General features: G+C 45.1%; 1 protein-coding gene across 3 annotated transcripts; it reads right to left on the reverse strand.

The window, feature by feature from the left end:
* Positions 1-10,918: 10,918 nt before the first annotated feature.
* On the reverse strand, positions 10,919-111,444 carry BCL2L12 (BCL2 like 12). 3 transcript variants are annotated; one of them, XM_069200958.1, is made up of 8 exons: positions 83,166-83,284; positions 82,065-82,273; positions 48,668-48,844; positions 43,391-43,983; positions 31,803-31,934; positions 28,067-28,170; positions 27,295-27,561; positions 10,919-14,764 (listed from the first exon to the last, which is right to left on the reverse strand). In XM_069200958.1, exons 3-8 carry the CDS (start codon positions 48,829-48,831, stop codon positions 14,729-14,731), a joined length of 1,296 nt encoding a protein of 431 aa, XP_069057059.1. In that variant the 5' UTR covers positions 48,832-48,844; positions 82,065-82,273; positions 83,166-83,284; the 3' UTR covers positions 10,919-14,728. The 3 variants fall into 3 exon arrangements, with proteins under 3 accessions (XP_069057059.1, XP_069057061.1, XP_069057058.1); XM_069200960.1 differs by lacking the exons at positions 82,065-82,273; positions 83,166-83,284 and adding an exon at positions 111,259-111,444; XM_069200957.1 differs by having other exon boundaries at positions 82,065-83,290.
* Positions 111,445-144,179: the final 32,735 nt, after the last annotated feature.

Below are 144,179 nucleotides of genomic sequence, written 5' to 3' on the forward strand. Positions count from 1 at the left end.
CGTGTTACTTCTCATTTCATTATCATTATTTAGATGATCTTTGGCACTGGCATGCTGTTATTTCCCACTTCTACACCCACTCACTGTACCCCTTGGCAATTCATTTTGCAGATGTTGGTGCCCCACTATCACTCCTGGTGTGATCACTGCAGCCAACTACAGGTCTTTCCTATGTGAACATTACTGTACAGTTGAATTGCAATGTTTGAACCTGGTTAAACGAGTACATACTTTAAAAAATTGACATGCTCCATAATTGTCTTTTTTTAAAAGGTGTTTATTGAAGTGCTAAGTAGAAGAGGGGCAAGTGCATTGGGATGGGGTGATGATGGTGGAAAGTCCAGGGTATTGTTCCAGTCTATTTGGTGCACAGGTGCATTGTCCAATGGGACATAGGAAGGGAGGCAATGGCAGTTCAAGGTGGACAGGGTGACAGAGTGACAGAGTGAGACACAAGGGTTACAATCAGGAGAGTCTCATTTCCTGGCGGGGGTCTTAGCAATAGTCTCTGGCTTCTGTCTGGATCGCAGGGAACGTTTGCGGGGTGGTTCACCTTCTGCAGGGGGAGGGGTGCTGGTGTCCTGTGGCAGGGCCTCCTGTCCACTAGCGTCAGCAGAGGTGGAAGGCAGTTCAGATGTTTGGCTAGTGGGAGGGGCCCGCTGTTGTTAGACTACCTCCGTTAATGTTAGCCATGTCTGCCAGCAACCCTGCTATGGAGACCAGGGTGGTGTTAATGGTCTGCAAGTCCTCCCTGATCCCCCGGTACTGTCCCTCCTGCAGCTGCCTGTTCTCCTGCACATTGTCCAGGATCTGGCCCAGCATATCCTGGGAAAGTTGGTAGGCCCCCAGGATCTCTGCAAGTGCCTCCTGGAGAATCACTTCCCTGGGCCTGTCCTCCCCCGGCGCACAGCAGTCCTTCAAGTTTCCCTGTTGTCCTGTGCCTCTGTCATCTGAACCATATGCCCACTGCCACGGACCTCAGGTCCCTGATTGTCTTTGGTATGAGGTGTGCCCTGGGGTCCCACTCGTGGTGGACACACTGCTGATTGACGTGTCCTGGGGACAGAAGTATGGGTGCGTTGGGTGGGTGCTGTTTCCAGGTGGGGGAAGCTCTGTGGTGGTGTGAGACTGTGCCTGGATAACCGACTGTCCAGAGGTCCCTGATGGGCCAGGTTGGTCATCCAGATCCAAGCGACCAGAGTTGCTGTCCTCACTGTGGGCCTCTTCTGTGGGGGGACTGGATAGTGCTGGCACCTTATCTCCACTGACATTGGCTGGGATACCTGTGGGTATGTAAATGTTGTGTTATTGTGTATGACATAGTGTGCCTCGGTGGCTTGCCCTCTTTGGTTGTATTTGCCCTGGCAGTTTTAACTTGTGTAAGTTGGTATGTTGTGGGCTAGGTAATTCTCTCTAGTGTGCATGCTTTAGTGATAGGTGTCCATGCAGGGCTGTGAGTGGTGTCCATGCATTGGGATGGCATGCAGGGCTTGGCATTGGGATGCATGAGGTGTGATTGTGGGGGGTGTGGGAGGTGGTGGAGTGATGGGAGTGAGGGTGAGTGTGGGGGTATGTGATGGTATGCAGGAAGGGGGGGGTGATAGTAATAGAGAGTTGACTTACCAGAGTCCAGTCCTCCTCCTACTCCTGCCAGTCCCTCAGGATGCAGGGTGATGTGTGTGGATTATATGTTTAATGTTGTCCTTCTGTCTGTATTACCTCTGCAGGTCAGTGCCCATCAGAAGAAGAAATTGTGACATGCCATCGCCAAGGATGTGCGGACCCTGGGGTTCTTCAGCAGGCGGAGCACCCACTGTCTTAAAAGGTGTCAGGACCTGACACTGGGCACGGAAGTCCATGGAGGCCCAGCTGGGGATGGCCTCCCAACGAGGAAGGGGTGCCCGTCAGAACCTGACCCCTCTGACGGCCCGCATACTGGCGGTGGCCTACCCAGATCTGGATGGGTGCTTGATATCATCGCAGCAGCCACAAGGGTGCGAGTACAGTGTGCGTAACTACAATCATTGGTAGGTGGCATGGGCTCCGGGTGGTTGAGTCAGTGGGTGCCCCTTAGTTCCAGGTCAGACATTGCAGCGTGACCCAGCTCAAGGGTAATGGGTGTATAGCAAAATCAGGAAACGTAGCTAGGTTATATTCAGCATCAGACAGGGCTTAGTGGGTCCCAGGTGGGCTGCAGTTAGCGGTGTTTGGCCCTCATCTTGCTGTGGCACCTAGCCAATTGATTGCCACTGTGGTGCATAGTGCTCAATCCTGAACCCTGTGTGTGATGGTAATGTGTATGCCAACTGTGGTGTTGGTGCTGTAAATTGACCCAGTGTTCCCTTTCTCTCTCTCCCCCCTTTTTTTCTTCTGCTATCCTGTCCATGTGTGCATTAGCATCATCTGGCGGAGGAGCAGGGGCACCAGTGACAGAGGGAGCTGCATCCCACAGGACCCAGGAGGCAGTCCACCGACGTGGAGGGAACCAGTGGGACAGACGGCGAGGGGAGCACCAAGGCAGAGACAGGAAGTGGCAACACGGACTCTGATTCCTCCTCCGACGGGAGCTCTCTGGTGGTGGTGGACACCTCTGGGACCATCCCAGCTCCAGGTACAGCCGCCACCCCCGTACCAGCTGCACCCTCCCAGTAGCCCCTCACCGATTTGCCCGTGCCCGCTCCTCCAAGAAGGTGGGTATCTCCTTCACCCCAGGCACCACAGGCCCTGCCCAGTGATCCCTGCTGCCCTGCGTGAGGAGGCTATTGACCTCCTGAGAACAATCTCTGTAGGGCAGTCAACCATAGTGAATGCCATCCAGGGGCTGGCATCCCAGATGCAGCAATGCAGTGCATTCCTGGAGGGCATCCAAGGTGTATTGGCTGCCCAACAGAGATCGTTCCAGGCTCTGGCCTTCTCTCTGATGCCAGCCATTGTCCCTGTCCTACCATCCCCCCTCCAACTACCACTTCCCAGTCCCAGTCTCCTCAATCCCAACCCATCCCATGAACACAGACAAGCATGAACACAAAACATCAGACAAGAGTAGCATAGTCAAACACAGGCAGCACACTTCAGGCCACAGGCACTCACACAAACAACAGACAGTTGCACACACAACAACATTCACTGCCTCCACTGTCTCCCCCTCCTCCTCCCTCACAGTCACATCTGCACACTCACTTGCATGCACTGCTTCAGCAGCCAGCACCACCATCACTCCAAGCAGCGCACACACCTCTCTAGCAGATACCTCCACAACATCCATACACGGGTCCCCCGTGTCCTCACCCACCCTGTCTGTCTGTCTGTCCTCCCCTCCTAGGGTACACAAACGCAGGCACTCAGACAACTAACAGCCATCCACCTCACATCAGCACACTGCCCATGCACCTGCACCCAAGTCCAGTCCAGCAGACGTACTCCTCCAACAACCACTCCCTCAACTTCCACTCCCATCCGTCCTCCCTCATCCCGCTCCACTGTCCCTAAGAAACTTTTTCTTGCCCAGCTTGACCTCTCCTTCCACCCCCCCCATACTGCCCGTAAGAGAAGGGTCCCAAAGCCCCAGCCCAGCACCTCAGCCAAACAGTCCACGGGGACAGCGGAGGCACCTAGTCATTGAGGCAAGAAAGTGAAGGATCCCACTCCACCAGCCAGGAGGGGTAAGGTTCCCACTCAACCACCAATGACAGAAGAGGTTCCCACTCAACCACCAATGACAGTTATGGTTCCCACTCAACCACCAATGACCGTATTGGTTCCCACTCAACCACCAATTAAAGGCAAGAAGCCCTCACCTCCAGCAGAGACAATGCAGTCCCCACCTCCAGCAGAGGCTGCCCAGGAGACACCTCCCCCAGCAGAGACAATGCAGCCCTCACCTCCAGCAGAGGGCCATGTACGCCACCCTCCAGGGGCTGTTGTACTAGGAGCCCCTTCCAAAAGCAGTGGGCAAATTCCCCACTTCAGAGACTGTGACCTTGTACTCTCCAACATTGGGAAATGGGCATGGAGCCCCCTCCAGAACCAGTGGGTGAGTTCCCCACTTCAGAGACTATGACCTTGCACTCTCAGGCATTGGGAAATGGGCATGGAGCCCCCTCCAGAACCAGTGGGTGAGCTCCCCACTTCAGCTGAGGTGCCCCCCACCCCCTGAGGTGCCTGCCCACTTCCACAATGTTGCCCCTGCAAAGTTTGGTGCAGTGAATGTCAGGATCAAGTTGGGGCTTGGACGCTGCTCTGTGGCCATGTGGGCCTTTTGTACTTTGGACTGGGCATTGGCCCTTTCTGGACAATGGTTCATGTATAATATTTGTCACTTCGGTAGTAATGGTGGTTGTTGTCATGCGAATACATTTTCAATCCTGCCTTACTGTTGTCCTTGCATTAGAATGACGTGTGTCCTGTGACTTTGTTTTTCGTTTGCAGCTGGTTGTGTGTATGGTGTGTGAATGGTGTGTGTTGTGCGTGTCACTCTCCTTTTCCTCCCTCCCTCCCTCCCTCCCTTGTGTGCTAGGCGGCTGTACTCACAGTCATCGTCTTCGTCGGCGTTGGTGTTCCAGGTGGAGCATGGTGTAGAAAAGCATCTGGAAGACCTGCAGTTCCGGTTCCATGGCAGCGTTAATCTTCTCTGTGTCTCTAATGGTGAGTCTTTGGTCTTCTGTTTTGTGTTTCCGCCAGGCTTTTGATGGCGGTGTGCTGTGTCATACATACTATGTACCTTGTCTTCCGCCTGGCTGTTGATGGCTACCACGGTGGTCAGTGGTGTTTACACTCTGGCAGTTTGTGTGGTACATTGGCTGTCTATGGGAGTTATCACCACCATGGTCATAATTTGGCAGTAATTACCGCCAGCCTGTAGGCAGTATTACCACCACTTTATCACTCACCACCATTGTCATAATGACCACCTATATATCTGGCACAGAAGTAATGCCCCACAGGAATATACTGCATACTTTGATCATATTGCTATGGCAAGGCTGGAGGGCCCAAGGCAGCAATTCCTGGAAGCGCCCATAGCTGTGGAAGAAGTTACAGCAATGATTACGGATCTACCCCTACATATAAGACTCTTGGAAACAATGGTTTCCCAGCGGAGCTTTATGAAGCCTATGCACACCTCCTTGACCCCCAACTCCTGAGAGTGTACAAAGAGGTACTAGAAAAAGACCTACTACCCTCCCTTTTGAGAAGGCACTATCGTACCACTCTTAAAGCCCAAGAAGCCCCAACTCCTACTGCCTGTTGTCTCCCATAAACATAGACCCAAAAATTCTGGCCAAGGTACTGGTACATCGGCTGCTACTTTTGCTACCTGATCTTGTCTTCCCCAAACAGGAGGGATTCAATCATGGCAAGTACACTACTCATAATCTCCACTCCCTGTTCGTTCTGATGCATCAGCTGAACCAGCAATTGAGCGCTGAGGCTGGCTGTGACACCACCACAGTGTCTGACTCTTAAGAGTGGAACCTCCTATCCACTGTACTCGCAGGAACGGGCTTTCCACCAGCTACTGATCAGGTCAATAATTGGCATCTTTGACGGACACTCAGGCTTCAATGAAAATGGCCATACTGCCCTGGCTACTATACCTGTTTTATAATGTCCCCATTGTCCTGACCAAACATTTTTTTTTAATAACACTACAATCACCTACGATTTCCCTGACATGGGCGAGCAAACACCAGAGAGTTCGCTGGGACGTTCTCACTCTCCCATACAATCAGAGTGGACTGGCAGCACCTCTGAGCTATCTTATGCCTGTTCATTTTGAACTTTTAAGTTGCTGACTTGTTCACTTGATGGGCCACGTATAGCGGTCACTATGTTATGCCATGTTATGCATGTGTGCAGGCGCATTTTGCCCATTATTGGCTACACCCCCGCCACACATAGTGATTGAACACAACACTGCACTACCTCACCCTGTCACTGCACTGATTGGCCAGCAGCCCTCACGTAGCTGCTTTGAGATTAGCTTGGTGGCTTGCATTAAGAGCTCTCATGGTGGCTCTCATGTGCGCATAACATCCTGTCAAAATCCTATACAAATGGTTTCCATTGTCCTCACTTTTTTGTTTTGAGGACACTGGAAACCATTTGTATAGAATTTTGACAGGGGCACTATCATGGATCATATTGCCTTGAAAAAGTATTTTTGATGAAACATGTGTCGGCTGTATTTTCATTTAAAGGATGTTATGCGCACATGGAATACCGGTGCTCTATATCGGAGATGTACAATAAACCAATGAATTAAAATCTTCTTCATGAACGATACTGCGGTGTTATACAATTCCTTACAACGATATAAAGGACTGACCTATGGACTGGTTGGTGGTGTGCCGCGATACATTATGTTATGAAATTGGGTTGTTTTTCAACCAGGACTTTTGCACCTGTAGTGGCCGGGTGTAGTATTGCTTGGCACCCACGTGATAATGTACTAGGACTATATTAACGAAGCTGGTATATCAAGGAAGTACGAACCTTTAAGCACAGCCACCGTCTTTTGTATGGTATTAAAAAAGTGCCACATCAACTGGTAGATAGTGCATTCCCCTTGGATTAAGGATGTGGGCACCCGGATACAAGACACTGGCATTTTTCATTCACGTCTTTTTGCAAACTAATGTAAGCTAAGTGTTCCACACTTTGCAAATATTGTGTTAACCACCTTTTGCTCTACCTCCCACTAAAGAGAAAGTCAATGTTTCCTGGTTAACATCTGCTATGACGTGGCTTTGTTCTGGTAGATTGTGTGTGACCATGTTATCATAAAACCTTGTGGAGAACTTTCCAGTGCTACATCATCTGAGCTAGCCGGTATCACTTTGTCCCTATCCGTTTGTTTAAGTGAAACACTGTCCACCGTTGTAAAGCCTTCTCCACTGAATAAGTGACAATCATGAGACCTTTCCGGGCTCATAATGACTGTCACTCTTGGTTTGTCAAACATGAGATATCACATGGATGGACAAAGCACTCACAGCAACACACTCCCGTTCCTCACAGTGAGATATTTTGACTTTTGGTAAAGCCAAATTTGTTCTTGAAATGCCAGTCTGGTCTTTGGCGCAGGGCGTTGCCCTGGCTTTGTTTGTAATTATTACTGCATCAAGAACATTCTTTATCTCTGATGAAATTAGGGAAAAAAAATTCAGGTTCATTGTATCGTATGTAGTCATACAGTGTTTCCCAAACTTTTCACTTCGGTGGACCCCCACTTTATCATTAATGGAACCAGGGGACCCCCACAGTCGCAGACCCCTGAGGAGGCTTTGCGGACCCCCAGGTGTTCCAGGTTGGAAACCACTGTAGTAGTAGGATTCACTTGTTTACGCTGGTCTGGAATAGTTTGAAAGAATTCCCCTTTACCAGCCAGGTATAGTATAGCCTTAAACTTAGATGGATGCCACTACTGAGGCATTTTGTAAAGACCGTTGGGTGCTGATCTTATGCCAAACCTTCTGTTTAGTATCTAAACATAGGGGAATACGCATTCCTGAGGTCTAATGTCGCCAGGTACTTCTCCTCATCCAGTAATGCAGTCATCTCGAACATTTGTGAGACAGTGCATTAAACATTTTAAGTCATTTATTGGCGATACGGTTGAGGCTACCATGGTTTTTACGAATTATTCTTAATACAGTTCTTGTTTTTTCTGCCTATAGCGGTCTCTTTTCCAGTAGTGTCTCTAGCTTCTCTAGATGTAAAGGGTAAGACCTTTTTCATTTTCATCTTCCCTGGTTATGTAAATGGTGGGTTTTTGTAATAATAATCTTCCTCATGTATGACATTTGTTAAGGCTCTTCCGTCTCAGGTCAATCAATCAATCAGAGAATATGTAAAGCACTATTCACCTGTGAGGGTCTCAAGGCGCTGGGGGTGGGGGAAGGGGCTGCTACTGCTCGAACAGCCATGTCTTGAGATGTCCCCTGAAGGTAAGTAGGTCCTTAGTCTGACACAGGTGGGTGGGAAGAGTGATCCACGTCTTGGTGGCGAGGTGTGAGAATGATCTGCTGCCACGGTTGTTCTGCGGATACGGGGGACGGTGGCGAGGGCAAGGTTGGCAGAGCAAAGCTGTCGGTTCGGAGTGTAGAAGGAGAGCAGTGTTGAGGTATTCTGGTCCGGTATTGTGCAGTGCCTTGTGAGGAGTTTAAACGTGATGCGCTTGTTGACGGGGAGCCAGTGTAGGTCTCTCAGGTGGGCTGTGATGTGGCACTGGTGGGGGATGTCCAGGATGAGGCGTGAGGAGGTCCTCTGGATGCGTGCAGGTGATTTTTTTCAGGTGATTCTTTTCCCATTTCTCTCACCACCAGTGCTGGGTGGTTTGGCTGGATAGGATGGGGGCTGCAAGGAACTGTCACTTAAGATTGGCAGAACCTTTTTGATTCTGCTGCCTTTCCCTCTTCCTCAAAAGGAATCCCACTGTAGGCTAACTTGCTTCGATTGTGTTTGAGTCTACGAACTATCGGTGGGTATTGATGGTTGTATTCCTGCTCTAAATAAAGTTGTATTTGGGTCGTCCTTGTGTAGACATACACCAATGTTTTGTAAAGCTCCTGTATCCCTTACCGCTTATTGTCCTTTATTGCCAAACAAATGTTCGCCATTCAGTGGTCATAGTTCATCAGGAGGATGTTGCACGATTTCTAACATGTCTTCCCATTGTTGATGTCCATACCTGCTCCAACGTGCAGTTGAATTAAGTCTATTTGACTGTGTTGCAGTAACTATTTCTACATTCTTATCTACCCTATCCAGCTTTTTACTCTTGTCGGGGGGGGGGACCAGTGGTTGGGGATGGGTTCCAAGATCTTATACTGGTTGTTGATCACTACACTACTCTATATCTTGGTGGATGGAGATTGTAATGGAGGTGGTAGTGGTACTGTATTTCATAACTGCAGGAGTAAATTACTTTGCAGTAGCTATATGTTTAAAATCACCTCAAGCCTGCTGAACTTAACTAGGGAGTCTGGGTAGAAACTGCTCAGTTATTTGTTTATGTTGTGTCTCCAACAGGAAACATAAATCATTCTGTTTGCAATAAACTGTTTGGTCTCCGCTAACGTCTTTGAAACCAGGTAATAAGTTGACATTGCAGATTGTGGGGTAGGCCTATGTGGATAATTTTGAACATCAGTTTGTGCTGAATCAGACTGTGTATTTTCTCATATTTCGTGTACAGATTGTTCTTGTTCTCATAACGTATAGATATGCCTATACCCTGTTGCCCTCTTCCTCCTAGTGTGTGCAATGTAGGAATGGTATACTTATGTCAATGTTCTCTGATTCAGACAGTTCTTTGTTTTTTGCACCTGTTTTTACACAGATTTTTGGAAAAGCTGAAAGTAAAAGATCAAAAGACGTATTCTTCTATACAAGATTGTGTTTCGACTTGGTGCTTCCTTTGTAATTTTTAACGCAGAACTTCTTATTGTTTCACCTTCTGTACGAAAAACTGAGGTCTTTTTATTTTTTAAAGATTTGTCTGCTCCTTGTTGTCCTTTTAAACTCCTCTGAAGTGTGTCACAGGCTTGCTCAATCCTTCAACTGGTGTCTTTTTCTATTAGACTGTCAGGCTTCAAAGATTTTACCACTGAAGAAGTAATCAACTTGTCGACAAAGGCAGTAGTGGTTTAGAGTAGACCCGTAAGGTGTTTTTTATGTCTCTGTGGTAATTAAAAGACTGTTTTCCCTGCCTCTCCATTTACCTTTGCAATGAGGATTCTAATCTTTACATAGTGTGATGCCCAAAAAGTTGTTTCTCCTTTTTTATTTTTCAGTGGTAGTGCCCTGCCTTACGATCGAGGAATAGGCACCAATAAATTGCATAACTTGTTTTGATCAATATTTGCACATTTTCTAAAACAGCTGGGGCAGAACGTAAAAGGAGTTATCGCGAGAACTAATGCAACCGTAAAAAAGCAAAAACAATGGAGAAACCTATGACAAAACAGTTCCAGTCATTGTCTGACTTCCTAAAGTCGAAGACTGCGAGCACGGTCTTCCAGAGTGCTAGAATCGCTGTCAGTATCAGTCTGTTTTGTACTTCCTTTACTGGTACTTGAAAGTCAATAGCCATCAATTGATTGCTATAGTTGAGCATTTCTTTAGAACTTATTTGCTTGCCTCCAAACATCGGTGGAAACAGAATCTAAAAATGAGAGTTAAGCATTTGATGGACATTACTGGGAGTACTACTGTCTCCGCCTCCTATCAACACCCACAAGAAAAACTTATTTAGACTAAAGAATATTCTGGGCCCAACTACACGACAGCAGAATAACTCAGCTTGTGACTCTAGACTAGACTTGCACTTCAGAAATAAATGATTTGATTTAGGGTACCTCACGACTGAGAAGGTACCTCATGACAGAGAGCTCACTAGAACTCAGTCCAGAAAAGTCTCCGGTGTGATGTCTGGCCTGAGGAACACTCCTGTGTTCCCTAAGCATAGACCATTGACTAATACTGATCATGAACATGTAACCAAGACCAGGGAAAACGTTGTTGAGCCCTCCCCAGTGCTTAGCACTGATAAGACCTTTGAGAACCCTTACTGGTGCCTGGCATAAGAAAACCACTATGATGCCTAAACAGTACCTAGCCAGAAGCACCATAGGTACCTCCTCAAAGACCAGTCGCTGGCCCCTGGTTTGGAGACAATCCAGAGAGCTCTCACCATTGCCTGGTCAAAAAAAGGGCCACATGATCCCTCACTAGTATCAGCTCACTTGTGCCTTGTGTAGGGATGTCCATGATTCCTCACAACAGAAAGCTCACAGACCCCCTACAAGATATCAGCCACAATCATCCCTCAATAATGTAATGTCTGAAATAAACAAGACTCCCATGACCCAACCCTCTAGGCTTCGCAGATTAAAGTTTAGTACAAGAGACACCCTTTAGTTCTCTAAGTTTTTATTTCATTCGTTCACATTAGTATATGCGCCTGCAGTAGCTATCAGAGCACGCAGACAAGTACTTTGCATGTGTTCATTTGAACGCCCACTTTCACAGTACAAAAATGTGTAAAAAAGTTTAAATAACATACTATTAACATAATATTAAAAATATCCTAGAAGGTACAGCTTGAGGTCTGTATTTACCATTCCCTGAGATATTTTCAGTTGAACTCATCATGAAGGTAGGTATGGCCACTCCGATCTATTGGTAACTGCAGCCGTCAGTGCTGCAAAAATGGGGTCAATTATCTCTGGATTAAAGTTTACGCAAAATGCCCTACACAGAAGGCACACTTGTAAGGCAAAACATCCTCAAATATAACCCAAGAAAATCCACATACCCACAACCCTGAAAGAGAAACGACATGATCACTGCCCCCAGTATATAGAGAACAACGGTAGGATCACAGTCCGATCTCAATCCAATAAAATCACCTGACAGATGTTCTCACCATTCCCTAAGAAAAATGGGCCAAGGTTTCAGACTCATAAAAAGAATGGGAAATGTTATGCAACCTATGTGCATCTGTTCGTCACAAGTAGTGCTGTTGATTCCCATGCTCTGCATACTCTTGCTATCTGGTGTTGGGGTTGGATGTTTACAAGTTTTTCTTTGTAGAAGTCTTTTGAGTCATGAGGTATATTAACTCGTCCCTTAACTCACAATGCACATGACTATTGTCTCCATGTTAGATAGTTTTTCGCACAGAGGGTGAATTTTATATGATACACATGTACTATACAAAGAAAAATTATAAGTGAAAGAGTGGAGTGGTCTGTAATAAGGGCCACATGTGTTCGGGAAGGAGGGTGGGTGCATGTGAATCTACAGTACTACCTGCTACAAACAGATGTTTGCAGGATAAGTAACATTTTCCCTCCATAGCATGTGTTTCTGTAGATACACATTTTCTGTATAGTTGTAAAGCAGTACCCTCTTATAAGTGGTGGCTAGCCTGTGGATGATGCTGATGTTTGTAATAAGGGCCTTAAGACTGTTGGGCCACCCATAGCCTGCTGTTTGGATAGGACATTAACAGTGTTTAGCAAACATATGTGAAGTTGACCATATAGCTGCCTTACATATGTTAGTTTGGTGAACGTTCCGTAAGAAGGCCATGGATGCCGCCTTCTTGCGAGTAGAATGATCCCTCATGTTAATAGGGAGGGCCCTTTTTGCCCTTTGATATCAAGTCTGTATACATTGGACTATTCATCTAGCAAATTCCTGCTTTAGATATAGGTTGCCCCTTGAGGGGCTTTGCAAACACCACAAATAGTTGGTTTGAATTACAAAAGGGTTTTGTTCTGTATATGCTTTACATGAGAGCATGCTTTACATTCAGGATATAAAGCACGGTCTGCTGCAGTCTGGTTGTGGAATAAAATACTGGTAACTATTGTCTAGTTGAGGTAGACAGGAATAACTACCTTGGCCTTAGGAAGAAAACGTAAGATTTGTCCTGAGCAGTACTGTGTCACTGCGAACTTGGATGAAGGGTTCTTGCAGTGTGAGGTCTTGCAGCTCACCAATATGGCGTAATGAAGTGATTATACCCAGGAAGGCTACCTTCCAGGAGAGGTAATGGAGCAGTCAAGAATGTAAAAGCTCAAACGAGGGGACAGGAGTTTGGAAAGGACAAAATTAAGATTCCAGCTTGGTGCTGGTCTCATGCTGGGAGTAGTTACTTGAGACCTTTCATTAATGTCTTGATTACAGATATGCAGAAGAGCGAGGCATGTTTCCTTTTCTGCATGTATGCAGGAATAGCTGCTAAAGAGCTGTATCGAAATGCAGGCTAGACCTGCCTTCTGGAGGTGGAGGAAGTAGGTGATAATATCCTGGTTTGCATGCTCTAGAGACTTTAGTTTATTAGTGATGCAGTAGTGGACAAATCATTTCCACTTTGCTGCATAACATGCCTATGTGGTAAGTCTACAGGACTCTCAAAGGAGGTCCATGCATTCTTAAGGGAGATTCAGGTAACCAAATTGTAGGACATCAGGTGCCAGGTCTAGGTGCTAGATTGAGTTGCTTGGGATCTCGGTACCTGGTATATCCTTGGTTCTTGGTGGGAAGGTAAAGCCTGTTGGGGAGCTTCTCATGAGGGCTGATTAATATCTCTCCCAGGGCCAAATACCAAAGTTGCCTGTCCTAGGGGGAGAGCCACCAGGATGAGGATTTTTTATGTTTGCAGTATCTTTCACAACACCACTGGAAGGAGTGAGAGGTGGAAAAGTGTAAATAAAAATCCCTGACCAGCTGATCTTTAGTACATTGCCTATGGGCTATGCGTGTGGGTACCTGGATGCAAAGTTTTAGCATTTTGTGTTCAGAGGGGTGGTGAACAGGTCTGCATCAGGAGTTCTTCAGTGCTGGAAATACTGGTGCGGGACTTGGGGGTGGAGTTTCCACTCCCACTTGTGGACTTGATGTGTCCTGCTTAGCAGGTCCACCAGTTCACTGCCCTCCCCTGAGATACTCTGCCAACAAGTGGATGCACTAATGAGGCAGCCAAATCCAGATTGTTTGACACAGAAAGGGGAAGTGAGTGGGTGTCCCCCTGCTTCTGTAAATAGTACATGGTGGTGATGATGCCCATCCTGACCTGTACCACTTTGTCTAGAATGAGCAGTAGAAAAACACGGAGGGTGATTCATAATGCATGAAGCTTGAAGTAATTGATTTGATGGCTCTGCTGCTGTAGAGTCCACACACCCTGCACTTTGCTCTGATTGAGGAACTCCTTTCTCTGCTTCACAAGTATCTGTGGTAATGGGGACATGTGGAATGGGGGGGTCGAAAAAAAAGGCATGTCTCGCAACAAGTTGTTGCTGTTCCACCACTGCAGAGCGCAATGTATGCTGGACTTTACCATCACTAGATCCTCCATTTGACCTTCCACCTGTGATCACTGTGCTGAAAGACACTGCTGTAATGGGCACATGCGTAGCCAGCGATGGGGTACAGTAGAGACTCACAAGACCATCATACCCAACAGGTGCATTACGGTTCTGACTGTCAGAGGAATTTGTGGCGCAAAAATAGGTGCAAACTGGAAGAAGGCTGTAACCCTTTAAGGGAAGTAAAAAACCTGCAAACACCCAATCCCAACACTAGATGGCAGGAGTACACAGAGCATGTTTATCTTCAGCAACACACATGCTACGAACATACAAGCTCATCAATCTCTTACAGCTCAAGGAAGTTGCAGGGTATCCACCATTAATCCTCCTAGGCTCACTATCGCTATAGGCTATCATGGGGTAAAGTCTTAGAGGGCAGCAGACTCACCCACTGTCAAATGCCCTTCCCCAAAGCAGCCTATGGTGTGCAAGGATGCAACATTAGTTCCCTAAAAGATAGGCCCCACAGGGTTCACTGGTTGCTCACAGTGGAATTCAATGTCCTCGGATAGCGCTAGAGACATGAGGGTCATCTTCTCAGCCAGAGGTTGACTGTTGGTTCCTTGCCAAAGTACCCCAATCTGTAATACCAGTCACCAGACCTCTGCAGAATATTCTAATCAGTTGCTTCCATCATCAGAGTCCAGCAGATTACTCCAGATGTTCAGACTTCAAGCCAGTTTCCAGCACAACAAGCCTTGATCTGAGACCATGAGGTTAGTCAGCCTCTGACAATACATTGCAGAAGTTACTGCTCACATCTCTTCATGATGGCAATCTGCAAAGGCTGGTAGATGATGCGAACATCATCATTTTTCACTTGGATTTCATGTTCCATGCACTCAGTCCAAGATATCCTCTTGACTCACAATGTTTTCCTACCAAGGGATGGAAAAAGAAAAGGTAAGAAAAAGTAATAATACGAATATCACATAAAAGGACACATGGGGAGTTGAGTCACATCAGAAACCAAAACACAATTCTTTGCCTGCATGCATGCATGTGCTGGCTCCTAAGCTCAGCCGTCTCCCATTTCTGTGTTGTTTCTCTCCCCTGTTGCTGCACATCTGTCTTTGGGTACTGTGCCTCTTGCTTCTAAGGTGCGTTGCTCCAACTTGTGCATTATGTCTGCTCTGCATGCCTCCTTCGCTGTGGTGGTGAACAAGGCTTGCTCCAGGGAAACTGAAGAGGATGTCTGCTTCTCTAAGAAGATGTTAGATACTCTTGCCATGAGTCATGGCAAAGTCTTCTTTCTTTTAAGCTCTATCCTTTCTGCCCAGTGACGTCACTAACCGGTTTCTATCCCTTTCTGCTCAGGGTATTGTGACAGCATACCCATTACCTAAACAGTATTTGGCCAGCCTTCTCTGGTTCTAGCCAGAATGATGCCAGTCAACTCCTTTTGACAAGTTAACAAAGGGAATGGTAAGTCAGACCCAGCCCGGTAAAAGGAAGAGAACAGAGCAGGATTAGTGTGTCCCAGACAAGCTAGAATATTCTGGGCTGACAAAAGGATCCCCCAAAAAACGAATGCCCATTTAGTGCCCTCTCCAACTCTTTGTTCTTGCTTCCCTTTCATTTTTTCACTCACCAAACCTTCCTTCCTTCCTTCCCTCCCTCTCCCTCTCCCTCTTCCTCTTGCTTTCTACCCAACTCCAACTACACCTTCCTCAGCCTCTCTCTCTAATTCCGGCACTGTCACCCTCTGCTCTCTACAAATCTCACTGCTTTTCTTTCTCCACCCCCCTTTCTCCCTTCTTCTCTGCTCTCACTTCCCACCAATCCTTCTAGCCCTGCTCTTCGAGCTCTCTCCCACTAGTTTGTCCTTGCCCTCTCTCTACCTCCCGCTCACTCTCCCTATTCTCTTTCCCTTTTCCCCCTTCCTCTCCCTATAAGTCACACTTGTTCTGTTCTAATTCACTCACTTCCACTATGCCTCCCTCACCCTCTCCCTTCACTACCCCCAACTCCTATTCTTTATCCCTTTCTCCTGCTCTCTAGTCCTCACTTTCCACTCCTTCTACTCATCTAACTTATTCCACTTTACCTTCATCGACCTCCAACCCACTCTTGTCCTTTATCTCTTTCCAGTTGTCACTGCCCTCTTTCCTGGTTCTCCTTCTCCCATAATTTAGGTTAGAACTATAACCAACTGTATGATTGTTGCACTAACCATCTAGTTTGTGTTATCTGCATAACCTTTGGGTCACTGCTGTTAGTTATAAAGCGCGCTCATGCCTTTTGGTGCTCATAGCTATATATTGCTGCTAAATAAGGAAAATGTTACTTATCCAGTAGACATCTTTTTGTGGCATGTAGTGCTGTGTTTCACATGCTCTGCATACTCCTGCCATCTAGTGTTGGGTTTGGAGTGTTACAATTGTTTTTCTTCAAAGAAGCATTTTCGAGTCACTGGATTGAGCCACTCCTCCTTCTCGGTGATACTGTGCATGGGAACCTAGTCCTTTGCTAAATGGTTTTCCCACAGGCGGATGAAAGGGAAAGTATAGTGGAAGTATAGAGAAAGATGTTCATGCAAGTGTATCTACATTAAGGGTGTGTGGTGAGCTCCACTCTGCTGGCTGAGCCAACAGAGTTTTAGGCACTGCGTGCTCTGCTTGGAGTTTAGAGTTTGGCCAAAAACTCCGCTACTGCCGGAGCAGACCTCACCGCACTAGTGTTATGGGCCACACAGTGCTAGTGCAAACAATCTGCGCTTGGGTTGCGTGGCCCATAACTGTTATTCTGTTGGTCGGCATGGAGCTGCTGCTGAGGGGCCACACCGGAGCCAGCTCCGGATCCAGGCCTCCCTCCTTTCACCGTCTTTAGCAGCCTGAGGACAGAGGGAGGCAGAGAGTCAGGCCACTGGCAATGGGGACCCTGCGCCTACACAGCAGATTTGAGGCAAGTAAGACCGGCCTCCTTTCACTTTCTGTTCTGTGTGCACACAGGGGCCAGCATTGGGCATGGACAGTAGTTGCATATGTTTGGGAGGGGGTGGAGGTGTGTGTGTGGGTGTGTGTGGGGGGGGGGGGGGGGGGGTCTGTCCTTGTTAAAAGGAAACGTGCAATCAGAGCTCCACTTGAATGGAACCTGCCTGTTATGGGGTACGGTGCAGAGGTCAGCAGGGAAAGCTGGAGACTGGGGGAGGAACCGCTGCCGAGTGGTAGTACGGCAGCCCCCACCAGATGTGTGTGGCCTGAGAGAGTGCCTTAGAGCCCAGTGGCAAGCAAAGCTAGGCACTTTGTGAAAATGGTGGTGAGCTGGTTTGTTGCATACCAGTGCTGGGCCCTCAAAAAAGGGCGGTCTGAGGCTGTGTGTAAGTGCAGAGGAAGCGACTGCAAGGCTGATGTAAGATCGGGGTTGTGCTTGGTCCTCTGTAGCAAGTTTGTGAAGGAAGGCAGTTGGTGAAAGAAAGCGTGCAGGTGGAGACTTGTGCCTGATGTCGGAAGCACTAAGCAGGGTTGGGCATTATGCAGCATGTTGAACTCCGCAGAATTCCACAGAGTTTTCAACCAACTCCATGGAATTCTTCAGAGTAGAACTCTGTGTGCTCCGCCCGGGCCTAATCTACATATGTACAAATATATACAAGTATATGGAACAGCCACAGGCATCCGGGGAAGAGGGAGGGCCCATGTGAATCTACACAATCAGATGTCTACTGGGTAAGTACCATTTTACGTTTGATGGCGTGTGTGGCTGTAGATACACATGCTCTGCACAGACTGCAAAGCAGTCCCTCCATGAAAGCGGTGACTAGCCTGTAGGAGTTGCATTTGTTTGATAAAGTGTTCTTAGGACAGCCTTGCTAGTACATGTACACAATAAAGCTTTGTGAATGTATGTGGTGTAGACCATGTAGTAAGCTAGGTTCTGGTTGAAGTATCCCCACTTTTTTTGCCTGGTGTCAGTATGGTTTGGACTGCAGTACACCCGGATCCTACTAACCAGGACCCCAGTGCAGTGCTCTCTTCCCAAAACTTGTTAAAATGGTACTTTTACTACCCACAATTGGCATACTGGTGCACCTATGTAAGTCCCTATTATATGGTACTTCGGTACCTGGGGCATTGGTACAGCAGGGGTATCCCATAGGCTGCAGCATGTATTGTGCCACCCATGGGAACCCATGCAAACTGTGTCTGGAGGCCTGCCATGGCAGCCTGCATGAAGTGGTGCATGCACCTTTTCACCACTGATGTAAGGCTTGCCTTACATCGCGGTCACTGCACTTAAGCACTGGAAGTCACCCCTCTGGTAGGCACTTCAGCCCATGGGCAGGATGCATGTCCCTAAGCGTTATAGTACTCCTGCATGAGCAGAGTACTCCTACAAACCCCAGACTCCATTCTCTGGGCTTTGTAAGTGCGGGGAAGCCATTTTAAAACATGTAGTGGACTCTGGTCAGTAAGAGTAGTCTAACTACATAATGGTTTCTCCGAACCTAGGCATGTTTGGTATCAAACATGTAGGAATCATGCAGCAACCCGGATCCCAGCATTAGATGCATGATACCATGTACTCTGAGGGTTCCTTAGAGGATCCCCTCGATTTGCCTGTATAGCCTTCCAGGGTCTGCCTGGCAATCCACACACTGCTGCGACCCCCAGATACTGCTCTGCCCTCCTGCTGCTCATCCAGCTTGAGTGTGGGGAGGGGGGGGGCAGAACAAAGGATTTCCTAAAGGAGGGAAGTGTGACATTCTCTCCTTTAGAACTAGGTGTCTCTGGGCTAGGATGGGGTGGCCTCTCCGTGCCATCAGACTGCTCTGAAGGGCACATTTGGTGCCATCCTTGCATAAACTGGTTTGCATCAGTGCAGTGGTTATAGGGCCTACTCTGCCTTACCGGCCAAGTAGCTACTTTGCCAATGTCAGCTAAAAGTATTCTTCCTAAGAAGGCCATGTTGGCCCCTTATTAGGTCGAGTGCGCAAGTGCTTCCGACCTGTTGTAAGTATTGTGGGCTTTTAACCAAGCCCATCACTTTAATTAGTTTGGGGGCCGGCCTTTCAAAAATGCCTTTATAACATTGGTAAATGCTTTACATTTGTCCTGACTTGTGGTGGTTTTGTTACTGCCTTGCAGCCTGATCCGGTTACATGGATTATCGCACGATTGCCGATATGTTTTACTGTGAGCAAAATAGTTTTCTTCTTTTGTGTCTCACCTTTGCGCTGACGGCGCTTTGAATCAGCTTGCATTGCCGTCAGCCAGCACCTCCCAACCGTCCCTCACTTTCCTGTTGTTGTCTGCCCATTCCCACCATCCCTCCCACGTCGTTGCTTGTTATACTTTAAAAACGGTTTACTGCTTAACAAGAATTGATAAAATTCTTTGGAAATGTCAGATTCTTCCAAGTTTATTTCAACTGATTTGACTATACCATGCCCAGGAAGAAAATGCCATCTTTTGTTAGTAGCCACCTTTTTTTGTTCGGTGTCTCTTCCACGCACGTCGGTTTGTAGTCAGTTTTCTTTTTCCAATAAACTTCTCCCCATGGTGTGTCATCTTAATTAGCAACTTATCAAAGCGGTTGTTCGTAACCATTTGCTGCCGGCTGTCAGAGCGAGGTTTGGTGCGCTTAGTTCACGGGTGTCCTTAATAGCAGCTATGGCGGTACTGATGCGTAGGGAGGCTCAGGTGAGGCACTGTGGTGTAAGGAGTATGCTTTAATGTGCCAGCTGCATGGCCGACGTGAGCTACAATTTATGCATGTCTCCTCCCGCGCTCTCTGACCATTCACAGGAACTGTTTAAGGATTTCATTTTAAATTTACAGGGTTTTAAAAGACGTATCTCAGCACACGATACGTCTTTGGTAAACAATTATATCATATGTATGTCAGCGTTCTAAAACATTTTAAGTTTTACAAAATATTCACCACACCAGTAAAAGTTCTGGTGAAACTAAAATCCTTGTTTTTCTCACCAGACATTAGCATGTGTTATAGCAAGGAATAAATGTACCATTTGTCTGGTTTCAGATGGCATTGAAATGTGGATCAAATCATTTTAGGTCTTTCGTCCACATACAGCTTATTGTGTATAACAGAAATACTTTGAGTGGGCTTTGGGTCAGTCCTTTGCTTTGAAAATGGTAGGGTGGTGATTTCTATTGGAATTAGCAAGGCAGATTTAAATTAGGATGCGAAATGGCAACATTTTAATTTTTGGCTGCAGATAGAGGAAGAAGGTAAATGTAAGTGATTTAGTTCTATGCATGGCCACTGGAATTATTTGACAAGAACAGACCAAATGAGGCAAGGATGACTAATGTATGTGGCAAAAAAAGTCCAGTTATGAATTTACAAGGTCAATAGCTCTAACTCGGGCAAATGCTAGACCCATTGCATTCTAAATGCTGGTTTCCTAGTGGAATGTGTTATATGAGTCACATGTAACTGTCTTTTTACTTTTGTATAGCATGTTTGTATGCATTTAACTATCTAACTATGGTGTTTTTTTTATATTGGACTACCCTTATGAGGTAGAGAAAAAACGGTAAAGAGCGGTTTACTTTTTCCAAAATCTATGGCCCTATTCATGTAGTACATGAGTGCTCGTTTGACATCTAGAATGTGGAGAGCTTTTTCTGCTATGGATTGAGGTTGCGGGAAAAAGATTGGTAAGTCAATGGTTTGATCTATATGAAACTGAGAAACCACTTTGGCTAGGAACTTCAGTTTTGTACTAAGAACCACTTTCTCTCTGTATATTTAGAGGAAAGGTTCTTGCAATGTTATGGCCTGGAGCTCACTAATACTAAGTAATGTGATAGCGACTAAAAAACCCACTTTCCAAGAAAGATACTGAAGAGGACATGAAGGATGTGGCTCAAAATGAGGCCCCATGAGCAAAGTAAGAACACTCCAGGATGGTGCTGGTGGCACCCTGGGTGGAATGACTTCAGGCCTTCCGCAGAGGCTTTGATAATTGGGATTCTTAACAAATAAGAATGTGGTCTGTTCTGTGAGTGCGCTGCAAGGTGGAGATGAATAGAAGTTAAAGCCAAATTTGCTTTCTGTAAATGAAGCAAATAAACAATGTCTTGTACAGTAGCGTTAATGGGGTCAATTTGATTGGCTTGACAGTAGCAAGCAAAACTTTTCCATTTTGCTACATAACATTCTCTAGTTGTAGGTCTACGAGCTTCCCAAAGAATGTCCATACATTCCAAAGGTGATCCTAAATACCCAGTCTATGACTTCAGGAGCCATATTGCAAGGTTGAGCGACTTGGGGTCTGGATATCTGATCTGTCCTTGATCCTGTGTGAGACGATCCAGTCTGCTGGGAAGCTCCTTGTTAGAAACTAGTGAGAGGTCCAGGAGTGTATTGAACCATGGCTGACAAGCCCAAGTGGGAGCAACAAGGATCATGGTGAGTGATGTCTGCCTGATTTTCTGAACTAGGAATAGAATGAGTGGGAGAAATGGAAATGCATAAGCAAATCTCCCTGACCAGTTCATCCATAGAGCATTGGCCTTGGATAGTGGCTGTGGGTGCCTGGATGCAAAGCTTGGGCATTTTGCATTTTCTGCTGTGGCAAAAAGATATATTTGAGAAGATCCCCACTTCTGGAAATATTTTTGAAGGACTTGAAGGTGGAGGTCTGCAAAGTCGTTGTCCATACTCTGCCACTAAGTGAATGCGGTGGTGAAGAGCCCACTTCCACATTGTCTGAACGAGTTGCGACAGCTGGAATGATTGTGTCCTCCCCCCACCCCTTCAGAAGATAATACATAGCTGTCATGTTGTCTGTTCGGACTAAGACAACCTTGTGTGACGGGTAAGAATAAAAGCTTTCAGGGCTGGAAACACTGCCTGAAGCTACAGATAATTAATGTGCATGGACTGGTGACTGAAATCCTATAATCCATGTACAGTGAGGTTTTGAAGTTGAGCACCTCAACCCATCAGTGATGCAGCCATGGTCAGAATGAGCTGAGGCAGAGGGTCCAGAAATGCCACTCTTTTAAGAGGTTGGTGGTGTTCCACCATTGCAGAGAGTGGTGAGTATGGTGGTCTAACACCACAATATCTTCCAGGTGACTCTGACTGAGAACACTGACGTGACAGACACTGCTGTAGAGACACATGTGTAGTATGGCATGGGGAATGATAGCAATGCAAGACACCATCATCCCTAAGAGGTACATGATAGTCCTGACTGTAGATCTGTGATTCTCTTGAAATTGTGGGAAAAGAAACTGAAATCTGTGAGTGCGTGCTGGGTTGGGATATGCTGACCCCAACTTGGCACTGAGAATGGTCCCCAGATAGGGCTGGGCCTGAAGAGGTTGTAGATGGGATCTGAGTAAGTTGATTGTGAACCCTAACATGTGAAACAAGTTTACTGTGGTGCGAGTGTAAGACTGACACTGCTGTAGAGTGCTGGCTTTTAATAGCCAGTCGTCTAGGTAAGGAAACACAAGTGTATATTTTGTCTTCTGAGGTGTGCAGCAGATACTGCCAAGCACTTTGTGAATACTCTGGGAGCAGTCGTGACTCCGAAAGGCAGGACTTTGAATTGATAATGTTGTACAGCAATAAAGAACCTTAGATATTTTTGTCCATCCTGTGTACAGAACGGATGGGAATGTGGAAGTAGGCATCTTTTAAGTCTAGTGCCATCAAAGTCTCCTTGTTGAAGAAGGGGAATAACGTATTGAAAAGTAACCATGTGAACGTGTTCTGAAAGAATACAATGGTTTAATGGTCTCACATCCAAAAATGACTTGAGCATTCAATCCTTTTCAGAGATGAGAAAATATAGGGTGTATACTCCTTTTTCCTGGTATTGTAATGGAACAGGCTCTATGGATCCTAAGGCAAGGTGTTCATGAGATAATCTGTTAGAACAAGGGGGATTGTTTGGAGGTGGGGTAGTGAGCTCCAGACAATAACCATGTTGGATAATGGAAAGGACCCATTGGTCTGATGTTATATGTATCCATTGTGTATGAACATTTTTAAGTTGTGCGCCCCCCCCCCCTACAGGTGTGGTGTGGGGCTTGGGCAGATGTATGTAGTCACTGCTTAGATGATGCAGATGAACCGCGTGTGATCGTGCTCTTGCCTCTGCCTGTTGTTGCCTCTATAGGTCACTGTGAAGAAACTTTGAGAATATGAGGTTGAAGGTTATCTACTTTGGGAGGTAGATGGTTCCAACACTGTGGCTTAGTAACCGGCTCTACATGTGGGGTGACGAAAATTACCTCTGGGTGTCCGAGACTCATGCGCGCCCATGGCATCTGCAGTGTCAGTATCTTTTTTTAGTTTCTCCAGAGTGGAGTCCACTTGAGGGCCAAAAAGGTGTTCTTTGTTGAAGGGCATGTTGAGCACTGCTTGTTGTGCCTCTGGCTTGAAGCCAGAACATCTAAGCCAGGCATGTCTCCTTAACAATATGCTCGTATTTACACCTTGTGCAACTGTGTCTGCGGCATCCAATGCGCAGTGTATTGAAATATTGGAGATTGTTGGTCCTTCTGTAGTAATCCGCTGGCCTAGTCTGCGGGGCTCATCTGGGAAACATTGGAGGAGCTTCTCCATTTCATCCTAGTGAGCTCAATGCCTGTGAATTGGCAATGCACCCATGATTTGCTGCAACTCTTTTGCCTAATGTATCCAGCTTTTTGCTCACTTTGTGTGGTGGTTGACAGTCTTCTGTGTCCTGGCTGTTGGCTCGCTTCCTTACAATGGTGGCCACTACTGAATCTGGGGGGACCTGAGACCTGATATATAGTGGATTAGAAGGAGCAGGTTTATACATTTTATCCACTCTAGGAATAATCATTCTAGAGCAGACTGGCTCCTTAAAGATGTCATCTGCATGACAAATTATGCCAGGAAGCACGGGAAGAAACTGAACATCCCTATGTGTGGTGGTTAATGTGTCAAACAGAGAATCCTGTTCTATTGGATCTCTATGGAGCTGAACATTACGAAAAGCAGCTGCCTTTGCTAAGAACTGCTGGTAACTAGCACAGTCCTCTGGGGAGTAGCGTCTTGCAGGGTATAAATCTGGGTCCTTAATTATCATGGGATTGGGGGTCAGATGCATCCCATAGTCTGGATCTTGATGCGTCTCCCCCACCCCCACATATTCCCCTACAAATAAAGGTGAACCCTGAGGTGTGAGGTCTCCTGCAGTAGGAGAGGCAGGAGAATGAGGAGAGGAAGGAGGTGGAGAAGAATGAGGGAGGAGGTAGTGAGGAAGGTAATTCAGGAGGGGGTGGGGGGAGCAGTCGGAAGCTGCAAAAGGTATAGATAACATAGCCTTGTCCTTAGATATGTTTTTTGGAGGAGGTGAAGTATCCAAGGCCTCTTGGAAGGATAACTTCCTCTTCAATGTGACAGAGGGGAGAAGCAATGATACACCCTGTACCTTCCTGGATATGAACGCGTCATTGTTTTGCATCCATAGACTCCAAAATAGACTTGATTGGAGATGGCGTAGTGGAGGATTGACTAGAGTCCATACGCTACGAAGGATTGGACACCTTTGTTTTTGGTACCAATAGCTTTGGTTGGTGACTCTTTGTCCGTGCCTACTGAAGCAGTGGTTGTGGCTGGTCAGGTCACACCAGAGGTGCTCGGTGCCAAAGGTTTGGTGGAAGTAATTTAGACTGAAATGCTGGAGGTCGAGGCCGATGTTAGTGTCTTGGCTGGTTTCGGAGCTGAGCCGAAGGGTGGTGCAGCCAAAGTAATTTTCATATACAGACCATGGCCTTGTGGTAGTGGTGGTTCAGCAACCTTTGGAAGGGGTTTCTTAACAGTGTTTTGTTGGGCAGGAGGGGTTCCAGTACTAACTGGCTGTGCCAACGTCACCTCATGGTTCTCAATCGCTGACTGAACGGTACAGTCAGAATCCAGTATGGAGCAGGCCTCTTCTTGTTCGTGTTCCTCCTGTGTGTGCTCCCCCCAAAGATGTCTGGGGTGTCTTCTGGGGATTTCTGCGTCATCTACAACCTATGAGCTCTTGGGTCCCTAAGGGTTGTCTTTGATCTGAAAAACGTACAGGCCTCACAGGTAGCTTCCTGATGGCTGGGGGAGTGGCACAGATTACACACCTGATGATGGTCAGTGTGTGGGAACTTGGAATGGCACAGAGGACAGAAACAAAACGGTGTCTGTTCCATCAGCTCAACATTCTTTTTGGTGCCATATGGTAGAAGACCTGAGCAATGGGCAAGGCCGCCCTAAGGCAGTCGATTGATAAACTAACCTGACGATTGGAAAGATCGAATGCAAAGAAGGAATATCACAATCAGAAGAACAATACCGTAGGATAAAGGGGAGACGGAAGGACATTTTTGGACCCCAGTAAGTCGAAAACGGAGCCAAGATACTCATGTCCGAACTCGACGGCGGAGACAAAACAATCCAGATGCCCATGTGCAGACAGTATCACCAAAAAGGAGGAGTGACTCAGTCCTGTGACTTGAAAATGCTTCTTCGAAGAACAACATCTTGTAACACTCCTTACTCAACACTACATGGCAGGACTGTGTGGAGCATGTGTATCTACAGCCATACATGCCATAAATGTCTAAAATAATATTTTTTGTACACACTTTGGAGGTCCGCAGTCTATATATATATATATATATATATATACATATATATATATATATATATATATTCATCTTTCTGTACGGTGATTGCTGCGTGCTACATCTTTGTGAAGAGTCCCTACTTTCTTTGCCACTCCAGAAAGGAACAACCTTCAGGCCAATTTCTTACAAGAAATTAGTGTACCTGAACCTGGGTTGCCATCTCCTTTAGGGAGATGCTGAGCCGGTGAGATGCAGAGCTAAAGAAAAATCCCAACTGGGCTCTGCAGAACCTGCTTTATGAATAGGTATATGCTGTATTTTCCAGTGTGTAAGTGAGAAATCTCTGGGAAATCTTGCCTTGCTTGGTGACCAGTAACTAGAACCAGAACCATAATGTCATACTTGGCTGTGATGCGTATATTAACTGTGCTTGTCTTCTGTGCTTGTGTTGTCCACTTTGCAGATCATTTCTTTCTCTCCAACTGCTTTGCTATGCCTTTGTCCCAAGCCAAATTCTTGAATGGAATGCATGTGCTGCTGATCTGTACTCTCTGTGCATCATGCTTTGCCTATATATGCTGGATGTCTCTCCTAATGACCATCTCCTGAGCCAGTGCTGCCCATCTCTACTGCCTCTGCTCTGTCTTTTTTTTTTTGCACACTGTATTTCTCACCTGACTATGCTGTCTATTTCCCTTGACTGTGGACAACTGCATTAGCCATACAACCTTCTTGTCTTTCCTGCCAGTGACACCAGGTTTCTGTTTCTCCAATGCACTTAATGTTTTCCATGCTTTTGTTTCCAGTATATCCTTCCGATTTCCACTGCTTGTGCTGCCAATCTAGGTTACATGTGCTGCCCTTTGCCCCACCTGTGATGCCTGTATTCTTTGAAGGTGTTTGATGTCTCAAGGATCTGTGCAACCATCTCATCTGTATTGGATGCTTCTCTCCTTTATATGAATTTACTCTCCCTCTTACCTGCTCTGCAGCTTGTATCCTCAAAATGTATTTGATAGCTTATAACGGACTATGCAAGTCATCTTCAAAGTCATTGGGCTGCACATTTTCTGCCTCCACTGTCGGTCTATGTTGCCCATGCTACCCATCCTTCACAGGATCACTGATTTCCCCTCCCTGTCAGACTATGCGGAAATTCTACGTGACCTCTTCTGCCTCTTCTACTTGTGCCCAGCCTGCCTTTGTTGCCTTTCTGCCCTCGGGTGCTGTTCATCTCACGTCTATGTGCTACATGTCTTCCCTCCCTGTGCTGGATGTCTCCCCTGCCAATTAAGTCAGCTTTTCCCATCAATAAAGCCATTACTTCTGTCTCTGTTGCTGGTCTCCGCTGCAAACTTTTGCCACCTACCTCCCTCCTCTCAGTTGCCAGCCTCCCAGCAAGCTGCTGCTCCTCTTCCGAGTTTCTGCTGCCCGTCTCCCCAGTTTCTGCTGCCCGTCTCCCCCAGCTTCGACCGCCCGTCTCCCCCAGCTTCGACCGCCCGTCTCCCCCAGCTTCGACCGCCCGTCTCCCCCAGCTTCGACCGCCCGTCTCCCCCAGCTTCGACCGCCCGTCTCCCCCAGCTTCGACCGCCCGTCTCCCCCAGCTTCGACCGCCCGTCTCCCCCAGCTTCGACCGCCCGTCTCCCCCAGCTTCGACCGCCCGTCTCCCCAGCTTCGACCGCCCGTCTCCCCAGTTTCTGCTACCTCTATCACTAGTCTCTGTTGCTCATTTCACGTGTCTCTGCTGCCCATCTCACCTCTCCCTAGCACCAGTCTCTCATCTCCAGCTATTCTGTTGCTGCTAACATTACTTGTACTATTCATCTTCTCTGCTTATGATGAAGACTTACCCAGCCTCCTTGCTGCTGCAACCACGGTACAAACATATCCATGTACTGCATGCTGTAGCCCATCAGAGTCTGCACCGGGTAACTGTTGATTCCAGCAACCTTCCTGGTCAGCTCCATGGTCAGGGCAATCTTGGTGAGCTCAGGGCTAACATCAGGCTCTTGCTGCACTGGTCCCTCGGCCTGGCTAGTGAAGACCTCAGCCAGCCGTGAGAAGCTGCGGTAGGACATGCGACTCAGGGCACCTCGAAGCATTGGGTCCTCTTCAATCTAAAGAGTAATAAAAAGGAGTCATTGTGCAGCACAAAGCACGACCAATAAAAACATTTAAGGGACTGAACAAACTGTTGTAGAGTTGTGTATGTGCCAGGGTCTAAGAGCACACGCATAAGGCGGCGCCACTGTAGAGACTGAAAGGATGAGAGCCTGGGCAGATTACCATTCTCCAAGGGACTAAAAGAACTAGGGTAGTGGGAGGCACTAGGAAAACAGCATTATTCCGCAGATCGAGTGGTACCATGCCAGGAACTGGGACAGAGTGTCATGACATCAGGGACTAAGTATATCAGGGCAGAGCAGCACCATTCTACAGACAGAGAGGAAGAGGGTCAGTGTCTTGCCACATCAGAGACAGAGAACCAAGGGCAGGGTGACACCATTCCAGGGCTACGAGAGAGCCAGAAGCTGAACAACATTGTCCTAGAGACAGGGATAAAGAGGAACACGGTGACACGTGAACTGTTACTCCTATGGGGCTGCAAGCACTGGGCCTTACCTGTTTGTTAATAACCTCTGCTTGCTCTTGTAGAAGGGCCACCAGCTGCTGCACCACTTTCTCTTTGTCACATTCTGGGACAGTTTTCTGGTTGTTGTTGTTTTCTAAAAAGCGAGTTTGGAAATGCAAAGCACTTCGTTAATCAACGCAAAGTCATAAAACAATTTGGCCTACAATGAGGAACCTCATAGTGAGGAAAGTAACATCCTTCTCCAGTGTCACATCCTAGATGTGCATGTTTTTTTAATTAAATAGTTAGGAGTGATTACATTTAAAGGTGAGGAAGTAGGCCACATACTGCCTACTTGGAAGGGTGTGGGGGAAGAGTAAGGATAAAAAAAAAAATGGAAGGGGTGAGCAATTATGGCTAACAGGAAAATCACCCAAATGCATCTCTGGTTGGCAGCCACAAAAATGTGTTGACTCTCGAAACTCCTGGTAGAGGAGGAGAATATGTTCGGATTTCTAGGAGACAATGGGCCTGATTACAACTTTGGAGGAGGTGTTAATCCGTCCCAAAAGTGACGGATATACCACCAGCCGTATTACGAGTCCATTATTTCCTATGGAACTCGTAATACGGCTGGTGGTATATCCGTCACATTTGGGACGGATTAACACCTCCTCCAAAGTTGTAATCAGGCCCAATATGTTTTCCGGAGGCCAGGATTTCAGTACCACTGAGTTAGATATCCCAAAAATATCTTTAAATATCCAACTTTGCACGTTTCAAGGAAACTCCGAACCATTCTTTTCTGGACACAATTATACTTTAGCACCTAGGTCCGAGATACAATATCTGTACAGTCGTCCCAGGCAAGATCTTTTGCTTTAATCTAGTATTGCATGTGGATGGTGCGCAAATCATTTTTCAGTTTCCAAAATCTTGAAACCACTAATATTAACTTCTCAAATTACATTTCAGGAGCAGAACAATGGGTGAGTCTTAAATGGTTAAAACTGAATGAGACAAAACAGACATGTTGATCTTTGGTAAACAATCTTGGACTTTGACACCTGGTGGATGGCAGAAGAGCTTGGCTCCCTCCTTCTGTCGGCAAAATCAGCCACAAATTTAGGTTCAATTATCTTTATAAGACTCTGTTTTACTCTACTAATATTAATAGTGTTGTAGCTTTCAGATCTGAATCCATAGAAAGTGCTATAAAAAATTTCCTCAAACTGCCATCGGCACTCAAGGATTGATTTTTGGGAACTTCCTGTACATGGGAGACTAGCTACACATTTTGTAACGACTACAGATAGTTCACAATAGAGCAGCTAGACTAATTCTTTAAATTCCTAAACAGTCTGTTAAACAACATCTTCGTTCACTGCACTGATTACCAGTCCATAAATGTATATGTTCAATTTGTGTTTGTGACTCACCCTAAGCCCTTTGTAACACTGGACCAATAAATACACTTTGGTCATAAATTGCCAATCTAGTCACCTGCCTGCTAGTTATGTTCAGCTTCATATTAACAGCTTGTTATCCCTCAAATAAACACTGCAGATTAAAAGTTGGATCCTTGTGCTATCTCTCTGCAAAGCTATGGAATCCCCTTCCCTTACATTTACGAGCTTTTCCCAATTATGATCTGTTTATGAAAAGCATCAAAACATGTTTTTTCCAGCTAGTTTTCCGAACTCTAACCTTGCTCTGATGTGCTGATTCTCTAGCACAGGGATACCCATGAGGTAGTTGTACACTTTACAAATCTTTTTCATTCATTTGTTCTTTCATGTAGGGGCATAGGCAAACTCCTTACACTCTCAAAAGTTTAAAAAGAGCAGAAATATGATTTTGAAACTGGTGCGATAAACTTTGAACAGCCATTAAACCACTGCATTAATATTAGAAACAGAATAGACTAAGATCCTGCACACGAAGTGCTGTGGGCACCTAGACTGAGACATCTGGACATTGAGATGCCCTAGATACACCCTACTCTAGTTCAGCCAAAAATACTATGAAGCAATGCCCTAGGCAGGGATATCCTAGAAAGGTTAGAAAGCCCTTACTTCAAAAGCCACTGCAAATGCTGCAGTTTACAATGGAAGAACAGCCAGTTCCATAACCTGCCCTGTTGTAGCGCAACTGCCCTGCTAACGGTCACCGCCCTTGCCACTTCTCCAATAGGACGCTGCATGCCGAGGCCCGCTGCGGGAAGGGCGTTTCTCTACCTACATTTTTGTCCCTAGTGTAGGCAGGGCTCCCGATTTTCAGCTTAACCCCTCTGAAGAGTGTGCCAAGTTGACCAGCGTGTTCTTTCACATCCTGGGAACACACCTGGACCTTAGTGGTAGGTTATATTTCCCACTGCCTTACTCTTAAACCTTCAGACCTAACGCACAACACATCAAATCTCCTTGATTAACAGGGCTTGCCTTATCCCTAAAAGTAGGCCTGAGAGCATGCACATCCCCCTACCGGTGCTTCAGGTACGTTCAGTTGCATTACCCACACCCAATCATGCCCTTACTTTTTTTTCCCTTCGTCTCAAGTTTGCAAGGACTATGCACAGTGCCCAGACATAATCTGATCACACCCTTGCATTCAGACAGTAGAGTAATCGCTCTCTCAGAGAAAGGTGTAAGAAATAACATGTCAAGGCTCATTTGTGGCTTGAAAGCACCTACGTACACACCAGAATTTCTCATCCTGTAACTGAATGCAAGAAGGGACGCAAGTTAAAAAAAAAACATAAAGGCTACCCTAACTAACAAAAAAGCCTACCCAAAATGTAAAAATACGACAGATGTAAATTGTATTATAACATGAATTGTTGTCAGAGTTACATCATCAATGGTAAAGAAGAACATATTTTCATTTTGGAAAGACCACGTGACCTATTGAAGAGATGTTTATTCTGATGCTCTACGTGAAGGTCATGTTTGAGATAAAACTATTTAGGGCTGAGAGATCATGGGTACCATCAACAAAAAACACTGATCTCAGTATGATGTAGGTTCAATTCCTGTTGATGGTGGTATTGGAGATTTATATAGGGTCAAAATGAATGCCACAGGCCACCAAATTCAAAACTGCAAGCAAAGCACTCACACAGGCTTGTCTGCATGAAAAAGCCTACATACACCACTGGTGCCCCCACTGGCATGGGTGACCACAAGTGAGGACACCGAAACGATTATAAAAACTGGGCAGAGTACCATCTTCAAACTTTTGCAGAACACAAGGTCAAGATCAGTCATTCTTAATACAAAGATTGCTCCAGAGGGAAGTAGCAATGCTGAAGGTCCTTGTACCATCTGTGATCTCTACAAAAACTGAGACAGGAGCAGATTCTAAATGATGTGCAAGGCATGCCCTGCAGGTTAAGTCATCATCTATTTTACATGCAACTTTTTACATCATACCTATCAAACTCCAACTTGTATAAACAAGAATTACCTTGGAGGAAAAACCATTCGCCCCAGGTAGAAAGAAGTGAGGGAGAACACCATACTAGATCTGCTGCATGAAAGGGATTACTAAGAAGCCACAGACTCAGTGGTGGCAGACTTGACTGGCAAGACTGTTGCCTGTAAACACAAATTGTAACTCCTACATTTGATACCCAGAACCAAGCAAAACAAAACTTCACGGACTAGATCCATAGTTATCAATTATGACATGGCACCTATTTGCAGCATACAAATGTACATGCTCCTGCCAGGGTGAGATTGCCATGAATGAACTGCAGGGTGCAGCAATCTCAAATACCTTCCTTACCCACGTTGCCGTCGCTCACCAAGGGAAATGCTGGGTCCTTCAAGTCAGTTGTGGGGCTCCGAACCTTGTGCTGTCGGACAAGTCTGTCCAGTTGTTTTGCCGCCATCGTATAAATGCCAGGGCCATCGTCTGCTATGGGTAGACAGAAAGAGAAGTGGCTTAAGCATCTTAATACCCAGGATAGCTGTCCCCATCAAAATCACCTACCCATCCACCCAGAGACTGCCCTAAGGAACTCTTCCGTCCTTTATTCAGTGATTTGCAGTATACCTGAATGTATGCCTTATATAAACTCTGAGGTATATATATAAATATATTGTTGCGCTTTTCACTGCCCGAATTATGGTAATTGCTGGTTGCTCGATTATGAGCCAGCGTCAATGTTGTGGTGAGTTTTCCGCTGGGCCAGCGGGCAGAAACACTGTTTTATATAGAGGCTAACAAAATTGGTAGAAGCAATACCACACCGATCACACAAAACATCATAGTGGGCGTGTCGAGGCTTGGGCAGCTAGCACACAGGGGTCCGGGAATGTCTGTAGTGCCTGCTTTTGACTGTGTACAAGCCTACAACTGGTTCAAACTTGCCGAGCTGGAACAATTCTGAGACAGCTAGTCACAGCGGAGTAGCTATGGGCCGCACCAAAAGCACACAATAGTAATCTCAGCAAACTCTTGAACTGTCACAAGAAAACGGTTCAGAGAGCTCTCCCACCTGCAATCAAGATGAATGCATCCCACCCACTGACATAAACCTACCTCCAGATAAAGTGGATATGATAATACGAGAAATCAGATCCTCAAGGACAGTTATTGAGCACTGCATAGACTCACTGACAGCAGATCCTACCATACTGCGTGAAGAACACCGTAAAGTGAATGATAGACTGAAAATAACAGAGGCGGAGACCTCAGAACTCGCTCCATGTCAGAAATCTCAAGCCGCTTCATTGGCAGACCTGGGAAAACATATCACGCTCTTACATGAAAGATGTGAAGATGGAGGACATACATGGCGTAGTAATGTTCACATTATAGGATTACCGCACGGAACCTAGGGACCTAATGCTACATTGCTCATGGAACAGTGGTTTAAAAAATAAAATAAAAAAAAACAATAGCCCCCCGCACAAGGCGTATCACCGCCCTTCACAGTGGAACGAGCTCACAGAGTGCCAACTCGTAAGCCCCCTCCAGGGGCACCACCATGTCTTCTTCTGGCAAAGATCCTGAATCACAGAGACTGCGACTACTTACTACAGAAAGCCAGGGAAATATCACCCATAGTTGTGGGCAACGCCACAGTGTCTCTATTTCCGGACTACACATTGGAGGTTCAAAGGAAAAGGCCTTATTCCGGTCAATCAAGAAACAATTAAGAATGGAGGGCCTAACATATGCACTAATGTTGCCAGTGCGTTTGAAGATACTACCCGGACAACGCTCCCTGTTCTTTAGCAGGCAGTGCTCGCAAACATGACTTCAGTAACAGCAGGTAGTAGCCATCCCTCATCCAGTCCATCGATGAGCACCGCCTCTGACTTAAACGCAAATATAGCGATCTTTCTCACTGTAATAACACAGACTGCAGATACGGTTATTTGATATTGGTGTGATATTGGCTTGCTGTATACCTATGTTGTATTTTCAAGGAAATGTATCTCAATGTATGCCATTAGATGTTTCCACTTTATCGGGGCGCTCTGGTGTTGTCCCACCAGCAAACTAACTCTTTCAACCCCCTCGCAGACCAGGGTGTCCTTTGCCTTCACCTTAGTGGATACTGAAACCGCCACGGACTATATAAAGGAGCGGTGTTAAAACAACTATGCTTGTCGTCCTATCCTACAGAAATCTTTGAGGATCCCGCTCCCCCCACATTTGAGGCCCCTTAATACGAGGCTTGATTTATCCCTTCAACACTTGTTGTCCCTCCCCACTAAGCGGGACGATTCCCTCCACCCTTCCCCCCATCCGTTAGCCAATACTTCTGGCCGCCCAGGCCAAAGGGGAGACAATTGGATTGTATCCACAGCACCCACAGCCCCCATGAGCAAATGCACAATGTATGTTTTGTTTGACATATAAGGTTTAGTTTGGTCTAATGGACGTTTTCTGCTGGACCTGGTACTGGGGAAAAGTTTTCTACTCCATCAGAACTGTAATTACGTTATTCTTGTCCTGCATTATATGTATTACAATCCACTTGTGGGATCCAACGTTTCTCCAAAATGGCACCTATTACACAACATCATAAAATGCTACCCTGGAATGTCAATGGATCGGGATCTCCACACAAAAAACAGAGTGCTAGCATAAATACACAGAAGGGGGGCACAAATAGTATACCTTTAAGAGACTCACCTTTCCCCTCCACAGATAATCAAAACTCCATGCAAGATGGAGGAAACTCTTGGCTAACGCCCGAGGGACAGTAATATGGTTAAGGGAAGGTATACCATTTGATGTACAAGATACAAAAATTGACACACAACGAAGATATGTCTTTGTCTGGGGAATATTAGACAGTATAATGGTAGCTCTGTGTAATACATATGCCCCTAATTCAGAACAAGACTTTCTGCAGCATCTCTCAGTGGCACTGTCCAAATGATCTTATCGGTCATGGCTCATAGGCAGTGATTTTAACAAGGTCCTAGATAAAGACCTGAACCGTTCACACCCTCCTCTGCCAGTACAAACTTAATCAGACAACCTGAGCACTGCAGGACTAACTGGCACGCTGGTCTATGGTGGATGTTTGGAGAGTACACAATGAGGCAATGCAAGAAAATTCCCTTTTCTCACCACTACATAACTTGCATACCAACTTGAATCGGATCTTTAGCCTGACACAAATGTCAGGGAAATTCTCAGAAGCTACTTATTTAGGAAAAACACTATCAGATCACAACCCACTCGAGGTGACACTATCCTGGGGCATAATTCCACCCCCAAATCCTACATGGCAAATGCAGCCAACTCTATTAGAAGTGACAATGTTCTGTGAGACTACAGGCACTACAATCGATAATTATTTTCACGAAAATGAGGGCACTGCCACGACACCTTTGATTGAATGGGAAGCATTTTAAAGTCATAATATGGGGGCAGGGGGTGTCCATAGCCACCACAGTGGGCACTGGACAGGCGGTGATTAGCGAGCTAAAACGCATTGAATCCCAAGGTGACTAGAGAGGGAGACCACACACAACAGCAGAAACCCTGAAGCTCTACACGAGACTTGGATCCACCACGCTGAAGCTCTAGAACGCTTGCGATTGATTGATCACACAACTTATATGCAGAAAATACATTCTGGAGGTGACAGAGCAGGGATGCTGCTAGCCCGCATAAGGCCCCTGACATCTCCCACACCGATCCATACAATTAACGCACCCTCTGGGACTTCTGTCACTACACAAATGGAAATTAATAACACTTTTCAAGAATGCTATACTCCTTTATATAAGGCTAACCCCACCCGAAAGATATTGTAGACTTTCTGAAAGATATTACGCTGCCTCGGATATCGGGAACAGCGCAGGAGGACCTGGCAGCCCGTTTGACCTAAGAGGAAATATGGGATGTTATCAAAAACATGGTGCGTAATAAGAACACCAGTATTGATGGTTTACCTATAGAATTTTATGCTACATTTGCGACATGCTTGATTCCCTGCTTGAAGATACTTTATAAGGCTTCCCTAGAAGCAGGGACATTGCCACCCTCTGCAAGCAAAGCATGAGTTACTTCTTTACTCAAACCAAATCGGCCCCAGACAACCTATTATCGATTAGACCACTCTCCTTTTTAACAATAGACTACAAAATACTGAGTTGCCAACTGGAATGGAGACTGCTCCCTCTTCTTCATGACTTAATACACAAAGATCAGTGCAAATGTATACCCTGTAGAAACACCTCACTAAATATGTGTTGATTATACCAGGTTATGGAACAGGTTAAAGATACATTTCCTAATGGAGGATGAGCCTCTCTAGATTTGCAACAGGTGTTTGACTCCCTGGATTGGGAATATATGCTCGCGGTGCTGAGAAATTTTAATATCCCTCCTACATTTATACTATGGCTAAGAGTAATTTATACAAATCCAACCGCCCGAGCCAAAACAGGAGCTCGTGTTTCTTTACCATACATAATAGGCCGCGGGGCATTCCAGGGATGCCCATCGTCCCCTTCATTATTTGTACTGCATGTCAATCATACTAAATCCCACGTTTAAAAAAAAAATAAAAAAATTACATGCACTGATCCCCTAGCTGAGATTCAATTGGCAACGTAAACTGTTCAAATAGCTTATGAGACATTTAGGTACTTAGGTATACAAATATACTGGACTGCTGCAGATATCCTAGACGGTAATCTAACTAAGGCCATTATTGCACTGAAGGACCAAGTAACATTCTGGTCTTCTCTGCTTCTTCCAGAAACAGGTAGACTGGTACTCTTGAAAATGGCTATGGTCCCAAAATTGCTTTATTACTTTGCGAACCTACCTACAATCATTCCACGCTCGGTGTTTCACATCATGGACTGCGTTTGACTGATCTAATATAGGGAACCGGATGTCGCCGGGTCCGCCTTGCCAAAATCCATATACCACCAGGGCAGGGTGGTCTGGGAGCACCCGACTTCCAATCTTACTGCATAGCAGCCCAACTGCAGTGGCTCGCTTATAGTTAGAACACGAACACACACACACGAACACACACACACGAACACAAACCCCCCACCCCTACTTCCTGATGGTTCGAAAACTGCCAGACTACCCCTATTATTTAAAAATGCCCTACATTACTGGGAAACTGAATGTAAACTTACCCACCATAGACTCCCTTATTCTCCTAATATACCATTATGAGGCATCTCCACCGAAAGCGGCGCCCTCACAATGGATACCTTGGTGCCCTGGAGAGACATTGGAGTCTCCACCTTGGGAAACTTGTTTGAGAATGGGACTCTAATTTCTCATAGAGATTTTATGCAGCTTCATGACTTACCAGGCTCCTCATTCCTAATAAGTGCCAACATATTACATTTTATATGTCGGTTCTGGTCACCAACAGGGAATGAACCAGCCACTCATGACTTGGTAAGGGCAATACATGAAATGGAGACAGGATGGCATCTGGTTAGATGCCTATACAAAGCTTTGCATTCTCCTCTGCAGGTACCGCTGAGGTCACTGCAGGAGACTTGGGAAATAGATAATGGGCACCCATTCCATGACAAAGAATGGCAACGCCTTCTAAAATCCCACCCAGAAACCTCGGAACACATGGTTTAACTTTATCCAATTCTTTGTATTACCCAAGGTGTATCTTACACCTGCTAGAATTCACCGTATTTTCCCAGCAGCAGCATCTTTATGTCCTAGGTGCCGGATGAAAAATGCGAACCCACTACATGTGGTCTTGCCTCTCATTAACCACCTACTGGGACCGGTCACCAACTCTCTTAGGGCCCTAACAGATAAGCAATACTGGAACACTGCAGAACATTGCATCCTGGGATTTTATCCAAGGCCCTAAACGTCTAGGACTAAAAACATGTTTTACTGATTTATAGCTCCTACTGGCCGAGCAACAAATCTCAAGGAGACGGAAGTCATCTACCCTACCACGTGTCCTAAGCTGGTGTGAGGTTAAAAAATGAGGCGGAGAGGATGGCACTACGTAGAGAAGAATATAGAGCTCTACGCAAGAGACCCATATCCATGATCTGGGACACCCAGTTAGAACAGTTCATAGCACAAACAGATGATGCTAATTAAAATTGCACAGTGCTCTCATGTCTACTATGAACATGGATTATTTCCCCTGACGATAATTAGCAGTGTTAGCCATCATACCAAATTCAAAGCAGGACACATTTTATTCTTACAACTACATGGGTTATACATCTACTATGACTGCAATAAAGATTACATGTAGATATGATGCAAATCTTAAAGAGAGAGGGGTAATGCTAAGTTCTTCACTTAATTTTCACTGCTAGGATTACATTTTGGACATATGAAGCCAATACCAACAATAACTATATTTGCAGGTATATACTGTTACAGGAACATTCGCTACAAGTACTCATTGAGTAGAAATGTCAAATGTGATAATTTCAACAAAAATGTGAGTAAAAGCAGAAATGTACTGATGTTGTTAACTGACCATAACAAATGCAATAAAATATGTTTAAAAAAAAAAAAAATAAATAAAAAAAAAAAGTCTTGTGCTCTCTCCTTAAAATATGGTAACATTGGCTTATCCACAATTGGCATATTTAATTTACTTATAAGTTCCTAGTAAAGTGCACTATGTGTGCCCAGGGCCTGTGAATTAAATGCTACTTGTGGCCTTTAGCACTGATTGCCCTCCCACTACAGTAGCCCTTCAAAACATGTCTCAGCTCTGCCACTGCACAGCCTTTGTGCGCAGTTTTAAACTGCCATTTCAACATGGCAAATGCACCCACTTGCCAGGCCAAAACCTTTCTTTACATTACATATACATCACCCCTAAGATAGGCCCTGGTTGGTCCCAAGGGCAGGGTGCAGTGTAATTAAAAAATTGGACGTGTACTTTTAAGTTTAACATATCGAGGTAGTAAAGTAAACTGCTACATTTATTCTTCACTGCTGCAAGGCCTATCCTTCCCATAGGTTAACATTTGGGTTACCCTGAAGCATCCTTTAAGTGTAACTTTCAATTAGGAAAAGATTGAATGCAGTTTGGGGTCTTTGGAATCACAATTTAAAATCACAACTTACGGTGAAGTCAGATTTTAAATATCAAGTCTGAAAATGGCACTTTTAGGAAGTTTTTTTTTTTTTTTACTTTAACCATTCTGTGACTCTGTCTCTGAGTACATGTCTGGGGTAGAGGACACGTGAGCTTTGTGCATTCCCTCTAGACAGCCACACGCTATTGAAGGTTAGGTGTGACTTGATGGGCCTTAATGGGCCATTAACTAACTCAATTGGGGGGGTGGAGCTTGACACTGCATCACTTACACCTGAAGAGGGCTGTGCATCTCCTCACACAAAGGACTGCATAACCCCCAGTAGAGTGTCTGGAGCCAGGGATTGCCTGACAGGGACCTTGTAATCTTCAAAGGCCTCTTTGAAGTCTCCCACACTTCAAAGGCACACTTAGGTATAAGTACTGGACCCCAAACCCCACAAAATCAGAACTCTACTGGAACCAAGGACATTCTGCCAAGAAGATGGACTGCTGTGCTGCCAGGAGGAACTGCCACTATAACTGCATTGCTGTGTTGGCCTACTGCTTGCTGTGTGCTGTGGTGTGGGAGGAACTGCCACTTTGCTAAACGTATTGATGTGTTGCCCTGCTGCTTCTTGCCTGGAAGTGAGAAGGACTGGACTTGGAATATACAACCTTGAACCCAAGATTCTCCAAGGGCTTGTTGGCGTGCCCCCTGTTCTCCTGCACACTCACGGACATCAAAGACTACCTGCAGCTCACCTACTACAGCACTTGGACTCTGCCATCTGTGAGTCAGTCCTGCCAAGTGGTACCATTCCAGTCCTAAACCTGTGAAAGTGGGCCGGAGGTGCTCTGCCTTCTGTAGTCCTCACCGGAACCACCACAAAGTCTCGCAAAGCAATGCCGCACAGACCATGCAGCAGGATTTAAGTTACTGTGTTCAGCGGGCCTAAGTGGGTCCTTGTATCTGGCCTGTGCTTTATGGCGGTCAGTCTGAACTCTTGACTTTGTCCCAGTCTGGTGCGACCAGATAACTACAGTTGTCGATTTGTGTTTTTATTCACTATTTTCACCTAAATCTTTAAAATTGAATATCTCAGGTTTACTTGTTTGTTCTTTGTTGTATTGGTCTTGTTTTACTCAGATACTCTCTATTTTTCTAAAATGGTGGGAGTCCTTTTTGTGGTGTTTCACTGTGTTACTGTAATTTGAGTGTTGCACAAATATTTTACATACTGTCTCTTAAGTTAAGCCTGACTGCCCTGTGCCAAGCTACCAGAGGGTGTGCACAGGCTAATTTAGGAAGTGTAACTCACCTAGCCTGACCAGGACTGTGATCCCTACTTGGCATACCTCTCCCTACCAGAGACCCAATTTCTAACACCTATCAAGCATCAGGGTAGAGTGGGGTTGGTCATGCAGATGGGGTGAAGTAGTCACCTAATCAGATGATACTCGAGGGGTCTGTTCCATTTTTCCAGGGTACACTCACATGGACTCACCTATCTAGGATACACTTGTGTAGGACAAGGTTACCTTGCCACAGTATAGGGAAGCAAGGTGGGGGCTGATGGAGGTCACAGACTGGGAATACACCGATGGAGGCAGTAGTCTTACTAATCCCAAATGTACTCATGTGCTGTAGGGAAGTCACCAACCAGGGCACATTTAGGATTTAGGCGGCTGGGGCCCATGGATCACTTGGCAGGATCAGGTGGGGCACAGGGGCTGATTTAATCAGCACAAACTCGGGGATAGGTGGCTAGACTACAGAGGATGCACTCTAATTTAGTTAATCACCCACACAGGATAAATAGAGGCAAAGATCAAACCAGGATACATTCAGGCAGGGGTGATTTGACCTGTCCATGATACTTTAGTGGTTTTGGGGTTCATATTCAGCGAATGGAATCAGTGGGTGTCACCTTCCATTGAACGGGGGGGGGGTTCATCTACATTTAAACGCAGAGTAGAAATCACTTAATCAGGATACACTGGGGAACAGGAACTTACGGATGCTAGCCTAAAGTGGTGGGTGACTGTACCAGTCAGAGGGTCCTCGACCCAAGATCACCTCACCTGTCAGAGTGGAAGGTGATCCGGACATAGCCTGAATAAATTTAGGTAGGTTGCACTTTAATATCTTGGCCAGTGGCAATCACCTAACTAGGGGACACAAGGACATTTGGATGATGCGGTGGTCGTGTACCCACAGTAAACTGAGGTGTCAACTATCATGGATACATTGGAGTGTGGCCACCTAACCGCAGTTACTCAGTTGGCACAGGGGAGTCCTGTGGCTAGAATACACTCCCTGGGCACACCTTGGATACCGGCAGACAGCACCTAACCAGGATTCACTAAGACAGAGGTTGGATTCCTACCCAGAATACATTTGGTTAAGGTGTACTCACTTGTCCAAGTTACACTCAGATTTGCTCATACTCATCTCCAAGATCAGGGTGGGTCAAAAATCCTTAATACACTTGAGCGGGTAGAATTAACTACCCAGATTTCAGTAAGACCGAATGGGAAAGAGGTCACTTACCCAGACTGGGGATGGGGGTGGTCACTTACCCAGAATGGAAGAAAGAGATAGTGACCCTCCATGCACCTGGGGGGTGTTCAAATATCCCAGGAGTACTAAGGCAGGTGGGTGTGTTACCGGTCCAGAGAACACTCGGATGAGGTACCTGGCTCTGTATACATTCAGGTGGGTCTGGGTTGTCACCTATGAAAGGTGAATTTTGGGGTAGAGGGGTTGTTAAGAAATTGAGTCGCCTACCCAGCATGCATTATTGTGGAAGGGGCAATAATTAAAAACTGCGTAGGGTGAACGGGTGGGGGGGACCCTGGGCTTGTCTAAGGCATAGGGCTGGTCACGTCTCCGGGACAAACTAGGCTGGGGGAGGGGCTCTGAACAACAACACGAACAGGCGATGGAATGGGTAGGTCACATACAAAGAACACTGCGACTGGGGATGGTAGTCTTATGTGCCCAGGATTAAGTGGCCAGTTAGTGCCACAACTAATATCCAGGATACACTAGGGTGGGAAGAGTCAATTGGATGGTGTAAGGCTGTGACATACCTAGAATGCACTCACTTTGGGGTGGGGAGGGAGTCATCTATCGAAAAAAAAACACTCATAGGGGTGGGCTACCCACCCAGCTTGAGGTAAACCCACCTTGTCGGCTAGGGGCTGCCAGTCTGACTCCCAGAGACAGACCATGGGAGCCACAGTGTATGCAAGGAACGTGTCTGGGCATGTACCGATTCTGCGGCTTGGGTACCAATCTACAGAGAGAGGGCGCAGGCAGCAGTCCTCGGAGACACACGGCATCACTGTGTGGAGGGTGCATGGCCCTGCCCGCGGTACCACAGGTGCTTAAAGAGAGCACGCGCACTGTCCGGCAGGCGGTGGTGATGTCTAGGGGGAGGGGGCACACTTACTGTAGCGCCGTCCTTAAGACCTGGTACCTCCCTTAGAGCAGGTGAATCATGTCTTGACAGGACCCGGGGGGATGGCCACCCCTGCGCTTTTCTTTGTCGGAGCCCCGACTACCGCCGGGGGCCGCTCCAGCTGACCCCGTGTTCAGGCAGCAGGAAACCGCAGGCCACGTTTAGATTTTCCATCTCACCGTTTCGCAGGTTACTCAGAATTTCGATTTGCTCAAGCCCGCTCGGTTTCGGACATGAAGATGGGTAATTTGACCACTCTATATCTCAAGCACCGATTTTATAGCGCGATAAAATTATTTAGGGGAACGGAAAGCATAAAATAATGAAAAAAAGCCTTTGAAATATTGGACTTACACATGCCAAATGACGAACCCAGCCCGTTTTCAAAGAGACGGGGATGACTTGCCTGCGATGAGTTAATTGCCCCAAGCAGGTGAACATGATTTAAGGGTGCAAATTATGCTTGTAACTCCTGGGTGGCCACATCCCACAGGTGACTCCACACGCAATTTCCAGTTTTGACGTTTGTAGGTGAAAAGTTGAAGACTGGAGGCAGAGTGTGGGGTGGGCACCGTATATACGCCTGGCCATGGAACGCCTTTCATATCAATGAGTGACAACAGACTCGGACGGTTATCTGCGGCCTCAAGTTGACATTTATATGCGTCCTTCATTTCTGTCGGCCTCGGCAAGAAACTGGACTATTCCTCGAAACCACTGTACTCACTGAGGGATGGTGCATGCGCCGGGGTGTCCGACGTCACGGAAAGGCCATACCATTAAGACACTAGTGATGGGGCAGCTCAGTTCTAGTGGGTGGGTGAATGCGCGTGCCCTGGGAATGTTGGTACAATCACCGAGTGACCCTGCACGTCTACGGACGCCTTCGGGCTCAGGGGCAGTCCACAGATGACCAGTGGTACCTCTGGCCTCGCTGCTGTATAACATGTGGGGCCATGCTCTGGGCAGAGATGAATCTTCCTGTCCTGCAGAGGTCTGTGGCCTCCGAGAGTGATTATACCTGCAGTGGGGAAATGCTTGGCGTCTGTGAGCGACTGACCCGGACTAGAGGACGTCTCTGCCCTCTGAGTGACCTCACACACCTTCGGGAGACAAGTGGGATACGGTGCGTCGACTGACTGCATATGTCTTAGGAATGTCTTGGGTGGAGTGAGCGCTTTGGGCCTCAGTGATGTCATGTATCTTGAGGGTGTATTTGTGGCAGTAGTGGCCTTACCAAAGAGATCCCCCACGGTATCTGCAATCATTCACTAAACCACAGATACCCCCCAGACAACAGAATCACTTACTGTACCAAAACCTCCCCATGGCAGGAGCAGCGAGTAGGTAAAACCTTGAAGGCGTCCTTGGGACCGTGATCTTACCTGTCCTCTGCCCGGAAGGCTGGTCGGGCTCATAGCATGGCATCACAGGCAGGGTGCTGGGTCGAGGGGAGCCAGGCGCTTTCTTTTTGTGGTCCGCTTCCTTCGCAGAGCTTTTCTTCTTTAGGAGGCCCTTGATAGAGAAGGGTTTGCTTGACTTCCGGCGGGCTCCCTGTGCGGTGGGCTTCTCCGTGGCAGGGCCATACATCGCCTCCTCCGTCAAGACGGTGGGTTCCGAGGGTGGCACGGCACATGCCAGGAACGGATTGGGGGTCTTGGGCCTCTTTAACGAGTCTCCTGGGGCAGGGGCTCTTCTGGGCTCGTCCAGCGCCCATTGCTGGGAGTCGCCGCTCTGGTTCTTGGAGGAGTGGTCCTTCTCCTTGGTCTGGCTGTGGCGCCGCAGCAGTTGCTTCATGTTGGTTTTGAAGCCATGTTTCTTCTCTTCCACCCGATTAATCTCCTCGTGAATGGAGTGCCAGGACCCGTTCTGCGCTCTCCCTTCCTCCTTCTCGCTGGGTGGGTGCTTGCTTCCTTTTCTCTCGGAGGGCCTCGGCGAGTGCTTCATGGAGCTTTTGTGATGCCCATCTCTTGACGGTCTAAGGCAGAAACACGAAAATTAAAACACGTCACACACACACAATGTTTGGCAGAGAGAGATGATTGTGACTGCATTCTTGGCGTGAAGGCAAAGACAGCTGTTACATGGCCATGGGAAGGGAAGTTTTGGAGTGTAAGATGAGTGGCACCACTGTGCGCAGAGCGAGAGGATGCTGACGTCACTGTAGGTAGAGACGTGGGATGCTGTGACATCACCGTGGGCAGAGCGAGAGAGGGCTGAGGTCATTCTAGGCAGAGGCAGGAAATGCGGTGACATCACTGCGCATTGCGAGAGGAGGCTGACGTCTCTGTAGGCAGGGACAGGGAATGCTATGACATCACCGTGGGCGGAGAAAGGGTATGCTGACGTTACTGTAGGCAGCGATAGAGAATGCTACGACATCACTGCGCGCAGAGCGAGAGAAGCATGACGTCACTGTAGGCAGAGACAGGGAATGCTATGACATCACCGTGGGCGGAGAAAGGGTATGCTGACGTTACTGTAGGCAGAGATAGAGAATGCTATGACATCACTGCGCGCAGAGCGTCACTGTAGGCAGAGACAGGGAATGCTGTGACATCACTGCGCGCACAGAGCATACTGATACTACAGTGAGAGACTCGGAATGCTGTGACATCACTGTGGACAGAGACAGGGAATTATGTGAAATCATTGTTGGCAGAGCGAGAGAAGGCTGACATTACTGTAGGCAGGGACAGTGAATGCTGTGACATGACGGTTGGCAGATACAGGGAATGCTGTGACATCACTGTGTGCAGGGCGAGAGGTGACTGACAACACTGTAGGAAGACACATGGAATGCTGTGATATCACTGTGGGCAGAGCCACGGGAGGGTGACATCACTGTGGACAGAGACTTGGAATGCTGTGACATCACTGCGCGCACAGAGCATACTGATACTACAGTGAGAGACTTGGAACAGTGGCTGTGGGCAGAGCCACGGGAGGGTGACATCACTGTGGACAGAGACAGGGAATGCTGCGACATCACTGAGCACAGAGAGAAGAGACCGCGAAATCACACTAACTGACCACTGATGCTAGAAGGGAGACTAACATCTCTCTGATCACAGAAAAGGGAGTTTGCGACAGCACTCTAATCAGAGAAGGGGAGATTGGATTATCGTTCTGAGCAAAAAGAGAAGATTGTGCCATCAACTCTGATGGGAAGGGGAAACATTGTGGCATCACTGAAGCGAGAGGAGATTCTAACATCACTCTGAGGAGGATGGGAAGACTGAAATCACTCTGGGGAGAGGGGGCGTTGTGATATCACGCTAGTTAGAGAAGGGAGATTGTGACATCACTGATGGAAGAGGGAGGACGGTGACATCACTGATCTGAGAGGAGAGATTACAACATCACTCTTATCGGAGATATTAGACTGTGACATCATCACTGTGGGTAGACAGGACATACGGGGACATTATTCCAGAGGCCAGACATCCAAACCACATGGAAGTCAGACCTCTCGTGCAAACCTAGCAATGCAACACATTTTATACACAAATCAGGCCCGTACTCAACAGAACATTAACATGGATCTTGCGGAAACCAGAGGGTATCACTTGCCAGCCTGAAAAACGAAGCTCAGACTACAGTGGAGAAACACTGCCAGCAGTGGCTCGCGGAGTACCTTCACCATCCTCGTCTTAGTAGCACAGTGGTAAGGGGTACCTTTTTCAGTGGGCAAAGGACACCCTGAAACCGGCGAGTGCTTCAGAGGCGGCGCTCCTCACCCTTCCCGCTGCATTCCACATGCATGCCTCTGCCTACATATTTAATGCAACCAGGCAATGGGTCTTTTTAAAAACAAATAATTCACATCGCTTTTTGAAACGGCACTATATGGAATACGTTTATTTAAAGCGGTATAGTGACAAGAGCGTAGGCGAGCATCAGCACAGGGACTTCTACTCCAAGAAGCAACAGAGAAGCCCCACCCAAACAGCATGGAATTCAGAAACACAGGAAGTGACATCAACAGACCACGCTAATCCCCATTCTTTGCGGTCCCTTGCTCTTCCTGTTTCATTATATGCATTGTCTCTGTTGCTCTCGTTGTTTTTTTGCCTTTTCCTTCACCAAGCTTCTCTTTGATCGTTATTTCCGCTGCAGGGGGGGGTGGGGGGGGGGGGCACTCTGCCACTCCTTTTTACTTATTCTCCTTTATTTCATAAAAACAAATCTCAACAGAACTTAACAGTTTCACATTAAACTCGTGAGATTCCCGTGTAGGCACCGCCCGGGGTATGTGCTGATGGAACAGCTACCCCCCACAGAGGAGTTGTTTAAGTTCACCGAGACTGTTTCTTCACCGCACCTGCTTCCTCGTCTACTACGGACCCAATAAGGAAGTCATCACCACTTATCTGGATCTGTTCTCCTTAAAAGGGGCAATTTCTCTTTAGGTATGCAGCCACCAGCAAGCATAAGCTTTCTCCAGTGTTGCTTTGTTTGATGACGTCTATTTGGGTTTTAAGACCTATTGTGACATCATTCACTGGATGCCCCAGGGAGACATTCTTTGCTGATATTCTAGGGCAGCGGTTCCTAACCTTTTGACTTCTGTGAACCTTTGTATGAACAACTACTGTAAGCAGGGTAACCCCGAAGAAGCAATTTCTAGGATTTGAACCTAAAAACAATACACAAAAAGTATGCATCAAAAAAATACACAAATTCTGAAATATTTTATTTAATGCATGCTCTCCTTTCCTCTGCACATTCCAGTGCTGCTTCAATTGAGAACACCAATCGTCCGTTCTAGCTCCCATCAGCTGTCCTTGTGCTGCTCCCGGGAATCAAGATAAAGATACCAACTTAGGAGCTGATTTAGATCTTGGAGGAGGGGTTACTCCATCACAAACATGACGGATATCCCGTCCACAGTATTACGATCCCATTATATCCTATGGAGCTCGTAATACGGCGGACAGGATATCCGTCACGTTTGTGACAGTATTCCATTCGCAGAGATCTAAATCAGGCCCTTCCTTTTTAGCTTCCAATTTCAAATTCCTTCACATTAACAAAGCAATGTTGTTTTTCTACTCATAAGTGCTCTATTAATCTGCTACTAATTTTAATTTTCTAAGCAGTTGCGGATCCCCTCATTAGGTGCGGCAGACCCCCACGGGTTCACGGACCACAGGTTAAGAACTATTGTTCTAGTAGAGGTTGTTAACATTTTATGCATGGACTTTAATTCACCAAAACGTTCGGGATAGCTGAACTAACATCTTCACCCTTTGAACTTTATGACATCACAGAGTTGACCCCTAGCCCCCCAACAGCTGCTTATGTGCCACTGATAAGCGAGGAGAAGGGACAAGGATGGAAACTACAGAAAAAGTCTAGGAAGTAGTTGGAGCTCTGTTAACTTTCTATTCCAAGTGCTGCCTCCATGATAACCTTCCTCACAAAGGGCTGCAAGGCCACTGGTCAGTGGTACCAAAGGGCAAGCCAGGAGCAGGGGCTACTCCTGGCTACACTCAATTGCGTTCATGCTATTGTGGGAGCCCTAATGAGTCATAAAAGGAGAGTTTTGGTGCTCAAAAATAGGGAACTGGAGAGTGGTATGAGAAATTCAAGTAGTCCCTCCCTGATTTCGACATAGGCTTCGTTTCCACAAAGCGGATAAACAGAAATTGATGCTAATGGTTTTTAGTTTCCTTATTTATTAGGATGCTATTAGAATGACTTTCCTAACTGCCTCCTAATTGGACGTAAAAGAAGATAAATAGCTTTTAGTAACTTAAACGTGTGAATCCTGACTGCAGCCTCTCTGGTATTGTAGCGCCTGGCCAATTTTAGATGGTACACTTGTGCACAGCTTTCACTTCAGATGTGGGCACTATGCAGCTGAGCCTAACTTTAACAAAACACAGTGGTATTTGACTTAATGTTAAACTTATAATTTCAATAGCAAAAAATGTTTTGGTTTTGCTTACTTTAAACACATTGCTACAGTCTGGGGCTTTGCCTTCCTCAGCTCATGGTGCAAGTTTTGCTTCTCTGCAGGTCACATTTGGAAGTGGGAGTACGCTTCACAGCGAACTTATAAAAATGTCAACTGTGCCATTCTGCCTACAGATCGAATTACCTGTTGCCCAGCGATATACAATTTCAAAAAACACAGAGAAGACACAGCGAAAAATGGATTTGCTTACACACGTTCAATGATTTCCTCACATACATCTTATTTACATATACTAGAAGGACAATGTTGGTCTGTTTTAGATTAAATATAGCTTCACTTATACTTTAAAATAACTTTGGAATAGTGCTTTTTGTTCAGGAATGAAGCAAACGTCTTACTAGCTGATTGGACTTGGACTTTGTTTTTATTGATTGAACATTAGCACAATTGTTTTACATTCTCTGGTAAATGAACAGCCACAGCATTAGACAGGCAAGGCTACTTCATAAGAAGTCATGGAAAAGGCTGGTTTCCTCAGACAGATTGCTGGAGTCAAGAGATAATGCCATTGTCCACCCACACACGCACCCTAAATAAAGTAACGCCAAAGAAGAAACCAAACAAATGAAACTGAACTCAGACTGGCCCCTAAAGTCCTTGCGCTCTGTTATCGGGTGTTTTTGCATTGGCGGACTGCCCCTCCAAACCCATGGGACAAGCCACCTTGTTTGCAACATACCTGTAGCTGAATTTTGTATGATCGTGGTATCCCCGTCCCACGTGGCCAACAAGAGACCCTTCTTCGTGGCTTAGTGAGCGTTTTAGGAAGGCCTCCAGGACCCGCTTAGTTTCCTCCTTGATCGTCGCCTGAGGCATCATGTGGGCCGGCTGCTGCTTATCCATCCTGTACTACGACCTGCAAGAACAGAAAGGATCAGAAGGTAAGAACACACAATAAGACACCTGTACCCCTTGTCATAACTTCTACCTGTGCTGCGTTTTACTGAACCCACTATGGGAGCATGCGCAGAAGTGAGGCTTGCTTGGGCCTAAACCTCTTGTATTTCTATGGTAGCATGCTTCAAAGGGACACTGGTTGTTTGGGCTCTGAAATCCCGATCTCTGTTCAGCAGCATGCCCAGAAGCAGAGGTTGATGAGGCTTGAGGAAGTCCCAAAGTGGACGAAACGCGTCGGCCGCCAATGACTTGATTGGATGTGAACATTTTGAATGAACTTGGAAAAATAAATAGAATAAAGGGCATTTGAAAGCTAAAAGACATGCCAACTGGAACAGTATTTTTTTTAGTTTTTTAGTTTGTTCTCATGCAAATAATGAGTTTGTAATATGTTATAATTATTACTGGGTGCATACTAAATAGTGTAAATGATTTAAGAATCTACCACTTTGGAATAGGTTGGGGATTTAAAGCCCCTACACGTCAGCGTTTGCACCAGTGTTGGACCTTGAGGGCAGGGTTGAGTGCAGGAGCAAGGTGCACAAGCTGCTGCACATTTGTTGAGGCTTGTATTCCTGTTTTCATCATGGAAGCTTCCTGGGACAGACAGGTGGATCCTGGATTACCTGTTTATGCACAGTACCTTGTCTGGGATGGGGTCCTCAAGGGCCTGGATTCCTGCACCTGCGTGGTGGCACGCATGTGAAGACAGTCTGGCGCGCCCATGGATTGCAAGGTTGGTCTATGGTAGCATGCTTGAAAGGACAGACCGTTTGGTTTCTGAATGCCATGTTTCTATGATAAAACATAGAGGGAGAGGGGCAGACTCAATAAAAATCCAATGCCCTGTTTCTGTGCTGTAGGATACCTCGCAAGAAGGCTCACTGACCTCCAGACTTCTATCAAAGTTTTCATTTAAAACCAAAATCATAAAAATATTTCAGCAGCCTCTTCCTTCCTCAGGACCACCTTCATACCACTACCCCGAAGGCCATTTTCAGGGGATTTCCAACCACAATGAAGGCTTGTTACTGAGCATCACAAACTCTAAACACAAGCTCATAATAATAATAAAAGTAGGGGTGGATGATAAATTCTGCTCCGCCCGTAGAGTTGGTGTAGTTTTGGCCACTCTGCATTCCGCCAACTGCCGCGTGTCAAGAGCTTTTTCTCGCATGCGGCTCACGGACAGTAAGTTGGCGAGTGTAATATGGCGTCCTCTAGCATGAGTTGTGGTCACTAGGAGGGCACCCAATGAGATTTCCCCAACGCAGGTGGATGCAACCGTTCGCAGTCAGAAAGCTGCTGTTTGAGTAGAAAATCTACTTGAGCTGCAGCAAAATCAACTCCAGAAGCCGCACTACATGGTGCCTTTCACGCTGGGTTTAAAGTGCAGAATGAGCTCCTGGCACTAAAAATCAGAGCGATGTGCGTATTTCTGCCCATTGGCGGAACTCCATGGAATCTCAGAGTTTTCCTATAACTCCACGGAATTCCGTGGAGTGAAACTCCACGAGTTCCGCCCAGCCCTGCTTAAAAGGTCTCTAATGTAATGTCTTCAGCTACAGGTCTCAATCAGACGCAGTGCCCACATCCATTTAAAGGTCACAAGTGCATCTATCAGCTGAAAATGAAATGTTAACAAGCTATTGTTCACCGAAAGAAACTTGCACCGTCCCTAAGACAAGGCAAGACCATAACCTACCGCTCTACAGACTTTTCCATATTACACTTCAACAAAACCTATCACCATAGGCCTTACATAATAAATTAATTGTAGTCCTTGCCACCATAAGTGCAGCCCCAGATCATTCCCATTATCAAAAGCACTTACCATTTAAAATTGTAGCCCTTACCACTGTACTGATCATCAAAGCCCCTACCACCACAAGGTAACTCGGGCCTTTTTCACCCTTGCTAACTTACCAAACACTGTAGGTACTACTGTCATCACAATTAGCACTGCAGCCCTTGCCACCCTACCTCTCACCATACCCCATCCCATCATAATCTTCCCTACCCAACATCATACCCTTTCTACATACCATCTTCCTAGCCATATCTACTATTGTAACATCCCTATAGTGCTTGCTCCCTTGCTACATACCAAGGGAGATCTTTGTCCAGAGTGGCACAGCGGGCAAAAAAATACTTTTTTTTTTTTAATGCTATCCCAAGTGATTGGCTCTAGCTAGAGTATTTGCAAGTATTCCTCCCATTACATTTTGTATGTTTTATGTAACACCCTATATGGCTAACGGTATTCCCAGAGGCGGGTCCATGGTTCTCTTTGCCACAGGATTCAAGCGATTTCGCACTGACTAGGCGAAATGAGGCTATAACAGGCCTGGAGCTGCTTAGGGTGTCTTCTGGAGGAGTCTTCCACTGGCAGTTCGTGATGGACTGCTCTCACAAGGAGAAGGATCAGAACTGATCTGAGTAATGTGGGTCTTTGTCCAAGGTGGCACAGTGGGTGAAAATGATCGGCTGGAATTCTATACAGAGCGATTTGCCAGTGGTTAGACTATTTGCAAGCATTCCTCCCATTTTCATCGGAGCCCTCATAGTTCTTACGACCATACCCATCGTAATACCCCTGCTATATAATAATCATCACTATACCCTATCACCATAGCCCTTTCTACCACCATACCATCAATGTAGGCCTTTCCACAAAACTGATCACTGGAATCCTTGCACCAAAACAGTCATCATAGCTCTTGCCATCATAGCTAGCAATATAGCATACATACCATAAACATTCACCACCTATCCTATCTCTTTAGCCCTTGCCATAATACCTTTCACTGTAGTCTTATCACATTCGTCACCAGAGCCTAAAATATCATCCCTTTCCACCATACTTGCAGATATTAATCGGCTTACCTCACACATCACTGTAGCCCTTAGTCGTATGCCTTGCCCTAGCCTTTTATCCAATTTCCATTATATTCTTGTTGCTAAATTGAACACCTTAGCCCTTCGTACCATACCCACCGCCATATCCTTGTAAACATATTTATCACTATTGCCCTTGTCACAGTATCTCTTACCAAGTCTTTGCCACCAAACTCCCTTCCCACATAGGCTTAAAGTAAAAACAACACACTTCTAACCACACCCCCACATAGTGTAGCATGGTAACCTTGTGGATAAACGCTTCAGTGTAGCATTGAAAGCTACAATACAATACCTATCATCACAGCTGTTATCATCATCCTATCACTGGACCCATCATCTTAGCTATCACTACACCCTTATTACTACAACTACTATCCCCATAGACATTTCCACCCTAGCAGGAAATAATCAATCTAACTAAATGAAAGTGGGGCCGTCTCGGGTACCTGAACTTTCCCTGCCATAAAAAGGAACTTGTCTAGAGGGTCTTGACTTAAACACCTATCATGCTGGCTGCATTTTAGAAGTTGCTGCCAGACCATGCAAGCCTGAACCTTCCCTGCGGGAGCTAAGACCACACCAAACAGCCAGAACCAGTGCTGGACGGAGAAACGTGGGGCCGAGAGGAACTGGGCTTACAGTCGCATACACCCATCAGAAGCAGCTCGGAATGAATTTGTGCACCTGCTGGCCATCTTAAATCAGAATGGCCTGGCCATATTGAAACTACCACCTTGAGGAGAGGAAATAAGACGTGCCTGCTCATGTCCCGGTTCCTGTGCCTAGGTGAGGATAGCAATCAGTGTATCGGGGAGAGCACATAAGGCCACAAAGGTGTTTATCACCCAAGAACACGGAGACAGACTGAAACGGAGCACCCAAGTGGTGACCATGCTGGATCTATTGTGGCTCCAGGCCAGCATACTAGACCTATCGGATCTGTAAGTGGCAACCAGGTGTATGTGTCGCACAGGACCTGATTATCTGGTGGCCACAGTGGCTCCCCCACCTTCACCCGTTAAGGAGCAACGGTCACACCTAACAAGGGCTGCTGCTCCCTTACTTTCACTGACTTAGATTTTATGCCTCCTGGCAGCTAAAATGATGATCAGTGTAAGCATGGATGAATATGAAACTGAGATACCTCCTGGCCTATATCTCCTTTGCTTTTTACGTCCTTGCTTTAAGCAAGCAGGTAGAGTGGATCTTTCCTGCTCACCTACAACCCCTGGCTAGATCTTCGGGAGATACCTTTAGACACGTTGCTTGTGCCCCCAGCTAAAGTGACTGGCGTGAAACCCACAAGAAATCATTATATTCTGGGTGAGACAGGCCTGCAAATACTGTTCTTCATTGCTTTGTAGATCCTGACGCCCTAAGGTACTTGGTCTGAGACCACTTTTTCCTCACTCTAACTGGATTACTTGCTCAACAGTCATGAATGGGCAATTCACACGACACCCCTCGTCTAAAGAGTCAAGAGACCTGTCAAACAAACCCTATTAACATGGAGGTTTCAGGGTCATCAATGGCAACAGACCTCAGAGAAGACCTAGAGGGTACACCTGATAAACTAGATAAGATTTTGGAGGCCTTGGTAGAGGCCCCCCTCAGCACCGGAGGTCAAGGTGGATGCCTTAAATATTGATTTTGCCCTCCTATGGGAAAACAGAGTAAATTATTAGAGGAGTCACTAGTAATGCCCTAGCCTGTACAGAGTTGACCCCCTGCACAACTGATCTAGGTCAACTCACCCAGCTCCTCACTGAATGGCTTCATTTTGTGCAAGACAGGTTCGAAGACACAGAGGTCCATTCCCGCCCCAACAACGCCAGCTCCATTGGCCTACCTGAGTGTACTGACGCTACTGGGTTCGCAATAATTTGTATGCAAAAGGATATAGCACTGGATTGCCTATCCCCACATTTGGTTGGGGACCGTGCCCACAGAGTGACGGAGCACCACCCCCCTAACAATCTGCAATAGCACCTCCATACCCCGCGATCGCAGCATCCCAATGGTTGCTTAAATCCTTAACAGGGTCTATTGTGGACCGTGCCCCAAGTGTGACAGTGCACCGCCACCTCCCCCCCCCCCCCCCCCAACAGCCCGCATTAGCACCCCAGCCCCCTGGGATCGAAGCCCAACCAATGGTCGCTTAAATCCTTAACAACTGGGATTGTGACACCATACTGTCAGAAAAAAACTACAATAAAAATGCTAAGATAATACTCTTACTGGATCATACTTTAGCAGAGCAACAAATGCGTTTCCTTTAAGCAAATTAAAAAGAGGTTGCGAACCCTAGGCCTTAAATATGCTTTAGTATTTCCAGCAAAACCATGCATCACTGATGATGAAAGCTTGAAGCTGTCTGGGGCTTAGCAGATGTGTTTGACAAGGGGTGTCCCTGCGATTCTCCTACTCAGTCCTCCTCAGCCCCACAGACAGATCACGTCTCAGTAACAGTCCTGAAAGTGCACCGATGAGGACCCGGACACAGAGGTCTCCCTCTCTCAGGCCTGATGGAAGCAACAAAGAGCGATGACGGTTGTGGGGTCACTCTGCCACCTCTTTGCAACTCCCAATTTGCTTTCTACCAAGTCCATCATTTCTCCAAATCTTCTGAAGTGGCAGAACGAGGAATTCCAACAGGTCCGCCGATCACAGCACAATCGATGATTGATTTAGCTTTAAGTTTAAATCTGTTGTTTCTCTGACCAATTGTTGTTGATGTTCTATAGATTACTACCACTGGAACTGCCCCACTGAAGGCGACACACTCAAGTATAAAAAAAAGTGATGGATGGAATGCTTGAATTAATCTTAGCCACTGGTAATTACTCAGGCCAACTCCCCAATCCATTGTTATTTTGCACACTACGCCATCGCAGTTTGGACCCAGCTATATGCAAATCAGTCTCAACCCCGCTCCAACTGCAACAGCCAGGGTGAAACCAGTCCTGTGTTTCCTGTGTTCCGGTTCAGGAAGAACCTGGCCTGGCAGTTTGGGCTGGACTGCTCCCACTGGAGCAGGGTCAAGGCTGATTTGCATATGGGTGGGTCCAAACGGAGGTTGCACGGTGAGCGAAAATTGGTGGACTGGGATGTAGCCCGAGTGACTGCCATTGGCTGAGATTAATTCAACATCCCATCCATCACCTTGTTGTTGCTTCAGTTGATGCCCTAGGTGCACCGGGTATGCCCAGAAGTGGGTCCTGTGGTCACTGTGCCACTGGAACCAAGCTATACCTGGCTGATGAGCCCAATTAGGGAGAAACTGGTCTTGGTTTCTTGTGTTCCAGTTCAAGGAGGACCTGGCCTGGCAGTTTAGCTGGACTACTCCCACTGGATCAGGGTCAAGGCTGATTTGCATATGGCTGGTTCCAATCTGAGATGGCATGGTCGGTAGCAAATGATGGATTGGGATGCATCCTGAGTGATAGTTAGTGGGTGAGATTATTTCAAGCATCCATCCATCACCTTGTTGTCCTAGAGGACACCTGGAGCACAGGTTACCCTTTACTTTCAATTATTGATTTTAATCCTCTGTATATAACATAGATTCCAGATTGGATAGGTTTGTGTGTGCTCCGGCGATTCATACATGTGACTGTGATATCTCATACCACTCTGAGACACTCCCTAACCCATGAGGACTGCAAGTTAGCTTATTGGAAGATGAAGTTTATCGACAGACACTTCAAGACCACGTAGACATGTTTTTCGTGAAAACAAAGGGACCTCTTTATCGGCTTTAATAGAGTGGGAGGCATTTGAGTGGCATCAAAGGTCTATGAATCAAAACTATAATGAGAGTTAAGTGGACACCTCATTGGAACCTTTTACAGCTTGAATTTAACAGGCACGATACTAAACAACTCATTCCTCCCAACACGGCAAAGGTCAAAGACCTACGCTCTCCGAGGTCCACCTACTTTGACAGATTAGAGAAGCTGTGATAATACAATTCTTCTTAACGATCCAGGATACACAATGAAAGAGATAAAATTGGCAGGCACCTTTCTCATCTAGTCAACCTGATGGTTTTCCGTATTAGTCTCCTTCCTATTCATCTGCCTAATAGTGAAGCATCCTCTACCCAGTCTGAAATTAACAATGTTTTCCTTCCATATTATAAAGCGTTATATCGACATGATAAATACCACATCTGAGGCCACTGATAATTTCCTCAGCTCAGTCTGATTGCTCCACTCGACTTATTCCTCAAACAAGAAGAAATTAAGGGAGTTCTGATCTGCTGTGAAGAAAAAAACACCCCGGCTTAAACGGGATTCCGCCTCAGTTTCATATATTGCTTTTTCAACAGTTAATGACTTGTCTTCTTGCACTGTAAACCTTGCTTTTATGTTATGCACATTTGTAGATCGCACTATCGCTCAGGAGGATACCCTTGGCTTTCTCTCTTCTTCTCCAAATTAGGCCATTATCTCTACCATGTTGAAACTCCATAACTTCTCTCTTACCTCCATTATCCATTTTGAAAATACTGTCTAAAACATTAGCTGGTTGTTTACTGTCTGAACTACTGCGACTGATCCATGACAACCACTCTGGTTTTATATCGGCCAGAATCACCTCTCTCAGTCTCCAAAGACTTTGGTAAGGTGTATCAAAGTTGTTACCAAATGCGGCATGTATTGCCCCTGGCCTGGAGAAGGCTTTGGATTCCCTCCCGTGGCCTGAGGAAGGCTTTTGATTCCCTCCATCAGGCGATGGAGGATAGGTCAGTATCAGAGCAAATGGGTGCATATTTTGTATTTGAATTAAGCCGGTAGGGGGAAGACAGGACAATGCATCTCTGACTCTTTTCAGGTGGGTAGGGGATGCCTCTTATCGCCATTGTTATTTGTCCTGGCTATGAAGCCCCTTGCCGCCAAAATTAGGTTCTTAGGGACACAATGGGGGAATACCAATCCACAGTGCATTTCATACAGTGGTCCTGCACGTGGGCAGACAATATTCTACGTGGGAAGACATTATTCTTTTATATATTAAAGATGCACAGGCAGACATTTTCTCCATTATCCAGCCCCTAGATGATTTCTCTGGAGTCTCTTGTCTACATGTGAATTGGTTCAAAACTTGCATCTTCCCTTTAAGGTCAGTATATGTTCTACACATACAGCTGGGCGATAGATTGCAGGTGGAGGCCCCATCATTTAGATATTTGGGGATCAATATACATCACTCTGTTGATAATCTTTGGGATGGTGTTATAATGATGCAAGATCAATTAGCAAGGGTATGTTAAGATTTATTCCAGGTGCCATCAACCAAAACAGGCCACACACTCCATTAAGTTTTCTCCAACCGATTCCGAACCTCGCGTCTCCTCGCGATCCCGAGAACCTTCGGATCACAGTGTTCTCAGAGAGACCGCGAGGACACTGACACTACTGTAAGTCAGTAAATATAACACATGGCTACCTTGGAAGAGCGACCCGAGTGCATTCGGCGCAATTCACATTTTGGGTTTCATTAACACTTATGGGGATGGGTCTGAAAGCATTAATTAAAATGGAGGTACTCCTGCGTTTATTTTATTATTTCACAAACCTCCCACTACTTCCCTCTTGCTCCTTTTTTTAAAGGCCTCTATAAAATGCTCAGAGAATTTACATGGAATACGGGAAGATGCTGAGTTGCTACTTCCACCTTAAAGCACCCGGTAGAAACTGGAGGCTTTAGCCTCATTGGCTGAACGATATTATTCAGCTGCACAGCTTCAGTTGGTGGCTAGAGGTCTTGCGGGCCAGTCTCTATCTGAAACAGGTTTTAATACCTTAAATTACTAGGATGGATCTTCACACTCTTTGATAGTCTCCACCAGATGCCCACAGTCTGACCCTCCCCCATTACTTGGTACATTTTTGTCATGCTACATTTAGTTATTTATGGGCTACTGACACGGACTGGCAGGATTAGTCCATTTGTCCTACCCAGATTTGTCCATGGACTGAAAGGGGATTATTCATGTGACCCGACTTGTTTGCTAATGATGTAATGATGGCGTGCATAACACTTATGGCCGATTATCAGATTCCTCCTGGTTGTTTTCTTACTTATATATATATATATATATATAAATATATCAAGCAACTTCTTTATTTAGAATTAGACTTCTGGAACCTACTACATGTGATGTATCAGATATTGGTTAACATAAGGGATGGTGGCAAACTGATACACAGTGCATCTCCAACACTGGGATCGAACTAGAACTCCCCATCATTCAAAGTAGCATTTGGATATATCACGACCACTCCATGATGCCAAATGGCAACATATATTGGATTACCCTCAAACTATAATTAAATTCACAATTGAAATACTTTCAATTCAACATCGTGAATAGAGTGAAAATGACACCCAAATGTATTAGCAGAATATATCCTAGTGCAGACTTGGGATCCCCCTCGCTTCCATGTACCAGATGCTGACCTATCCATTATGCTCTGGTCTTGTGGCTTTTTATCTCACTACAGGGCTAAAAACAGAGACACGTCACAATCGGCCAACCACTGGTTGACTGTAGACTCTTTAATACAGGGTCTTTTTCCTCGATCCAAAACTGACAGGGCTGCAAACAAACAGACGGCACTACTTTAGGCCAAAAGGAACATCACAATAAATGGGAAGAGTTCATCCTGTCCAACAGTGGAGACATGGGGTGGGTAGAGCCTTACATCCTTGGTTGGTATCTGAGAACACACATCTGCACAGAGAGGAAGGAGCGGGATTGAGGAAACATTTTAAAGATCAGGCATGTGATTTACTACCAGGGAATTAAAATGATGAGTACACTCTATTGATTTCCCCTGATTGCATACTGTTCTACTCTTATGTTATGACCTTTTTCCTTTTAGGCATTGATATGACTACTTAAGGCGGAAACTGTAGACCTAATGGTTATTACTGCTTTTATTATCAAGTCTCTCTATAGAACATGCTGATTATATGGGTTGCTGGATGTGGTGGGCAGAATTAGTGTGTGTTTAGAAATTGCTATGTTTGCAAACAAAATTTGCGCACAGTGTCATTTGCCATGTTGTGATAGGATAGAAGTTGGAAGCGAAGACTTACAGGAGAGCACACACTTCTGCTTCTCCTACAGCAACCTGTAAAGGAAAGTGGAACGGTCAAAGGGGAGAAAGGACAAACAAACCAAAAAAGGAACACCTCAAAAAAATGACTTCCATATCTTCCCCAGGATTCATCACCAGAAGAAAAGGAAGTAGATGGGTCGTTCTGGAGAGTCAGAGCTCAGACACACAACGGGGCTGCAGAGTGTCACGAGGATGACGAGTCAATGAACCAAGAGGAGAGCTGCTGTTTTGGAAGGCAGGATGAGTGGTCATCGTGGGACAACAATGACCATGCCACCAAAGGGAGGCATCACCCTCAGCTAAACCACCCCCCACCTGTCCCTAGACGTGGAGGGGCACCTGGCTCCCACCACACTCCTGGAGGACCGTGGGTTTCACAGGTTGGCCGGCATACACATGGATGGAGACATGGGGTGGGCCACACGGGGAGGAGGGACTTTGAGCAGGCACGGGTGCTGTAGTCTACATCTGGTGTTGGTGATAGGGAGACGTCAATATGTTTTTGTCTCTCTTTCTTTTTCTTGTTGTTTCATCTGGAGGTTTCTATTGCTTTCTGTGCTCTAGTGAGAACACTTAACAAGATAGCCTATTATTTTTTTCTTTTGATTAAGTTGAGAAAGAAAGCGTGGTGCATCCTCTCTGTAATAGGAATGAACCTTTTTCTGTGGTTCTCTTACATGTGTTCTCTCAATCCAACCAAAGTGGGAAGCTTTAGGTTAAAAGGTTTTTTTGTTTTTTTTATCAAAAGGGTGCTTCCCTTAAAGATAGTTCATTTAAGTAAGGATAATAAATAAAGGAAAGGGTAAGAAATGTTTCATTTTCAAGCAGAATACTTACCTCTGCACCAATCTAGTTTTTTGCCGCGGGTCGCCAGTCCAAGGAAGTACCGTAAGTGAGAAGAAAAACAAAAGTGTAGTGAAACTTTATGCCAACAGCTGTACAAAGGCTTTCAGTTCACACTGTCTCGTACTCTTTATGAACTCCAACCCGGACTACAAACCTTGTGTTTCCATTCAATACACCTAGCACTAACCTTGTGTATCCATTTAAAAGTACCCCTCACTTTTGGATTTCAAACCCACGCGTTTGACACGTGTAGTACTAGAAATATCTTGCGTGTTTCCCTGCCTTTCACCTAAGAAAATATTAATACATGTACAAGTGTGTCGAGAAGATGTGCCAATAAAAACATTTAAAAAAGGAAAAGGAAGCTTGTCTAAACCGCCCTGGATGCCCAGCTGCTAGGGTTTTATGCACACAGCTGCACTCTGCTATAAATGGCACACATTTGCTTCTATTTTCAGTTTGGATAGACATACCAATGCCTAGCATCGGTTAGATACCCTCATGTAACTCTCCTACTTTTGTTTACCAGGAACACCTCATTCCAAACAGCTGCGTTAAGCACTGCCAACACCTATCTACTAGTGGCATCCACCTGACCGCCTGGTGGGGGGTGAACGAATACACAACTCAAGCAGGGACTTAAGCCACAAAACTCAGGGAAATAAGGCAGACTGGAGAGGCAGCTCAAAAGGCTAAGTGGCAGTCACTAGCATAAAGCTGGCTCTGCTTTTCATCCTTCCGAAGGCGAAAAATGATTACTACTGAGTTTGGGAAATGTACCTCCTAAAATGGAAAGAGGCAGAGCAGTTTGTAATGTGTGCTCAACAAATTAATACATACAACTAAAAACGTTAACTTGAGACTTCTAAACGTTTAAGAAGGCCAAAGTAAACTCAACAAGTTCTGGAAATGCTGATCAAATGGGCATTTTATCTCACTGATGGATTTAGGCACTCAATAAGCCTTGATACATGCACTTTGTCACTCATCTTTGCACTGATGCATCCATGCATCCATCCACTGGCACATACTTGCTTTGTCCCTCTAACACTACCACAGTAAAACAACACACAATCTCAACAACATATGCATGGTAAAATAAAAGAATACAAGAAGAAAAACCATGCTGCTGTCTAAACACGATGAACATTAAATCTTAATGGGGTAACCATGTATTCCTCAGAACCTGGGTATCAGGCATTACATAGGATGGTTGGAGATGTCGGAGATGTTTTAGATCCTTGTACATTCAAAAGACATTTCACAGACAAGGCAAGAATCAATCATGTACAAAATGGAAATCATCTAAAAAGAAACAAAAGCGTGTGGGTCTGGACCACTCGGCTAGCGAGTAGTCAGTGTATATTGTACTCAGACAACAATGGTTCACAATATTATTTGACACAATACTTTATTGCTTTATAAGTGATGTGTGAAGATGGACGAAGCCCACCCATGAAAGATTTTACTTTCAAATATATGGCAGGCTGTAAAGTTTTGAAAATTATTGTATATGTTCAAAAATGTATTGTAATGTGGATTTGTAGAGCTCCGTTTGTCATCCGTGAGAGTATCCAGGCGCTGTATATGTATTCACCTTTTTATCTTCATGCACTGCACAAGCATTTTCCTCACATATCGCGTATAGAGTACTGTGTACGTCCGATTGTTCTATAGGCCAATCCGATCCTGGTGGGTGACCAGCATCAAAACCCTCTCCATTACCGTAATCAAAACCTCTCCATTACCGTAATCAAAACCCTCTCCATTACCGTAATCAAAACCCTCTCCATTATGGTAATCTGTGAAATTACACGTAACCAAATACTTTTTTATGGCCTGTAACATACTGTGATAACAGCCCACTGTTGCATGCCTGTTGGCTTTACCATATGATTTGGCCTACTGCCTGTGTAATAACCAAAGGCATTGGTATAACATTTTCCTGAAGACCAATCAAGCCTATAGCTGTTAATTATTCACCTGTCACGATAACCAACTCAAACCCATTTTACGGGGTGTGAGCGCTCCAGAAGGCCGGCGTCCAGCATACAGCCATAAAAGTACAAGCGTATACAAAATTATAGTTAGCGAAGTAAAATACTATCTCTCCTAAAACAGTCTGACATGGACACTATACTGCAAATCTTCTCTCCCCACAATGCATCTCTGAAATGATATGTAACAAAATAGCAGTCGATAGCCTGTAACACTATGTGATAACAACCAACTGTTAAAGGCTTACTGGCTCAAACATATGCTTTTCACAAATAATAAACTATACTAGTGGTTTATAACCTGTGGTCCAGGAACTCCTGGCCATCCGCAAAGCCTACTCAGGGGTTCGATGACTGCTTAGAAAATTAAATAATATCCATAGATGAATGAAGTGTATGTAAAAAAAGACGCAACATGTAACATTGAAACTTAAAATGTTAAGTACGTGTGAATGATTTTGTAATTGAAGGCTAAAATTAAGTTGGTCTCAGATTCGTAGGAGTAGTGCAAATGCATCAAACATAATATAGAGTAGATCATGGGTGGCCTCTGTTGAATTTAGAAAAGTCTTGGCCTACCTATTAAAATTAAAAAGTAGATTTTTTATATTTTTGTGAACTGAATAAAATATTTCAACTTTTGTGTATTTGATGAAAGCTTGTTTGTGTACTTCTTTGAGGTTCACATCATCAAAATTGCTTACTCTGGCATCACTGGTTTCCGTTAATGACTCAGTGGGGTCCCTGGATTCCAATAATGATTCAGTGGGGTCCAAAGAAGTCAAAAGGTTAGGAACCATTGAACTAGACCAACTTCTTTTGTTATATTGTTCAATAGTACGCATACCCAGACCGATGGAATCAGACAGGTTTAGTCTGTAACAAACAGGCTTGTTACTATATTCTTTAGCAACACAAACTCCTTTTGTGTTGCTAAAGTTGCCCCAAGTGGGAAGGGTATGCCCAGACGTGGGTCCCTTGCTCACTGAGCCACTGGAATCAAGCTAGCCTGGCTGAAGAAGGGTGATAACCTGAAACCGGTCCCAGGATGCTTGCTTCAGGTCCAGGGAGGACCTGGCCTGGCAGTTCAGGCTGGACTGTTCCCATGAGGAACAGGGTCAAGACTGATTTGCATACGGCTGGGTCCAAATTGGGGTGGCATGGTGAGCAAAAGAACGATGGATTAAACCCAGATCTGTGACTGGGGGGCGAGTGTTTGCATTGTCAGCACTCCGTCCATCATCCTTTTGCTATTGTTACTATAATCAACACAGTCCTACAGTTTTTAACATGTTTTTCCACGAGGCAATCACCACACTCACAGTCATAAAATTAGCACGGTAAATAAATTTACAATTCGCTAAACAAAATACTATAGTTCCTAAGATGGCCTAACAGATTCTCGCAAAGCAAACCTTCTATAACCATGGTTTGTCACACTGGGTGGCCAACACCATAACGGAAAACTATAAGATTCTATGTAACCAATGCTTAATTTGTAAAAACAAATAAGTGTTGGTGCCCAAAGCTGTGATGGACAGTGCTATTAAATATTAATGCATTGGATGCTGTGGCTACTTAAACGTCAGTCCATCTCACGCCTTTTTAATCCACCACTAGACAACCACTTCCCCTTCATCTCACACTTGCAGGCGCCTCCTTTCTCCCTTTGTGAAGGGTTTTCTATCTTTCTCTTCCTCCTCCTTTCTCCTCTAAGTGTTTTTCCCATTGCTTGCTCTCAGGAAAGGTCTGTTCAGGAGAAATCAGTGCTCATCTCCAAAAAGGAGTGCTGGTGGCCCCAACCTAGCAACCACCAACTGAAATTAAGCACTATATCTAACAAAATACCAATATGCAAGCTTTATTATGGAGAAATAACAATCCACAAGTAAATGCCTATAGTCTTTAACATATTTTCACAAAAAAATAAACCAAGCCTATTGTGTCTTTATCATGACATTTCATAATAAACAGATCAGGCCTATAGCCATGATTATTGACTTGCCACAATAACCAACCCAGCCCTGCTGTATCAAGTATAAGATTTGGCACAAGCCAAAAAGTGCAATACAAGCGCTTTATTTTTTAGCATACAAATTCAGCCCAATCAAACCATGCACTAAGGAAAACCAACAGGTGGGTGGAGCCTAAACCTCTCTTTCAGTAGTACCCTGAAAGCGTTTTTATTTGCGTCAAGTAACTAAATAAACTTAAATACTAAAACATAACAATAACAAGGAATACTCATTTGAAGTGCTTAATTTGCAATTGCCCATTCTGAATAGGTTTCTTGGACTACCAGGGTCCCTTCCCACCACTGATGCAGCCCACTTTCAACCCTGGTATGGACTACTTTTCCATAAGAACCTTATTATAGTGCGACTGAAACAGTAGCTTGGTCGTGGTTAACTGTATCAAGTGCCCTCAGGTGTATCAAGAGATTCACAGTACATGAGTGTAGCAATAATGCACAAATCAATTAACGTTATGAAACAAAGTGTGGGTACACACAGTCTGCACGTTATGGTCCAGTATTGTATTTGATCAGTCTCCTTCACTACCTACACTCAACTACAGCAGCTTCCCATATTCAGAAACGCAAACAGAATATAGGAGCATGGGCTTAAAGACCTGCATGGCTGAATGTGGTCTACTCTAACATGTATTGCACACCTGTGCAGCATTCCTACCCGACTATATACTAAAGAACCCATATACTTGCATTTAAATACATACAACATGATAAACAAAATGAGACCCAGGACCTTAAGATAAGTACTGCTGTCACAAACCTGGTGCTTTGTATCCCAGTAAATAAAAGCATATTCATTAAAATTAAAAAGTCAAGCCAAAACCATTATCTCAGAGAGATACCTTCACAACCCAGACACCATCCACCAAAGACATAAGCAGAAAATCTATCGAGGACACAGAAACCCAATTAACACATTAAATAATGACTTTACAACATTAAACAAAAATGTTATCCAAAAAAACAACGAGCCACCTGAAATGCTGGTGAACCAGTTGAAGAGAAGATACAAAATATACCAACCTAATAAAAAATAACAGGTCGCTCACCGAAAAACCTCAAGTAACTCATTAAATAAAAAGCGCCAGCAAAGGCGTGAAAATGAGAATCTTATCATCACAGCTTGGACAAGACGAATTACCATTCCTCCGAGAGCACACCAGCATCACAGAACACATCCAAGGTACGTGCCTTCCAGGAAACAACTTCAGTGAATGCATGGAGACCAACAAATTAAGGTCTTCACGATGGCGGAAGCCTGGCTAGAAGAGTGGCCAAATAGTGAGCATCTGCTAAAAAAAATAAGGACTTTTGCATTGCTTTCTATCGTAAAATCCTCAGTTTCAACATATGCTCGCAAGTATGAATGACCTTGCATACCTCTACCTCGCAACTGTCCAGTTTCTGCAGGCCACTCAAAGAACTTTCCTACAATAGATTGTGCAGCACACAACTGGTTTCACAGATACCACAGGACACTTGTGCTTGAACCAAGCCCCTGCAACAGAAGATGTGGTTAGCATAGGCGTAAGGAAATTATGTCACCTTTGAGTAGCCTGGTAATTCGGATCTACAAAAGATTATGCTAGAGTGATAACAATTAAGCATAGGCCTGGGAGATGCTGAGTCTGGCCGAAATGCTAATCTGCTGCTCTCGCAAGAATACACCTTGTGTAAGCTTGCCAAAGGTTATGTCAGAGGAGGCGTAGATTCAAAATCACAAAAGCTGTGCTCCAATTAATGCTGGGGTAATCAACAAATGTGGGTGCATCTTCCCCAAAGATACTTCAACAGCTCAGTATAAAAAAAAAAACTACTCATCCATCTCACTTTAGCCTTACCACCAGAGAAGGCAGAACTTTACTTCCTAGAGCCCCAGTCTGTGGAACGTTCTGCCCATACATCTGAACGTATTCCATACATGGGCCAAGTAAAAAAAAACAAAGTCCAGAGGGTGCACTTAAGTAGAGAACGAGCTTTATGTTCTTAGATCCCTGCCAAAAAAGACAAGCCACAGGCATGGGTCAGCTGTGTGGTCACCTAAGCAGTCAGGCACCGATGGGCGCTTGGGCAACAGCTGCCAGACAGAAATAGTTTTGTGTCCTTGTGACTTCCTCCCTCTTCTGCTATTCCCTTGCACTTACTTTTCATCAGACAGTGCATACAATAGATTTGGTTAGACCGTAGGCAAAAGCTGGAGGCAGGAACAACTCTTCTGTCAGGCACCCGGCTTTAAGTAGTGCAAAATGGAGGGCTGGGGGTGGCTGGTGGCAGCCCAGCTCCCCACTCCTCAATGCCTTGATGTCTAGTGTATGTGTCCCAGGGAGACAAAAACGAATCCACTAACTGATGCTGTTCTTTTCAAATTTTACAAAGCTGCCAATATAATTTAGACTTCGGTATGTGAAAGGAATACAGCCTATAATGGTGTGCTGGCAATAGCTGTAGGTTACAGAAAATAACATTTGCTTTTTTTTTCTTTTTTAAATGTATGCTTTTTTTGCAATTTCATACTGTCCTCTTGGAAGTAGCAGAATGCAAAGAAACAAAACAACAATATGAACTAGTCATGGTAAACTTTTTTTTACTTGTGCAAAGTCAGATGACAAACTACTTGTGGGGATAGGTGATTTTAATGATGCATAAGGTCGTAACAGATTAATTAATAAGAACGCACTTGAAATTATTATATTAGGTGGGTTGGAAGAGTGGTCATTAATGTAAAATAGGTAACATTTCTGTGCGAGACTCAATTTTAACAGAATGGATGTGGTTTCTGGTGTCCTCTTCATTTTGCTCCTTCCATTCCCATCGCAATCAAAGGCCCACTGCAAGTCTTCGCTGTCGCGGTTTCTGCAGAGCACACTGTGCCAGGGCGTAAACGCGGATTAGTGTATTGTGAATGAAACTTTCTACCATATAACCCATGTATCAATTTGAAGAATTTCCTCTGGAATTCTGATGCAGGCATGGAGAAGAATATAATTATATCAGCTATTGTTTGGGAAATGTTTAATATTATGTTGCACATCTCTGGAGTGCAGTTGCTGAGGAAGTGAGCTGAAGATTCCTTTTACCTTAAGGAATGGGTTAGGGCGAAGAGTTTTAATAAGTACGAAGTTGCTTTTGTTTTGCTAGTGCCACATAACCATGATCAATCTCAATAAATCACATATATTAATATATATATATATATATATATATATATATATATACACACACACACACACACACACAGCAAACATTAAACAAGCATTTTCAATGCAATAGGTCTCACATTTGGGAGAGTTAAAGCTATTTGTGTTGTAAATGCCTTTTATTGCCACATAAATTTGTCTACCATATTACTAATTATTTTTTGCCATATAATTCCAGTGGCCCAGTATATAACTAAAATACTTCCATTATTTTTCTATCAGAGGCAACAATGTAAAATGTTGCTATCATTCTAATTTAAACTGCATTTATTTTACTATAATGTAAAAAGGTGTGTGATCTTGTACCGGTTTGTATAATTCCACATCTTTTATTCATATTCTATAGTCAATACTGCCTTACAAATAAAGGGCACCTTCTGTAATTTCCATTAATAAATAGGCTATAAATAGTAATAACAATGTGGTAAAATCACTAGATTTGAGGGTGACGTCAGCAATGCAAAACTTTTTCCAATTACTTTTAAGAACAGTAGCACAAAAAAAAAAAAAATGTGCGAGCAATATAATTACGTATTAAACAACGTAGCTCAATGAGCTAAAGGCTAACGCTATAAATGAATAAAACTATGCAGTAAAATCGCTCTGAGACACAAAAATATTCAGCGAAAATAAGCACCGTAAACAAAGAGGATGAAAAGGGAAATAAATACCAATGGAACAAGCAGTAACAAGAAGGCTTATTTTTTTCTATTTAAATGTCACTTTCAGCAGGGTCAATATTAGGCTTGCATTTTTTGCAATGCTTAATTTGTAAATAAAAACGTGCCGGTGCTGAAAACTCTCCTCTGAAATTTGCGAATGCTGCAATTAAATGTACGAGCACACAATACCGAGGCAGTGCAATCCTGAAGCGATCTCAGGCCTCTTTAATCCATTTACAGCTACGCCTGGACACTTCAAGCTCACTCTCGCGGCTTTCTGCTTTCACCCTTTGTGACGCGTTTTGATCTAAAATAAAGCCAACACATCCCACACGGAAAAAGTTAAACTTTATAAAATCGCTGTACACTACAAATCCAATCATCAGCAAAAGTAACCAAGATAGCAATCTACAGACTGATTTCCTGGAGCAACGTTACAGCGGGGGTAAACAGAGCTAAAAATGCTCTGCAAACAAAAAGGGCAGCTTTGCCAAACACGAGTAGATAGCCAAAGGAAAAAAAATAAAAAGTCCCGCAAAGACCAAACATAACAAAGCATATTTAGACACTAGTTGGTCACTGCTCTCAAACAAGAAAAATGAGGAACGAAGAGGCAGAACTGACCACTAATGAGCAAGGATTTTTTAAAGGACTCTGCAACCAACAAATAAACATCGCTTTAAGCTCACAGTAGAAGTATACTTGAAAGTATATACCAGGTCGAACGCTTACGCTCGACCTAAAAACAAAAAAACAAGCGTGGTCTCCCCCGCTTGTTCTGTATAGCACCCTGGTGGGCCAGGTCCGGGGAGCATGTGGTAGTAAAAGGATGGGGGTACATGGGGCCCTCTCATAGGCTCCCTTGTGTCCCGGGGACCTCCCCAGGACTTTATCACAATATTGGAGAGGGGCAGCACAGCCCCCTCCATTGGGCTCTTTTGAACCCCATCCTGGGCCTTTACCATGCCCAGAGAACCACCACCTCCCTGGGGTTAAATTGTGAAATATACTTTTGGGGGGTTGGGGGTCTGACCCTTCCACCCACATCCCGGGGTCTATAAAATAAATAATTCTACTAGGGTCTCCCCTCTCCCCATGCCGATTTAGGCCCCAAGGAGACCATACCCCTGTGTACCAGAGTGGCACCCAGTTTACAATGATGGGGGTTGCAGGAGAAGCCTGAAAGCCCCCGGGCCCCAGTCGCCTTCCCACCTCCTGCAAGAGGCAGCAATGATCCTGCACACAGGGAACTGCTAAATATGCAACTCTCTGTGTGTAGGAGCAATCTTTTATCAGTTTCCCGGACCGCATGGCAGCAGGCAGGGAAACAGATCAAAATTCTGCTCCCAGCATGTGGGAGCAGTTTGACAGCTCCCACTTGCCGTGAGTGGAGTTAGTGCTTGCTCTCGCATGGCGAGAGGTGTCACATCAAACACCTCGGGAGATAGCAGGAGCCAGCCCAGGGAGGTGGTCAGGGGCATTAATATCTCCAAAAGGGGGGGTTGCACGCTCATCCTCCTTTAATTCGGATGGGCCGGCCCTGGGAGGGTGGTGGTCTCTGGGGCCATATACAGCCTGGGGGAGGGGCCACCTGGCCCAACCCCCTCTTTTACTTAATGCATAGCCTCCCTCCCAACAATTTTTTTTTTTTTGCTTAGCCTGGTGGAGGCATTACTTCATGGGGCGTTTCCAGGCCCCGGGTGGGGAGGGGGATCCGCACGCCCCCTCCATTTCTTTTTTTAAGGCCCCGGAGAAATGGTGGTCACAGGGCTCAAAGGAGCCCTAGGAGGAGAGCCCCATGCATCCCACTCCCTTTTTTTTTTTTTATATGTCCACATGTCCCCAGGACCTGGCCCACCCGGAGGCTATATTATAAACAAGTGCGGGAGACAGTGCTTTTTTTTTATTCTCCAAATTTGTGTATTTGCTGCGATTTTTGGTTGATATTCAAAATAAAATGCTTTTTTGCCCTGGCAGGCTTCCAGGGGGAACTCAGTACCAAGGCTAGGGGGTCAGAGTATTCCTAACCTGCCCCCCTTTTAAAAAAAAATCTTTTTGTTTGGGCCTCAGCTGAGTCAGAGTCTCAAAATAGCTGCCACCACTTCATAGTTGAAGTGTTGGAAGCCATTCTGAGTTCTGCATGAGATCGGGAAGATTTGCAAAGGGTTTCGGAACTCTAGATATAAATAATTAGTTTTTTGAATATCTTAAAAACTACTGAATGGATTTACACCAAATACCAAAGAGGTCGCTTTTTGGACCAAGAGCTACCTTTCTGACAAATTTGGTGTAATTCCGTCCAGCGGTTGGGCCTGTAATTGTGTCTAAAATACCTATGGGAAATTGCATGGTGAAAGAGTGTTTTGGGAAGCCTCCCTTCTTCTTGCCCCCCACTTGACGAATCATCCCGAAACTTTCAAGACAGCAGCTGAAGTGAGTGGCAAACTAGTTTTGAAAATTTCGTGAAGATTCGTTTAACAGCGGCAAAGATATTGGCAAAACAAAAAACGCTTTTCCTACAGAAACTATGGATCTCATTTGGACCCTGGCAGTCACCAGGCCGCCAGGGTCACGGTCGTGGTCATACTGCCATCAAAGCAGCGGACCGGTTGCAACATTACGACCGTGGCGAAACCGCCACGGTCAGACCGCCGGCACCACCAGGTTTCCGCCTGTCAACAGCCTGCTGGTGTCAGGGGTCGCAATCTGCCAGGTCAGCGCTGCCCTGGGGATTACAAGTCCCCTTTCTGCCAGCTTTTGCATGGCGGTTGGACCACTATTGCTATGTGGTGGGCACGCTCCGAGGTGGCTCTTGCTAATTTACACAGGTTAATCTGATTAGATTGCCTTATACTAAGCCACTTTGTGCAGATTTGCACGGGCACGTCAACCAACCGTCCTTCACTTGATTATGGATGCATGCCTTATTAGGTGAATTCACACGTGCAACCACTTTGCTATCATCCTCTATTTTGATTTTTTATTGGACTGGCCAACTACATCTCTATGTATATTTTGCAGCCTTGAAAAAGTCCTGTTGTGATGAAACACGTGTTGGCTGTGTATATGGAACTATGCTCAAATGACTACTTGGCTGTATTTAGGGATCAATGCTCAATCGATCTCTTGTTTTGACCCCCTTGGCTACTAATTAAAGGAATCCACTACAACCAAATCAACTGGAGGACATCTTTATTATGAACATTGTTGAGTGCTGCGGTTTCGAGCCTGGATTCATTCTGCAATGCCAGCCTATACCCTGTTACTCTACACTTATGGCACTTCATACCCTTGCTGAAATGTAAAAGCACGTCTGCCGCTAGGTAGCACACTAAAACATGGACGTGCTCTGGATGAAAGAACGTACATCTGTAACAAAGCCTTGATTCTTCCTGCACTTCCAGTGTGAGCCATAATTCTTCCTGTTCTGCCACCGTGAGCCTTCATTCCTCTTGCTCCTGCTGTGTAAACTGAGTCACTGGCCCAGCTCTACAAGGTCTGTTTTCACACCCCTGGGTGACACAGAGGAACTTAGTCCAACGCCCCAATGATAAATGTGAAAGACAGGTTATTGCAGCTCAGTAGAACCCCACCCAGTACATAAATCAGGTGGCGTCAATGCTTTTGGGTTACTAACATGGTTCAGCGGTAATCCACACAATTGTTTATTAATGATTTGCACACTCAATATCACTAGAATCAGAATATGTTTCTCAATAACAATGAAAATAGAGAAAATCGTAACATCACAATTTAGAGCCCTTACATCCCCACTGTGCTATCTCTAGGCACTATATTAGTTCTAGCAGAAGAATAATCAACCTGAGTTTCGGAGGCAGTACACATACCTGGACAACAGGGTTTGTTGCCAGTTTGAAATCGCTTGTCAGCTATTTTGAACACCCGGTCAGGATAATGGGTCTACCAGAGAACACAATCCTAGCGCCAGTTGGTGAAGACAGAGTGGAATGCTTTTCAGAGCCTTGGGGAGTCTCTTTAGAGGCTTCTTCGGTCGAGATGGAATCTGGTGCCGTGCACATCTGGATCTGCGCCTGTGACCTGGGTGAAGTTTCTCTCCTAAGTGGTCAAGTGCTAGTCCTTATATATTATATCTCATCTAAGATGGAATTTGCAATGTCACCGTAGGAACATTTTGACAATCATACACAGCAGTGGATGTATTAATAAGGTAAAAAATCCTCCATATAGACTACATTATTTGGGTTTTGGTTGTTATTTGACCTTGAAAAGGGCACCTCTCTCAGACGGATGTTGCACTGGGGATTTTATTGATGTCTATATCTGAATGACTTGAAACTTTCAGAGTTTTTAGACAAATAGGTACAGACAACATCTGCATCAAAGGCAGACATTGTTGATGTTGATGATTCTGCATGATTTGAGGAAAATTGGAGCCTCTATTGTCAAAGATGGCAGCCTCCATGGTCTAGAGTGGCGACCTCCTTTACCTAGGAGGGACGCAAGGCCAAAGGTCAACAAGCTGGACAGGCTAATTAAAATGGATACTATAGCTAAAATGAAACTTTACCTATATGTGTTTAGGAACCTAGAACACAAAGAAGGAAGCCTAAAAGCAAGTGATTAAAATAGATAAAATAATAGAATTATGGAGGGAAACAGACATACGATTTCTGACATTCCTGGAATAATTTCTATGCTAAATAATCACTGAATAATTACTGAATGTATTTTTGAATGATATTGCTTATCAGACATTCATTACACATTTACAGAATAAAAGCACATGCCAGGAACGTGCATTTGACGAAATATCAATTCATCACTTGTTACATGTTTAATAAGACATGTCTTCAAACTGAAATGGAAAAGGTGTTTCTGTGCTGGAAGACATGATCCTTACAACACTCTGCTATTCCTGCGCTGCCACTCTGAAACTTAGTTCTCCTGTGCTGCCATCCTCAGTCTTATTTCTTTTGGCACTTCCAGGATGACCCCTAATTCTTTTGGCTCTGCCACTCAGCTTTATTTCTTCCAGCTTTGCCACTCTGAGATCTAATTCTTCCTGCACTGCCACTCTGAGCCCAGATTTCCCCACGCTGTCAGTCGGAGCTTGGTTTCTTTCAGCACTTGCAGTGCTGGAGGACTATTTGCTCTGCTGCTCTGAGCCCTAACTTTACCAGCGATTCCAGCCTTGTTTTTTCTTGTACTGTCCAACTGTGTCTTGTGCTTTTCTGGTCTGTATGTTGGAACCCTCATTTTGTTAGTGCAACAGTTTGAGCGTTTGAGCCCTGATACTCTCTACACAGCTAGCCTGATACTAGTTTCTTTCTCCTCTTATCGAACAGGCTGGTTTTTGTTGTACATGTAGCAGCCAGTCTGGTCCCTCGACTTTGAGTGCATGGTTCTTCCTTTGTACAGTCTGATCTCTCCTCTCTTGTGTTGTAAGTCTGGTCTCTAATCTACATGGACTGCACACTAAACTAGCCGCCTATCTGTGATGCCGGTCTGAGACCTGATCATCAGTCCACTGTCGGTCAGTCCTTTTTTTTTTCCTTCTCGTTGTTGCAAGCCCGAGTTCTATTTCTTTCTGCACTACAAATCTGTGCAAAAATTCTCTTGGCTCCTAGTCTGGTCCCTATTCTCTCCGTGCCGTCAGTCAAATTCCTATTGTCTGTGTTGTGCTGTCAAATTCCTTTTTAGGGTTGAGCGCAAAGCGCTCTGTCCCTGGTGTAATAGCTCTGGGGGCTTTTAACCATGCCTATGTCACGCCATCGGTCTGGTTGGTTTGTGGGCTTGTCTTTTAAAATTCACTTGATTTAATTAGTGAAATGCATGCATACGTCATGCTTTTTCCGGTGTTTAGCCCTCCTCTAGCTCACCGGCCAACTACTGAAAACATACGATGCTTGATGTTTTCCGTATGGTTTCAGGACTTCTTTTTCTCTCTATATTGTGGCATAGTGATCTCGCCGGGCAGTATTGGAGTGCTTTGCATGGCATCGACCCTGGATATTTGCATTTTGCCAGCTACATGGATAATTGCACTTTTGCCTTGCCGATACGTTCACTGCAAGATAACTTCTGTTTCCTTTTGTGTCTCCTTTGCGCTAATGGCGGCCATTGGCTTGCTTATGTGAAACGTTTTAATTTTTATTTTCACATTATGTGGCAAGAAAAGTCCAGTTAGAAGTTTACAACGCTAATTGCTTTAACTCGAGCAAACGCGAGACCCATTGCATTGCAAATGTTTGTGTTCCATTGCTCTCAGCCTGGAACCAGTTTCAGCGTGGTCCGTTTGGATCAGGGTTCTTTCTGCATTGCTGCCTGAGCACCTGCTCCAAGAGATTGCTTCTCCTACTACCAATCCCAAGACACACAGAAGTGTCCAGCTGCATTGTGTCCTTACCATTTGGCATTGCGAAGCTCGAAATGTACTGTGCATAGCACAGGAGGGAAACCTTCTCTTCCCTATGACTGTCCTAGTTTTTGTTACGTTTTTTTGATTGTTACCTAAGTGAACATAACCATGTGTTTAGTGAGACCCAACAATTTGGCGGGTAAAGCGGGAGAAGCACCAAAAGGGGGCACACCGCACTGACAGTGACTACTGTCACAGGGCATTATGGGACTGTGGCAGTGGCAATGTTAATCCTAGCAGAGGGATGAGGCATGTTTAAAAGGTTATGTCAGCCCCTCTGGGTTTTTCACTTTCATCAGGGTGAAAAATATATTTTCACTGTATGCGTGGTGTATGTTTCACTAGGTACAGAAGCAAATCCAATTTGAACTCCATTGTCAGGGTTCCAATGAGAAAATGGAGGGCCTTGGATGAGGTTCCCCTCGGGTCATTTTTTGACCACTGGAACATTACTTTTCCATTCCCCAGAGACCGACTGTAGAAGGTCACCAGTATCCGTGGGTGTAAGGGGTTTCTCTCTAAAGATGTGGATGGGTTATCTGACTTGCATAAACAAAATAAGTTGGATTGGTTCAAACCATTTCCAGGCAAGCCCCCAAGCATTCAGATCCCTGACATGATCTGATCTTGCAGTGGACATGCACAGTTTGAATAGAAGAACCCCCTGCCCTCAAATTCAGACAGCAGACTGATCAGCTGTGTGGCTAAATACTAGACAGTTTGACCTGCAAACTGGACCAGCCTTGCTCATAGACCAGAGATAAGCCAAACAGCAGTGCGGGTGGAAACATTTCTGAACTGAAAGCTACCATCTGATTGCTAGCTCCACTACCAGATGGGAACTGAAAGAGACGTCTGCTCTGAGAATTGATGGGAGCACTTCAGAACTTAGAACAACTATTACCATTTCCAATGGATCGAGCCCTCTGTAAGTATCAGTGCCTGATGAGTCCTCTTGTGAACTCCCTGCCTCTGCCGCTACTGTGCCCTAGAGGAGTCCCCAAATTGCTGAAAAATGCACGTGATCATCAGGTGCTGGAAAAAGTAAATGCTTTACTGTTCCCTGAAATCTTAATTTCTTGAAATAACTTCACAGGCCCGAGAATCCCAGTGTGCAATTACTGAGCAGGACTACAGTCCCCCACAGGCTCCCATGACTGCTCTTGCCGCCCCAACTGCAGAGCATTGCAAACCTGGTGGGAAGGGCCAGAGTAACTCTGCAAGCTGTGAAGGAGCTTCAGAAATCTTCCCTGGAACATTATTGGTACATACGCTGCACAATCCCCAGGTGCAGCTAAACACACTGGTGAAGCTTACCCGTGGCAGCTCTTTCACACTGCATGGTCGCCTACGAAGGTTACTGTAGACGGATGTGATTGAAGGGGGTTGATGGAGGGGTTCATGACAGTCCTGGTGCTCATGACCATCATACAATAACACTGGGCCATAGTTAATATAGGCTCAAATACCATGCAATTTGACTCTGCACTGTTGAACACGGGGCCAAAATAACACAGGAATCGGGTGACAAACACCTTGCCATGAGAATCCAACTGGTGGCCAGCTGAATTCAGATCCTCACCCAACAACTACGACAAAAAGACAGCAAACTGGACATGTTCAAGAAAATTGGCAGCGGGGTTACCTGGTGCACACACACTTTGTATCAAATACCCCATTAAGTCCTTGGTATAATAGGCGGATGCTCGAAGCTGTTGAAAAGCTATCAATTCCTCCCCCGTGAGAACAAAGTCCAGATAGATGAAAGAAATATTGAGCACTCCAACACCAAATACCCAATTCCTTTGCATTCAGTCTTCTTGTGTTCTTTATTCATAAACCAGCAACCCATGAATCTCTGCTCTTTCCACCATGCACTAGCCAACACGTGTTTTGTCTCTGGCAGTTATTACGCCAATAGGAATAATAAGGGTTAGAACAATAGTTAATACACAGTTCAATATTGAATATGACTATTTTAAATTGAACCACTCCCATAGTCTGTTGTGTGTGTGTGTGATAGAAACCACAATCCAAGGCGTGAAAGGGAAAGGGAAAGAAAAAAAGCATAGTTGTAACCAGCTAGAGTTAAGTAAAATAAAAACTGAAGATCCCCAAAAGCAATCAAAGTACAGTGAATAGTCCAAATATGTAACAAAATAGACAATAAAGCCATTCTCAATATGTTGAGGGAGATCGTCAAACTGCTCCAAGCGCTCATTCCAAACCCTCACACACACATGTTCAAGGCACAACACAACTTAGGCCCCATCTACCGGAAAAGTCCCATTGGCTTTCGCTAACCACCCAGACACCGCTGCTATGATGGCCCCTACTCACACAAATCCCATGCATACACAGAACTAAATCAGGAGGACGGGATCTCTCTTATATCGCTCGTAAAGTGTGGAACAACCTCCCACCCCACATCAGAGCTTCCTCCTCTCTTCTGGAATTCTGCAAGAAGCTTAAGATCTGGCTTTTCAATTAACCAATATACCCTATGCAGGGCTAGGCATACACACCTGCTCAGCACCAGGGTGATAGTGCACTTTTCAAATGACCATAACACAACATGTAACATAACTCCCTAGGAAGGGGTTTTGCAATATTTAACCTTGAGAAATACCTTTTTCCATAGATCTCTGGTTCACAAGGCACTACAGAGATTGGATTTTCATTGTGCACCTTTGTAAACTGTTTTGCTGAACTTGCTGTCTGTGAAAAGAAGTACTTTTTCATTGCGAAACCACTGGCTGGGGACTGGTTTGTTGTTAAGTGTTATTAACTTGTGTTGCTGAGTTCTGATTGCCTAATAATCCGCAATAGGCTCACGTACATAGTGGTTTGTGGAGCATGGGGTTGCTTATCTCTTCACCTACCACCCAAAGCCACAGGCTCAAGATGCAAGAGGTCAAATCAGGAAGTATTATATATACTGAGTAATTGAGGAACAACAGGGAAGGAACAAAGCACTCTCAGAATGACTGCTCAACCACAGCTGCAGTTTCACTTCACTGAGGAACATGGTGACTGTGTGGGTCCCTGAAGCTAGACCTGCTGGCACCATAGACCAGGAACGACTGACTGACTTTTGTACAGCACACTACACCTTTGGTAGTCTCGAGGTGCTGGGGCCCGCCCACCCTGAAAAAACACCCGGGGAACAGTTCCTGAGTAATGTGAAATAGGTGGCAGATCATTCCTTGTTTTGTACGGCCAGATGCAGAACGTCCTACTTCCCTTACAAGGCGACTGGAATGGGTGTGCATGCACAAAACCTCCAAGAAAGCTGATGGAGGGGTAGTCTTATATCTTCCAGAAGCACCTGGTGCATAAGAGTACTTGAAAGACAAACACATGAATTAAAATGTTTGTTATGGGCACCCATAGTAGTTTCCTCCCAGCGTCTGATACATGCTCTTACTCCCTCCCTTTTCTTCACTGAATCCTGTTTGGCTGCTGCCTGGAACCCAAATAAAAGGGCACAGCACAAATATATCCTAGGGAGGACTTCCCATCTTTACTGGGGTTTGAAAGCACAGCTGTAGCATTTTACAGAAACAACCACATCAGAGTCCACAAAAACAAGACAAAGCTAAAGAGTCTCAACTATACGCCACACACTTGTGACCACCATTTCATCAGCCATAAGTCAAAGCCAAAAGATTCAAAACTCAGCACTAGAGTCAGGAAATCCAATCCTCACATCCCAAGCAACCAGGCCTAAGGCCAACCAGAAGACACCCAGCTATGGGACTAGAGCTCCTCTTCAGAAACGCTCTCCACAAAAGATGAATTCCACCCAAAAAGCAGCCAAAGACATGGAAATCCATTCCAGGAGGGAAGACTCAATCAAAGGGAAACCCACTCAGGGACCATCAAAGGGCGTGAAGAACTAATCCGCACCTAGGAGAGGCGAGACCCACACACTCAAGTACAGCATCCTGCAGTATCCAAGCCCCACTCAGATACTGAACCACTTTAAAGGGAGTCCATTGTTTACAATGGTGGGCGGGATTACAATGAGTGATCCTAACCCACTGGGTGCCAAATGTATAGGAATTTAACACCACCCAGGAGCAATCAATCAATCAAACTGGATTTGTAAAGTGTGACTAATCACCCTTGAGGGTATTCAGGCGCTGGCAGGTCTCAGCTGCTCATTCGAAAAGCCAGGTCTTGGAGGCTTTACGGAATTCTAATCAAACAGGATGCCCTACCAGGAAAAGAGTTGAAACTACTTCAGATGGGTTTCTAAATAATTACATAAGGCCCAACCCTGTCAAATCTCAACACCATCCAAACTCTTTAGTCCAGAAAATTAAGACTATGTACAGTGTACTTGTAATGTACGCTAACCAGCAACGGGCGTCAGTCACTGTCTCTACGGTGCTCATTTCATCACACTAACCTTGGCCAGAAAGCTCCAGTAATTGTATGTACAGAGTATTCTCCTCATAACCACCCTTTACCAATAACCAACTAGTAAAGATCAATATAGTCATGTGTTCACACCAACATTGTCACTTAACTTGACTCTGACATCATCAACGGGGTACGCATTAATACCATAATTGGATCAAAACTGTTTTTATCATCAAACATTACAAAGTCTCTTTCAGAAAACTCACCAGCAGAGCTAAACAATGATGGCTCATCACGGATACACATAAAAGCTGACAGGAAGCCAAGTAATCCCAAACTGTAGCCACTGTCAATGCCTGCTGTGCAACAGAGTGTGTGAAATACAGAAAAACAGAAAAGTGATTTGTAGGACCTCAGGCCTTCTGACTCCCACCGCAGGACAATTTGTATCCAGAAGCTAGCAACAAGCATTTTCAATGCAACGGGTCTTGCATTTGCTCAAGTTAGAGCTATTAGCATTGTGAACTCCTAACTAGACTTTTCTTGTCACACAAATTAAAAGAGAATAAAAAAAATGCAGTGAGATCGCGCTATGTAAAATACAGCATGATCGTGCTGAAATTGAAAACGGAAAAACAGAGCACGATATGTAAACCCTAGCGCGATTGCGCGGCGTGGAAAATAAACAGATAAAGTAGTCCAGAAATCATGCTGAAAACATTGAGCCTCGTATGTTTGCAATTGTTTACCTGTGCTGTGTAGGTGGGTTAAACACCGGAAAAGGCATGACGTATGCCTGCCTTTCACAAATAAAAACAAGCAGATTTTAAAAGGCAAGCCCACGAACCAATGAAAGTGACTGACGTGACATGGGCATGGTTGGAAGCATAAAGAGAGATTACTACAGTGGATGGAGCACTTTGCGCTCGCCCCTAAAAAAGGATTTCATTTTCAGGCAGTTAAGATGATGTCTGCAAGATCAGCATACAAGATCTTCCTTGCGAAATCTAACTGATAAGGATAAGTTGAGCCAGCTCCTCCAGCACCTGTGAGGGGATATTTGATGGAAGCTGATCCTTTAAAAATGTGTACAAGGTACCATCTAGACTAAAGGAAAGTGTATGGCCCAGAAGGAGGATACTTCCTGTTCTGATCTGTGGTAAAGCGATTCAAGTATGGACACCTCAATCTGATGGCGAACATCACTTCTGTCCCTTCAGGATAAAGTTCTAATTTGTGGTTCTTCCAGCAAAAGGTGACTAAGAGTGTCTACTTTCATGTTAAGGGAACCTGCCAGAGTGTCAGGGGATCAGGAACCTAATACGTCCTCTTTATTGCACCACATGCTAACATACGATATCAAAGTCATAACAAACACGTATAAAGCCCTGCATACATTCCCGGTAAACGGACTAGAAAATGCTAGAACTAGATGGAATACAGTACTACCGGACCAATTGGTGGCAGAAGAGTGGGCTCAAGCAGTAAGCCATACTCGCAATGTGTCAAGAAACCCCCAGTCTGGGAGTGTGGCTCTCTGGATTCGACACGGCAAGCGGTAGTGACTGATACATCAGCAATTACAGACCTTGTATTCACACTGGATCCTAGCTCCTGTCTGCTTGGAATCAGGAAGAGGGATAAGAAGCAAAAACACATACATAGGTTTGCAGATCTAGCGCTTGTAATGTATAAAAGGTTAATCGCTATGAACTGGAAAGCCTCTAAACCACCGGATTTGAAAACATGGCGAGCCTCGACATTACGCTGGGCACGCACATAGTATCAGGTACTACGGAAAATGCTAGACGAAGGTCAGAAACACACTGGGTCCGAAGCTTGGGAAACATTTGTGGCCAAACTGGAGGCCAAAAACGATGAGCGTCCACCATGAAAACTGACAGAGATTTAGAAAAACATATAGGACATAGGCTATGTACAATCACACATGAAAGAAAATTCTCCACATGGCCATAATATACATTAGTGGAACAAGCACAAACAAAATCAATAAGTGTCCCCTGACCCGGGCCCCCCGATGCAACTAAGTAACACATGGGAAAACAAGTTAGTATAAGTCACCTGCTAAGAATGATACTGAAGAGAGCGAGTGATTTAACTGCAAGATGTAAAATGTGCAAAGTAAATGGAGATAAGACCTGAGTTGTTATTGTTATTTACTTAAGATATATGTTATATTTGGTATCATGACAATTGTAGATGTTATCGTTTGATGTGCAGAAAATAATAAAAGAGATGTGTAAAAAATAAAATAAAAATAAAAAGAAGGGGAACCTGCCAAATGGGTCAGTACTGAAAAAATTCCCCACCATGGCACCCACTGCCACAGGCAAAACAACTCTCGACACAGAGTTAATTAACCTCACTCACTACCTCCCTTCCTGTTGATGTAATGGACAGTGTTGCTGTTGCCCGACAAAATCTTAATGGTGCTCTCTGGGACAGAAGGGGCAAATGCCTTTATGGCATGGCAGGCCGCCTGTTTCCAGCACATTTATGCATAGATGCCGCTCTGAAGCAGACCATAGAAAGGCAAGTGCCATTACGTTGTCCAGATGGGCACCCAGCCCAGCGAAGAGGCATCCGTTATCAAGGTAACCTGGACAGGGGTGCATGGATGATCTATCTCGAGACTGCAGCCACCCAGCCACCAGTGCACATCTGAGGGAACAGAGTTGAATATCTGCGCCTATACCAAGATGTACCGTTCATGCTGGGGCACCTGTTATCACAGGCACTACTTGTGATCCCCAGTGCTTTAAATGGGCCGGTACTCTCCGGTACTGAGTACCGGCACTTTTTTATTTTGCAAGGGAGAGTACCGGCATATCTCAAGAAAAACGTAATACTTTTAATTGGAGAGTACCGGCACTTCTCAGAAACAAGCAGGTACTCTGGTACAGAGTACCTGCACTTCTATTTTTCCATTTAAAGCACTGGTGATCCCTCATCTGCAGAAGGCCAAGCGGCCACTGCACCTGTAGGAACATGAGATGTGTTTAAGCCAGTAACATCTTCCGAAGTTTCATGGTCCTCTAGGAAGAGGAGCAATCCTTCGGGTTCTGTCCAGCACTGCACCTACGAAGGTCAACCTCTGTGGCGGCATGAGGTGTGATCTTTGTGCGTTGATGATAGAGCCCAAGTCATACAGGTCCTTCGCTGGTGATTGCCTTTACAAGCCAGGCACCCAAGTATGGTAATTCAGGGCCTTGTGGCATTGAAACTGGTGCTGCCACAACTGCCAGCACTTTCGCGATCGAGTACCCTAGGTTCCAGTGTGTAAACATGCTTCCAGCTACAACATAACTTTATTGCAAAGACACGGAAAGCCCATCCTGAAATGACCATGCAAGCCATTAACTTCACAACATGGGCCTTAATTGTGTACTGCATACATTGATTGCTCTTAACATGATCTAATCTGATCTGCGAAAGGTTAATCCAAACAAACCCCCCAAAAAAATTGGTAGCAGCCTGGACAAATGCCATTGTACATAAAACAATCGAACGCGATAAGTCAGTGCTATATAAAACATTTCAGCACATATACAGATGCAGCATTAATGGCCAAGGGTGGGAAAAACACAGGACTACAGAAATGTTTTGATCCCTCTAAAAATCTTACCCTTTTCAAGCTACGATCCACACCAGGAAGCTGTTCTTTTCTTATACAAATCCACTCTTTCGCTTGGAATCCAATCTTTTCTATTTCCCACATCAAAATGGTTTGTCTTTATCGGAGATGCGCCTTTCCGGCCCTGGAATGCAATCTTTCCTCGCAGGGATCTGGCTGAAGGAGCAATGTTCTCCGGAAACACTCTCCACAGCATCAGCCTACCACAAAGAGAACGAAAAGCCAGTCCTGACAAAGTTCTGAGGATGCGGTATGAAAGAAACAGCATTTTAAGAGTCCCTTCAAATTAAAAGACGTGTCATTGGCTTTCCCAACAGAATCTCTGGATTGGCCCTGTTGGCTCCTGCTTCCTTTGCTCGGGCGTTTGGAATTCCCAACCCAGCCCTTGGTGGGGCTTCGGGATACCTTGCTCCAATCCTAGAATTTGGAATACCTCCTCCATAAAAACATTGCTACGTTTTGAGGTTCTTGTTGTGGTCTGTCCTCTGGGGATCCTATTACATATTCACTTTGGGCCCCCATGCTGACTTATGGAATCTTCAGTGCCCATTCCGATGGATCTCCAGCCCTCTTCCTCTGCCCCAGGGAAGACCACCTAGTTCCGGCTCACAGGACGAATGCCGTGCAGCACCTCTGAGTGCACCCAAAGGGTGAGGTGGGAGTTACACGCCTCCAGCCTGAGCATTCCCTTCTGCCCACTTAAGTGGCGAGGGCGCAGTGGGCTACGTGTCTGCCCGGAGATGAGCGGTATTTCTTGTTCTAATAAGCGGCGCCATCAGGGAAGCCTAAGCGAGCACGGGCTCGAACCTTGGGGAGGCTGACTCGGCCTTCCATCCTTACTGAGCTGAGAAATAATTAGAACTCTAACTGGAGCGTTAGCAGCGTATTCTGCGACACGACCTCAAGTTACAGGCTGCAACAATTTCTGTTTCTTGAATGCACACCGGGACCTTACCGTTTGTATGCCCCCCGGATGCCCCGGATGCCCGCTCCAGGAAAAACGGCCCTCCCCCGGAGGATATTTGTTCCTTCCTTAGACGGACAGGGGAGACTTTACCGCCCTCGCACCGTGGGGCATATCTACCTCCTCACCAAGTTATCCTTTGCTCTGCCCCGGCCAGGCCCGGTCCTTCCCTCCTCGACTCCCCTCCCCGAGTTCTGCAGCAGACTGCTGGCTCTGCGGACCCTGAAAGTTCTGCAAACGACGAGGGGGCGGAGCCTGGGATAAGGCGGGACTAAAGTTTGCCCAGGGCAGGGGGCGGAGTTGAGGTGTGCGTGCGAAAGAGGGCGGGGCAAAAGGGTAAGAATGCAAGATGAGAAGTCTGATTGACACTGCAGGTTCTACAGCACAGTCAAGTTATCACCCAAATCCGTAACTAAAGAAGAGCTTCTATCGAAGGTACGATGGAGATAGAAAACGGACTGGCGTACAGGCGGCCACCTTGCAGAGTCCAGCTGCCAAGTTTTCAACTTGCTAATGTGTAACATTTTTGTGGTATCAGGGTGCATGTGAGTGACACTCTGCTGTGAAATGTGTGACACTTTGGAGGATACTTTGTTGCAAATAAATCAAAGAAATACAGAGTATTTGAATGTTTTTCTGTGTGTTTTCTATTATTATTGTATATAGATATATCACAACATATGAGCTTGACTAAAACAAATCAGACTCATTGGCGTTGCCAATGCTTGTTAATTGTATCCGTTAAAATAGTGATAACTATTTTGTTGTGACTAATTAGAATTGAAAACGTTTCTGTGAATTAAAGTTTACTGAGATCTATGGAAGGCTCGTGGCCTTCACAGTTTCTCAATCTGACTGCCCACTCTCCCATTCACACTAGTTATCTACAGTTCTGTTTGCTCCTTACACCCTCTTTTTCTTTGCATGTTTCCGAAACCCTCCATCTGCATACATTATATGTCATCTCTTCCCTCTTCATTGTGGTCTTTTCACTCTGTCCTACATGTACTCCCTTCTATTGCCTCAGTCACCACACCCACCCATCACCACACCACACCCCTTCTCTTTCTCCTCACTTGTAAAGACACCATGTTCTGTTTGTGCTGTCAATGATTCAGCAGCTTCACATACAGTCATATAAAATTGAATTTACAATTGGCACATTTCTGAACATTACTCTGTGCACTCTGCAGAGAGGCCAAGAGTTGGATGGGCTCCGCAAGGAGGCAAAGGATTGGTCTGAACACCTTAATTTGACCCAGCAATAGGCACTCTGAAAAACTCTCACTGCTTTCAGCCACAGTGTTTGGACAAAATATCTGAAAAAATAGCCTGTGTGGACAAAATATTGTGTCAAGAATATGAAGGTCACTATGACGCCTCATATATGTACCTTGAAGATAAGTATCATCCAGGTATGTAGATGTGGAGTTTAGAATAGTAAATCTGTACTTTCCTTTTTGCACTTACCTTATCAATAGTTTGGTCCTCAATATTTTCGACACAATATTCTGTCCACACAATATTATTGTTATCGATATTCTGTCAGTGAGCACCAGCCACACAGCTCCTGATCGTGCTCCATAATAGGCATAGACCTATAACCTTCAAACCGTTCAGACTTATATAGCCGACTCAGTTCACAGTATGTACTGCACAAGTCATTGTGCCCCATAAAAATACTACAAAAACCCTTCATCTGGAAAATGCAAATATTCTTAAGGAATGTGTTATAATTAAAGATTGATCTTTTGTAGGTTGCAAGATGTTGGTTTAATCAGCTTAGTTATAGGTTACAGGTAATGCCCCACCATTAGCAGCGCAGCCCACTCTCACCAACTGACCATTCACACCAACCAGGCACTCATCAATACTCCGTGACCTCCTCACACACTGTCTCAGCAGCAGAGTACTAGCAACTAAGGAGAGAATGCATAGCAACAATTCAAGTCACAACACATCTCCTCTCTGTAGAGAAAATAAACGATGGAAATAACATCATCCTTTAACATAAGGACAATAGATGGTAGCACAAATTCAAACTGAACAAATCAGTAATTAAAAAGGACTAAAGATGGAAAAAAATGATAAACAGTCCTAAAATATCAGATACAGTAATAATCACATAATGCAATTCAAATGCACTGCCCCCCTTTTGCACACACTATAACAAGGAGGTGTAACATACTGATCAACACCACACGCACCCCCTCCTGCAGCGCATCACTAGGATACTCAACCGTGTAATGAAACACTTGGGTACTCACCCCTGCAACACAACACTAGGGTACATGACTCTGCAATGCACGTTATGGTACTCAATCCTTCAACGCACATTAGGGTGCACAATTCTGCAATCCAACACTAGGGTACACAACACTGCCTCACAAAGTTAGGGTACACAGCCCTGCAACACTAGGGTGCACGGCCCTGCAACACAACATTTTGATACACAACCCTGCAATGCATACTAGGGTACTCAACCCTTTAACGCAACAATACAGTATACAACCCTGCCTCGCAACACTAGGGTACTCAGCCCTGCAACACTAGGGTACACAGCCCTGCAACACAACATTACGGTACACGACTCTGCAACGCACCACTAGGGTACTCAACTCTGCAACTCAACGTTAATTCAAATTAAAGCATTCCGAAAAATAGTGTGCATTCTAACAATTTACACATGCATCAAGTCCACTTAGGCAACAACTTCAGCATGCTACAGATGGCCATACTCTCAGACAGTAAAATCAGCATGGCCACACTTGCACTAACATACTGAGAATTCAATTCTAAAAATATACACATGCAGCTGATCCAAACTTGCATTAAACAAAAAAACACTTAGGAAGAAAATTAAAACATGGCAGCAAATTAAGAACAGCACACATAGATAAACTGGCATTACATTATAAACACATTATAGATCTCTCACCTGAAACCTCTTCCCCTCTTTAACCCCTACGGTGCCTTGGACGAGGAGATCACCTCGTCCTGCACCCAGGAACTGGGGGGCTCCCCACCCCCGCCCCCCGGTGGTGGATGGAAAGGGAAGACCTTCCCCTTCCACCCCCAACCCCCCACCCCACAGTGACGTCAGTGCGCATCGTGGGGGCAGAAACCACTAGGCACCAGGGATTTTTTTTTGCGCCAATGGCAAGGGTCGCTCCCGGGGGGGCTGAGGGGGCATATTTATTTTAGGCCATTTCTGCCCCCCTGGGGCCGGCTGAGCTAGAGGCCAAAATCCACAGGTAGGCACTTTGTAAAAAAAACACCTCTGTTTTCTGTGAAAAAATGTGATGTGTCCACGTTGTGTTTTGGGCCATTTCATTTTGCGGGCGCTAGGCCTACCCACACAAGTGAGGTATCATTATTATCGTGAGACTTGGGGGAATGCTGGGTGGAAGGAAATTTGTGGCTCCTCTCAGATTCCAGAACTTTCTGTCACCAAAATGTGAGGAAAAGGTGTTTTTTTATCCAAATTTTGAGGTTTGCAAAGGATTCTGGGTAACAGAACCTGGTCAGAGCCCCACAAGTCACCCCATCTTGGATTCCCCTAGGTCTCTAGTTTTCAAAAATGCACAGTTTTGGTAGGTTTCCCTAGGTGCCGGCTGAGCTAGAGGCCAAAATCTACAGGTAGGCACTTTGCAAAAAACACCTCTGTTTTCTGTAAAAAATTGTGATGTGTCCACGTTGTGTTTTGGGGCATTTCCTGTCGCGGGCGCTAGGCCTACCCACTCAAGTGAGGTATAATTTTTACCGGGACACTTGGGGGAACATAGAATAGCAAAACCAGTGTTATTGCCCCTTGTCTTTCTCTACATTTTTTCCTTCCAAATATAAGAGAGTGTGTAAAAAAGACGTCTATTTGAGAAATGCCCTGTAATGCACATGCTAGTATGGGCACCCCGGAATTCAGAAATGTGCAAATAACCACTGCCCCTCAACACCTTATCTTGTGCGCATTTTGGAAATACAAAGGTTTTCTTGATAGCTATTTTTCACTCTTTATATTTCAGCAAATGAATTGCTGTATACCCGGTATAGAATGAAAACCCACTGCAGGGTGCAGCTCATTTATTGGCTCTGGGTACCTAAGGTTCTTGATGAACCTACAAGCCCTATATATCCCCGCAACCAGAAGAGTCCAGCAGATGTAACAGTATATTGCTTTAAAAAAGCTGACATTGCAGGAAAAAGTTACAGAGTAAAACGTAGAGAAAAATTGCTGTTTCTTTTACCTCAATTTCAATATATTTATTTTGAGTTGTTATTTTCTGTAGGAAACCCTTGTAGGATCTACACAAATTACTCCTTGCTGAATATAGAATTTTGTCTACTTTTCAGAAATGTTTCGGTTTCTGGGATCCAGCATTGGTTTCATGCCCATTTCTGTCAATGACTGGAAGAAGGCTGAAAGCACAAAAAATCGTAAAAATGGGGTATGTCCCAGTAAAATGCCAAATTTGTGTTGAAAAATTGGGTTTTCTGATTCAAGTCTGCCTGTTCCTGAAGGCTGGGAAGCTGGTGATTGTAGCACCGCAAACCCTCTGTTGATGCCATTTTCAGGGACGAAACCACAAGCCTTCTTCTGCAGCAACTTTTCCCCATTAAAAAAAAAAAAATGAAATTTTTACTGTATCTTGGCCTCCTTCAGGGGAACCCACAAAGTCTGGGTACCTCTAGAATCCCCAGGATGTTGGAAAAAAAAGTACGCAAATTTGGCTTGGCTAGCTTATGTGGACAAAAAGTTCTGAGGGCCTAAGCGCGAACTGCCCCAAATAGCCAAAAAAAGGCCTGGCACAGGAGGGGGAAAAAGCCTGGCAGAGAATGGGTTAACACTTGGACGCTTACAGTTTCTCAGGAACACTTAGAACATTTCAAATGTATCCATCACCTTTCCTGTGGAAAGTTTGCACACAAGTTTGTACTCTACAATCGGGTAGCTTACAAAGGACAGTCAGCGGAATACATGAGAGTACATTGAAAACAAGCTTTCATTTTTTAAGTAAAAAGTTCCTCACTGTTAAGTTTGCTACTAATTGGTGATAGTAGGTGCGAAGTCCAGAGGTGTGCCCATCATCGCATACTCCTTTCTCATGGAACAGTGACTAGACGCAAACCTTGATGAACTGATGACAGGTGCTTCACTACAGTATTAAAAGTACACCTTATAGGCCATAGTAGCACATTGAAAACATCCCAATTGACTATGATGGCCGCAGATGTATTGTGTCGTTTTCCAAGGTAAATTGAGCTTGACTTGCCAGAGTGGTGTGCGACGCTTAACGCCGGTTTTGCAAGGTGATTGCTCCCTGGAGCAGCATGACCTCTACCATGCACTTCCGTAGTTCGAGCATGCCTTAAGGAGAAACTGGCCCTCACACACAGCAGCCTTATATGCAGCTCGAACCTCAATGACTTTCAGGCAAGTCCTCCTTAATTCAATAGCGTATGGCTTAATTACACATGCTGGTTAAGTGCATTTCTTGAAAAATAACACTCACACAACAGCATGAGCCCTCACCGTAACGGGGATAAATCCTCCCAAAACACACATCGCTGTGGTGTTTTATCAAATACTGGCTCCATGCTGGTTCATTGCTGGCCCAAAGTTTTGCCAGAAGCCCACGGCCAGCACTATAGAAGGTTAGGGTGTCGAACACCAAGTTTGCATTGTCTTGATTTCACAGTATGCATCTTTAATACACCACCAGACACTGCCTTTCTCTTCACAGCACTCTTGGGGGTTCTTTTACATCACTGCTTTCTCCCTGAGCAACCATTTGTCTATCTTTCTCTTCCTTCTTCTTTCCCTCTTTTGTGTTTTTCTCTATCTTGCTCTAGGTGAAATTCTGATGAGGGAAAATAGGTGCTGGTTCCCAATAATAAGAGTCGGTAGGCCCTACTGGCCTAAATTAAGCAATGACAGTAAGCAATCAGGAGATTACCTCTACAATCCCACATCCTAGTCATTGCTAGTGAGTTATATAAAGGAAATCAAGGCATTTGACAAAAAACAAAACATGATCAACAAAATAATCTAACACCCAGTGATTTATTGCAAAAAGTAATCCAAATCCACTATAATACAAGAAGGTTGAAAATCACGATTTTACTGCCTACCATAGGTTTTTCTGTCTATTCTGCACATTATGAAGTCTATAAAACCAAAGTGTGTTTTGAGGCTGAAGAACCAGCCCTGCGATTTCTTCCCATGAGACACCGTGAAATTTAGCCCAAAATCAGCAACTCTCATAATGCGACATACATACACCTTGCCAGGTGCATATTCTTCCAAATGGGAATAGGCAAACAATATGGTTTCCTTACTTCATCAACTCAAAGGTATTATAGAAGCCTTTTTACCTTTCTCAAGAAGACCAAAGGTAACAAATAGTCTGTTTTGCAGAATTTTCCCGATCCGTTAAGATAAATAGTTAGAGCACGCTTAGCATCAAATAAACTCAGTAGCCTGTCTTTTTTCAGGAGAGGGGAAAAGGAAACAAAAACAGGAAGGATAATCTCCTGAGGTGTATCAAACTTTGAATTCACTTTTGGTAAGAAAGTAGAATCTGGTTTGAAGATCAAAACATTATCCAAAAACCTTAAGAAAGATGGACAAGATAAAACAGCAGAAAGCTTATTGGAATGGAAAAGCCCTCTGCATGGTAATCAGCGTACACCCCTGCCCTGAGTGCCCAACTGTAATGATGTCTGGATCCCTAATGCTGATTCTTGTTGTCAAAGGCAAACATTGATCACGCATGTGTGCAATGACATGCACCTGTCTCCACCATTGTGGTACTGTTGGACCAGGAGGGGTGCCCAAAGCTCTACCCTTGTAGTGGTGAAAGGCTACTGCTTTGACCAGGAATTAAGCAGCACGGTGGTGGCAGGATACAGCGTAATGATCAGTAGGAGTGAACGGGTCCATTTTAACATGTATCACTGGAGTGAGGCCTAAAGGTTCACTCATTTTAAAGTTCCACTGCTGCATGCTTAACTCACCCCTTGGCCTACATTGGTTTAGTGTAGTGCTGAGCTGGGTGTTTGTGTGTGTGCTGACTGGTGTACCTGCGCTGGGTGTATGTGTGTCCTGGGAAGGGTACAATACAAGGATAATGCAGTACTGTGCAGTGCATGGATGCTGAATGCATTTACTGGGTGTATGTGTACATGTGAGTGTTACAGTACAAGAAGGATGTAGTGCTGGGCAATGTCTGCATGGTAAATGTATGTGCTGGGTGTATGTTTGTTTATGAATGGTACAGTACAGAGAAGATACAATGCTATGCAGTGAGTGCATGCTGTCTACATGCCTTGGGTGAATGTATGTCTGCAAATGGTATAATGCATGGAAGATTCTGGGTTCCATTTTGGGGGACACAGGCCTGCATGATGAAACCAAGACAGGGTAGCAGGTTTAGGAATCCCCCAGGCAGATTTTTTGTATTTCTGTATTCCTGTAAGGTGGATGAGACGCACACACTGGAAAAGGGGAGAGCCAGGCTTCCTCTATACACTTCAAACGGTGCTCTTTGATTCAGTGAGCAGTCACAAAGGAAGGGCACAAGCACATCACATGGCTAACCTGTTAATACACACATCAACCATATGTGACCGCTAGTTGCTCCCATGGTCTGTATTGTAGGGCTATCAGCGTCGGAGTGGTTTCTGCATTGACAGACTGCTTTGAAGTCTGAGCACTTAAAAAGAAACAGATCCCCATCCCAAGCTTCAAAGATTCAGATGATAAATCACGTATTGGTGTCTGAAAATGGACTTTAAGAAGGGGAGTTTTAGATCAAGCTCAGGAATTCTGAACCCTCCAAGCCTGCAGGTGCACATAAGACTGAATACAGGCCAGTCGGCACCAGGGGAACTTGCTGGCAAGATAGCACATCAGTGCTAAAAATGTTTGACTTTAGAATAGAGCATGAGTGAACTCTTGAGAATCAGACTAGTGGGGCATACCCTGGATATTGCCAATAGTGAATGGAAAATATCCATTGTCATTGGAGCGAGAAGGAAGTTGGACAGGGAACCACCAAGGCAATACTAGAGCCCCGACCTCAGGGGGATTATGTAGTTGTTTGTGAATGTCGTATTTTTCTTTTGTGTTATATGCAGTAGAAATAAAATATTTCTATTTTTTCATAAAAGAGAGTATTTGGCTGGACAATAATTTATTGCTGCTGCTGCACACATTTTGGGTTGAGAGCCTGAGTTCACTCTCCTGTATCCACCTCCTCCTGGGGGAGCCTTGGACTGCTCGGATCATGCTATTCCTGAGAGTCAAGTGCTGAAGGGGTACCTGGTTCAATTGCTCAGAATCCATCGTAGGATGGGCCTCAGGACATCAAGAGTAAAAGGCCTCAATCACCACGGTTGAGCCAGGTAGCTACTGCTGGCCTTATGGCCTTCTGAAAGCAGTTCTGACAAAGTCCACCTAGCCTTTGGGCTGGAATGAATGGCACCAAAATACATTCTTCAGAAGAAAGCCATTCTACATCAGCAGTATCCAGAGGTTCAAAGGGAAAGCGTGTAAACATTTTAAGACTAGCTGGAGATCCTAAGGAGGAAATTAAGCATTACAGTAACATGAGTACCAGAAAAACATTTAACTACGAACTAGAGCATCTGCCTCTTTTATTGACTTTTCCGATTCATGCAAAGCCTCAATTGCACACCTTTGCAATTTAAGAGCAGAAAAGATCCTAATAAAGCCATCTAATAATAATTGAAACACTGAAGAGGCAGAATAAGACAAAGAAGACAAACTGTGTGAAGAATACCAATAATCAGAAGTGGCCCAATGTCTAGAATAAGACTTAAGAGGAGAAGGTCTCCTAAAATATTGGACCATTTCTACTAAATACATAGGCAACCTTTGCTTCAATAGATATAACCTTCTAAGTTACAAACTGATAGGATGAGGTTCAAAGGTAGTAGAGGGATGCTTTTATTTAGATGAGAAGGAAAGTGAGGAAGGTGAGGAAGAACCAATGGAGGCCACAAAGTGCCAGGTAATTGTGAAGTACTTCTGGGACAAAAGGGTTGAACTACAATTTTGTGAGTTCTTTACTGACAAATCTTTAACAACAAGGCCTGGGTTATTGGAAAAGCAGAAACAGTAAACATTACCTTCTTTGGCTATTTCAGAACCACTGCATTTACTCTCCACGCTCCTTCTTCCAAAAAAACAGGAACAACACTTCTGGATAAGGGCATTCACCCTGGAGGCTGGAGATCCATGTGTGGGATGCCAAACTTCATACAAATGGTATGGAAGATCTATCTAGACAGTGGCAGGATCTGGTTAAGTGATTTGCCTTCACATTGCCCAGACATTTGACGTGCAGTGCTGATATTGAGAGTAGGTGTCTCTCTGACCCAAAGAGTCAGGAAACATGGTACCTTGTTCGGGGACTACAAGTATGTGTTGCCTTGATGATTGATACAGACTACTAACATCATATTGTTGGGCCTTTCCAACACATTGGAGTGAAGGAGCAGTCTAAAATGAAGGATGGATTTGAACACTGCTGTTAATTCCCTCCAATTTGAAGACTTTGAGGATTCTACGGAGCTCTACATTGCTTGAACTGATAGACTTTCTAGAGTCGTGCCCCAACTGATAGTGCTGGCATCTATCGTCAGGGGTTGAGGTGGTTCTGAATACAATGGGACTATCTTTATCAGCACCTCACAGACCTTTCCTTTTACCATGTTTTTGACTTTCTCCTGCACCAAGATCGGTATTCTCTTAGCTTTATTGCTCCCTCCTTTAACATTATTTTGTGCACATAATTCTTCAAGAGACCTAACTTACCCTCAAAAATGTTCCTGACCTCCCTGATCTCTTGCACATTCATATTATTAACTGCTATAACATGACACTCAGCCCTGGGATGTATGACCAGGTGTAAGTCATAGCGGTGTGTCCAATCTAGTATATGTGGTCTTTGCTACATATACTTCATCTTTGATACACAGCTCCCTGAACGCTATCTCCCACTTGTAAACTATTGTGTACTTGTACGCACAGCGCTTATAACTTTTGACTGAAATACCACCTCACTCCACACCCTCAACACTACATCCTGTGGTATGAAGTATAATCACTTCTGTTTACTCCATACTGTTGATTAATGAATGCACTGTGGAAATAAAGCTAGTACAGAACCAGACCACTATGCAGGGTTGGTAAATTAGACAAAGTTGGAAAGCTTTAAACTAGTGTTTTTACCCTCAAGGTTTGTTAGGTAACGATCCATGTCCATCAGATGACATTGTCGGTTCCTCTTTGCAGGGTTGGCTCTTTTGGGAAAGTGTATAGCAGCAGACGTTGTTGATTACAGCGTGATGTGAGTCAACAAAAGCACTTCTTAGGGAGAGGTGATGAGAAGCGGAAGTGAAGTCACATTGATGATGCCCCAAGACTGGCGTGTGCTTGCCCAAAGGATAAGCAAAGGCTTTTGTCCATCCAACCAGAGTTCTGCTATTCACTCTTCAAGGGATTTTGGGGCTGGCAGAGACAGAGCCGCAGTGGACATGCACTATGAATAAAGGCCTTCTCACGTCTTCAATCAGTGTTACTTAGCAGCAGCTAAAGTTGACTGTAGACCAGTTAAAGTCTTTCATGAAGCACATGGTAATTGCAGGCTGTACTCTGACACAACTATAGGCTGCAGGCATTCCTTGAGCCTGGACAGCAGGGCACACTAAATCAATTTCACCTGAATTTGTTCCACTTTGGTCAGTTCTGTAGCCTCTACTACAATCTAGCGCCAACAGACAAATGCTGGGCATTGGAGTAGAGTAGCATAGGGTAGAGTGCCGTAGAGTGGCATTGTGTGGACTGGAGTGGTGGAGAGTGGAGTGGCATAGAATAGAGTGAAGTGGCACAGAGTAGAGTGGAGTTGCATAGATTTGAGTGGAGTGGCATGGAGTAGACTCAAGGGGCATACATGAAGTAGCTTAGAGAAGAGAGGAGTGGTGAAGAGTGGCATAGTGTGGAGTGGTGGACAGTGGTGTAGCGCATAGTAGAGGGATGTACAAAAGTACAGTTTTGGGTGTAAGTATCTTAAGCATCAACAGATACAGTAGATAGGGTGAAAGCAATATAAATAAGAACCCATATGCCTATGCTAAAAATAGGAAAGCACATCGCAAGTTCAGGAATACTACGTAAACACTTAGAAAATAACCAAAATAGTGTGTTGCAAAAAAACGATGAACATCTAAGATGAGGAAGAACACATGTACTTGGTCCATGCTTTAGGGAGAAACTAAAGCAAAAGAAAGACATGAAAGCGTACAGTGGGTAAGCAGTCGAAAGACTGCAAATGAGAGTGACAGCAAAACAACAAATGGCATGCTGTGGGCTGGTTGTAAGCCCACTGAACTGTAAACAATTTGTCTTGCAGCACAAGCTCTGTGTGGCTGAGACCTACAAATGAGTCTCTCACCTTAAATGGAAGTGTTGGCGTAAATGCCATTGATCCCACTTTTGTGCGATATGCCTCTGCACATAGCCAGCTGGTGTGGGACACCAAATGTCCAGCCTTTTGCTCCTGAGAGAGGAATGAGCAGGAGTGGGACACGAATGGATGCCCCAAGCCGCCTTAACCTTCTCAGAGCGGCTCACCAATTAGAAGCATATGACGCAAACAGGAGGGCTGGGATGCAGCTAGCGGTGCTGTCTGGATGCCCTTCATGCAGCTATGTCTCTGTGAACATGAACTGGGTAGAAGTAACTCTGAGAGGCAAGCAGATGTGTGCATGGTGACTGGGGGTAGAGCTGCAGCAGAGAAGGTTTACTGCACAGGCTACCTTAAGCAGAGTTACATGCTAAAAAGGAACTATGTGAACCTCTGACACATGAGACCCCTCCTTATGGGTGTGAGTCTCCTGTTTTTAAAGATAAAATAATTTTGATTATGTGTTCTCTTGCATAAAAGATCATCCACTAGAATGCAAGCTAATGGTGGAATAAAATGACCTCATTTTTGACATTCTCTCTTTTGCTGTGTTAGATGCACTACTAGAGAGACCATCTGCTCTATCTTCAGGAAGTACTGGGGCTGTCCCTTCACCTCTAGGAGACTGGATGACAGGCAGACACCATTTATGGATAGACTGCATCTCTCCAAGGATTCAGCTGTGGCAGCTCTCCAAGCTTTCTTCTGAGCCTTCCTTTCCTTGGTCAAGAAGAACATGGGAATGGAACATAGAGAGGTGGTTTGGGTTCCACTTTCATACACCTTTTTAATAGATCGGGATGTGGCTTCACTGTCCATGGTTTAGGAACTGGTGTGGGGTTTATGAATTTTAAGTGTCCTTGTGAAGCTTCTCTCCAGACACAGACTTTGTGTAAAGTGACTAACATTAACACTTGCGCCCAAGTTGGAGTCAGTGGGTGACTTTCCTTTCACACGATGACGGGGAGGGCCTCAGGCACCTTTGCTGAGCCGAGGAGGTCACGCCCATAAGAGCTGTGACCTCTTCAGCCCAGCAAAGTTCAGCTCAGGCAGCCAGGAGTCTGCGCAAATCATGCATGTCTCGCTCCTGGCTGCCTGAGCTGAACATGAAGAGTGTCTGTCAGGCTGACCTTTGCTCAGCCTGACAGGCACTCTTCATGAGGGGCAAAAGGTGGGGAGGAGGTGGCGTGGCTCCTCTGCCCTAAAGGACGGGCCACGGCTGGCCGTGTTTAATAAAAAGATTTATACAAAAAAAAAAAGAGTGGAAGGTGGTATTTAAATGAAGAATTGAAGAATGTAAAGAGTACAGATGAAAAAATTGCCCGCAATGTGTACAAAAAGTAGAAGTGTCCTGTCGGTGGCAATATTTCCAGGGGCCACTATCTCTCTTGCAACAATGTTTATGTTCGTCAGGATGGTTATTAAAATAAGTATCTTATGTTGCAAAATCTTTGACACAGTCACATACATGTTCCTTTTGAGAACACAAATGCAGACTTGTGAAATGAAAAATAAAGTTTAATTCCTGACTCATTGCCTTATTCCTTGTAGGCAGCAAAGGGAAAGACAGCCCAGTTGGTGAGAAAGCAGAAGTAGCCTTTCAAATGCAAATGTGATCCTCTCACTGCTCATGGCCTATCATTAACACTCCTTGGGAAGACAAAGTTTGTTCCTTACTAGAACAATGCGAGCCGTTGTCCTTAGAGACCCTGTGAAAGGAAGAACAGTGTGCTGGTACCTTTATTGGAGAGCCCATCTTCTGTATAGAGGTTGGATTAATTTAACAGCAGCACCAGTAATGCCTGCTTCCTTCAACATGTGCAGAGTGTGTTGCTGAAGCTGCCCCAGATGGGCCACAAAGGTTTAAAATTGAGACAAAAGACATCCATGATGGACCACTCATGGCCCAAACGGACAAGGCACACAGATTCAGGGCAGTCTGTGAACAATGAGGACAGGTGGACACCCTATTGTCATGGAGATGTCAGAAATCTCATAGAAATGCAACTCATTTTAGACACTGAAGCTGCTCACACAGCTTATAATTATGTTAAGCACAGAGGCAGGATGTCAGACACAAGAGCACCTCGCATTACACACTGGGCTGGTTCACTTAAGAAACCTCATGCTAAGCACTGGCATGTTTTATATCTATGATGATTTGTAAAGCTTTCAGAGGGAGCATTTCTCAGAAGACTTCTAAACTTTTGCACTGACCCAGCTCAGAAATTCAAAGTCATGTTTTTTGGGTAGGCTGCAAAATGTGAGATTATTTTCAGTGTGGTGGGTTTAGTAGTATAGGTCACATTTGTGTATGTTGCATGGCTGGGTTGAGAAGAACCTTTATGTTTGTCAGGGGGCACTGTGTGACTATGTCATGTCAGAGGTAGCTCTGAGTGCCTACAATGTTGCGCTTATCTTCAGTTTTGAAAGTCCCAGGGCTCTCTGTTCTGTTTCCAAGAGGAGGCAGCTGTCCACTACCCAGAGGGACATGCTAGTTTTTACTGTTGGCGGCGTGTGTTAGGGTGTGGAGTGGTTGACTTGTCTGCACTAATATGACCCCTTCCAATACACTTTCTGACAGAAATATTTATATTTATTACAATAGTGCTGGACACAATAATTTGTTGTATGGACGCATCATTGTTTATTTGTGTTGATTTATTTTAATATCATTGTCATTTCTTGTTTGTCTTTTGTAAGTTTTTAGATTTACCATAACAAAACACCCAGGCCATCAATTAGCTTATCCTGATGATGACCATCCTGCCATTTGAATGGGTCGAAACGCCATCCACAACATACACAGACCCAGCACTTTATCGGCTGATTGTATATCCTTTGGGCTGTATTGCTACTCATGTTATTCTGATGCAAGCACTGCACTCTTGTAATACATTTATCACACTTTGCGTGAGCACTTTCCTCACGTCACATGTGTTCACATCACACTACATTTTTGTTTTATTGTTTTGCATGAATTCTGAACTATGGATTATATATATTAACAATATTGCTTTTTGAGCTAGAACAGTGGCTCCCAACCTTTTGACTTATGTGGACCCCTACTTTATCATTACTGGAACCTGGTACCTAATCTCTTAATATTATTCAAATTGCTAAGCAGTTGCGGACCCCCTGAGAAGGCTTCACGGACCCCCAGGTGTCCCCGGACCACAGGTTGGGAACCTCCAAGCTAGAGCATTGGTTATTGCTTCACGGCTGTCCGTGCTCCCTAGGGACCGCTGATGTTTAATAATGCTGATTACCACAGGTCCCTTTGGTACCTAGAGTTTCCCTTGTTCTTTATAATCTAGAACTACTGAATCAACAGAAGACCAGACAGGAGCTGGAATGTTTAAGAGAGAGGCAGAGGAGAGAGCTTGTACAAGAAACGTATGATTCACGTCAGTAGAAAATGATTTGAGTATTCTAGTGATTAAAATCTGAGAGATCTGAATTAAACTGTTGTGTAGGGATAATGGCAGTATTAACAGAAGCATGGTAAACAAGATCTAGATACACTGAGAAAATCTAATTAGCAGATGAGATACGATTGTGGAAACCCTTAGCTCTAGTATTCTGAAACAGCTTTTGTTAATACAATGCTCGGTTTTGTAGAGGGCTCTGTAGGCAGGATTAGAGGCGAGTCTCCATTGCCTTTCCAACTCCTTGTAGTGCCTCTGGGCAAAAGAGAGCTCTTCAGGTGGACATCTCATGAGACACAGGGGCAGCTCAAGTCAAACATGGAGCAAAGAGGAGACAAATTGTGTCAAAGACAGCAAAGTATTGTGTCAAGCACGTGAACATTCACACCAAACAAAGGAGCTGCTCAGGTCAAACAAGGGGCAGCTCATGCCAACACGAAGACAGCCTATATAAAAAAAATACACAGATCATGTCAAACACATAGACAGTTTATGTTAAACATACAAAACAGGGTTGCTATGTGCATGTCAAACACAGTTCAGCTCTTGTCAAATACCTGGGAAGCTCACTTCAAACATTGGAGCAGCTCATGTAAATGGCATGGACAGCTCACTTTAAACACAAGAAAGCACGTGTCTAACTTGGAGACGGTGCATGTCAAAAACATGGATTGTTCATGTCAAACATAGGCTGAGCTCATCCCAAGAATGGGGGCAGGTCACAACCAACTCATGTTAAACACATGCCAAATGATATGAAACAAAGGAGCAGAACTTGTCAACCACCCTTCGGCAGACGCTCACATCAAACACTGGCAGGTTATGATAAGCACAGCCAACTTTCATCAAACACTGGGGCAACTCATGTTAAACAAAGGTGACACTGGTGACAAACATGTGGTTAGCTCACTTCAAACACAGAAGCAGCTCACAGCAAACACAAGGGCAGCTCAGGTGAAAAATAGGTGCAAATCATGACAAACACAGGGTTGGCACAGGGTTAAGAAGGGGACAGCTCAGGTTAAACACATGTCTGCTCACTTCAGACACGGGCAGCGCATGTCAAAAAGAAGGGCAGCTCGCGCAAACCACAGGTGCAGCTCACTTCAAACACATGTCCTGCTCAGGTCAAACAAAGGCACAGCTCCCTTCAGCACAGGCACAGCTCAGGCCAAACAGAAATGCATCTCATGTCAAACACAAACAAACGCAACTTATAACAAACACAGGTGCAGCTCAAGGCATACCCAGGCTCAGCTCGGGCCAAATACAGGGACACCTCAGATCAAACATATGGTCAACTAATTTCAAACACAGAAGGGGTTTATGTCAAACACATGTTCAGCTCACTTAAAAGAAGGCAGCTCACATCAAACACATGGAAATCTCAGATCAAACACAAGGGCAACTTAGGTCAAACACAGTGGCAGCCCACTTCAAACACATGGACATCTCAGGTCAAACACAAGGGCAACTCAAGTCAAACACAGGTGCAGCTTACTTCAAACACATGGGCAGCTCATGCTGTACACAAAGGAACCTCAGGCCAAACACAGGCGCACCTCACATCAAACACAGGGTCAGCTTAGTCAAAATGCAGGGACACCTCAGGTCAAACACAGGAGCTACTTAGGTCAAACACAAAGGTAGCTACAATGAACAATAGGGTCAAGTCACATCATACACAGGGGCAACTCAGGGTTAAAACTAGGACAGCCCAGGTTAAACACATGGTCTGCTCATTTCAAACACAGGTGCACCTCACTTCAAACACAGGTGCACCTCACTTCAAACACAGGTGCATCTCACTTCAAACACAGGTGCACCTCACTTCAAACACAGGTGTACCTCACTTCAAACACAGGTGCACCTCACTTCAAACACTGGTGCCCCTCACTTCAAACACAGGTGCACCTCACTTCAAACACAGGGGCAGATCACAGCAAAAACAAGGGTAGATCACGCCAAACACAGGTAGAGCTCAGCTCAAATAGAAAGGCAGCTCACGTCAAACATAAGGGTAGCTAAGGTCAAACACATGTGCAGCTCTTGTCATACACAGGGTCAGCTCAGGCCCAATATAGGGACATGTCATATCAAACACGAAGTCAGCTTGCTTCAAAAACAGGATCAGGTCAGGTCAAACACGATGTCAATTCACTTCAAATGCACTGGCCATCTCAGGTCAAACACAAGACCAATTTGCCACAAACTGGGTGCAGGTCACTTCAAACACATGAGAAGCCAAAGACTAACAAAAAAGCAGCTAATATGAAAAACAAAGACAGCTCAGGTCAAACACAGGTGCAACTCATATCAAACACAGAGTCAGCTTAGTCAAAATACAGGGACACCTCAGGTCAAACACAGGGGCAGCTAACATTAAAAATAGGAACAGCTCGCTTTAAATACATGGGCAGCTCATGTCGAACACAAAAGCAGCTCAGGCCAAACATAGGTGTAGCTCACATCAAACACAGGAGCAGCTCAGGCCAAACACAAGAATATCTTAGACCAAATACAGCGACAGCTTACCTCTAACAGGGAGACCCAGTCATACATCACTTTGCGGACAGGGGTGTAGCTTAGGGCCAGATGTAGGTAGGTATTATTTTGCGACTTGCAATTTGTGAGTCACAGCGACTCGCAAATTGCAACTCGCAAAACCACATGCAGAAAGGTGTCTCAGACACCTTCTGCGACTCGCTATGGGGTCGCAAAGACCCACCTCATTAATATTAATGAGGTGGGTCGCAGTTTGCGACCCCATAGCGAGTCTATGCACTCACAGGGATGGTGGCCTGCTGGAGACAGCAGACCTCCATGTCTGTGACTGCTTTTTTAATAAAGTAGTTTTTTCTTTTCTTTTTGCAGCCCGTTTTCCTTAAAGGAAAACAAGCTGCAAAAAGAAAAAACTTCCGAAACCATTAGGTTTCGGGTTTTTCAGAGTAGGCAGTGGTCCATAGGACCACTGCCTGCTCAGAAAAAACATTTTAGTCGACATTCACAAAAGGGAAGGGGTCCCATAGGGACCCCTTCCCTTTTGCGAATGCGTTACCATCCACTTCAAGTGGATGGTAACTGCGAGTTGGTTTGCGACCGCATTCGCGGTCACAAAGCAACTCAGCATGGCGATGCGGTCGCAAATAGGAAGGGAACACCCCTTCCTATTTGTGAGTCGCAGCCTCAAATTGCGAGTCGGTATCGACTCGCAATTTAAGGTTGTGCATCACGTTAGGCCTTTTGCACATCGCAAACTGCATTTTTCGCAGTTTGCGACATGCAAAAGGCTTTCTACCTCTGGCCCTAAGTCACTTAAATTATGGGTATATGAATCTCAAATTTCCCAACAAAAAAGCAGTGGGCCACAAGGTGAATGTGTGAGGTGGCCAAGGTCTGGGATGAACTGTTCCCATGAGGAGCAGGGTCAGTACCTATTTGCATTGGGTGGGCCTCTGGGGCTGACTTTGAGTGTGGTGGGCAGGTACACTGTTGTGATGGAGTGCTCTGTCTGCCAAACTCAATTTCTGCCCACACAATTTTGAGTTGGGAGGATCACACGTTTTACATCAATGGAGTAAAATTTACTCTGTTGGAGTAAAACTTCCTTCGGCAGCCCGACGAAATTGGTGCCATCAGAATTGAGCCAACAAACTGTCCACCCTATTTAGAGTGGCTTTTTTGTTTACTGCTGTCACCACTAGGTATATCCTGGCAATGAGGGAAGGGTAAAAAAAAAATGACCCTCCACGCCATGGAGGGAAACTGGTGTGCGTGTTTTGGAAAAATAAACTTTGGTAAAGTTTTACAACCAGCCATGTTTGATGGAGCAGTATTCGTTGGAGGAGAACTTTGTTTTAGCAGATTTGTCATGTTGTGAGTATACCAGTCACAAAGGGGCATATTTAAAAAGAAGTGCTGCAAAACAGTGCAAGCAAAGACGCTATGTTGTGTCATGTGAAACAAGCATTTGCAATGCAACAGGTCTCGCATTTGCTCACATTATAGCTATTAGCATTGCAAACTCCTAACCGGACTTTTCTTGCCACACAAATTGAAAGAAAGAAAAATGAGCGTGATTGCGCTCTGTAAAACCCAGCGGGATCTGCTGATTGGAAAATAAAAAGATAAAATGGTCCGGAAACCATGCTGAAAACATGGAGCCTCGTATGTTTTCAGTTGTTGGCTGGGGCGCTCGAGGAGGGGAAAACACCGGAAAAGGCATGACATATGCATGCCTTTCACTAACCTGTGGTTCCATTACAACACACTCAAACAATAATAGACCCAATGGGGTGATATGTGCTTGTAGCCGGGAAACTGGATAGTCGGGAGGTCACAGTTGGTAACATCTGTAGCCCAAATACTGACCAGACAGCCTTTCTGACCGCGCTGTCCAACCTTCTGTCCCCTTTTTTAACGAGAACGATCCTACTGGAAGTGGACTTTAACTGTATCAGGGACCCTGCTACTGACAGATCACATCCTCCCCTTAGACATTCAAAGCCTTTACCGCCTGGCAGTTTGAATGGGGTCTAATTGATTCAGGGAGAACTCAGCATCCCAATGACCATGACTACTAGTTCCCCACCCCTACATGAGCTGCATCTTCGCCTGGACACCTTTTTGAGCTCGCCTGACATTCATACATTAGTAGCCAGCTCCGAATACTTAACCAGAACTATATCAGACCATAAGCCCCTACTATTAACCCTGAAATGGGGTCGACCCTGAGTCCCCATTCCCACTTGGAAACTGAAACTGGAATCTTTAAAAGATGCTGTGGGATATGGAGGCAGCAAAAGGGGAACTAAGGTGGCAGGAAACAAAGAAGAGCAGGTAATCCATACCTTCAACCTGAACTCCTAGAGGTCAAAGAAAAAGCAGCAGCAGGAGTGGAAAGATTATGGGCCTCATTATAACCTTGGCGGGCGGCCACGACCGCCCGCCAAAGTTTAACCGCCGTGCGGCCGCCAATGCAGCCGCACTCCCGCCAGCCCCATTTTGACATCCCCGCCGGCCCAGCGGGCATGTCGGCAGCAACATGGGAGCCAGCTCCTAATGGAGCCGGCTGTGTTGCGGCCGTGTGACGGGTGCAGCTGCACCCGTCGCAATTTTCACTGTCTGCTGTGCAAACAGTGAAAAGCAGTGTGGGGCTGTGCCTGGGGGTCCCTGCACTGCCCATGCGACTCCCCTTCCAGCCAGCCTTTCCATGGCGGTCTCTACCGCCATGGACAGGCTGGCGGGAAGGGGACTCGTAATCCCCTGGGCAGCGCTGCAAGCAGCGCTGCCCTGGCGGATTAAAACCGCCGGGACAACCATGGCGGTAAACCACCGGGACAACCATGGCGGTAAACTGCCGGGACAACCATGGCAGTAAACCGCCGGGACAACCATGGCGGTAAACCGCCGGTCCCGGCGGTGCGACCACAGCGCTTCCGCTGCAGTCGTAATCCGCAAGATTATACCGCCAGCTTTGACCGCCAGGGTTGTAATGAGGCCCAATGTTGCTTCATTTATAAGAATTAAGCTTATGCAAAAGGAGACCATTCTGGATCTCTTCTGGCATGGCTAGTTAATCCAGCCACACAGGGCTCAGTTATAGTAGAACTTAACACTGCTCACAATCGCAAGGTATATCGACAAGATGACATTAATCAGGAATTTTGCTCTTACTAGTCTCATTTGTATCATACCTCCTCCACGGCCCCAGAAATATGCGAGTTCCTGTCAGGAGTGGGACTGCAACACACTTGGGTCTAGATGCTGAGATCCTAGATCAGGATATTATGCTTCCAGAGATCAGGGCAGCTATAAAAAGCATGGTTCGGAATAAAACACCGAGTATAGACAGCCTCCCGGTCAAATTTTACTCAACATTTATCGAAGACATAGCTCCCAGGCCGGTAACTCTTTATAAGGTGGTCAGAGGTCAGGGATCCTTGCCACCGATCACTCAAGAGGCATTTGTTGTTCCCCTACTAAAACCCAGAAAACCACACATAGATGTTACCGTGTATCACCCTCTGTCCATGTTGAAGATGGACTACAAGATCCTTAGCAAAATCCTTGCTACTCGTTTCTTCTCAAACATATGCCTACCCTTGTCCACCGTGATCATGCAGGGTTTATACCCGGTCGAAACACGGCGCACAACATTTGATGGCTACTCTTGATTTTAGAAGCCACCTCGTACGATAAGGACCAAGCAGCGATCCTTGCTGTAGACATAGAAAAAGCAGTCAATAGCCTGGTATGGCCCTACCTATATGAAGTACTATGTGCACTTGGGTTAGGAGAGGGCTTTGTTTCTTGGACACAGCTGCTCTACACTATAACGAGGGCAAGGGTACACATGGGCAGAACCATATCTGAAACCTTTGCAATTGGGCACGGGACCCGGCTGGACTGCCGTTATCACTCCTCCTTTTTGCTCTTGCCATGGAGACGCTGGCCTGCCGTGCTCGTAGGGGGTTGGCATTTGGGGGTCTCTGCGCTGGCAGAAAACAGCACTACATTACATTAAATGCTGATGATCTTCTGATCTTTCTCCACAATGATGCTGAGGCCCTGAGGGGGGGGGGAACTTTGTTAGAACGCTGTGGCTCCCTTTCCTGGCTTCGCATACACTGGCAAAACTCCTGCCTATTCCACACTTCAGCTTCTTGCCAAACCCCTGGTGACCTTGGTGCCCGTAAGTGGGAACCAAGGTGTCTACTGTACTTGGGTGTACATATATACCATGACCCCTTACACGTACTGGAGGGCAATGTGAAGAGGGCCATATGAGACCTCAGTGGTGGCATAGATTTTTAGATGTCGCTTCCCTTGTCAGTGGTGGGGAGGAGCGCCCTTTTGAGTACGATAGCTCTGCCCGCCTCCTGTATTTCTTAATAACATTACCTCTATGGATTCTGGGAGCAATCTTCAGGGAGTTAAACTCCTTTGCCACAGATTTTCTGTAGGGCTCTGGCCGAAGGAGGGTGGCCTTGTCAACACTGCAAAGGCCAACAGCAGATGGCAGAATGGCCCTCCCTGACTTTGAATCCTATTACCTCGCAGGACAACTACAATGGCTAACCCAATGGAAAGCAAATTGCCAAAAGCAAATTGCCAAACCCTGGCAGGGAGGTAGGCCCCTTTACACCCGAAGTGCAGGTTCTGGCCAAGACACTGCTCCAAATATCCAACCATAGTGTGGACGACACTCCAGAATTAACAGTTTGTATGGTTGCTGGCACCGATGTCTCCAAAATCTAGGCACCTTGGGCCAGATGTAGCAAAGGGTTTGCGCCTCGCAAACGGCGAAAATCGCCGTTTGCGAGGCGCAAAAGCCTCTTTGCTATTCAGAAATGCATATTGCGAGTCGGTACCGACTCGCAATATGCATTTCAGAATCGCAAATAGGAAGGGGTGTTCCCTTCCTATTTGCGAGTCTGAGTGGGATGCAATACCATTTGCGACCGCGTACGTGGTCGCAAATGGTATCGCAGTTACCATCCACTTCAAGTGGATGGTAACCCACTCGCAAATTGGAAGGGGTCCCCATGGGACCCCTTCCACTTTGTGAATGGACCCAAAATTATTTTTTCAGGGCAGGGAGTGGTCCAATGGACCACTCCCTGCCCTGAAAAAATACCGAAACTAAAGGTTTCGTTTTTTTTTTTAAGTGCAGCTCGTTTTCCTTTAAGGAAAACGGGCTACACTTAAAAAAAAAAAAAACTGCTTGATTGAAAGCAGTCACGAACATGGAGGTCTGCTGACGACAGCAGGCCTCCATGTTTGCGAGTGCCTATACTCGCTATGGGGCCGCAATTTGCGACCCACCTCATGAATATTCATGAGGTGGGTCATTGCGACCCCATAGCGAGTTGCAGTCGGTGTCTGAGACACCGTACTGCATACCAATTTGCGAGGTGCAAATTGCGAGTCGCATGGACTCGCACTTTGCACCTCCCAAATTTTAAAGTTGCTACATCTGGCCCCTTGTTCCACATTCCCCAGATATACCACTGTGGTTCCTGATGGAAGTACCCCATGGGGGCAATTGGAGAGGACTCTCAGAATGGATAGAAGCCAGAAGCAGAGGTGACAACCATGAGTGCCCTGTACTAAGCAGAGACCCTTCTACCCTTTGAAAATTTCCGCTCGAACTGTGAGCTACCCCAAGACCACTTCTTATTATTTAGAGCAGTAATGGGTGCAGTAAGCAAACATTGGAAGCAGGGACACGTTGAGCCACTGCAGTCTAGTATATGCCAATATCTGGTAATAGCAACAGGCACATTTAAGGTGGTTACCTGTCTCTATGGAAGAACGCGTAGTGATATACTGCTATCCCTGGCTGCCCTTAAACAAAAATGGGAGGGAGACCTGGGAATCCCTATTATGGATGAGGCATGGGAACACTATCTTGACTATGTACCTAAGGTTTCAAGAAACACCAAATTGAAGCTTATTAATTTTTTTAATCCTCCATAGGGCGTACATCACTCCAGGGAAACTGCATCGCCATTTTGGGGTTACAGAGGCCAAATGTCCCAGATGTGGGGAGGGAGCGGCTGAATTTCTCCTTATGCTTTGGAGCTGCCCAAATCTGACAGAGGTTTGGCAAGCAGTCACACTAACCCTGCAGAAGTCATTGAAAGAGACATTCCTTGCACCCGGGACACTGCCTGCTAAGCTGGTTCCCTCACACACCCAGAAGACAGATCACAAGCCAGTTGCAGGACTTGGCAGTCCTTTTGGCGAAATGTGAAATTACCAGGAACTGGAATTCCACTAGAGGTCCCAAATATACTACCTGGAGGCACGAATTACCTACGTGGACAGGTTGTTAGAGTATGATACGCTTTAGAGAAGCTAAACAGGGCTTGGGGACTCGTGAGGGAGCAGAGGCCTGGGATACTTCTTCACACCCTAGAAAATATGACACCTGACCCGCTGTTAGATAGACCTCCCCCCCCCATTTAGTGGATGGAGCTGAATTGGGGACCCCCTAGTTAGGATAAATGGTTTTTTCATTCCATACTGTCATAATACATCATGGAATGAGGCTTCAGTTAAACCCACTAGCAAGAAATTCTCATCAGCCTTGTATTCCAAAATAAAGGATGAGTAAAACTTAATTGAGACGTCTAAGGCACAAGATTGGAGGGAAGGGGAGGGTATAGGGTGTTAGGCTTGCAATGAGGTTGTCTCAATTTAATTCACTTTATATAATACTGCTACGACAGATTCTTCTATGATATGCTATGAGACGCAATACTTGTGTAATAATATGTTTAATGTGATAGATGACCAATTTGAACATTCTGGTAGTAGTTACATGGCCTAATAGAATACACACTGTTGTATTATACTGCACAAGATGAGCAGCTCTTGCTATGCTTTTATATTTGTTTTTGAAAAACCTCATACAAAATATTTAAAAAAGAAATGAGAATGCCAATAAACTTCCCATAGAATGTCTACCCGATGCAAAGTAAAGCAAGGCAGTGCAGTTTGCTGCAAGGCACACAAACGGACATTTGCATGACTTAGCAAATACCAAAAAGGATTTTGCATCAGGCTACATCAAAAAAATGACACAACCCCAATGCAAAGATGTGTAACTTTGGCCCAAATATGTTTAATTTCATGATCCAAAAAATGAACAATGTAAAACCTTTAAGTGAACTCAGGGTGACCAGAAAAACCAGCACAGATGTAGCAGACACATGTCAGGGCCCTAAGACCCAACTACCACTTGTGGGGTGTCACACCCTAAATAACCCCATTGAAACTATGCCCCTGTTTTCTGATGTCAATATCTGGGTACGTCATGTGAATATAGGACGCAGCTCGAGATACCTGAAATTAAAATTATGTAGACGAAGGAGACAACTTCGTAACTTCATGAAGATGCAAAATACACTTTGCCACAAATATTCATCTTGCAAAAAAACACAAAAAAGAAAAATATGAAGACCTGTTCTATGCAATAAGGGTTTCACTTTTCTTGCTTCTAAATAATTTACTTTGTGGATTTTTTCACTTGCTGTATTTTTTTTTACTTTGACAATTTTTTGCAGTGGTTATGTTATAAAATCTTCACAAAGTTTGCGAGCTCCAACTATACATTCTCACATATTAAACCTTTCTTGTATTTGACATCCACCTTTACATTTCTACCCGTAACTGTAGTATCTTACGCTACAGTCAGGGGCTTTAAGTGAGATGCAAAAAGTGTGTGTGTCGGTATCTTAAAGTTGGGAGTGGCCTATGTAATTAGGGGTGTGGCTTAAACATGTAAACAAAATGTTTGCGATCCCTATAGTGTGCCTTCTGGCCAGTATTTTGATTTAACATTAGTTAAAACATGTGAAATATAAACAGGAACTAAATCACAGACATGGATGACCTTAAGTGACGACACTCAACTAATTCTATCACTCACCGAGGACCCTTCCAACGCCAAAACTACCTTCTGCAATGCCGTGACCAATGTAGCCAACTGGATGAGAAACAACTGCCTCAACTCCGACAAAACAGAAGTGCGGATCTTCAGGAAGAGCACCTCTGCTTGGGACCACAGCTGGCGGCCAGCAGAACTCGAACCAACACCCACAGACCATGCACGCAAACTAGGCATCACCCTCAACAACAAACTGACAATGAAACGACAAGTCAACGCAGTCGCCTTCTCCTGCTTCCACACCCTTCGCATTCTCTGCAGAATCTTCAGATGGATTCAGTCAACACCAGAAAAAACGTCACTCAGGCCCTCGTCACCAGCTGCCTCGACTACAGAAATGCTCTCTACGGAGGCATCGCCTTCCAGCTCCTCAAAAGACTCAAGACCATACAGAAAGTGGCAGCCACACTCATCCTGGACCTCCCCAAAAGGACCCACATCACCCCCCACTTCAGAAACCTCCACTGGCTCCCCATCCAGAAGAGATGCTAGTTCGAGGTCCTCATGAACGCCTACAAAGCTCTACACAACCAAGGACCATGCAACATCAACCATGGACTGAACTTCGATCTGCCCTCAGGACACCTGCGCTCCTCCTTTTTTGCCCTTGCGCATACACACCCTGTATCCGTCACAGCCGCAGAGGGGGCCACTCCTACTCCTACACTGCTGCCAAGACATGGAACCACCTCCCCCGACCCCGATCTACGAACAGCACCTCCCTGGCAGACTTCAGAAAGAAACTCAAGACCTGGCTGCTCGATGGAGACTTGGCACCCTCAGTGCCCAGATACCCATAGGGTGACAGTGCTGCGCTTTACAAATGCGGATTGATTGATAATTATTTACAATACTTGTTCAGATATCGATCAGTGTTATTTGCCAGTTAAGGACACGAGTATAGGGCCCGATAGGGACCTGCTTCAATGTCCGTTTCTATTTACTAAAGGGTCCACAACCCGGCCCACTTAAAGCCCTGCCAATGGTGTGTGTACTATTCATGGGTGTAATGTTTAAAGTTGTGCGCAACAGCCTCCCCCCCCCCCCCCCTTTCTGCATCGAAACCTGGATGCCTGGAGCACGGAGCTGCTGTGCATTCCAGAGGCCACACTCCACTGAATACCTCGAGAGTAAAACAAAACACACGCGCGCCCCTTGACGTAGGAAAGCGACCCGAGAACTGCTCTGTGTGACAGCCAAGAAGTGCTGCCTCGAGCGCAACTTTTATAAAAAACACACACACGCCCACTGAAAGACATTCTTCGTTACAGAGACATCGGGGAGCTGTAATATAAACTTGGTGTAAATCCTGTTAGTCCTGTAATTCAAAGAAATGTTTTAGTGCATCAACTCTGCCCCAATTTCTAAGGGTCAGTGTTATTCTGACTGTACAGTACTCAGCGAGTGTCTGGCCTAGGGATGAGTTTGAAATGGGCCCTGGAGGAAGGTATTGGGAATTGGTGAGTGTATGGGGTTGGGGGGAATATAGCAAGCGGGGGTTAGATTTTTTTTCAGTTTTATATAGCATGAACTCAGCCATGGGCATTGGAGCGCTTTACACAAACACCAGTTACATTACACAAGGCCAAATTATTTTGTAGGTACGAGGAGCTCAAGTGATTTACCCACAATCACAGGGCATTGAGCCAACGTCAGGACTGGAACCTTTTTGCCAATTCCAAAGTCGGTAGATCTGGGCATTTCGTCACACCCTCTCCCCAGTAGTGTGTCTGCTTCTAGGCACATACACAAGATGAACAAGTGAGAGAAGAGGGTCAGTAGGTAAAGCAAAGCTGTCTCAGGCAGACTGGCCTCTAAAGGTTCTATTGACAAGTCAACCTCTGGGGTTCAAATGTATAAAACCTATATATTCCATGCGTGTTGTGTTGTCATAACTCTTTGCAAACAGGTACATTAAGTCACCCAACATATATTGTGCTTATCATAATTAAATTGGGACGGAGTCGACTTATTAACTATAGTGAAGACGTGGGACTTAGCGTAAAAGGATGTATATATATGTACATACACACAGACACACACACACACCCGCATACACATGCTAATGAATGTACATTAAGAGACTAACGAATATCGATTCTTTGCAACTAGTATATAGTTGAAGCAACAAACTACATTTAAAGCTACCTATCGCACAAAATGATGTACATTATGACCACAAAAGCCAGTCTGCAGAATCAAACGCATGTATAGTAAACGACTACATAACTTACAAAAGTCAACTAAACCCGTACAAAGCGAAAGACACACGAATAAGCTATATTTATTCAGGCAAAATACAATATTCAATGGTCGTACACCACAATATATAAATAAATACATATGGAAGGAATAAATATTCAGACATATCAACTGTAGTGAACTACATGGCTCTACTTTCTCAGTCACTATGCTTCACCTAAAGCACACTTTGAATGAAAGTGAATACTTTTAAAAACTAGTGTATTCACTTTTGCGACAAAGGGTCTGTGTGACTAGGCAGAGTGAGCGTCGGTCTTTGCTTACAACCATTTGCTGTGTTGATCAGTCGCTTGCTTTGCTGCCATGGCACCGAGGCGTGTGATAAGCAGAGATAGTGATAGCCCCCCTCCTAAGGCCCCACCCTCCCATCGCTCGGGCCTGCGTAGGTGGTCTCCCTCTTCCATCGATACCTGTGTATCTATGACGTCATCCACAGGCCACGTCAACAACCTGCCACACTCACACCTGTTTGTGAAACCGGCCTCTGCGGTGCGGAGCAGGCACAGTCTGCCACTCTCCGTGGTCGGCAGGCGCCCTGACTAAGGAAACAAAACAGTAACATGACAAGAAACCGTGGCACACATACCGTGTGACGTCCACACCGGGCTCCGCAGCTCCCAGACCAGCTTCCCTCTGGAGCTCCGGCTTCGCTCGGCCTGAGGGGCTCCACACCGGGTCTGTAGAAATGTCAGACCGCTGTGCCGGGCCTCCTTTCAGCCTCCGCGCTTCCTGGTTCCTCCTCTGGCTGTCCTGTCCCGTTGACTCGGAAGCTCCTGCAGGTACTCTGGTATGTAGAGCAAATTGCTCTGGGTGTGACTCACCTGGCGCGAAGGCTATCTGCATGCGTACCTTGCTCTTTCAGTTTTCCCTCCACCTGAGGTGGCCTGCAGGGCCTGCCCAGACCTCCAGGAGCGCCCAGGTGAGTGGGATCGGTCGCGGGGACGTCGAGGATAAATAAGAATCCTGGACATCCTAACTTCTCGGGAAAGCTCTGGGAATCCCCCACATCGCACGTCAGTGAGTGACTGAGTGATTCACAGGCCTAAGTTCAGCCAGACCCCGAGGGAGGGCCCCTCCGTGCCTGCCGTGAAAGTGCAGTGCCAGCCTTCGGGCGCTTACAACGCTTTTACTATGGTCAAAGTAACAGCGCGAACCACATAGTGTAGGTAAGTACGAGGACCCTTTTAAGTGTCGCAGGTAAGTGTTTTTTCAATAACAATTTTATGTCACTTAAAACAAGCATTGGCAAAGTCAGTAGGTCTCACCTATGCAAAAGCTATGGCCTTGCCAATCAGTGACTGTTAATCATGTTGTAGGGCAGCACGGAGGCTATGCAGCATGGCTAAAAATTAGAAAAAAGCAATATGATGCGGCAAGCCTGGCTATGTCACAACGTTTTTTTTCCCAGTATGGCGGGTGGGCAACATGGTCAACAGGAGAGTGGAGATGGGAGGAAAAAAGCAACACAGAGGACTATAGAGGAAGAAGAAAATGGGATCTCAATCACAGCATGAGCAGCAGGACCATAATCAAGAAGCAGCAATCCGTACTTCGTCCATGCTCCAGAAGAAAGAAGTGGAAGTGAAGTTGGCAAGCACTGTCCAATAAGGTGGCAGTAAATAAGAGTGACAATGAAGTCAACGAATGGTAAGCAATGGCTCCAAGCCCCTTGTACACAATATCTCTTGTAAGTGACAGTGCATGTTAGGCAAGATCTAAAAATGAAGGTCAACACAAAAAGAAACAGGTGGAAAATGCCAACATTGCTCGCACATCAACACATAAGTTGGTACAGTGTCCATACACAGCAGTCCTATAGCACAAGGTAATGAGAATGCGATGGGTGCCAACCCGGCAGGGCACCTACCACCAAGGCGTCCAAAGAACCGCTGACAAGGGAATAGTCAGTGGTTGCGTAGAATGTATGCAAGAAAGCCAGGGCACACCAAAAACCAGTTCTGTGTGGTTGATCCAAGTGGTCATTCAATCAGAGTCGAAGTCCAAATCAAGGATGATACTAGGCATTTATTGACAGGATAAATATGTGTGGTCAATATACAGGTCAAAGACCACATGTATTACAATCAATCCAAAAATACAGCCAGCAGCCAAAGGGTGAAGGGTGTAAGGGTTAAGGGATGCAGTATTAATGACTCAGGTGGACATAAATAAGAGGTTAAGGAGTTTTCATGGTTCGTGGGTGGGTAGAGGTAAAGAACGCTAAAGGATTTTTAAGGTTTAGAGTGGATGCATTAAAGGGAGGTAAAGGTTATTAATGGAGGGGTTGGAGTGCTCCCCCCAAAAGTACAAAAATATATATATATATATTTTTTCACTTAAAAACCAAAGGTTACAGGGACATTATAGTTAGGCTCACATTTTAAACGTACCAAACCATAGAAATTCACCAGTTATAGTTAGAGTTATGTCGAGTAACTTTTGCCCCCGTCATGCAGTTTTTTTCATCAAAAATTTTACTGCGAATATTACATTGATATTATCAATGATGTTATCAAAGATTTCATGAGTACCGTAATTTGTGGGGTAATTAGCAGGCAATGGCAAGGGCGTGACTTATAGTTACCTTAAGGCACAAGTTATAGTTACTTCAGATAACTAACTATAACTGCTGAATTTCAATGGGTTGGTATGTTTAAAACGTCTATAACGTCCCTGTAACCTTTGTTTTTTTCAGTGAATTTCTATTGATTTCTTCACATATAGTAATTTTCCTTACTATACGTTAATCCAACCACAGCCACCTGTGGGCAGTTCCTGCGGCTAACTCCTATAACCACCAAACTCCTTGCTGTGCACTGCCTCCAGCCGTGCACATCAGGTGTTGTCCGCAGGGCCTGGCCTGAGGCCAGCTCTACAGCAAACCCCTATAACCACTCAACCCCGGGCTGCACATGGCCTTTGGCATGGCCCCCTTCCTCAGGCTGATATCGGCCTCGGGGACCCTATCTCCCGGGGCCCAGTGTAAATACGATCTTTTTTGGGGGGGTGCTGCGTGCCCCCCCTTAAAAAAATATATATTTAGGCTTGCACCGAGATTGGCCTGGGGAAGGGGGCCACACAGCACCCCCCCATTTTTTTTTTTTTTTTTAAATGTTTAGGCAGGCCCCCAGGGTATGGGGTCTCAGGGGCAGAGATCAGCCTGGGGAGGGGGACCGTGCGGGGTTGGGTTGTTATAGGGGTTGGGTGCAGGGACTAGCAGCAGGCCAGGTCCAGACCCCAACCCCTGTAGCGCACGGCTGAAGCCACAGGGTTGGATGGTTATACCGGCTGCCAGCAGGGCCTTGCCTGCGCACGGATGAAGGCTGTGTGCAGCGTGGTTTTAGGTTGTTATAGGGGTTGGGCACAGGCCAGGCTCTGCGGCCAGCTGCTGCAGCGTACGGCCAAAGGCCTTCAAAAAACAAAGGTTACAGGGGCGTTATATTTAGGCTCACATTTGAAATGTACCAAACCATTGACATTCACCAGTTATAGTTAGAGTTTTCTCAAGTAACTATAACTCATGCCCTAAGGTAACTAACTTGCACCATCGCCATGGACTGCTAATTATCACACAAATTACAGCACTCATGACATCTTTGATGACATCATTGATAATAACAATGTAATATTTGCAGTAACATTTTTGACAAGGCTGCCTAGTCTCGATTCTACCATTATCTTCTTTCTATTACTACCCTGCAGTTCCTGTCACTTTATATTCCTCTTGCAGGTTCGCTTTCATCCCTGCTCTTTTAACGTTTTGTTATGTTTTTCTCCCACATTCTGTTTCCCTTTTCTGTCTAAGTCTGATGATGAAAAATAAGTTACTGTCAACAAAATCGTGTGCTGGTACCCAGTATCTGCAACCACCAGCACAAACTAAGCACTGCCCTTAGACCTATGGAGACAACTGGAAGATGCCTCCTGGCTGTCCTGCAGCACAGATGAGGTCAGGGACAAAGTAGATCCATCCTGAAGTATACAGTAGGCAGCCCCCCCGAATCCCACGCATTGCGGGAAGTGGAAGCCCTGTCTTTAGTGCATGAAGGGGGGTCCCATCAGCTTGTCTTTGCTGTAAATGTGTTACTTAAAGCAGCTGCAGTGAGCAGCATGCTCTAACCCTGAAGACTCAGGACTGGAGAGAAAACTAAATAGTACATTTGCTTCTCTTTCAGGCAGGATCTGCAAGGAGTGTCTTCCATAGAGCTCTGCTCATCTGAGAAGGAAAGAGGTAGCACTGGACTGGCCAGGGCAGTAAAATACACCCCCAGCGGCACGGAGGGCAGCCCTTCAGAGGCCCTCCAATCCTTCAGGGGGTTCCTCTTTCCATCCCAATGACAGTGAACATCTGTGATATATGGGAGACTCAGGACCCCTCTTCATACTCCGCAGGGGGCCCTATCATTTTACATCATGCCACTGGGCACCCCGCCCTCCAATTCCACTCTCAGGCCTAAGTTTTATCTGGAACTTGACAGGCTATGTCAACTTCATAATAATTACTAAATGCACCCTTTCTTGACCTGCAAAAGCCAATATTTTGGGTTTATCCATTCCCACGTACTTTCGCATTTTTGTTACCTGTTCCTTTCTGATCAGACTGTAAGCATCCCAGCGCTGCCCATATTCAGTGATTGCACCCTGGCCCTGGACCTCTTTGCTGTGCTGCATGCTTGGCTCCCATTTTAAAATCCTAACTGTTGCAAAGCAATATTTCCGAAGTCATTTCTGGAGGATGAATTAGTAGAGCAGCTCTCCTAGCGCCCATATTACATATGTCGGTGCACGCCTAAAGATGATTCCGTGCTGCAGGTGCAGTGGCACGTGTCACCGTCAGTATGGCGTCCACAAGATCTGACCACCGTCTTCACATGCAGCTGTGCACACACTTCCGGCAGAGGCTCCAAATGCCGATGGAAATGTCCTTCCCTTCGACCAGTACTGCAAATACCTGTTCATGAATGTTCCCTTTCTTTAATTTGGTAAGACAGTAGTTTTTGCTGCGTTACTGTATAGCTTTTCTGCACATTTTGTATTTTATGTCTGTAAACGCTGTTATTGCAGATCTGTTCTTGATACCTTTGAATGCATTTTGCGCTTCTTTAGGAGCAAATTTCTAACGCAGCAGCCCACAATCAGACAACAATGCATTGTTCAGTTATGTAAACATAACATTATTCACAGTCATAGTAACCCATGCATTTTTTAAAGCACTGTTTTGTGAGTGCTTTTTTCTTTTTGTTCGAATAGTATGTGCTTTGTAACGCGGAGGTTTACAATTAGAACAAGATTACTATGATGTACACGACCGTGTTATCTTGGCATAGGCCAAACTAGGCATCAATTAGGCCTGAACACCATTTTGGATTTGTTTTCACCTCTCATGGACACTGTGCGCAGTATAATGTGCACGCGTGTTCTGTGTTGACATGCTGCTCCTGAACAGCCTCGAAGGAAGTCCTTTAGTTCGAAAGTTGCTTTCCAAGGTCTCGTCCTCTAGACTTATTCACTCATAAGGCTGCTGCTGTTAATGCTGCATTTGTGATAACAAGTCCAATGACATTAAGTTTGAAGGAGACATCATTATTCAGTATGGGGTAGTACAAGGATGTCTTTATAATGCTGTATTACTATTTGCCAATGTGTTGTTACTTTTGCTTACCCTATACTGTGCAATTTCCATTACTTTCCATCTGGGCTGAACTAGGAACCCACAGCAGCCCTACAAGACCTCATAGGGTACATAGCGAACGAGCCCGACCACCACAGTCGTCCTTGGGGAGGTCCTCTCCCCAAGAACATTTGGAAAAGAAATTGCAAAAACGATGCATTTCACTTCACATATTCATTATACATTCAATTGTATTAGTTTGAAGAGGGTAGTAAATGAGGACCTCACAGAGCATCAGGATACAGCAGTCTCTTTTTTCGGGCTCTTCGATGATTCGCTCACCATCACTCTCTGACAGTGCCTCTCATCTCTCCATAGCTCCTTTCTCACATGCATTTGTTTTATAGCGCCTCTCCTGCCAGCGTAGGGTGTTGGAGCACTTTGGATCATACACACATACAGAGAATGAATCACACATGTGTAAATCCGTGTATAGAAAATGTTATATAGGACAAAGGAGGCTACAAGGTGTGTGATTCATACATCATCCATACTGGGTGTAGGATTCACACATCATCCATACTGGATGTATGATTCACACATCATCTATACTTGCAGGCATTATTAAGACGGGTTGGTTTGAGAAAGCATATACTCAGGATTCAGAATGTAACACAGTGGTTAGGGTTGACTTTAGTCATAATTTATTTCTACCCAAACAAACCCTTTTAATCAAAAGACTGGGAAAAACATAACTTTCTAACCTGTACCATGCAGTTTCCATGCAGCTCTTTGATCATAGTTCATAACTCACTGTGCTAGATTGAGATTGTAATTTATGTACTGCACAGTAACGAAGGATCTCTATGACAAAAGCAGTATCCCGCTGAGCTATGCACATAAATTATTGTTCTGTGATCTGCATAGTGCACCTTCTTAGCAGCGGCATAATAACTATCTGCGCTACCTTAGATGAGTCAAAACAGCCACTCTGATCCCTCCCCAGCAGGTACATTAATCACCAGAGTTATCTTTACACTTTTATTGTTTGCCTGAAAACTGTTGGATATACAAGGAACACTGCACTGCTTTGAAAACTGCTTCACAGCTACAAAACCGACCCCCCAGTGACAAGAGCAGCCCATCCCTCTTCCAGCCTGCAGAGAAAACGCCTGATGCCCAGTACGGCCACTCCGGCCTTGCTTTCCATAGTGAACTGTCCTATAAACCCATGATTTTGAGCTTCTTTATGACCCTTATGCTTTTCCTCTACAGGTGCTGCTCGATTTTCTATTTTGCTCACTCTGTATCTATTTTGAATGGTTTCTGAGATAATGCTTATGTTTGAAAAGTTTTGCATCATAATTGGCTGTAAACTATGTTTGCCTTCTGTATTGCACTCATATTTTTAATAAACCTTCGTGGTTTCTAATTAATGATCTCGATCCCTTTTTGAGTTGCGGCTAATTCACATTGATTGCAGCTTGAAATGTTCTTTTGAATCTCATCTTTACACACACACAATTCTCCATCTTTTCTCGAGGACAACACTGACCCCACAATAGGCACTTTATTTCTAACTTGAGAGATTATTAGCAGAAATAGCACCACTAGTCCGGGAAACCATTTATAATTACACCACACATAAATTGCCACTGTAATCATTTCATTTCATATAGATCAAGTTTACACACTGAAGTATCCAAAACTCTAAACTCACACTGGATTATTCTTGTATATAGTCAATGAACCTGATTTGAGAGTGGCTGTGCGAGTATTTCAGTTTAATGACTGACACGCTTGTCTAACCTTGTCTGGTGAATTATTTCACATCTCTGTATAATTTTGCCTTTTATATAGCAGTGTTTGGGTCTCTATTACTGGCAGCCTTATCCGTGTTTTGGGGACCTGTTGTTTCCAATACATTACATATACTATAGTGCGGGCCCCTGGAATTATGGGGCAGGAGAGGGCCAAATTGTGCAGCAGGGGCGAGCAAATTATGCGTCATAGTGTGACACATATTTGTAATAGTATTACTTTATTATTTCGTAATTTTTAAACTTGGTAATGCAGTATGAGCATTGGCTGCACCTCATTAAAATCAGTTTAACACTGAAATATAGCAATAAGCAACATAAAGATGACCAGTTCAGCTTTGCAAAGGACCTTCCACTTCGCAGCAACACCTGTTTTGCAGCATTTGTAGTAAGTTTTGAACCATTTGAGCTAGAAACATTTTTTTGTTAAAATCAGCAGAGTATGTGGAAGATAATTATGTGGCAAATGCAGCAAATCTATAATTATCGCTGCAGCCGCACAATCACATAATTATAGTGGCGCTGACTTACAGAGGGCTTTGGATCAGCTCCTTGATCCTGGTTGGCTAGGATGTTTTTTTAGATCTTCATATTGAATTCTGGTACCACAGTCCATCCCTTTACCCCGGATATTGTGTCTCAAAAGAATCTACTCTAAATTCGAGTAGGCTATTTTTCTCCGACCAATTAACCGATCACCTGCTGCCCTCTTGTGGCAACACGTAAAACATATTGCAACACTTCCAGTGGCCCAAGTTTAAAAAAACAACACAGTTTTAAGTGAGTACGAACTGCTCTAGCATGAAAGCAACATCACCAAGTTGGGAGAACTGAGGCAGAAGCAAAGCATCCCGAAGTCTCCACTAAAATGTAGAGATGTGAGAGCGATAACCAGCTATACCGTCTGGAGTGAGCTCAGCCGTCTTCATGGGTCAGCTTCAGGGCTATTATTTCCCAGGCAATATTAATGATGCATGTAGGAGAGTAGGATTAAGATGCAATATATGTTCATTTCAGAACAATTCTGGATCTGCTGGAATGAGAGTCACTCCGTTGACCCGGTGAAGGCCTCACTATTTGCTCACATAGCTGCCAAGTTTTCATCTTGCTTATGAGTGACATGGCAACGTTTCAGAGTCTTTGTGTGCCATTTTAATGTCACGACTCACGTGCTGCTGGCGCCTGGAATTTGCAGATCTGGTGGCGTGGATCTTCAATGTTCGACTTTGGCCCAAAAAGGGGCGACTCTTTCTGGTAGCCACGGTGCTGTAGGCAATGGAGACGCCAAGAACAGACCGTGCCCTTCAGAAAATAGTGCCAGAGGGAAAAAACCCTTAGAAAAAGGGGAAAAACCTCCAAACAGGAAGATTCCTGGAAAAAACAAGAACAAACAAACAGGAATCCAAAAGGAGCAAAAGTCAGGAAACACAGAATGCTGAAATCCAGAGCCAAAAGGTGAGGAAATCAGGAGCGAAGACACTAACTGAGCAGAAAGTGTTGCAGCGCAAAGAAAGAAGAAAACACAGCCCTTATATACTAAAAAACAGGAAGTGACCCACAGGAAGTAAAAGGACACTATCTTAGACAGGGAAACAACACATAGAACAGAATAGAACAGGAACCATAGAGAATAGGAAACAAGGAATGCTGGGAAAGAACAGGAATCTGGGAAGGGGGAAAAGACATAAAGAAAGGCACAACAAAAGACTGCAGAAAAGAAGAAAAGAAGAAAAAAGGGAAAGAAACGAAAAAACAGGTAAGAGGGGTCATAGACCCCTAGTATAGTGGAAAGCAGAAGGTAGAACGAGGCCCCATGCAAGTCTGGGGCCTCGAAATGCGCAGGAGAGGCTGGGGGCGCGCCGCGTCCTAGCAACGCGGTGCGCGCCCCGAGCCGAACGCCCGGATTGAGTCGAGCTCTCGGCTCGCGCCGCACCGCGCGGCGCGACAGTAGGTCCCCCTCCCGAAGGTCCAGGTTTGAGAGGAAATAAACAGTGAAAGCGTTGAATCAGGAGAGGTGCGTGAACGGAAGATGCATCTTCCCAAGAGCATTCACTGAGAGGATAACCCTTCCAATGAATCAGATACTGAAGGCGTTTGTGAAAAAGACGAGAGTCACAAATTTCCTGTACTTCATATTCAGGAACATCATCCACGAGTACAGGAGGTGGACAAGGAAACTGACGTGAGTAAGGGTCAGGCACATAAGGTTTAAGCTGAGAAACATGAAAGACCGGATGAATCTTCCATGTATGAGGTAAGTGAAGACGGACAGTGACAGGATTGACCAACTGAAGAATACGGAAAGGCCCATAGTAACGAGGTGTGAACTTATTTTGAGAAAGACGTGAGGGTAAGAATTTGGAGGAGAGCCAGACTTTATCTTGCGGATGATAGTCTGGATTGGTTGCACGTCTCTTGTCTGCAGCCTTCTTCATATATCTCTTGGTATGTAACAAATTAGATCGAATTAGTCTATGGATTTGGAGAAGGCGTTTGGAGAAATAGGTAATAGCGGGTAAAGGAGAGTTGGATTGTGGAGAAGTGGGAAAAGAGGTAGGATGAAAACCATAAGAACAGAAAAAGGGAGTGACCTTGGAGGCACTATGGACTGAGTTATTGTAGGAAAATTCAGCTATAGAGAGGTAAGTGTTCCAGTTACTTTGGGTAGAATTGCAAAAGCATCGAAGATATTGCTCTAGTCCTTGGTTCAGACGCTCGGTCTGGCCGTTGGTCTGAGGATGGAACCCTGAAGACAGGGCTCTATTAATATTTAGTGTTTTACAAAAATGCCTCCAAAATCGGGAAATGTACTGAGGTCCTCTATCAGATATTATGGTATGTGGAAGTCCATGGAGACGGAAGATATGATCAATGAATATTTGACTTAGTTCTTGAGAAGTAGGTAGCCTTTTCAGGGCAGTGAAATGAGCCATCTTCGTGAAAGAATCCACAGTGACCATGATGACCCGGTTTCCTGCTGATGGTGGGAGTGAACACATAAAATCCGTAGAGATGGTATGCCATGGGGCCGGTGGAACAGGCAAAGGCTGTAGTAATCCTGCCGGTCTGGTATGGGGTATCTTGATTTGGGCACATATGGGACAGGCTTGAACGTATCTTTCCACATCCAGCTTCCAGGTAGGCCACCAGAAAAATCGTGAAAGAAGTTCTTGTGTGGCCTTGATGCCTCTATGACCAGCTACAGGTGAATCATGGCACATTTGTAATGCCTTTTCTTGCACCTTGTTAGTAGGGAGGAATATCAGGTTTTGATAATAAAAATATCCTTGTTTCTTATGTAATAATGGTCTTAGTTCTTCTATGTCGTGGTCCGATAGGTTGGCGTATTCCAGTTGTACTTCTTCCAGGAAAGACTGAGCCACTCCAACGATCTTACTGGGTTCCAGAAGATACTGAGATGAGGAAGGAGTACACTCTGGATATCGGCGAGACAGAGCATCAGCCAGAATGTTTTGAGATCCAGGAATATATGTGATGAAAAAATCGTACTGACTGAAGAAAAAGGCCCAGCGGGCCTGACGACTATTCTGGCATACAAAATTTCGTAAACATTGTAGGTTACGGTGGTCTGTCCTCACCTCAAATGGTTCCTTGGAACCCATCAGAAACTGTCTCCACTCAAGGCAGGCTGTTTTCAGAGCCAATAATTCCCTTTCCAGTACAGAATAGTGTTGTTCAGCTGTGGAAAGGATATGAGACAAGTAGAAAACAGGATGTTCAAGACCATCATCCTCTTGTCGTTGGAGTAAGACAGCTCTGATGGCTCTCTCAGAAGCATCAGTTACGACTATAAATTGTTTGGTGGTATCTGGATGTCTCAAGATGGGGGCTTGGGTGAAGGCTCTCTTTAATTCTTGAAAGGCTGCTTCAGCCGCTTCAGTCCAGACAAACCCTTTCTTTAAATTTTCCTTTTTTAAGGTGTGAGTTATGTGGCTAGTCAGTCTGGCAAAGTCTAGAATGAATTGTCGATAGAAGTTTGCTAACCCTAGGAAACATTGTGTTTCTTTTATGGAAGAAGGAGAAGGCCACGCTAGGATACCTTGTACCTTTTCTTGATCCATAGTTATGCCGGTGGGACTTAAATGATAGCCCAGATATTTGACTTCCGTCATGTCGAACTCACATTTTTCTGGTTTGCAAAATAGTTGATGAGCACGAAGTCTTTGAAGAACTTGTTTCACATGGGAAGAATGGAGTTCAGGATTTCTAGAATAAATAAGAATATCATCTAGGTAGATCACGACTGTCTGATTCAGAAGGTCTGAAAACACTGAGTCCATAAATCTCTGGAAGATTGCGGGGGCGTTAGTGAGACGAAACGGCATAACCCTATATTCAAAATGGCCAAATGGAGTCCTGAAAGCTGTCTTCCATTTGTCGCCTTCTTTTATGCGTAAAAGGTGGTAAGCTCCTCGTAAATCTAATTTAGTAAAACGTTGAGCCCCTCTGATAGCTTCTAGTATGTCCCTGATGAGAGGCAAAGGATAACGATCTTTAATTGTTATTTTATTCAGACCTCGAAAATCCAGGCAAGGACGAAGATCCTTTGTCTTCTTGGGCACAAAAAAGAGAGGAGCCCCAGCCGGAGACGACGATGGAACAATAAGACCACTCTGTATATTTTCGTCCAGATACTCTTTTAGAACTTCCCTTTCGGGTTCCGTGAGAGAGTACATCCTCCCAAAAGGAACAATTGTGCCGGGTTCCAATGGAATAGCACAATCATATTCTCGATGTGGAGGTAGCACAGGTTTCGATGGTTTTTGGAAAACATCCTGAAACTCCAAATAGTGGTCTGGGACCCCTTGGACCGTGTTAATGGACATACCAGTGGCACCTTCAGTATCTAAGGATCTTTTTGGAGACCAATACTTGTCAGAAGTAAAACAGTTCTTATGACAAAATTGCGAAGACAAAGAAACTGTCCGGGTTACCCAATTTATATACGGGTTATGTCTGATGAACCACGGAATTCCAAGAATGATGGTATGGTTGGGGGACGTGATAAGATCGAAGGAAATGTGTTCTTGATGGTTTCCCACCTGTAGACTTAACATCAGGGTAGTAGTGTCTACAGGACCCGAGGATATCAAGGATCCATCCACGGTGTGTACCTGTTCGGGTACTTCTTTTGTTTGTGTAGGAACTTGGTGAGCAGCAGCCCACGTCTTGTCCATGTATATACCACTAGCACCACAGTCTAGTAATGCCATAGTCTTTTCTTGACGACCGTCAGGAAGTTGTAACAGGACAGGAAAAATGAACAAGGCGGTTGTATTGTCATTAAAGGAGCTGATGGAAGGTATAGCTGTAGATCCCGTCCCCTCCCTTCTTACAGAGGACGGGAAGTGGCGTTTCCCGAAGGCCTGGGCGGACGTACAGGACAGGTACGAAGCATGTGACCAGCAGAACCACAGTACAGGCACAACCCTCTCTTGCGTCTGTCTTCTCGTTCACTAGCAGAGAGCGGACCTCGGGTAGCATCCACCTGCATGGGTTCCCCTTCGATGTCTCTAGCAGGAGTGCGAGGTTCCTCGGAACGCTGCAGGCAAGCTCGTGAGCTACTTGGCTGGGAAAACCCTCTACTCCTTTTCTTTTCCGATCTCCGTTCCTGAAGACGATATTCGATGGACAGTGCTTGATCCATCAGGCCACGAAGATCTTCCGCTCTGGTAGAATGTACTAGTTCATCCTTTATTTCTTCTTTGAGTCCTCTACGAAATAAAGTTACCAGAGTACGTTCCACCCAAGTGGTCTCTGCCGCCAGCTGACGAAAACGGGTTATATATTGCAGGACGTCTTGAGAGCCTTGTTGGATGTCACATAGGGCTTCTTCAGCAGAGGCTTCCAATCCAGGACGGCTAAACATCTGTTTGAAGCGACTCACAAAGGTGGAATAGTCCGACAATACAGGGTCGTTGGAGGACACCATCGGGGTTGCCCAGGCCAAGGCTGGACCGGTTAAGGCACTGATAAGATAACCCACCTTGGTCCTGTCGTGGGAGAATTGGGTAGGTCGGAAGGCGAAGTACACTGTTAATGCATCCAGGAACTCGCGAAGCCTGGTTGGTTCACCAGAGAAACAAGGGGTAGAAGCGGAGATAGTTGGAACATCACTGGTTCGGAGAGCCAAAGCCTGTCGTAACGCAGCATTTTCATTGCGTAGCTGTTGCAATTCCTGAGCTTGTTGCTGAATCGTGGTCAAAAGAGATTGTTCCGGATCTGCAGCAGCCGCCACTGTGTCATCCATGGTGTTTGAGGACGTCGGAATGGTTAGGCTCTGCAATCTGTCACGACTCACGTGCTGCTGGCGCCTGGAATTTGCAGATCTGGTGGCGTGGATCTTCAATGTTCGACTTTGGCCCAAAAAGGGGCGACTCTTTCTGGTAGCCACGGTGCTGTAGGAAATGGAGACGCCAAGAACAGACCGTGCCCTTCAGAAAATAGCGCCAGAGGGAAAAACCCCTTAGAAAAAGGGGAAAAACCTCCAAACAGGAAGATTCCTGGAAAAAACAAGAACAAACAAACAGGAATCCAAAAGGAGCAAAAGTCAGGAAACACAGAATGCTGAAATCCAGAGCCAAAAGGTGAGGAAATCAGGAGCGAAGACACTAACTGAGCAGAAAGTGTTGCAGCGCAAAGAAAGAAGAAAACACAGCCCTTATATACTAAAAAACAGGAAGTGACCCACAGGAAGTAAAAGGACACCATCTTAGACAGGGAAACAACACATAGAACAGAATAGAACAGGAACCATAGAGAATAGGAAACAAGGAATGCTGGGAAAGAACAGGAATCTGGGAAGGGGGAAAAGACATAAAGAAAGGCACAACAAAAGACTGCAGAAAAGAAGAAAAGAAGAAAAAAGGGAAAGAAACGAAAAAACAGGTAAGAAGGGTCATAGACCCCTAGTATAGTGGAAAGCAGAAGGTAGAACGAGGCCCCATGCAAGTCTGGGGCCTCGAAATGCGCAGGAGAGGCTGGGGGCGCGCCGCGTCCTAGCAACGCGGTGCGCGGCCCGAGCCGAACGCCCGGCTTGAGTCGAGCTCTCGGCTCGCGCCGCACCGCGCGGCGTGACATTTAATGCTTATATGTGACACTTCAGTTATGTCCGTGTAATGAGGCACGTTACAGTTATGAGCTGCATCTCAAAGAGTGTGGAAGTTATTGCAAAGGTCTTCAAGTGGTTAATCAATGTTGGAAACCCACCTCCCTTTACTCAGGCACCCGCCCTGAAACGATAGTGGGTGCACTGGAAGACGGGGTGTAACACAGAATAATCAAACAAACCAAGAGGTGCACAGCAGACGGGGTACTGCTCAGCTTACTGTGAGACATGAAGCACTATAGTCTATAGTGCAGAGTTTAAATCGGCGGAAAGGCGCCACAGTTCCAAGTGCAATATTGTAAACAAAAATGAAAACTTTGCCGGATTTTTAATGTCTATGGAAAAAATACATAGTTCTATTAGATTGCCAGTGTCTGACGTGTGATTTACTAAATTGTATATGATGCATGCGCTTATAGTTTGAGGAGCCTGCTGCTAAAACTTGTGTGATTGCTTACTTAAAATCTCCATCCTACAGCCACGTCACTGTTGCATTGGTGCGACGCCGCAGAACTGCAGCATTGCTCTCTCTAGATGGCTAATTGCCTATTGCCTCTTCCATTACGAGTTCTGTGAAGTACCTCAGGAAAAGATCCTGGTATCCATGGTAATCATGACTTCTGCTCGTTCCAGGATCTACCCCACTCAAATCCATCTCTATCCCTTCCACTCTACTCCAATCCAATCCACCTCACTCCACTCCAATTCAGTCCACCCAGCTACCTCAATCCACTCCACCTCACTCCACTTGAACGCTCTCACTGAACCACTAAACTCTGCTCCCTTTTCTCATCTCTACTACACTCTACTCCTCCTACTCCACATTCCAACATATCCACTCTACATCACTCTACTCCCCCACTCCACTCTGACACTCCATGCCAATAGCTTTTAGCCATGTTGAACAGCAGCTACACTGATGTACAACATGGCAAAATACATTTCCAAAGCCAATAGCTCTTGTATGAGTGCGACTTATTGGCTTTGTCAATGCTTGTTGTCTGGTTTGACAGTGCACCCCCGGGCAGAAGTTGTGTGCTTTCACAAAAAGTGCTTGGTTTGCACACAGCTGTGATCATTTTGTTTGTTTATACAGCTGCATGAGGTTGAACTTTCAGGGACACACACGTGCCATTGGAATGCTATTGAAGTGACTTAAATAACTAGATAATTCATGTTGATTTGGTATGACAGCAGCACAGATGGAAGGAGGGCAGTCATTAACTTACATGGAGTTTTAAGTCTGACTTGAAAGTGCAATTGTCACCTGACCTTGTAACCTACACCAATATTAATTTACAGTTCTTTGCTTCCACACAAACAGCTAAATTTGAGGTTTGCTGAGGATTCTGGGTAAGAAAACATTGGGGGATCCACTCAAGTCGCACCTCCCTGGACTTCCTCTCGGGTGTCTAGTTTTCAGAAATGTGTGGGTTTGGTAGGTTTCCCTAGATGGCTGCTGAGCCCAGGACCAAAAACGCAGGTGCCCCCGCTCAAAAACCGGTAGTTTTGTATTTAATAATTTTGATGTGTCCACATAGTGTTTTGGGGCATTGCCTTTCGCGGGCAGTAGGTCTACCCACAAAAGTGAGGTACCATTTTTATCGGGAGACTAGGGGGAACGCTGGGGGGAAGGAAATGCATGGCTGCTCTCATATTCCAGAACTTTCTGTCACCGAAATGTGAGGAAAAAGTGTTTTTTTAGCCAAATTTTGAGGTTTCCAAAGGATTCTGGGTAACAGAACCTGGTGAGAGCCCCCCAAGTCACTCCATCTTGGATTCCCCTAGGTGTCTAGTTTAAAAAAACGCAAAGGTTTGCTAGGTTTCCCTAGGTGCGGGCTGAGCTAGAGGCCAAAATCCACAGCTAGGCACTTTGCAAAAACAGCTCTGTTTTCTTTGGGAAAATGTGATGGGTCCACGTTGTGTTTTGGGGCATTTCCTGTCACGGGCGCTAGGCCTACCCACACAAGTGAGGTACCATTTTTATCGGGAGACTTGGGGGAACGCTGGGTGGAAGGCAATTTGTGGCTCCTCTCAGATTCCAGAACTTTCTGTCAGCGAAATGTGAGGAAAAGTGTTCTTTTAGCCAAATTGTGAGGTTTGCAAAGGATTCTGGGTAACAGAACCTGGTGAGAGCCCCACAAGTCACCCCATCCTGGATTCCCCTAGATGTCTAGTTTTAAAAAATGTGCAGGTTTGGTAGGTTTCCCTAGATGCCGGCTGAGCTAGATGCCAAAATCCAGAGCTAGGCACTTTGCAAAAAAACAGGTCTGTTTTCTTTGGGGAAAATGTGATGTGTCCATGTTGTATTTTGTGGCATTTCCTGTCGCGAGCGCTAGGCCTACCCACACAAGTGAGGACCCATTTTTATCGGGAGACTTGGGGGAACGCTGGGTGGAAGGAAATTTGTGGCTCCTCTTAGATTCCAGAACTTTCTGCCAGTGAAATGTGAGGAAAAAGTGTTTTTTTAGCCAAGTTTTGAGGTGTGCAAAGGATTCTGGGTAACAGAACCTGGTGAGAGCCCCACAAGTCACCCCATTTTGGATTCCCCTAGGTGTCTAGTTTTCAAAAATGCGAAGGTTTGCTAGGTTTCCCTGGGTGCGGGCTGAGCTGGAGGCCAAAATCCACAGATAGGCACTTTGCAAAAAACAGCTGTGTTTTCTTTGGGAAAATGTGATGAGTCCACGTTGTGTTTTGGGGCATTTCCTGTCACAGGCGCTAGGCCTACCCACACAAGTGAGGTACCATTTCTATCGGGAAACTTGGGGGAATGCTGGGTGGAAGGAAATTTGTGGCTCCTCTCAGATTCCAGAACTTTCTGTCAGTGAAATGTGAGGAAAAAGTGTTTTTTTACCCAAATTTTGAGGTTTGCAAAGGATTCTGGGTAACAGAACCTGGTGAGAGCCCCACAAGTCACCCCATCCTGGATTCCCCTAGATGTCTAGTTTTAATAAATGTGCAGGTTTGGTAGGTTTCCCTAGGTGCCGGCTGAGCTAGAAGCCAAAATCCACAGTTAGGAACTTTGCAAAAAACAGCTCTGTTTTCTTTGGGAAAATGTGATGTGTCCACGTTGTGTTTTGGGGCATTTCCTGTCACAGGCGCTAGGCCTACCCACACAAGTGAGGGACCATTTTTATCGGGAAACTTGGGGGAACTCTGGGTGGAAGGAAATTTGTGGCTCCTCTCAGATTCCAGAACTTTCTGTCAGCGAAATGTGAGGAAAAAGTGTTTTTTTACCCAAATTTTGAGGTTTGCAAAGGATTCTGGGTAACAGAACCTGGTGAGAGCCCCACAAGTCACCCCATCCTGGATTCCCCTAGTAAGTCACCCCATCCTGGATTCCCCTAGATGTCTAGTTTTAAAAAATGTGCAGGTTTGGTAGGTTTCCCTAGATGCCGGCTGAGCCAGATGCCAAAATCCAGAGCTAGGCACTTTGCAAAAAAACAGGTCTGTTTTCTTTGGGAAAATGTGATGTGTCCATGTTGTGTTTTGTGGCATTTCCTGTCGCGAGCGCTAGGCCTACCCACACAAGTGAGGACCCATTTTTATCGGGAGACTTGGGGGAACGCTGGGTGGAAGGAAATTTGTGGCTCCTCTTAGATTCCAGAACTTTCTGCCAGTGAAATGTGAGGAAAAAGTGTTTTTTTAGCCAAGTTTTGAGGTGTGCAAAGGATTCTGGGTAACAGAACCTGGTGAGAGCCCCACAAGTCACCCCATTTTGGGTTCCCCTAGGTGTCTAGTTTTCAAAAATGCGAAGGTTTGCTAGGTTTCCCTGGGTGCGGGCTGAGCTGGAGGCCAAAATCCACAGATAGGCACTTTGCAAAAAACAGCTGTGTTTTCTTTGGGAAAATGTGATGAGTCCACGTTGTGTTTTGGGGCATTTCCTGTCACAGGCGCTAGGCCTACCCACACAAGTGAGGTACCATTTCTATCGGGAAACTTGGGGGAATGCTGGGTGGAAGGAAATTTGTGGCTCCTCTCAGATTCCAGAACTTTCTGTCAGTGAAATGTGAGGAAAAAGTGTTTTTTTACCCAAATTTTGAGGTTTGCAAAGGATTCTGGGTAACAGAACCTGGTGAGAGCCCCACAAGTCACCCCATCCTGGATTCCCCTAGATGTCTAGTTTTAATAAATGTGCAGGTTTGGTAGGTTTCCCTATGGGCCGGCTGAGCTAGAAGCCAAAATCCACAGCTAGGAACTTTGCAAAAAACAGCTCTGTTTTCTTTGGGAAAATGTGATGTGTCCACGTTGTGTTTTGGGGCATTTCCTGTCACAGGCGCTAGGCCTACCCACACAAGTGAGGGACCATTTTTATCGGGAAACTTGGGGGAACTCTGGGTGGAAGGAAATTTGTGGCTCCTCTCAGATTCCAGAACTTTCTGTCAGCGAAATGTGAGGAAAAAGTGTTTTTTTACCCAAATTTTGAGGTTTGCAAAGGATTCTGGGTAACAGAACCTGGTGAGAGCCCCACAAGTCACCCCATCCTGGATTCCCCTAGTAAGTCACCCCATCCTGGATTCCCCTAGATGTCTAGTTTTAAAAAATGTGCAGGTTTGATAGGTTTCCCTAGATGCCGGCTGAGCTAGATGCCAAAATCCACAGCTAGGAACTTTGCAAAAAACAGCTGTGTTTTCTTTGGGAAAATGTGATGTGTCCACGTTGTGTTTTGGGGCATTTCCTGTCACAGGCGCTAGGCCTACCCACACAAGTGAGGTACCATTTTTATCGGGAAACTTGGGGGAACGCTGGGTGGAAGGAAATTTGTGGCTCCTCTCAGATTCCAGAACTTTCTGTCAGCGAAATGTGAGGAAAAAGTGTTTTTTTACCCAAATTTTGAGGTTTGCAAAGGATTCTGGGTAACAGAACCTGGTGAGAGCCCCACAAGTCACCCCATCCTGGATTCCCCTAGTAAGTCACCCTATCTTGGATTCCCCTAGGTGTCTAGTTTTCAAAAATGTGCAGGTTTGGTAGGTTTCTCTAGGTGCCGGCTGAGCTAGATGCCAAAATCCACAGCTAGGCACTTTGCAAAAAACAGCTGTGTTTTCTTTGGGAAAATGTGATGTGTCCACGTTGTGTTTTGGGGCATTTCCTGTCACAGGCGCTAGGCCTACCCACACAAGTGAGGTACCATTTCTATCGGGAAACTTGGGGGAATGCTGGGTGGAAGGAAATTTGTGGCTCCTCTCAGATTCCAGAACTTTCTGTCAGCGAAATGTGAGGAAAAAGTGTTTTTTCACCCAAATTTTGAGGTTTGCAAAGGATTCTGGGTAACAGAACCTGGTGAGAGCCCCACAAGTCACCCCATCCTGGATTCCCCTAGTAAGTCACCCTATCTTGGATTCCCCTAGGTGTCTAGTTTTCAAAAATGCGCAGGTTTCCCTAGGTGCTGGCTGAGCTACAGGCCAAAATCCACAGCTAGGCACTTTGCAAAAAACAGGTCTGTTTTCTTTGGGGAAATGTGATGTGTCCCAGTTGTGTTTTGGGGCATTTCCTGCCGCGGGCGCTAGGCCTACCCACACAAGTGAGGTACAATTTTTATCGGGAGACTTGGGGGAACGCTGGTTGGAAGGAAATTTGTGGCTTCTCTCACATTCCAGAACTTTCTGTCACCAAAATATGAGGAGAAGGTGTTTTTTTGGCCAAATATTGAGGTTTGCAAAGGATTCCTGGTAACAGAACCTGATCATAGCCCCACAAGTCACCCCTTCTTGGATTCCCCTAGGTGTCTTGTTTTCAAAATAGCGCAGGTTTGGTAGGCTTCCTTAGGTGCCGGCTGAGCTAGAGGCCAAAATCGACAGCTAGGCAATTTGCAAAAAACATGTCAGATTTCAATGTAAAAATGTGATGTGTCCATGTTGTGTTTCCTGTCGCGAGCATTAGGCCTACCCACGCAAGTGAGATACCATTTTTAGCATGAGACTTAGGGGAGCACAGAATAGCAAAACAAGTGTTATTGCCCCTTGTCTTCCTCTACATTCTTTCCTTCCAAATGTAAGACAGTGTGTAAAAAAGACGTCTATTTGAGAAATGCCCTGTAATTCACATGCTAGTATGGGCACTCCGGAATTCAGAGATGTGCAAATAACCACTGCTTCTCAACACCTTATCTTGTGCCCATTTTGGAAATATGAAGGTTTTCTTGATACCTATTTCTCACTTTTTATATTTCACCAAATTAATTGCTGTATGCCCAGTATACAATGAAAACCTGTTGCAAGGTGCATCTCCTTAATTGGCTCTGGGTACCTAGAGTTCTTGATGAACCTACAAGCCCTATATATCTCCGCAACCAGAAGAGTCTAGCAGACGTAACGGTATATTGCTTTTGAAAATATGACATCGCAGGAAAAAATTCCAGAGTAAAATGTGGAGAAAAATGGTGGTTTTTTACCTCAATTTCAATAGTTGTTTTATTTCAGCTGTTATTTTCTGTAGGAAACACTTGTAGGATCTACACAAATTACCTCTTGCTGAATTCAGAATTTTGTCTACTTTTCAGAAATGTTTAGCTTTCTGGGATCCAGCATTGGTTTCACACCCATTTCTGTCACTAACTGGAAGGAGGCTGAAAGCACAAAAAATAGTAAAAATGGGGTATGTCCCAGTAAAATACCAAAATTGTGTTGAAAATGTGGTTTTCTGATTCAAGTCTGCCTGTTCCTGAAAGCTGGGAAGATGTTGATGTTAGCACCACAAACCCTTTTTTGATGCAATTTTCAGGGAAAAAAACCACAAGCCTTCTTGTGCGGCCCTTTTTTCCCATTTAAAAAACAAAACAAAAATGTTTTGCTGTATTTTGGCTAATTTCTTGTTCTCCTCTAGGTGAACCCACAAACTTTGGGTACCTCTTGATCCCTAGGATGTTGGAAAAAAAGGACCTAAATTTGGAGACAATAGCTTATGTGGACAAAAAAGTTATGAGGGCCTAATCGCGAACTGCCCCAAACAGTCAAAAAAAGGCTCGGCACAGGAGGGGAAAAGGCCTGGCAGCGAAGGGGCTAAATCAAGCCCAGAGTCTGTTGGCCTAGTTAAGTTTAAAGAGTAGTAATGATATGGCAGCTTGAAACTTATGTGGCAACCCTGGATATTAGAAGAGTTTTCAAAGGCATCTTGTCTTGTGGAAGCTTTCCTTGCACACTTTATGTACTTATTGGTGGCATATGGGGTAGTGTAGATCCATAAACACCTATAAATTCCACTGAGTCTGTGGTTGGGGGCCTCGTTCCTGAGGCCAGATAGTTGAAAGGTGATAATTTGTCCATTTGAACCATACAAGGATGTCTATTTTTCAGGAATGAGTTTGAGATGGCTGGCAACCATCCAGTTGTCAATTCATTGTAGGCACTTCCTTGTGGTACATATAGCTACAGCAGACTAGCTTTTCAGCTTTAGAATGATCTGAGTGTCATCGGCATAGTTCTGTAGTTGAGAGTACTGGAGGATATGAGGTCTGGCAGTGGATAAGGCAGATGTTGAAGAGAAGGGGGTCCCTCCTTACCTGGGGTTCTATATTTTCTGTCTTTGTTTTGGTCTGCGTGTGGATGCTATTCCTATTGTTGCACAAGGCCCTGCATTCCTTTGTTCTCTTTTTGTCGGTATGCCTGGTTTCTCTCCTTCCACACCACAGAATCTGGGTGCAACTGAAAATCTCCCATGACAGGGTACCAAGACCAAAACTGAGGGTCAGATGTACTAAAAAATAGTGCAAAGCAGCGCAGCAATCATGGTTATTCCTTTATGCAAAGAAAAGAGACCAGAGCCACATTTTCTACAAATGGCCTGCTCTTTCCCCTCCTCAGGTACACAAGCAAGCAGCCTAGAGCTGCGCAGATGCTTTTGCAGCATTATGCAAAGGTGTGTGTGATGCCTAGCATAGGTTTTGTACTGAATGCTATGTATAGACAATGTCATACCTTGGACGTGTGCTGTACAGTGCAGCACACATGATATGTGTTAACTGTTTGGAGAAATTTCTTTAGCTTTGTGTCTTTCTCAAGGAGGAATTATTTTTTAATGCAAAGTCCGCTCTGAGAATTTTAGTAGTATTTGTTCTGGAATGCTCAAGGGCATCCATGTAAAGTCCCTTGACACAGTGTGCAATAAAATAGAAGTAAGCAGTACTTGCGTTACAAAGGACACCTTTCCTGTGCAAAAACGTTTTGGGTTTGAATGTAAATATCCCTTCAAGGCTTTGCACCACTTTGCATCACTTTGTGGGACTTTGTGGCAGCACAATATCTTGATAAATCTACTTCTAAATTTGAACACCTCAGCTGGAAAAGTAGTGAACCTCTGATATACCAAAAATGACTTTCTTCTTGTGATGACCCTGTATAGATCTTCAAGGACACAGAAATACAACAAGATCTACAACCCAAGTCAGTTGGTCTGACGAGGAACTTAGACTGAGGAAGCACCACTGCAAATAACTGGAGCACAAATGGTGATTGAACCTATACCTGACCATCTCCATATGGCTTTGGGGAGAAATTCCTCAAAAGAAACAAATGCAAAATGTGTGGATCAATTGTGCATTTTTTTCAGGATGATTTTCAACATATATATATATATATATATATATAAACTCCAACAGGTCCAAAAAGGGCGCGCTCATTTCTTGTCGGTGCCCACATCAGGGAAGGACCTACTCTCATTAATCTTCACTCCAGTTTGACACTTCAGTCAAGGATGCGGCACTCTCAGGATTTCATCAATCTTCTTTTATTCCATGAAAATAACCCCAACAAACTAACACCAACGCGTTTCGACCTTCCCGGCCGTGATCAAGACTGGGAAGGTCGAAACGCGTATATATATATATATGTACTGCAAAGTAATTGTTATTACCAGCAGTTCTGAAGGGGAACTCTTGACATGCTGAAATATATTTAATGATGTGCTACAGATGTCCCACCCTCCCAGGTGGTGCTGTAGGGGTTCACCCGCAATAAAACATCAGAGGTAGTGGTGGGATGTAAATTGTTGAGCAGATCTGGATTGAAGAAGCAGCGAAGAAAGTGAGCTTTATCTGCCACCAGAGTAAGGGTGATTCCCTCCTAAAGATTTGTTTGACAAAAAGGGCCAAAATTCAGTATTTGACATCACAATGTTGAAATATATTGGCTTGACGTCATCAGGCAAAATTCTGTGCTAATCAGTTCTATTTAACTAACACTAGATAAAATAAAATAAAAGTTATACAGGTCTTTCAATTGATCTAGGTACGCAAATTGATGTGAGATCCAATCTGTATATAGTATCTTCCCTCACTTCTGCCTTGCAACTCATTTTTAATTCCCATCCTGTCATTTTCAAACATATTTCTGATTCAGAATCTACTTACAGGAACCCAAAGAAAAGCTAAAAGTTACGCAGACCTCAGAGTCTCAGTTGGTAGACACTGGAGTTATCCCTCAAGTTCAACAGGCCTTCAGGCTGTGGCACTAGAGGCACCCTTTCTGTTACATAGGTCTCACAGGTTCAGACAGCAGACATCCATAAAAGGACTCCATTTTTTTACAGGATGAGGACTTAGACGGCATTTATGATGATAATGCCACAAAACGCTTTACCATATGGTATGCAGTAAAAATCCTCCATCCGTATGTGAATTATTACTAAATTACTAACATTAATTATGTTGTGGAGAAATAATTTTGGCCCCAGACACCAGTATGGCATTTTTAGTATGGGTGAATAAAATTAATTCCACAAAAAAGATCATATCCTCTGAATATCAGCTTTTCATTCACTGCATCCAATGAGTTGGTTCCTCAAACACCAACTTATAATTTTCATCAATAATACACAAGTATTACTGCCCCAAATGGACACAATCACTTTCACAGTTCCATGTTTCACAATTATTGTTAAAGGCTGGTTATGTTAAGCTAGAGTTAGACATCACATGTCACCGAACTCCACCTTATGCCATGATGCCTGTCAGAAGTGAAGAGTGGCCACTGCATGCCAGGAATAGCATATTGACCAGGAATAAGGTGCATGCCTTAAGCTGTCATAATACTTACAATGCCCATAGTGTGCTAGGCGTGACACTTCATGTCAAAGCCAATATCATAGCAGAATGTGAAGCAGAGCAATCTTTAGCAAGGGTCACAATAATGCCCAGAATACCTATAATATGACAAGGAGAGACACCTTGTTCCAAGGCCATAATAAAGCTTGTGATGCCCATTTTTAGACCTGGCATTCTTGGTGTGGTTTCCCGTGACATTTTGCCTTTAGACCTCCTGTTTTGCTGACCTCGTTTTTGCTGGCTTTAGGACTCCAGGCACTTTACCACTGCTATCCAGTGCTAAAGTGCATGTGCTCTCTGCTTAAAACATGGTAGCGGCTTATCCACAATTGGCATATTTAATTTACTTATTAGTTCCTAATAATGTGCACTATCTGTGCCCAGGGCATGTAAATTAAATGCTACTAGTGGGCCTGCAGCAGTGATTCTGCTGCCCACTTAAGTAGTTGTCCATGGGATCTGCTGGTCCGTCACTCAGGATGAGGGAATCTTTCTCTTATTAATTTTGTAGGAGGAGCAGAAGGTCAAACTATTTGGTTTACTTTGTTCACTTATTAAAGTGGGTTGGTGTCTACTGGCAATATGTTACCTAGGTGCGCCAAAGGCATGTTTACACTTATTCATGTGGTCGTTCCTCACTTATTCACCCATTCACTCACAAACGGCCTGCTGAAACCAGCTTTTTAAAGAAAGATTCTAAAGTCGCTCACCTAGCCTATTTTAGCACCTATACACACTTAAATAATTTAATAACCTAGACATGCTTGTCTCCTGCTCTCGGGAGACTCAAAAACTGTATGTCTTGGTCACCAAAATCTGGGGTTTAGCACCATTTTTTTGACTCTGTAACTCCCTCCCCTCTTAGAGTCGGATTTTATTGGGTAAGATAAATAAGGCACCAAACACTGGGCCGCTCGTTAATTAGGGCTTACGTTGTTGTGATGTTTGTCTCTGATCCAAGTTTTAATGTCTATCACCAGGGTGGGCACAGTTCAAAGCAGCGTAGCACTGGAGCTCAGAGCAACTTCTGCTTAGTGCAGGCAGGTTTGTGCAAATCTCTACATGTCAGGAATCCTCAAACTTATCAAAACAGAGGGAGTACATACCCAGGGCCAACCCCCAGCATATTCCTGTGGGAGATTGGCAGAACTGCTAGTTATTTAGGAGAAGGGAAAGGGGACATCTGCTAACAGACTCCTATAGCTGTGATGATGTGGCATCCTTGAGTGCCAGCTATTTGTTGGAGAGAGCACCCGTAAAGTTTGGTACTCTTGTAGATGTACTGAGGGTGCTAGACCATTTCCAGCAAGAACAGTCTCCTGGTTGTGTCTTTGAGTATGGAAAACAATTGGAGCTGAAACTTCTGGCTGGAGCTTAAAGTTCTGTTAACTGTAAAGAAATAATAGAAAGAAGTCTGAGGGCCTGATTTATATGTTGGCTGTATTATCGCCAAGCCTTGTCATCTGCGGGCCCGAAAAGACCGTAACATTGGCAGTCTGCTGAATTTAGATGTTAGTGGTTGGGAAACAAACTACAGCAGTGGCGGTTTCCCATTACTGGCCGATTGGACTCCGCCACTGTCAGGCTGGCGGTGTACCACTGATCTTTTTTAGATGTTCCCACTGTACCAGCGGGGTGACAGGGGCGGTTTAGCGATGGGGGGGGGGAGTGTCCCATTGGATATATGTGTTGACATAGGTGTGTTGCATACAATGTATGCGACAACCTTGTCCACACATATTCCAACCCCAAGAACAAAATTAAAAATATACTTACATACATGTTGACAGCCAGGTCACATTTGACAGTAAAGTGTCACCCCTTCGTGTACATGTCCCATGTACTGGTCACCATTTTCGGCAACGATTCGATCGGTGTCCTTCGTGCACAAGTCTCAGCAGCATTGGCAGGGGTCTTCCAGTCGTGTTCCTGCGGAAAAGGTAAAAGAGAATGGGGGAGAAGGAGGGTTTTCATCCCCTTTCTCTCCGAATCCGCCAGCCTTGGGTTGGAGGTTTTCCTTCCAGAGTCAGCCTGGAGGGAAGGCAGATCGGAATCTGCTCTGCAGGGACAGTGGATACAGTCCCGCCGCCAGTCACTGCTTCCCATTCCTCTGCAGACATGGGATCCCAAGCCTGGTGGAGTCGGCGGGACTGTGGCGGTCTTTCGTCAACTGTCGCGCCAACATATAAACAGAGCGAGATGACTGCTAAGAGGGTGGGCGGGAAATCTGATGAAAAAGAGACGGCAGGATGGTTACCTCCAACATCTAAATCAGGCCCTGTGTTCCTAAGCTTTCCAAGGACACCCCCCCCCCCCCATAATACCATATGATAACACTGTCAAAAGACAACAATGTTATTCAAATTATAACATCTTACTGCAAAAGCGCTATAAAATTGTTTAGTGTATTATTGTGGTGCTACAATCATCTACTTGTAAGTGCCCTAACTCTGCTGCATTTGTGGTGTATTAATTAGGATCTACTAGGTTTAAAAGATTGAGGTCTGACGGGTAATGTGATGTATTATATATGCTGGTTTTATAATAGTGTATCTGTTCTAAATCCGCCAGTAATCCAGCAGTAAGGCTTCACTACTCTACCTTGCTACCCTTGGAGAGTCAGGTGTGCAACACAGTAATTTAGTAATTGGAAGCAAGAGTACCAGAGGTCCTGGAACACAGTGGCATAACAAAACTTGAGCCTCCCCTCCTTCAGTTCCTCCCCCCGAACCCAGTCAGGAGCCCAGTGCCGGCCAGTGCGTGGTGCTTGACTGTTGCCGCTGAGGTACCCCCTGGAGCTCGCCCCCCACACACACCAGGGAGGCTGCGGCAGATTAATGTTACGCCACTGCTAGAACTCCGGTGGTAAATCACCGTGCCAATCATGGATACTGTGCAGCAGTAAGAGTGCTAATCTTTCCAGAATTCCAGGTGAAATTTGGTTATGGCTCTTGGCGTACTCTTCACACACTAAAAAGGAATCCATTTGGGCCTTCGCTAGTAATTTGGAAGCACCATTAGGTGGCACCTTGAGATAGATATCTGGTGGGATATGAGGTTAATGTTACGCCACTGCTAGAACACCGGGGGTTAATTACTGTACCCAACATGGATACTGTGCTGCAGTAATAGTGCTAAGATTTTCAGAATACCAGGCAAAATTTGATTCTAGTTCCTGGAGTACTCTTCACACACTAAAAAAGGGAATCTATTTGGGGCCTTACAAGTAATTTGGAAGCACTATTAAGTGGCACCTTAAGGCAGCTGCCTTAATTTATCTTATGGAAGTTATTGTTTTATGAGTTAATCCCCATGAAATGCGGAATAACTGTGCAGACCCAGACTCTGAACAGGTGGTATGCACGAGTGGGAGGAGGGGCAGGGCATTGGGAAGGCAGGGTAGCAGAGGGAAAACAGCAGGGCTGGACTGGAGCCCAAAGCAGCCCTTTCAAATTTTGTCAGACTAGCCACAATAGGGTGCATAGCAAGCAAAGCTGACCACTACAATGGGGGGGGGGCTCAAAAATGACAACAACAGTGCATTCTACAACACATTTGTTTTTAAAGCATAGTAAATAATGATCCTACAGTGCACCAGGATACCACAATCTTTTTTAGGGTTCTTCAATAATTCCCTCACCATCACCTTTTAACAGTGCCTCTCATCTCTCCATAGCTCCACTCTCACATATATCTCAATTGTTTTATAGCGCCTCTCTCACCAGCGTAAGGGTGTTAGAGCACTTTATATCACACACACATTCAGAGACAATGAATCATACATGTGTAAATCACTCTGTAGAAAATGTTGACAAAGGGGACTACAAGTTGTAGGATTAACATGTCACCCACACTGTTAGGCATTTTTTAAGAGTGCCTGGTCTCGAGAAGCATAAACTCAGGATTCAGAACGTAACACAGTGGTTAGGGTTCACTTAATTAATTAAAATGTATTTGTACCCAAACAATTTTCAGCAAAATTAGGATAATCAAAGATTGTGAAAAAACATAGCTCTCTGACCTGTACCATTCACTTTGCATATAGCTCCTTGATGGCAGTTGATAGCTCACTGTGCTAGATTATAACTTATGAACTGCACAGTAACAAAAGGAGCTCTGTGAAAAAAGCAGTATCCCACTGAGCATTACACAAAAAATACTGTTCTGTGATCTGAATAGTACTCAGGCCCGTATTTATACATTTTTAGCACCGCATTTGCGCTGCTTTTTGACATAAAAGTGGCGCAAACTTACAAAATACAATTTTATTTTGTAAGTTTGCGCCGCTTTTACGTCAAAAAATGACGCAAATGCAGCGCTAAAAAAGTATAAATATGGCTTCACTCTTTGCAGCAGGCATATTAACCTACCTTAGATGAGTCAAAACTGCCATTAGACAAAACTCTCTCCAGTAGGTACATTAATCACCAGAGTTATCTTAGCACTTTGTTGTCATAAAACTGTTAGATATAAAAGGAATTCCGGAGTACTTTTAAAATTGCTGCAATGCTACAAAACTGACCGCCCAGTCACAAAAATGCCCGCCCGCACTCTACCAGCCTCCCAGGGAAAGGCCTGATGCCATGTACTCCCAGGCGGGCCACGGAAGGGAGGATGTGCCCTGGCAGTGGGGGGCATTACAAGTTCCTCCGGACTTTAGAAGGAGTGAGGTCAGGGCCAGACTGGCCGTAACGGGCATCGGGCATTTCCCCAGGTGGCTGGAAGGGTGGGGGCCGGTTTAGCAGCGATGGGGGCTGGTTTTGTTACGGGGTGCCGGTTTTGTGCTGCAATATCAGCCCCCAGTAACAAAAGCAGCAGTGCTTCGACATGCACCCCTACACCAATTCGCGGGCTGGTCTGACAAAATTGCCAGGGCTGCTTTGGGTTCCCAGTCTGACCCTGGGTGGGTGGACCCGTAGATGGAGGGCAGACTTCATTTACCTGGGTGGAGTGGGCCTATATTCGAAGGTCAGACTTCATTTGCATCTCAAATTTAAAGCGATTTTATCAAAGGAATTTTTAGGCTGGTAAAATCGGACACTGGTACCACATCTGGTAAATCCAGGTGTGGAAACAGCAGGGTATTCGAGCTCTGGGGAGCGCTATCCTACCCAAAGATACCGGTCCGCTGACTTGTAATAGGGCCAAAAAGTTACAGGAAGCTTTCAAACATCCCCCATCTCTTCGGACTGTAAAATACAGGCATCACCTTAGGAAGTTCTAATTTCTCAGAATTTCAGAAGGGGGAGATCTTCCACAGGTCTCAGCTTTCAAACCGTACTAGTTGAAATGTGCGTGGGAGCCTGCAGGCTTGAGGTAGGTAAAAGAAATATTCAAACGTAAACCAATATTACCCTCTAGGGGATAGCAGTGAATATTACATTAAAGCGCGCAAGCTATTTGAAAATCTTGAACTATATAGAATTTCACCAGAAGTGTTTTCCCTCTACAGCACTCTGTCGATAATACGTTCCAGCCCGATATACTATCTTCTACTGACTAAAGCGAAAATATAGCCACAGACTTACCAGTCCAAATGTCTTTGTGTCTCGGTATGCTTGCCTTTAACCAGACAATATTAATAGTTCAGAAGTGGCTATTTTGAAACAAGTGAGACATAACACTGCCGCTAAACCATAAACCCATAATGCATTCTGCAGGCGAGCTGAGGAAGCGAGTCCATCAATAACTGACCAGGGGGACACGCTCTTAACCCCTTCGCTGCTAAGCCTTTTCTCTCTCTTCTGCTAAGCCTTTTTTTGGCTATTTGGGGTAGTTCCCGCTTAGGCCCCCATAATTTTACATCCACATATGCCAGTGGTTCCCAACCTTTTGGCTTCCGTGGACCCCTACTTTATCATTACTGCAGCCCCGGGACCCCACTGAATCTTTATTGGAATCCAGGGACCCCCCCTGCTGAGCCATTACTGAAAGCTGATGACCTAATCTGTTAATATCATTTAATTTTCTACGCAGTCACGCCAAATTTTTGTCCTTTTTTCCCAATATTCAGGGAATTCTAAGGGTAACAAGGGTTTGTGGATTCCCGTGGAGGAGATTGAGCAGTTAGCCAAAACACAGCTGAATTTTGGTTTTTTGGGGGAAAAATGGGAAAAAGTGCTAAAGAAGAAAGCATCTGCTTTTCCCTGCAAGTGACATCAATGAAGGGTTTGCAGTGCTAAAATCACCATCTTCCCAGCTTTCAGGAACAGGCATACTAGAATCAGAATTCAAATTTTTTCAATACAGTGTTGACGTTTACTGGACATATCCCCTTTTCCTATTTTTTGTGCTTTCAACCTCCTTCCAATTAATGAAAGAAACGGGTTTGAAACCAATGGTAAGCGGGAAGCTATCCATTTCAGAAAAGTAGACAACATTCTGAATTCAGAAAAGGGTCATTTGTGTAGATCCTTCAAGGTTTTCCTATAGGAAGAAACAGTTGAAATGAAAAAATTTAATATTGAAAATGAGTTGAAAAAAATACATATCTGTCTACGTTTTCTTCTGTAACTTCTAACTATGGTAAATTTTCGAAAGCAATATACCATTATATCTACTGGATGCTTTTGGTTGCAGGGAGATGTAGGGTTTGGAGGTTATCCACTAACCCAACCTACGCAGAGCCACTAACTGAGCTGCACCTTGCAATGGGCTTTCATTGTGTACCAGGTATACAGAATTTATTTGGTAAAATATAAAGAGTGAAAAATAGGTACCAAAGAAACCTATGTATTTCCAAAATCAGCACAACATATGGAGTTTAGAAGCAATGGTTATTTGCACATCTCTGAATTTGTGGGTACCTATACTAGCATGTAAATTGGAGGGCATTTCTCAAAATGATTTCTTTCTTACACACTGTCTTACATTTGGAAGGTGCAAATGCAGAAAAAGACAATTGGTAAAAACACTTGTTCTGCTATTCTGTATTTCCCCACGTCTCCCAATAAAAATGGTACCTCACTTGTGTGGGTAGGCCTAGTGCCCGCTACAGGAAACAGCCCAAAACACAATGTGGACATATCACATTTTACCACTGAAAATTGACTCATTTTTTACAAACTGCCTCGCTGTGGATTTTGAGCTCTAGCTCAGCCAGCAAATCTATAATTGTTTTTAAAGTGCACCTACGGAAATCCAGGATGGGGTGACTTGTGGGGCTTTCAGCAGGGTCTCGCACCCAGAATCCTTTGCAGACCTCGAAATGTGCCTAAACAAACATATTTTCCTCACATTTCTGTGATACAAAGTACTGGAACCTGAAGGGAGCCATACAATTTCCCCCAGGTCGCCTGATAAAAATGCTACCTCACTTGTGTGGGTGAACCAAGTGCCCAGGACAGCCCAAAACACAGTGTGGACACATTAAAATTATCTATCACAAAACAACCAGTTTTTGTAAGATGCCACCTACGTTTTTGGTCCTGGGCTCGGCGGCCATCTAGGGAAACCCAGACATTCCTGAAAACTAGACATTCAGGGGAGTTCTGGGAGGTATGGCTTGCATGGATCTCCATGCATTTTCTTACCCAGAATCCCCTAAGAACCTCAAATGTAGCTCACAAATCAAATTTTCCTCGCATTTCTGTGAGGGATCACCATGCCAGCACAAATTTCCTACCACCCAGCTCTCCGATCGGCCTGTGGATAAAAATGATTGACCCAAGCTGTATGTTTTAGTGGGCAGAAGAAACATGTGAATGACACAATAACAAACCAATGGTTGAAAGCCCCTAGAAGTAAGTATATTAAGCATCTAATTTTAGCAAAATCCAAAGGTCTTGTCTAACACCAGGCCTAATGAAAAACTCAGTAAGAAATACTGGTGGTCATTACAACCCTGGTCGGTGTTAAAGCGGCGGTAAGACCGCCAACAGGCCGGCAGAAAAAAAAATGGAATTACGACCGTGGCGGAAACCGCCAACATAGACAGCCACTTTAACACTCCGACCGCCACGGCGGTACAAACAAACAGCGTGGCGGTCACCGCCAACAGACAGGCGGAGGACAATGTACCACCCACAGAATTACAACCCACCAATCCACCACCTTTTCCGGGGCGGATTCACTGCGAACAAAAACACGGCGGAAACAGGACTTCGAAGGGAAAATGCTCACCTCTACACACCCCACGAGGAACCAGGATGCCATGGAATCAGAGCTCCAGATTTTTCCAGCCTTCATCTTCCTGCTCCTCTACCAGGAGCACGAACGCCGGCGGCGAAGACCACAGTGAGTACTGCACCTATGACACAGGGGAAGGGGGAGGGAAAAACAGTGACACACACACACACACACATGCAACACCCCCACCCCCACCCTCACCCACAACAACACACATGCTAATACATCATGACACATCACAGTTAAACCCCCTAACCCCCGCTTGAAGAATGCATGGACAAAAGGAAATGAGTCGAATTATTGTGATATATTCAAAAACATGATTCGAAAATGTTTACAAATATATACATTTATACTATATACAATTAAATACACCAAGAACACAAGTCCAAGGTATTCCACCATCATATGCAAAAACAACAAGTGATGGACGGAATGCTGAACATTGTCAAACATTCAGCCCCAGTCACAGATCTGGGTTTAATCCATCGTTTTTTTGCTGCCTATGCCATTCCAGTTTGGACCCAGCCATATGCAAATCAGTCTTGACCCTGTTCCCCATGGGAACAGTCCAGCCCGAACTGCTAGGCCAGGTCTTCCCTGGACTGGAAACAAGCATCCTGGGACCGGTTTCGGGGTTTCACCCCTCATCAGCCAGGCTAGCTTGAATCCAGTGGCATGGGAAGCACGAGACCCACGTCTGGGCATACCCTTCCCACTTAGGGCGACAAATGCAAAAACAACAAGTGATGGACGGAATGCTGAACATTGTCAAACATTCACC

This window comes from Pleurodeles waltl, chromosome 7 (assembly GCF_031143425.1).
Source record: "Pleurodeles waltl isolate 20211129_DDA chromosome 7, aPleWal1.hap1.20221129, whole genome shotgun sequence".
In the NCBI taxonomy this organism is placed as follows: domain Eukaryota; kingdom Metazoa; phylum Chordata; class Amphibia; order Caudata; family Salamandridae; genus Pleurodeles; species Pleurodeles waltl.

Excerpts from the sequence above, each read along its gene's own strand:
- BCL2L12 (XM_069200960.1), bottom strand. The coding sequence starts at position 48,831 with ATGGATAAGCAGCAGCCGGCCCACATGATGCCTCAGGCGACGATCAAG. Across the intron at positions 28,171-31,802 it reads GGTGAGCGACGGCAACGTGG|AAAACAACAACAACCAGAAA; the intron begins GTAAGGAAGGTA and ends CTCGCTTTTTAG. Across the intron at positions 27,562-28,066 it reads CAGAGGTTATTAACAAACAG|ATTGAAGAGGACCCAATGCT; the intron begins GTAAGGCCCAGT and ends ATTACTCTTTAG.